We start from the raw sequence: 144,179 nt of genomic DNA, 5'->3' as shown, positions 1-144,179 counted from the left end.
CTATTCCCTAGCCTCATCCCAATTACCAAGCTCAAATAATCCCCTCGCTCAATTCCATTTGCATTTCATTTTAATCACTTTTTCAGGCGATGTGGAGGAGCCGACTATTTTGGTCAGGGATCAGTGTCCCTATTCTAACTTTATCATAATTTGTCTATCCCGGTTCTGATTTTTGGGTTGCTCCTCCAGATTGCCTGCCCCTGACAGTCATCAGCCAAAAACCTTCCCACTCTTGTCTAGGGAAGGGAAAAAGACTGATTCCTGTGTACAGACTAAGTTCTCCTGGTTTCGTGCGGACTTCAGCAAGGTGCTGTTGTTTCCACAAGGTGATCTTCCACTATTGTAGTTATTTTACAGAGTGACGAGTTTCAACTTCGACCAAGGTCATTGTGAATCCACTCAGCGGGGGCGGCTCAAGATTTTCCCATTCCTCTGTTTTTTCTCTCGAGCGTGAGCTGCTTATCACCCGCGTCACCATCTGCCGCGCTGCCACTCTGGTAAGGAAGGATCTCAGGGCGGGTAAAAAACAACAAAATATCAATCCCAGAATGATTATTGTTGCGATTGCTACAGCTCCAGCTTTGGCAAACCACGCCCCCCATCTTCCTAATATTCTGTCCAGCCAACTCCATACCTCATTCCCAAACCCAGCATTTTCTTTCACTTCTTTCTTAAGATTTTTTAACTTATTCATGGCTTGTGTAAATGACCCCTCTGGATTAGTGTTATTAGGGATAAATGTGCAGCACTGATCCCCAAACATAACACACACCCCTCCTTTCTCTGCCAGGAGCCAATCTAACGCCTGTCGATTTTGCCACGCCATTTTGCTGGTCGCATCCAACTGCTCTCCTAAGGCCTCCAGGGCATCATTCGTATAATTAATAAACCTCTGCTGATTATAATAGATGTAATTGATCCACTCAGTATTCTTGCTGGGTGTGATCCAAACAAAGAGGGATTCAAACCCTGCAGCTATTTCGTTCCTAGCTTTGAACTCATTCGGGATGCCGCGGGGCTGTCCGATTGCGTCCAATTTTACCGTAGGGTCAGGGGTATATGCCCTCTTAACTTTTTGTGATTTAATTTTTCTTTCCACCGGTAGTATCACAGTGCTCTGGGCAAGCATAACTCGGGCACATAGTCCCTTCCAATTCTGTGGTAGTTTTGCCAATAGCCCTTTCTCCGGGCCACAAAGCCACCAGAGATCGGCCAGTTGATTTTCTTGATAGTCTAACACATAAGGAGGGGGTGCCCATCCCTCTCCTGAGAGGATCAGATTAAGAGCATCGGTTATATTCCAAATCCTTTCACACTTTCCTGTGTAATTTCCCACACTACTTCCTGTGCTACTTTCCTTCCAATAGCAATCTTGGATTTGTAAGTTGGGCTCTACACTCCATTCCTTTGGGACCGCGTCTACTGTCGTTTTTGGCCACTTTGGACATCTGTGGGTCAAGTTGTAGATGCCCTTTTTTACCCCAGCAAACAGGATGCAGTGGTATTGACACAACGGCGACTCACCTTTACAAAGGTTATCACATGCGGATCCGGAACAGTCTATCTTCTCATACGAGTAGTTCCGATTCCCTATCATATGATACCGTATATGTGTGGTATATGGACGGCAATTTTCCTTTCTCCAGCTTTGTTTCCTGGTTCTACAGTCTCCTGATCCCCATGGTATATCAGTTACTTGGGTGTTAGGTTTCTCTGATGCACATACTACACACTCTTTCCCATCACTGTTTTTCTGACCTGTATACTCAGCCCATTTCCACCATTTGTTTTTCTGCGCTTTTCCCCAAATAGTATTTGTGCTCACTAATCGTTCACGTTTTGTTCGTCTTAATACTCTATCTTCCTGATTTTGCACCCTTATGTCTTCCGTATCCCATTCTCCTTTTCTATGGGTCACGGAAGTTCCTAAGGGAAATAGTTTCCAACTCCCAGGTGGGGAATGGGGCCCCTTCCCTGTCCTCACCTCCCTCGGCACCTTGACTAATAGGCTCAGGCTGGGCATTTGTATCATCAGCCAGCTCATGCACAGAACTACTTTCATCATCCTCTATTCTTTTTGTTCTTCCTTGGCTCTGTTCCTCCTCCCCACGATTCTCCCCGTGTATTTCTATTTCTTCCTCGCTATCACTTCTGTCCACTCTGTGTACTTCTTCAATTTCCCTTCTCTCCCCTACCCCTGGTACTGTTCTGGTACAATGGTTCAAGTGATACCACAGTGTACTGCCTTCTACTTGCAACGCCGTGGGAGACACTTTGGTGACTTCAAACGGTCCTTCTCGTCTCGGTTCGTTCCAACGTCTGCGGAACTTCCTGATGTATACTCGATCTCCAGGCTTGATCTGATGTTCTGTTACCGGATTCTCCTCCTCCTTGGCTTTTTCCTGTTCAAATATAGTTCTATGTATAACAGTTAATTGTTGTATATATTCTTTTGTGCTTTGATCTAAACATTCTAGCGTAGGACCTCCTGATCCCCTGATCTTAGGTACCGGCATTACTCTTCCTGTCATCATTTCATGTGGGCTCAAATGTGTGATTCTGTTTTCCTGACTCCTGTACTGCATTAGAGCCAATGGCAGAGCATCTATCCAGTTTTTCCCTGTTTCATTGCAAATTTTGCTTATTTTAGCCTTAAGGGTCCCGTTTGCTCTCTCCACCATTCCTTGGGATTGGGGGTGATATACGCATCCAAACTTCTGCTTTATTCGGAGTGCCGAGAGTGTCTCTCTCAGTGCCCTTCCTATAAAAGCAGATCCATTGTCTGAACTTAATTGCGTGGGTATGCCAAATCTTGGGATAATTTCTTTTGACAGGAAGTTAATCACCGTTCCAGATCCTTGATCTTTGGATGGCGTTGCTTCTATCCATCTGCTGAATCTATCAATAATCACTAGCATGTATCTTTTCCCTCTTACCACCTTTCCCATATCCACATAGTCCATGCATAGATGTTTAAATGGTCCTTCAGGAATGGGTATATGCCCTATTGGGGCAGTAATGCCCTTCCTGATGTTATTCTGAGCACACACCTCACACTGACTTAGTATGTAGTCAATCGAGTTTTGCAGGTATGGTGACCAGAATCCTTCCTTCTTGATCTTTCTAGCCACTTCTCCTCTTGCACAGTGGTCCACTCCATGCGCTTCGCTAATTAGTACGGTTAGTAATGATGTGGGTGCTATGACTAATCCCTCCCCATTTCTCCATATCCTGTCCTGTTGTCCCTGTAGTGCTCCTCTATCTTTCCACATTGCCTTTTCAGCTACAGAGGTTTCCTCCTGTAACTGTGCTACATCCTCTAATGTGATCTGAGGTTCGATATCCCCCGTACCTGGCCCTGGGTGCGGCCTTGCTATTTCTACTGGGGCTATCGTAGCCTCAATGCATCCTGACGCTTCTTTAGCTGCCTTGTCGGCTTTGGTGTTTCCCTGTGTGACGCTGTCTGCTCCCTTTTTATGCGCCTGACACTTAATTATGGCTAATTCCCTTGGACCCATCATGGCCCTTATTAAAGCCCTGATTTGACCTTCGTGTTGTATTGGTCCTCCTCCGCTTTTCATAAATCCCCTTTGCTTCCATATTGCCCCGAACAGATGGCAGACCCCGTGGGCATAGGCCGAATCAGTATAAATTTCCAATGCTTCCCCGTTTGCTAGCTCACATGCTCTGGTCAATGCTTTAAGTTCTGCCAGTTGGGCTGAACAGGGCTGTTCACATTTCTCTGCTTCTATGACTTCAAGTGTTTCCCCTTTCTGTTCAACTATGGCATAGCCTGCGTGGTTTCCTAAGTGATCCCTGTAACATGAGCCATCTACATACAGTATCCTTTTCCCTTCTGTCACTAGTCCCTCTGCTCTTAAATCTTTTCTCAGTTTCATAAATGTTTTTGCTTCTTTTAAGCATTCATGTTCTTCTCCTTCATGAGGTAATGGCATGTAATCAGCTGGATTTACTCTGTTGCACTTTATTATCGTGATATCTGGAAATGTGGTTAGCATTCGATAATGATGGATCCTAGCAGGTGTCAGCACAAATTTTCCTTGCTCAATCAATTCAGCTACCTTATGGTATACATGTATGTTTATCGGATATCCCATTGTGACCATGGCTGCCTTTTCGTACGCCCACCAAGCTGCTGCCAGGCCTTGATAGCACGGAGGGTATCCCATTGCTACGTCGTCTAGCTTGATACTGTAATATGCTACAGCCTGCCTTCGTCTACCCTTGCAATTTTCCTGCATTAACATTGCTGTAGCAAATCCGGCTTCTCTGTTACTCACAAATAAGTCAAAGGGTTTGTCATAGGTCGGTAAAGCCAAGGCTGGTGCCTGTGCCATTTCTCTCTTTATATTCTCAAATGCGTCTGAAGCATCTTTATCCCATTTTAGTTTGGCTTTTAATTCGTCACACCCTGCCTCCTTCATTATCTTTCGTAGTGCCTGCGTTTTTTCGGCATAGCTTTCCACCCATTCTGAACTGAATCCTGTCATTCCCAAAAATGTCATCATTTGTCCCACCGTCTGTGGTTTCGGAACCTTTAGTACTGCTTCTATTTGCTGTGAAGCTATCTCCTTCTGTCCTGCTGATATTTCTCTCCCCAAGTATTCTACCTTTTTCTGGCACAGCTGCAGCTTTTTCCTGGAAACTTTATGGCCCCCTTCTGCTAGTCTTTTCAATAGTTTTAAACTATCCTTCCTGCATTGTTCTTGTGTTCCTGTGCATAATAATAAATCATCCACATATTGTATCAGTGTTCCTTCCAACTGTATTCCTTCTAAATCTGCTCTCAACACCTGATTGAATACATGTGGGGAATGTTTAAATCCTTGGGGCATCCTATTGTATGTGTATTGTTTCCCCTCGTACGTAAATGCAAAGAGATACTGACTTTCTTGAGCTAGTGGCACACTAAAAAATGCCGAACATAAGTCTATTACAGTAAACCATCTGCTTTCAGGTGGTATATTTGTTAACAAGGTATAAGGGTTTGGGACTTCTACTGGCATATCTTCCACTACCTCATTAATCGCCCTTAGGTCATGCACCAATCTCCATTTTTCTCCGTCCGCCTTTTTCACTGGTAGTAGCGGTGTATTACACCTGCTCCGGGTTTCTTTTAATACCCCTGCTTCTATCAATCCCTTAATCGTCCCTCTAATTCCTTCAATTGCTTCTGTCTTGATTGGGTACTGCGGCCTATACGGCCCCTGACGTCCTATCTTTAATCTGACTTCAACTGGATTAGCGTTTTTGACCCTCCCTACATCCGTGTCCTGTCTGGACCACAACTCCTGCGGGAGAGAGTTCAAATCCTGCTCTAACCTCTCTCTCCACTCCAGTTCCTGTTTCTCGATTTGCACTCCTATTGTTATCTGCTTCGGTTTCCCAAGCATTTTAACATCCAAAATTATTTTCGTCATTTGTCCATTGCTGGACGTCCAAATATCTACATTGTCTGTCTGGACAAATTCTAAATCTTGTGCTCTCAACACCATTGGTCCTAGGTCTTTTGATCTGTATCCCGGATTCACTTTCAATGTGACATGTGGCTCCGCCCCAGATACAGAGAACCATTTGTTAACCCATTCATTCCTAACAATGGTGAGGGCTACTCCCTCTAGTCCGATTAAAATACTTCCTGACTTTATTTCCTGTTCTCGTCCTGCCTCCCTTTCCCATTTCTCCTGTATCTCAGGTTCTTGCCCTTCATCAAATATCATTGTACTGTGTAATTCTGTTCTTGGCCATTTGGCTTGTGGAACCCAAGTGTTTATAAGCTTTCCCCAAACTTCCCATATCTGTTTTTTAACTTGTTCCTCTATATCTCCCAACCAATATACATTAACCCCTTCCTTTCCTGGTATTTCAAGTGGATACATTCCCATCAAATCAATTCCTTGTTCGGTGCATTCTAATTTTAGTCCTAGACCTAGGATTGCATCCCTTCCCAATAGATTTAAAGGAGTTTTATCACATACTAAAATAGGTACATGGGTTGTCTTATTTCCAATGGTAACAGGCACCGGCGTCGTCATTCGAGCTAATGTTACTTTCCCCGAGAACCCCACAGTTTTTACAAACTGGTTTGACAATGGTAAGTGATCCGCATATTTCGTTTGCATGCACGTACATGTGGCGCCGGTGTCTATCATCATGGGGACCTCGATCCCTCCTACTCTAACGTTAACTATAGGTTCCTGCTCTGCAGTTTCTGTTATCTGTACGTACTGTCCTACCATTTCGGGGTTCTCTGGGCCTCCCTATGGGGAATTCTGATGGTTTACCGGCCCTTGAAACATCGGGATGCTGTTTGGCGATCCTTGGATCAGTTGTTGGCCTGTCTGCTGCTGGTTTTCTCCCTGTCTGGGGAAATTCCGCGGGCAATTCCTTTTTATGTGCCCTGCCTCCCCGCACCCCCAACACACACCTGAAGGGCCAGGCAGTGGTCCCTGTCTCGGAGTCTGATGATTAACCTGTCCCTGTCCTCTCTGATTCTGATAGGGTGGCCTACCACCTCCCTGTCCTTTCCCATTTCTATTCCAGTCAGTCTGACTTTGCAGGGCGTATGGGTTTTGATAATTTAGGCCATAGGCTCCTGGGTTCATGGACAGTGGGAAGGCAGAAATGTTATAGGTTATGACGGGCTGGCCTCCATCTCCGCTCCCCCCTTTGATTAGTGCAGGTGTTTCCTCTGGCTTTTGCTCCACCATCATTGGTGCTATTTTTCTGGGTGCAAGATCCTCTTTTGCCTTCAGTTTATCCTTGCTTTTAATCTCCTCCAACTGTGCCTGAAGGAGTTTACGTTGTACCTCCTTCAGCTGTTTGTCTGCATTCTTTTCATCTTTGCGATGTCTCTCTACTGCATGGGCAACATAATCCACAAACTCTCGGTAATTTTTTGAGTCCAAGCCCACCACTTCCTCCAGCCTTGTCTTAGCTGGGGCTGGCAAGCCCTCTAGGATTGCAGCCCGGAACATGGAGTTGGTCAGTGGGTCTATTAAAATGTCCCTCTCCGTGTCCCTTCTCCACCTTTTTAATTGATTCTCCACATACACAGCTGCATTCTCCTCCTCACCCAGTGGCTCTCCCTTTAGGGTTTTTACATCCATTCGATTGGGGTACATATCCCGCAGTGCCTGCCAGATGTCTTGGCGGTACTGGTCCATTAGTATCCCATCCACCGCTGGGTCATAAGCTGCGGTCGGGATGCCAGCACGTCTCATTACTTCCGCCATTTGGTCCATTCCTAGCACCTTTGTCAGGAGAGCTTTGATGTCGCCCAGTGCCATCCTTTTTCCCACCATCCCTGCCTCCAACTGTCCAATCCACCTTCCAGCCCCATCCAAAATATTGGGTAATTCATTAATTAAATTAGGCAAATCCTGACCTGACCAAGGGATATACTGCGGTCTGCCACCCTTCAGAATCACCGGGAATACCCTTTTCCCTCTCCTATCCACATCTGGAAACTTTACAGGTGGGTGCCTTTCCCGCCTTGATTTTCTTTGCACCCCTAACACTGATTGCCTCCCTTCGTCTTCACTACTCTCTTCTGTTTCTCCTTCCATCTCTCTATATCTTGTCTCTTTTCTCTCTCCCTTTGTGCCCTTCCCTCCTTCGTCATCTGTTCTATGTCATATTCTCCCTCAAAATTCATTGTGCCTGATATAACTGGGTACAGTCCCGTGGAGCTCTGTTTCTCTAAGTATGGGGGTGGGGCTACGTTTGGATCTTCCAATTTTGCTTTTTCCTCAAGTTGTACTGGCATCTGCATTCTACCTCCCCTCCATACCCCTCTTCTCTCTTTCCCTCCTTGTTGGAATAGGGCTAATATCTCTAACTCCTTTTCTCGCTTCTCCCTTCTTTTGCTCGATTTATCCTTAATCTTATAGTTCTTTATCATTCCCTTCTGGTCCTCACACCTCTCTATGGACCATGTGCCTTCCTCCGGCCACTGTGTACTGGTCTTATTTGTTCTTTTGGCCCATTTTTTAGAGACGTGTTCTATATCTCCCCTAAGGGCTGGGAACTTATCCCCTAATATCTCCACTGGTGTCTTAACTTGGTGCGCCATTACTCGTCTTTTTGGATCACTGTCACAATTTTTGTCACTTAGTCTGTCAGAGTTAGGTATTACAGTGATTATTACTTGCTGTATTGTTTTTCCGTGCTCAGTCCCCTGTTTACCTTTCCTTTGGATTTCTTTTGCCAATATCTGTAATTCTAACCGGGGTCCTGATATCCACTTCCCCGTAGTCCCCTGTCCCGGCACTATCTTCCTCTCCCGGGCCAGAGGGTAGTAGGTTTTCACTTGCTCGTCTATGTGTATAAGAATCCTGTATCGGTCAGATCCCTTTATTAATTTCTCTAGGGTTTCCAATTTTATTTCGTCTATCCAATTCCTATCGACTACTCTTTCCCATTTTACATACGGCCACTCATTCTTTATCTCCTCTAAGTTAGTTATATGTGTAATCTTTTTCCAATCCAGTGTTGCTTCCGTTTTTTTTTTATTATTCAAAGATTAGTTATTTTCAATCTTGTCACCAGGCAGTTATGTCAGGGTAATTTTTCAAGTTGTTAGTTATTACCCTACCTATATTCCGACTCTCTCTCTTATTTCTGTCCTTCACGCTGTTTTCTCAGACCAGTTTGTTCAAATTGGTCTTTTACTTCCTCTATTCTAGCTGCTACTCCCCTTTCCTGTGCTTAAAATCCACTCCTGTGCTTTTGACTACTGTATTAGGTCAGAGAGCGATCTCTCACTGATCTCTCTCCCTCTCGGTTGACGTCCCTTACCCGAGGTCCTGGGTAGGTTTGGACTGGCAGGTTTTCCCACACTTACTCTCTTCTGGGCAAGTCGTGACCTGAAAAACCCGCTCCAAACCGCTCGACTTAACCTAATTGCATTACTTTAGCTTTCGGCCTTTTTCCCGTCTCACTTTTTACCCATTCACAGACAATACAGTATTCGCAGCGCGCTTTTGCATGCAAAAATTCTGCTCTTCGGATCAGACTCAGTCTCTCAAAATTTTTACACAATTTGGTTTTACCTGTGCAGGATATCTTTTTGGGTTGGGGAGATCCAGGACCAGCAGAGAGCCGGGCGCACCGGGCCTCGAGAAAACCCCTTTCTGACAACAAGGATTTACATGCATGCAAGTCTGCTTACCTTGTTGACAGAAGGCCGGCTGGGGACTTCTCGGTTCCGGTTGGACCACCGTCTCCGCTACTCCTTCCAGATGCTTTTCTGGGCGATCTCTCACCAACCCTGCTAAGCAGCGCCAATTTTGTCGTGGTTCCCCAGGACGACAATTCGTTCACATCAGTTTAAAACAGAGAGTCTGAGCAGCGATCTTTCAAGCAAAAGACTTTATTTCTCAGCACAAGAGATAAAGCCGGGAACGTCCGGAACACTCCAAAGAGCCCTTGGGCTTACAGTCTTTTATGTACATTTCAGCTCCCTATCTCAAGATTCTTATCTTACTTTTATTGCCTGTCCTTGGTTCTCATCTTACTTTAGACCCTTTATCTGTTGTATTGGCAATTAGTCGTTCCCTGTTATATCTCTGTGTCTCTTAAATCATGGTGGTTATGGCTCTTACCTTTATCTGACCTTTTCTGCTTGTACTATAATCGTAGTTTTGTTGATTTAGGCCGAAAGTGTTAGAAAGGACATTCTCTCTGCTGATTTTATGGTTTTATGGTCCACTATTAAGTTGAACCATCGAGCAGTCTTCCTTGTTTTCTTAAGTGACTGTTGTCTGCTTTCCTTAATTAGTGATTGCTATATTACTTCTCTAGTTCCTCCACTTTGATCATATCGACTACACTTGATTATATTAGTTCACACGAAGTTACTTTAGGTTATATACCCATCTCACTACTCACCTAAATCTGCTATATCATTTTACTAAAACCTGTGAATCTGAATTTCATACTAAACTCATACAATATCCAGTACAATTTCCCTTACAAGCACCCTACAGCATCTACCATTAACTGGGGTGTGTTTGTGCACATTTACATTTACATATTTGCACTAACTTTTTTAATGTTGCAATTTGCTGGCAATTTGAGTTACTAATGGAGTGGTGGGAGGTGCGGGGTGGGTGGGTGGGAGGGGTGGGTTGCGTGGTGGCAGGCAGAGTGGGAAACGGAACACCTTGGACCTGAGTGAAGAGACATCCAACTTTCTTAGTCAATCAGATTGAAGGATTTAGAAGAAAAGGAGGAGGAAAATGAATTAGAGTCGTTTAATTCAATGTTAAATTAGGAATAGAAAGAGAGGGAGAAATAACCTAATTATGTGAAAGAGGTAAAGTTACAAAGAAAATTAAGTTTGACATTTTGAAATCGGTGGCACAGTGGTTAGTGCTGCCGCCTCACAGTGTCAGGGACCCGGGTTCAATACCTGGCTTGGGTCCCTGTCTGTGCAGAGTCTGAACGTTCTCCCTGTGTCTGCATGGGTTTCCTCCGGATGCTCCTGTTTCCTCCCACAGTCTGAAAGACACGCTGGTTAGGTGCATTGGCCATGCTAAATTCTCCCTCAGTGTACCCAAACAGGTGCCGGAGTGCAGCAATTAGAGGATTTTCACAGTAACTTCATTACAGTGTTAATGTAAGCCTACTTGTGACACAATAAATAAACTTTAAACTTTAATTAATATCTGAAGGAATAAGACTCTACACTTCAAGTAGTTAATTTTCATTGTCAAAGAGGTTCGAGACAATTATCGGCAGTAATCAACAATTAACATGTTTTTACATGCACTTACTTCCTGAAGTATGTATAGCTCATATCAAAGTACAAATATAGAAAATTCACAACATTCAATGGGTGGACTTTATTGTGGATGGGTGTTCTTGCCTGCAGGAGGGAGGACTAGTGAGAATCTCTTTTCAGGAAGGTCAATTAAGCACTTAACTGGGCAGCAGTGAGCCTTCCCCGGATGGTGATGGCTAGCACGAGGGGACATAGCTTTAAATTGAGGGGTGAGAGATATAGGACAGATGTTAGAGGTAGGTTCTTTACTCAGAGAGTAGTAAGGGCGTGGAATGCCCTGCCTGCAGCAGTGGTGGACTCGTCAACATTGAGAGCGTTCAAGTGGTTATTGGATAAACATATGGATGATATTGGAATAGTGTAGATTAGAGGGGCTTTAGATTGGTACCACTGGTCGGCGCAACATCGAGGGCCGAAGGGCCTGTACTGCGCTGTAATGTTCTATGTTCTATGTTCCCCAAGATCCAGGGGGTGGACAACTTGCCTGCCAAGAGCAAGCAGACAATCAGAGGCTGGCAGCCCTTCCTAGCTCATCAATGCCACTGGGGAAATGGTGGCTGCTGCTGGTAATGCACACACCCGAGACCCAGGACCGTTGATGGACCTTGGCCACAATTGAGTGATGGAGGGAGGAGATTGTAATATGGGGGATCATGGGGTATTAAGCCACAAGAGCAGGAGGTGGCTCTTGGTGTGCCGCACTCAGAAACCATCAAGCAACCCCAACATGATTTGCCTTTCAGAGGGCGATTTATCTGCCTGCTGCTGGGCTGCAGTGATGGTGGGATGAGGCCTCTAAGCAGTATCAGTTGGCAATGGAACAGGATGGCATCCACTGGCCTTCCTGCCATAGACATAATCAGGGCAGAGGCTGAAAGGCAGCAGAGTTCCCACCAGCCATCCTCCCACCCATTAAACATTGCCCTGTCACCAAACTCACTACAGGAGGGCTTTACATTCCAGTTAAAGTGTGTCAATAGTGATGCTGACAGCAAAATATAATTTTTATGAAGCTAACTGTGGGGCAGTGCAACTTTGACAACATGATTTAGATATCGGCATTTATTGCCAATATTGGCTATAAGATTTACGTATAAATAATGATGACTACCATTAACTTCTACCAAATAAATAAAGCTAACAACAATAAAAATAGGCTAAACAATCAAAACTGATCAATAAAATTAGTGAAAATGATTCAACCTAAATCCAACTGATAATTATAATTTAGCATTAAAAGTAAGCCAGTTAACAGTGGAGATGATAAATAAGGACTTGCACTAAAAATAAAACACTGAACAGATAAAAGCAGTGTGTTGAGACTGCAGAATATGGGAAATGATGGACACTGAGACTGTTCCGGATGACTATACTTGTGACAGATATCTATATTCGGTGTTACTCCAGCTGAGCATTCTTGAGCTGCAATGTGCGTTAAAAGCTCTCCCACACATACAGAAGGAGAAGGGCATATTTGGATAATTTACTCTTGAACACAGTTACACCAGATAGAGAAACACAGGTGTAGAAAGAGGGAATGTATGAGTGATAGTCAGCAGGATAGGAGTAATCTAATTGAAGAAGGAACCACAGAAACTGTTCCTGTCCAATAGCTATGATGTACTTTACTATCTGTGCAAATAGGGCTCCAGGGAGGGTGGCCAGAAGGCTAACCAAGGCAGTGTGGGGGATGTTGATTTTGATTTGATTTGATTTGGTTTATTGTTGTCACATGTATTAACATGCAGTGAAAAGTATTGTTTCTTGCGCGCTATACAGACAAAGCATACTGTTCATAGAGAAGGAAACGAGACAGTGCAGAATGTATTGTTACAGTCATAGCTAGGGTGTAGAGAAAGATCAACTTAATGCAAGGTAAGTCCATTCAAAAGTCTGACAGTAGCAGGGAAGAAGCTGTTCTTGAGTTGGTTGGTACGTGACCTCAAACTTTTGTGTCTTTTGTATGTGCTAGTCTAGGGGAGAACACAGTAAGAGTTTTAACAACACCAGTGACACATTTTAACAACACCAGTGACACATGAAATGTGAGACATTTCCACTCCATCTGACGAAGGAGCAGCGCTCCGAAAGCTAGTGGTGTTTGCTACCAAATAAACCTGTTGGACTTTAACCTGGTGTTGTTAAAACTCTTACTGTGTTCACCCCAGTCCAACGCCGGCATCTCCACATCTAGTCTAATGGAATCAGAGAAGCAAAATAGAAAGATTATTGTTCTCGGGAATTTGTTAATTAGGGGAATAGAGGGTATCCTCTGCGGTTGTGTTTGACAATCCAGGAGGGTATGTTGCCTACCTACTGTCAAAGTAAGGGATTTCACAAATTGGCTGGAAAGAATGTGGAAAAGGGCGAGGAAGAAGCAGTTGTCCTGATCCATGTTGGAAATGTGCACCGTATTGGTCTCCTTACCTGAGGGCAGTTACATTCATCTTATAGGGTGTGTAATACAGGTTTATTGGGCTGATTCCTGGAAAAAGAGGGCTGTCATATGAGCTGTGGTTGAGTAGAATGGGCCTATATTGTCTGCAGTTTAGTAGAATGGGAGGATTTTAATGAAATGTATAAAATTCTTAGAGGATCATTTAGAAAGGCACAAATTGATCAGGGGTAGACAGCCTAGTTTTAATAGGGGAGGATCTGGTCTTACGAATTTAATAGAATATTTTGAGGACATATCAAGGAGGGTTGATGAGGGTAGTGTAGTGGATACAATCTACATGGATTTCAGTAAGGCATTTGTTAAGATCCCACACGGCAGACTGAGAAGAGAAGAGAGTTATTATGGGATACAGGTGAAGGTGCAGGTTGCATACAAAATTGGCTCAGTGACAGGAAACAAAGAGTAATGGTCGATGAATGTTTTTGCAAATGGAAAACAGTTTCCAATGGTGTTCCACAGGCTCAGTGTTGGTGCCCTTGCTGTTTGTTGTACATGTTAATGATTTGGACTTAAATGTGGGTGGCATGATTGGCAAATTTGCAGATGACACAAACATTGGTTGTAAGTTGATAATGAAGAGGATAACTGTCAACTCCAGAACGATATCAATGGTTTGACTGAGTGGACAGAGAAGTGGCAAACTGAATTCAATCTGGAAAAATGTGAAGTAATACATTTGGGGAGGGCAAAGTAAGGGAACACTCAATGAACAGGAAAATACTGATAGGGGTTGATGAAGTAAGGGACCTTGGAATAAATGTCTACAGGTCGTTGAAGGTGGTGGGACAGGTGGACAAGGTGAATAAGAAAGCGTTCCTTTATTAGGCAAGTTATTGAATAAAAAAGCAGGGATATCATGAGGGAACTGTATAAAAAGCTGGTTAAGCCACAGCTGGAACCTTGTGCACAGTTTTGGTCACATTACAGGAAGGACATAATTGCTCTGGAGAGAGTGCAGAGGAAATTTACAAGCATGTTTCCAGGATTTAAAAGTTGCAGTTATGAGGAGAGATTGGATAGGTCTAGATAGTTTTCCTTAGAACAGAGAAGGCTAAGGGGTGACTAATTGAGATGGTACAAAATAATGAGGGACCCAGGCAGGATAGACAAGAAAGACCTGGCTCCACTAGCTCAGGGGTCAATTACCAAGGAGCATATGTTTAAGATGATTGGTAGCATTAGAGGGGATATGAGTAAAAATGCTTTCACCCAGAGGGGCATCTGGAATTCACTGCCTAAGTAAGTGGTTGAGGGTGAAATTCTCAACTCATTTGAAAGGTACCTGGATATGCATCTGAAATGTTGGAGCCAGGTGCTGGAAAGTGGAATTAAAATGAACAGCTAGTTTCTTTTTTCCTTTATTTTGGCTGGCACAGGCATGGATGGGCTGAATGGCATCTTTCTGCACCATAATCTTTCTATGGTTCTATGGCTTGATAGGGTTGATAATGAGATGTTGTTTTCTCAGCTGGAGAGCCTAGAACTAGGAGGCACATTCTCGGGATGAGGAGTTGCGCACCTGGGACTGAACTGAGGAGAAATTTCTTCACTCAGAAGATCTTTTGAATTCTCCACCCCAGATAGAATATAGAACATAGAACATTACAGCAGTACAGGCCCTTCGGCCCTCGATGTTGCGCCGACCAGTGAAACCAATCTAAAGCCCATCTAACCTACACTATTCCAATATCATCCATATGTTTATCCAATGACCATTTAAATGCCCTTAATGTTGATGAGTCCACGTCTGCTACAGGCAGGGCATTCCACACCCTTACTACTCTCTGAGTGAAGAACCTACCTCTGACATCTGTCCTATATCTATCACCCCTCAATTTAAAGCTATGTCCCCTTGTGCTAGCTAACACCATCCGAGGAAAAAGGCTCTCACTATCCACCCTATCTAACCCTCTGATCATCTTGTATGCCTCTATTAAGTCACCTCTCAACCTTCTTCTCTCTAACAAAAACAACCTCAAGTCCCTCAGCCTTTCCTCATAAGACCTTCCCACCATACCAGGCAACATCCTAGTAAATCTCCTCTGCACCCTTTCCAATGCTTCCACATCCTTCCTATAATGCGGTGACCAGAACTGTACGCAATACTCCAAGTGCGGCCGCACCAGAGTTTTGTACAGCTGCAACATGACCTCCTGGCTCCGAAACTCAATCCCTCTACCAATAAAAGCTAACACTCCGTACGCCTTCTTAACAACCCTATCAACTTGGGTGCCAACTTTCAGGGATCTATGCACATGGACACCCAGATCTCTCTGTTCATCCACACTACCAAGTATCTTTCCATTAGCCCAGTACTTTGTAATCCTGTTACTCCTTCCAAAGTGAATCACCTCACACTTTTCTGCATTGAACTCCATTTGCCACCTCTCAGCCCAGCTCTGCAGCTGATCTATGTCCCTCTGTAACCTGCAACAACCTTCCGCACTATCCACAAGTCCACCGACTTTAGTGTCATCCGCAACTTTACTAATCCATCCTTCTACGCCCTCATCCAGGTCATTTATAAAAATGACAAACAGCAGTGGCCCCAAAACAGATCCTTGCAGTACACCATTAGTAACTGAGCTCCAGGATGAACATTTCCCATCAACCACCACCATCTGTCTTCTTACAGCTATGATGTGGAGATGCCGGCGTTGGACTGGGGTAAACACAGTAAGAAGTCTCACAACACCAGGTTAAAGTCCAACAGATTTATTTGGTAGCAAATACCATAAGCTTTCGGAGCACTGCTCCTTCGTCAGATGGAGTGGAAATGTGCTCTCAAACAGTGCACAGACACAGAAATCAAGTTACAGAATACTAATTAGAATGCAAATCTCTACAGCCAGCCAGGTCTTAAAGGTGCAGACAATGTGGGTGGAGGGAGCATTCAACACAGGTTAAAGAGATGTGTATTGTCTCCAGACAGAACAGCTAGTGAGATTCTGCAAGACCAGGGGCAAGCTGTGGGGGTTACTGATAATGTGACATAAATCCAACATCCCGGCAGAAACTGATAGCCAAGTTCCACACACACGAGGACGGCCTAAACCGGGATGTTGGATTTATGTCACATTATCAGTAACCCCCACAGCTTGCCCCTGGTCTTGCAGAATCTCACTAGCTGTTCTGTCTGGAGACAATACACATCTCTTTAATTACCAGGGTTGTCTCTACTCCCCTTCTTGAACAAGGGGACAACATTTGCTATCCTCCAGTCTTCTGGCACTATTCCTGTAGACAATGACGACCTAAAGATCAAAGCCAATGGCTCTGCAATCTCCTCCCTAGCCTCCCAGAGAATCCAAGGTAAATCCCATCCAGCCCAGGGGACTTATCTATTTTCACACTTTCCAGAATTGCCAACACCTCCTCCTTATTAACCTCAATCACGTCTAGTCCAATAGCCTGTATCTCAGTATTCTCCTCGGTAGGATGCCGTAGATGGCCGTAGATGCTTAGTTATTTAATATATTCAAGGTCAAGATGGCTAGATTCTTGGACCGTAAGGGGTTCAAGGGATTCGGGGGTAGGGCAGGAAAGCACAGTTAATGTAGGAGTTCAACTGTGATCTTACTCAATGGTGGCGCAGGCTCGAGGGGCCTACAGTGCTTTTGTTTCTCATGTAGTCAACAGAAGAACAAACAGGAAGTCCTGTCAAAAAAGTATCTGGAGCAAGGAACTAAATTTAAAAACTGGACCTTGAGGGTGGTACCCTCTAGCCTAGTTTGTCACCCAAGCCACGTGTTAATATGCATTGGAAGAGACAGGTCAGGAAAGCAAATGCATGGCTGAATGAGTGAGCTGGGAAGGAGGGCTCTCAATGTAAGGGATGCTGCGGCACTGGAACAGACTGGGTTCAAGGTCCTAGCAGAAAGAACTGTAAACCAGTAAAGAGAGTGACAGTTCAAATAGAAATAATTGTAACCTACAGATAAAATATACAAGAGAAGATAGTGAAATTCAGAGTACAAAACATGATAAGTATCAAGGAACAGAAAAACATTTAGCAACAACAAGCAGAGTGACGCAAAATAAACACATTACATCGTCTGAAAGGAAATTGCAGGAGCAACAAAAAGTAATAAGTCAAAACATATGAGTTAAATATCAAGCAGGGGTGGGGGAGGGGACTGCGACAATAGGGTAGGCTACAGATGGTTATCTAAATAAGTATACTGCACACAAATTCATGGAGAAACTACTTTGGTTTTTCTAGCGCTTTTCACAATCTCATGGTACTTTACAACCTATGATAGAGTGTTGGAGTGAATTGGGTGTTTAATATAAGAAATGCAGCTGCCAACTTCTGCATACAAGGGGGTGGATTTTACAGGAAATTATGTTGTGACCCCCTCCTCCCCCCACTGCCACACTGTCTGACAAGTCAACTTTCAGCCCACTGACTTAGAAGCCGGTTGCCCTGTATTGATATTACACTGGGAGAAGCATTAATTAAATCAGAGTGAATCTTCCATCCCCATCTGGGAGCAAATCCCACCCTCAAGAGCTGGCTCGGAGATCTGTAGCCCCAGCAGAATTGACTACAGCCAGTCCCAAGGATGAAGTCATGGAACCCAGACTCAGAGGTGAGTCTGGTATTTTCAACTAGGAGACCCTAGTGAGTGGGGGGGAGGGGGTGTTGGTGGGGGGAGGAGGTGGTGAGAGGCCAGCTTAGATGGGGATGGGGGGTTGGGGTGGGGTCGAAAGCTTAAAGTGGGTGCAGGGAGTCTGATCTCGGAGCTGGTGCCTCCATTGACACAGGGGAGTCCCTCAAGGATGACTCCCCCCACCTTCTTTCCCGACAATAGCATGTGCAGTGAAAGCTGCCAAGCCACCCTCCCTGCCTCTGCCTTCCCCAGTCGCACGTAACATAGCAACAGAAGTGGAATGAGGCCTTTAACTGGCCATTAATTGTCCACAAGGCCCTCAATAGACTTGAGGGCAGTCAGGTTGCTTGAAGCCTTCCATCAGAAAGGTCAGAGGTGGAGGGGTGGGAAGGAAGCCTGCGGGTAGGCCACCTCTTTTATTTTATGAGCTTTCCTCCCACACCCCATCCCACCTCCTCACATTCAAACATGCCAGCAGTAGGATCCAGGTCATGGCATCTTTCACACTTACCTGAGTAGGCCTTGGTTTGAAAGGTGGTTCATCCAGCAATGTAACACATCCTCAATGCTGCACTGACCCACTGGCCTCTCTACTCAAGTCTCCATAGTGAGTCTTGAAGTGGTGACTTTCTGATTCAGAGGCACAAATGCTACCAGTAAGTCAAGGATGACACTTGCAAATAAATTAGAAGTACAAATTTAGCTTAGGGTATGAAGCAATGGCCATTACAAAAACCTTGCTGTAAACTGCCCAAGAATTGGAACCAAATAATCCAAGCATTAGGGTATTTAAGAGAGGACAAAGCAATTGCGATAAAAAGCATAATCACAGCAACAGAAAGAAAAGTTTTTAGCAAGAATTATTCGGCAATGAAAACATTATCGGCTGGAATCTTATCACTGCTCAAAGCAGCAGGATTTTCCCATCCCACTGCAGTGAACAGAGATTTGGGGTTGGCCGCCGTGGACCGTGGCATGAACAGCTGGTAAGATTGTGCATAAAGGCTGGAATTAATTCCAATAACTGATGCAAGATTCTACTGCAAATTTTTAACAGATCTCCTTACAGTAGTGAGGGTAAATGTATGAGCATAAGCATCTTACAGAAACGATGGTCTGAACTTTATTGTTCTGATGGGGTGAGGGTCCGTTTTGTGTGGTTAGGCAGCTAATTATTTGTTAAAGGGGTTACCATCCCTTTAAAAGATGGCTGCCACCCCAGGAGCAATTGACCAATCTGAAGGCCGGCAGCACAGCAGGTGATGCCGGGGACGATGTTGCAGCACCAGTGCCGGAGACCCCCAGTAGGTACTTCTACCCTCCTCCTGTAACTCTCACGCATGCCCTCATCACCGTTAACCCACCTAACACAACCTTTTGGCTTCTCTCTGTTATCCCTGAACTTCTCCTGCTACCCTTGGACACTATTACCATTTCCTTGGACATTCAAACTCTTCCCCTGCCCCCCCCCCCGCCCCGTGCCTACATCTACAACAATCCCAATACCCGCTCTGATCCTAAACCCTCTCGTTATCAATTACTCTCTCTGCTCCCGTGACCCCCCTGTGAGACATTCCAATACCTGACCCCGACTCTAGACCCTCACCCCTACTGAGTTCAACAGTGACTGACTGTTACCCTGCCACCCAGCGCCTTCAATTCAATCCTCAGCACTCCCTACATTGACAGTATCGATTGCGCCTGTTATCTTACTTTCCCTGCCTGGAACTGTCAATCACCACCCCTCCCCCTCCCTTCCTCCACCTCCTCATGACCCTCAAAAATTTTTATAGGACTACCGCACCCAGGAGACTTGGCCCTTCCCTCCACCACAACCATCTGACTCCAAACTCCTCTTCACTCTCCCTTTCCTGTGCTGCACCTCTCCAAACCCAAACACAGCAGCAGCACAAACCACTGCCCTTCCCTCTACTGCATCTCCTCGCATCCAAACACCAACCTTTCAACAACTTGTGCCAGAGTTCAGAACTGGCAATCGCTTATCTTATTTCCAGCTAAACAAAGCACGCCACTTTCAAACGATCATGAATTGGGTGCAAAGAGATTGAGTCACTAACTTTGTACCAAGGTTAGAAATTTATTAAACCTGCTTCACATTAATGAGTATTCATGGCATGCCAACATATTACAAGCTTGAACTCGCCACAGGCCAGCATATTGCTCAACATGACACAAACACACTACTGACTTCATTTCTGCATCTTAGCCTGCCTCTGGAAAATTTCCATCCATCTAATTAATCACCCCACATGCCATGTTTTCCACTATCGGACTCCGTAAAATTTAACCCCACCCAGCCCTGTCACTGGGTGGAAAGTTTTCAAAGAAATATTTGGCATGGTAGAAAACCAGCATAGAGAAAATACAAAAGCTTTACTGATGCAATTAAGCAATCACAGTCAACAAATATAGCAACAGACTATATCAAGTTTGCAAAAATGCCAAGGAAAGTGTAAATCCAGAAAATTGGGAGAGTTATTAAAGACAACGAAGTGATACACATAAAAAGGTGCAAAAAGGGAGTATGAAGAATTAGTTACAAGGAATGTATAACAGCAAAGGTTTTCACATAGATATAGTAATTTAGAATAGTGAGAGTTTATGAGCTCATTAAAGACTGGCACAGGTGAGACTGTAACAGGTGACATTGCAAAACCAGGAACTGAAAAGGGGCAGAGATTTGTTTGCTCATGTACAGAAGTGGGCGGGCGCACGGTGGCACAGTGCTTAGCAGTGCTGTCTCACAGCGCCAGTGACCCAGGTTCGATTCCCGGCTTGGGTCACTGTCTGTGCGGAGTCTTCACGGTATCCCCATGTCTACGTGGGTTTCCGTGGGCTGCTGCGGTTTCTTCCCTCAGTTCGAAAGACGTGCTGGTTAGGTGCATTGGCCATGGTAAATTCTCCCTCAGTTTACCCGAACAGGCGCTGTGGCGATTAGGGGATTTTCACAGTAACTTCATTGCAGTATTAATGTAAGCCTACTTGTGACACTAATAAATAAACTTTAAAACTTTAAAATCACTACAAACTGGAGCGCATTTAGAATTCTTATGAAATTTCCCCATCGTCTCAAAGGAGCTGAAGTATAAAAGTAGGAAGCGTGTTATAAAAAGGCTCAATCAGATCAACCTGAAGTACTTCTGGAAGGTCAGAGGCTTGGAATCCTGCGAGGAGTGTCTAACCTCCTGGCTCCCCAAAGCCTGCCCACCATCTACAAGGCACAAGTCAGGAGTGTGTTGGAACACTCCCCACTTGCCTGGATGGGTGCAGCTCCAACAACACTCAAGAAACTTGACACCATCCAGGACAAAGCAGCACACTTGATTGGCACCACACCTCCAAACATTCAATCCCTCCACCACCGGCGCTCAGTAGCAGCAGTGTGTACTATCCACAAGATGCACTGCTGCAATTCACCAAAGATCCTTAGACAGCACCTTCCAAACTCACAACCACTTCCATCTAGAAGGACAAGGGCAGCAGACACATGGGAACTCTTTCAAAGATCTATCACAAGATGAGGACCTGCAACTTCCCCTCCAAGCCACTCACCATCCTGACTTGGAAATGTATCACTGTTCCTTCACAGTTTCTGGGTCAATATCCTGGAATTCATTCCCTAACGGCATTGTGGTCAGCCAACAGCCTGTGGACTGCAGTGTTTCACAAAGGCAGCTCACCACCACCTTCTCAAGGGCAACTAAGGATGGACAATAAATGCTGTAAGAAGTCTCACAACACCAGGTTAAAGTTTTGAGACTTCTTACTGTGCTTATCCCAGTCCAACGCCGGCATCTCCACATCAATAAATGCTGGCCAGACAGTGACACCCATGTCCCATGATTTGAATACAGAAAATACGTGCCTTGGACAAGTACAGGGCAAACTTCCCAGAGTGATACCAGGACGTAAGGGTTAAACTATGAGGCTAGATTGCTTCGGCTTCATTTGTGTTCACTTGAGATTAGAAGTTGAAATGCAATCGAATCATGAAAAAAATGATGAAGGAATTTGATTTTCTTTTAAAGTTTATTTATTAGTGTCACAAGTAGGCTTACATTAACACTGCATTGAAGTTACTGTGAAAATCCCCTCGTCGCCACGCTCCGGCGCCTGTTCGGGTACACTGAGGGAGAATTTAGCACGGCCAATGCACCTGACCAGCACATCTTTCGGACTGTGGGAGGAAACCGAAGCACCTGGAGGAAACCCGTGCAGACACGGGGATAACGTGCAAACTCCACATAGACAGTGACCCAAGCCAGGAATCGAACCTGGGTCCCTGGTGCTGTGAGTTGAGCCTGGTTGAGTTCTTTGAAAATGTGACCAAACACATTGACGAAGGAAGAGCGGTGGATGTGGTCTATATGGACTTCAGCAAGGCGTTCGATAAGGTCCCCCATGCAAGACTTCTTGAGAAAGTGAGAGGGCATGGGATCCAAGGGGCTGTTGCCTTGTGGATCCAGAACTGGCTTGCCTGCAGAAGGCAGAGAGTGGCTGTGGAGGGGTCTTTCTCTGCATGGAGGTCAGTGACCAGTGGAGTGCCCCAGGGATCTGTTCTGGGACCCTTGCTGTTTGTCATTTTCATAAATGACCTGGATGAGGAAGTGGAGGGATGGGTTGGTAAGTTTGCTGACGACACCAAGGTAGGTGGTGTTGTGGATAGTTTGGAGGGATGTCAGAAGTTGCAGCGAGACATAGATAGAATGCAAGACTGGGCGGAGAAGTGGCAGATGGACTTCAACCCGGATAAGTGTGTGGTGATCCATTTTGGCAGATCCAATGAGATGAAGCAGCAGTATAATATGAAGGGTACCATTCTTAGCAGTGTAGAGGATCAGAAGGACCTTGGGGTCCGGGTCCATTGGACTCTTAAATCGGCCTCGCAGGTGGAGGATGCGGTCAAGAAGGCGTACGGCGTACTGGCCTTCATTAATCGAGGGATTGAGTTTCGGAGTCGGGAGATAATGCTGCAGCTTTATAGGACCCTGGTTAGACCCCACTTGGAGTACTGCGCGCAGTTCTGGTCACCTCATTACAGGAAAGATGTTGAAGCCATTGAAAGGGTGCAGAGGAGATTTACAAGGATGTTGCCTGGATTGGGGGGCATGCCTTATGAGGATAGGTTGAGGGAGCTTGGTCTCTTCTCCCTGGAGAGACGAAGGATGAGAGGTGACCTGATAGAGGTTTACAAGATGTTGAGAGGTCTGGATAGGGTAGACTCTCAGAGGCTATTTCCAAGGGCTGAAATGGTTGCTACGAGAGGACACAGGTTTAAGGTGCTGGGGGGTAGGTACAGAGGAGATGTCAGGGGTAAGTTTTTCACTCAGAGGGTGGTGGGTGAGTGGAATCGGCTGACGTCGGTGGTGGTGGAGGCAAACTCGTTGGGGTCTTTTAAGAGACTACTGGATGAGTACATGGGATTTAATGGGATTGAGGGCTATAGATAGGCCTAGAGGTGGGGATGTGATCGGCGCAACTTGTGGGCCGAAGGGCCTGTTTGTGCTGTGGCTTTCTATGTTCTATGTTCTATGACCCAAGCCAGGAATCGAACCTGGGTCCCTGGTGCTGTGAGGCAGCACTGTGCCACCACGCTACCCTAGTAAGTACTGATAGAGTCAGTACATTGAATCATAGAATGATACAGCACAAAAGGCCATTCAGGCCCTCAAGCTTGTGCTAGATCTTTGAAAGAGTTTCAATTAATCCCACTTCGCTGCTCTTTCCCTGCAGATTTTTTTTCACTTCATGTATTAATCCAGTTCCCTTATGAAAGTTATATTGAATTTACTCCCATGTCCCATTCAGCCAGTGCATTCCAGGTCACCATAAGACCTAGAGTAAAAACATTTTTTTCCTCATATGGACTCTGACTCCTTTGCCAGTCGCCATAAATCTACCCCCGGCCTTTCTGCCACTTAATTACTCATTCAAAATCCTCCACGGTTATGGACACCACTCCCTTAGCATTTTCCACTCCAAGGAGAACATCTCCGGTTTCACTTATCTCTCCAGGTAACCCAAGGCTTTCATCCTTGGTGTCATACAGGGTAATCAGTTCCTCTGTATTTAAAAACAGAAAAAGTTGAAAATCCTCAGCAGGTCTGGCAGCGTCCGTGGAGAGAAAAACCAGGTTAAAATTTCAGGCCAATTTCCCGCAACATGTAATATTTTGATTTTTCGCTCTCTTGGCAAAGGTGGAACTTTAAAGGCAGCAAGATAGCATTTGTAGCCTTTAACTGAGAATCCATTCAAACACAAAGCATTCCCATTTCATTCTTGGCACAGATTTCCCTCAATTTATAATTGCGCCCTCTAATCTGTGATCAGTCGCAGTTATGTAACATGTTAACACCCATGTTTTCACTCTCGACACAGATACTGCAAAATCTTTCCTCAAGGGATCAAACAGTTGGAGAGAGTCCAAGATTAAGCCACTGGTTTGTGGCTAGAGCAGGTTTGGTGAACTGATTTGAAATAGAACTCCATGAAGTCATTCGAGAATGAGGGAAAATTTCAGGCTATTTCTACCACAGTTTAGAGCATAAAACGCAGAAATGAGGTGCAATTAGAGACACTAATAAGTGCACCAATATCTCCTTTCACAGCAGAAGAACCATAGATCAGGCAGTTCAGCAGAATATACATGCTCTTTAAGTACTAGTCACAATTTGACGATTAAATGGGGCGATAGTGGCGCAGTGTGTCACTAACAATCCTGAGCTTTGGGGGCGTGGGTTCAAATCCAATCACAGCTGATGGAATTTAAATTCAATTTAATGGTCCAAAGATGTGTGGGTTAGGTTGATTGGCCAGGCAAAATTGACCCTAGTGTGAGGGGAGTAGCAGGGTAAATATGTGGGGTTACGGGAATAGCGTCTGGGTGGGATTGCTGGTCGGTGCAGACTCGATGGGCCAAAGAGCCTCCTTCTGTACTGTAGGGATTCTATGATTTGATTCTGATTCTATGATTCCAATGAAAAAATCTGGAATATAAAGCTCATGTCAGAAATGGTGACCATGACAACTGTTTACATCAGGCAAAGAAATCTTTTGTCCTTACCCGGATTGACCTACATGTGGCTCCAGTCCCACAGCAATGCTTGACTTTTAAACTGCCCTCTGATATGACTGTGCAAACCACTCAGTTAAGGATGGGCGACAAATGCTGGCCTTGCTGGTAACACCCACAGCCCAAAAAAAGATGCAAACAGCCTTGTGCCAGAAATCTGTTTTTAATGGATCAGAATAATAACAAAATACAAGAAAGTAGAAGCATAAACAGGGCATTTGAAGTGTCTGTTAAAATCATTAACCTCCTGAGCAAAAGATCCTTTTTAGTAAGTAGAAATGGTGGTTAATAAGAGCATTTGTTTTCTTAAGTCCTAATTGTTTTTTGTTTTTAATATTATGGTAATAAAGTAGCCATCTTCAGACCAGTGGCTGTTTACCTAGCTGTACTTGTGCTCTTTTCTGGAACAGTCCAAATGATTCCAGCTGCAGTGCTGTCTTCACAAAGCAGTCTGTTTGTCTTATTCCATTTTGTTATACTTCACTAGCTTTAATTTTGAATTGTATTTTACGTTATTTTTTTCTCATCACCCTCCTAACCTGCATCCATGATAAATCTTCTATTACCATTGTTTAACTGGCCGGTGTGGGCATATAACTGGCATTCTGGATTTCTATTTGTTCTTCAGAAGGTTCCATTATGACGAGGAAGTCATCATGTAGAAAAGTGGGGCTGTGAGCTCCCATGTTCTTTCAGATCATACTGAAATGTTTTAGAAACATAGAAAACTACAGCACAAAACAGGCCCTTCGGCCCCACAAGTTGTGCCAAACATATCCCTACCTTTTAGGCCTACTTATAACCCTCCATCCTATTAAGTCCCATGTACTCATCCAGGAGTCTCTTAAAAGACCCTATCGAGTTTGCCTCCACCACCACTGACGGCAGCCGATTCCACTCGCCCACCACCCTCTGCGTGAAAAACTTCCCCCTAACATTTCCCCTGTACCTACACCCCAGCACCTTAAACCTGTGTCCTCTCGTAGCAGCCATTTCCACCTTGGGAAAAAGCCTCTGAGAGTCCACCCGATCTATGCCTCTCAACATCTTATATACCTCTATTAGGTCTCCTCTCATCCTTCGTCTCTCCAAGGAGAAAAGACCGAGCTCCGTCAGCCTATCCTCATAAGGCATGCCACTCAATCCAGGCAACATCCTTGTAAATCTCCTCTGCACCCTTTCAATCTTTTCCACATCCTTCCTGTAATGAGGCGACCAGAACTGAGCACAGTACTCCAAGTGGGGTCTGACGAGGGTCTTATATAGCTGCATCATTATCCCCGGACTCCTAAGCTCAATCCCTCGATTGATAAAGGCCAGCACACCATACGCCTTCTTAACCACCTCCTCCACCTGCGGGACCGATTTTAGAGTCCTATGGACCCGGAACCCAAGGTCCTTCTGATCCTCTACAGTACTAAGAGTCTTTCCCTTTATATTGTACTCCTTCATTCCATTTGACCTGCCAAAATGGACCACTACTCATTTATCTGGGTTGAAGTCCATCTGCCACTTCTCTGCCCAGTCTTGCATCCTATCTATGTCCCTCTGTAACTTCTGACACCCCTCCAGACTATCCACAACCCCACCAACCTTCGTGTCATTGGCAAACTTACCAACCCATCCCTCCACATCCCTCCACTTTTAGTGCCTCAAAACTTCAGGAATCATTCCAAGATGATTGTAAGCAAAAATGCAAAACTTATTGGAAATTAAAATCAATTAGAAAAACAGCAAGGAATGTACCATGACACAAAAAGCAAATGAAAATTATTTTCCTTGATAGTTATTTTTTGGGAGAATCTGGCCATTATTTCGAAGTGCCCAACAGGTGATTAAACGGGAGAATTTCCCACCCATTCTTTGGGTGTACTTAGGTGAATGAATCTCCCGCATCACAGAGTGCCTCAGAGAGATTCACACTGGTAAGTGTGGGCGGGGCCTCACCCTGCCCGAGAGGCCAGCAGCATAGTGCTGAGTGCACCACTGCGCATGTGCTGATCTGTCAATGGGGAGATCGGTGCATATGCACCGCCACCAGCCCCCCATCGCTGCCCTCTCCGATGTTATTCCTGAATGCCCCCCCCCACCCGACGGCTGGCCTACCCAGACCCCCCTCTTATTCGCTGGCCTTCCTGAGCTCCCCTCCAACTGGACCAGCCCCAGTCGCTAGCCCCAATCTCCCCCATTCCTCATGGCCAGCCCTGACCCCCAACCCCATCATGGTCAGCCCTGAACCCCCCCCGGCCATGGCCAGCCTTGACCTGTCCCCTCACTCCATCCGCCACCAATCCCATTGCAGAGTGGCAGTGGGTTCCCCTTAACCAGGCCCCACCCCTAGTAAGCCCTGCCCCCTAGTCTCACCCCCTTGGCCCTGCCTGATGCTAAGTGGGCAGTTCTAGGATGCCTGGTGGGCAGTGCCAGGCTGGCATCTCCCAAGGGGCACTCCTCTGTCCCTGACCTCCAGGGGGAGCCTCAATGGCCTCTGTCCCCACCAGCGGGGTGAGCACCCCTGTTCCCCACTGGTGGGGAGCAGTTGTAAACCCCACTGATGGGAACCTCTCCCGGCAAGGGGGTGGGGAGGTGGAGAAACAAGCAGGTCCGGTGAAATAGGCACGGGGCTGATTACGCAGAAAGAAAAGGGCTTGGGAGACTTGTGATCGATCAGACACCGGTCGCAAGTCCCGCTAGAGGCCCTGATGTCTCCTGGCCCAAGTTACCCGAGCAGCACAGTGGACCAGGAGGACCTGGCCAATTTGTAGTGTTGAAAATATTCTGGTTGCTCTTCACTGATTCTATAACTGATCTATTCAATAGGACATTGTACAGTCTCCACATTTCACAATACTGTGTACATTCCTGTAAGTAAAATGTTGAAATTGCATTCATGGTAAATGACAGCCACATAAATCAAGAAGGTCAGTGAATTTCTGACTTATTATTCTTTATTATTGATCAAATCACTAAATGCATTACATATTGCACAGGTATATTAATGTTACTCTTTTCTCCTGGTGTTCCTGATTCTCCAAGATGCATGTCTCAGTCAAGAAAGCAGCCAACTAACTCATTTCCAGGACATGACCAATACATGATAAGAAGACATATAACAGGAGTGTAGGTGTCCCTCCTTCCAGAGATACAGGACGGAATTCTCCAGCTTCTCACACCCCGCCACCGCTGCCAGTGACAACAGATCATTTGGCGCTCAGCCAAATCTCCGTTCACTGCAGCGGGACTGGAGAATCCCAACAAGGTCGAAGAATCCAGTCCATAAAGTTGCCATATTCCCAGATGACCATAGCTTGCTCTCCCCTTTGATGGGGAGAGCTGACTCATGGTGATTTAATTTGAAGATCACCTCAGCTCGGGCAAGGGGCAAGGTTGAGAAGGCAAGTCTTCATGAATAACCTCAACTGGTACAGGAATTGAACCCGCGCTGCTGGCATCGCTATAACCAACTGTCCAACTAACTGAGATAAGTTCAAGTTTATTTATTAGTGTCACAAGTAGGCTTACATTAACACTGCAATGAAGTTACTGTGAAAATCCCCGCGTCGCCACACTCCAGCGCCTGTTCGGGTACACTGAGGGAGAATTTAGCATGGCCAACGCACCTAACCAGCACATCTTTTGGACTGTGGGAGGAAACCCGAGCACCTGGAGGACATACAGACTCCGTACAGACAGTGACCCAAGCCGGGAATCGAACCCGGGTCCCTGGCGCTGTGAGTCAGTGGTGCTAACCACTGTGCCGCTCCATAAAAATAAAGAATTCGGAATTCTCCAATGTCTTACACCCCACCACCCCTGCCAGCAAGAACAAAGAACATGGTGCTCAGCCAAAGCTCCATTCACAGCAGCGGGACCGGAGATTCCCAGCCATGATCAACCTCTGACAGATGCCTACCCATAAATGAGAACAGGGACACTGCAGAACAATGGATTAATTGTTCACCCCTCAAGAATTTGGTTCACCACCGAAAGGTAGCAACATGAAATAAGATTGAATTAGCATAGTAATATTCTCTACACAAATAGTATTTACATCAGTAATGTAAAAGACAGATACATGGTATCTAATTTACACTGAAATAAAGTATTATATTCTGCAATAGATACATTTTATCAGCTGATAAAAGATGAGAGAAGACGTGGTAAACTGGTAATAAGAATGTTCTTGCCGACTGCATATACAAATGAAGAATGTGGAAAACTCTTATCAATCTTAACACTGGCCAAGATCAATTCTACTCGAGTGCTGCATATTGGTTTGATTCACACTCTGTAACACAGGCATAGTTTACCATGGAGGCCATAAATAATATTATTCTGCTTTTTGCATTTTCTTTTTACAGTGAGCCATTAAAAAAAACACAAAAGCCAATACATTTGGATTGCAATCAGAAATCAGAATCCCACAGAGGAAAAAGGACAATTTTTTTTTTCAGGTGAGGTGGGGGAGGAACCTAAACCCACCGGGGATGCCGGCTGCAGACCGATAGGCATGCGCCCTGATCTCCTATATACAAGTCTACTTAGTATATGAGAGAACTGTCAACACCCCCCACCACATAGACCCCCTCTGAATATCATTCCCCTACAGACCCCCTCCGCAGCCCCCCCCCCACAGACACACCCCCAATTGCCATCCCCCCGCCAAAAGCCGGTCTCCTGATCCCTCCCCCAGTGCCCCAATCACTGGCATCTGATTGTGCCCCTGCCTCGATCACCAGCCTCCTGATCATCCTTCCCTAATCGCTGGCCCCATCACTAGCCCCCATCCCCTGACGCAGACTTCCTCCCTTCCCTCCCCTCTTACTGACCTTCTCCCTGCAGTACTCGGTCTGGCTCTGCTCCCATCTGGTCCCGCTCCCCAGGAGGCCCTGTCCCCTCAGTCCCCACCCCGTTGGCACTGCCCGGCGCTCAGTGGGCGGTGCCAGGGTTCCAGGCTCGTGCTGCCATCCCTCCTGACCAGGGGCCTCAATGGCCTCCGGTCCTACCAGCACTGCCACCACGTCTGGTCCCCATTGGTAGGGACCAGCTGTGATCCTCGCTGGTGAGGAACCCCACCGGTGAGGTCTGAAAGCCAAGTGAGCCCGGACAATAGCATCCTGGGCTCGCTAAACAGATTTAAATCAGGTCATGAAAATTAAAATCAGCCTCGTGCCCGTAAAAAGCGGCTTGGGAAGACTGCGACCAGCCCGACACCAAGCGTGATTCGGATTTTTTGACTCCCGTTGAAATTTCCCACCCCGCTACGCTACTCGGCCAATGCAGCAGGACGGGAAATTGTGCCCATGTTGTTTAATGAAAAAATAATATAATTTAATCTTGTTAATTATAAAATTATTCATTAAAAAAGCTTCATACGTTAAGCCCAAAATATTTTTAAATATGTGAATACTGAAGATGAAATTTTCCCTATTGCATTCTTTTTTGCCGTGTCTTGCTGATGCAAATCAATCTGACAGTAGTTATAATCATAACAACTCTGTACAGTTCATTCATTAAAAACGCACGATTATAGGGTTGCCAAGTATTCAGGATTATCCTGGAGCCTCCAGGAATTAATGATAAATGTCCAGCACACTGCTCCCAGCAGACCAGGGAAAAACCATTGAGGCATTTTTAAAAAATGTATTTTCTTAATTTTCTTATCGTTTTTTATCAGTTACAAAAATATTGAAAATGCAGAGTGGGGAGGGAGGGGTGATTGGCTAGAAACAGGAAGTTAAATGATAAAACCTCCCAAGAACTTGTGTCGGCAGCCCTACTTAGATATATTTTGTGAGTCGCTGTCTTGATATTCAGCTCCAATTCATTCTGCAAATTAACCCCCTTTCCACCCCTAACTATAAAAACAGAAACAGTAAAAAGCCAGAAATACTCAGCCGGCCAGACAGCCTTTCTGGAGAAAGAGAAGTTAGTCAGTCCATGTTTCAAGTCCAAAGATTCCTCCTCAGGACTGCTCCTCAATGCTTGCTGATTTCCTTTAATCCATTAAATCTGTTTTCCCGGGAAACATTGCACATAACCTCTGGAGTGGGCCGTCATTCCTAGTTGTCTTTTGTGGCGTCGAATGCCTCTTCTTCCAACAAGCTTTGACAAGTTGAAAACCAGGAGCCAAGGACGAGTCAATCTTTACAAATTTTATCAACAATCGGTTGGGGCAAAAAAACATGCAACTGGCCAAATTTGATAAACATCAAGTCAACGTCAAACTTCTCTGCTTATTGACCTCGCAATGCTTTCAGACCGAGTTCATATCCCAAAAACATGGCTGCACTCATAGGGAATCCACGAATAGCATTCACAGCTGCTCCTTTAAAAAATACCTGGTGAATAAAAGAAGGATTTTTAAGATCTTCCCTGCACAGTAACAGCTCGATGTACACTTCTGTTTTTATTTAGTTATTTTGTATGATGCAATTATTTCTTTCTCTAGTGATTGCAAACTCTCTAATTTCAGGCAAACTGCCTGCTGCATATTGAAGCATGAAAAGACATGATGAGAGGTGTCCCCTCTGCTGCTACCTATCTGTCTATGTCAATGCACCTGGCGAATAAGGAATACCTCCTTGGACCAATTCCTTAGCAGTTGGAAACTTATCTTGCAGGGGGCCGCTGTGATGTATATGAGCCTCAACATTCTTGGTGCTAATGTGTCAGTCTAAAACATGTACATTGATTTTGATTGGACATTGTTTTGCCTTCAATGTATACTGTGGCACGGTGGCACAGTGGTTAGCACTGCTGCCTCACAGCACCAGGGACCCAGGTTCGATTCCCTGCTTGGGTCGCTGTCTGTGTGGAGTTTGCATGTTCTTTCCGTGTCTGCGTGGGTTTCCTCCGGGTGCTCCGGTTTCCTCCCACAGTCCGAAAGACATGCTGGTTAGGTGCACTGGTCATGCTAATTTCGAACAGGTGCCAAAGTGTGGTGACTTGAGGATTTTCATGGTTACTTCATTGCAGTGTTAATGTAAGCCTACTTGTGATATTAATAAATAAACTTAAACTACTTATAAACAACACCATCTGGGAGCTGTCATTACTCAAAGCACTGGACTATTTTCCCCTTTCCCAAGAAACATGATATTGCCAAGCTGGTACCTCTGATATCAGCTCCTTAACCCAGCACAAAGATCCCATACTTACACAAGAGAGACTGATGTTATTTTCACTTAATGACCGCTAACAAAAAGTTGACCCATGCAATAACAAAATGAAAGTGACTATTTGTCAAACCCTTGTTTCTTTGCTTCAGAATTTCACTTGCAAGAGTTGCTGCTGGGTCAACAGAGCTGAGGATTATAATCTAAATTCTGCCTTAGTAGCTACACATTCACCATTTTAGTTGTTCTTTGCACATTTTTAGTACCTATCAAGATGAGGGTTTTCAATGTTCAAGAATAAAACATTCTTGCATCCAATTTGCATGCATCATCTGTTAGATGCAAGGCCTGCTACAACCCTACAGGGGCATTGGTGCCACCATACCTAATGTGCTTGAGGGATTGACCTGCATTAGAAGCAATTCAGTGAAGCTTCACAAGGCTGATTCCTGGGATAAAGGCGTTTTCTTATGAGGAGAATTTGAGCCTATCCTCACTGGAGTTTAGAAGAATGAGAGGTGATCTTGCTGAAACAAACAGGATTCTGAGGGTGCTTGGCAGGATAATGTTGAGAGGATGAGATGGATTTAAACACTCAATGGGGGTCTTTTCCACTGGTTGGAGAACATTGGAAAACCCTTGCCTTTTCCATGGGGAAGGCCCGGTGGTATTAAGTGTCCTTCAGGCACTCAAGTGGTCACCATTTGGCCTTCCATGTATTCAGGACCCAGTGAAGATAGTCCCACCTGGCTACCGAGAGCTGACAGCCAATCAGAGGCCAGCAATCCTCATTGTCATCAGTACCACTAGGAGTAGTGGCAGCTGTTGGAAGTTCACCCAACAGACGTTTAAGATCATCAAGGGACCCCCAGGCCAAAGGTCTGTAAGGGCGGGATAGGGATTGCATGGTGGCTGTCATGGGAGAGAGGGGGTCATGGGTCAGAGGCAAGGGCAAAAGGGTACCCTCTCCCTTCATGATACTGGGTCCCTCGAGGGACTCCCCAACAAGGGGCACTGGCAACCCCAATAATAGATTGGGGGAATCATTACGTGGGCATGCCTGGCAGACCCGAAAGAATGGGGGAGCGATGCCAGGATCTGGGGGTGTTGGGCTGGGGGTTACCATCTTGGGGAGAGAGGAGGGTGTCCCTGATGGGTGTAAGAGGCCCCCAGCCCCTTTCTGCCCGCCAGCACCCTCTGCAGTGGAAGCTGCTGGATTTTTCACTTTTCCCCCAAATTGCCCAGCTGGACAGAACATTGTGGTGGAAGCAGGATGAGGCCCTTAATTAGTCACATCATGGCCTCATTAGGCCTAAGGGCAGGGGGGCCTGCCTGACATGCTGCCCACCCACCGTAATGTGGAAGTAAGTTTGAGGGTGGAAGGGTAGGCAGCTGGCAGGTCACCTCTACTTGCTGCTTTTAAATATGCCAGTGGGGTACATAAAGTTCACCCTTTATGTAGATAGTCAAGCAAGGCATCAAATCAATGCTAGGTTGGCATCATGATCTACCTACTCTGTATACTTCTGACACTTACACGGAATACCTGTACCCTTGTTGCAGGTCTACCATAGTCAGGAGTACACACACCCTACCCCCATTTTTTACCTCAACTGATCCCCAGAGCACTGGCACTACATAGCTGAATTTTGGAGCCAATGAGGTTACACCACATGCAAGTCTTGCTGCACTTGATAAGGGAGCTCTTGATGACGCAGTGCATAAGCACTTTTATCCTGAATCCAGTCTGTGCTGTACCTGACCCAAGTATAATTATTTGAACACCTCCACCTTAAAAAAAAGATCATACCAGGGTTTAACTTGTCTAAAATCCTTTATACTCCAAAATATTCCTATTTTCTGTGCCTCCTTTGGCAATTCACTTACATTCAGTCCTTCCTTTTTGTAGCTCTGTTGAATACAGTGCACTATCCCCTTGTATCTTGTCTCGCTGACTCCATCAGCTTGAAGGCGACTTTTGACAACATCCATGGGAGTTGCAGTACCCCATGAAATTGTTCCTAAAAGCACAAATTTGAACAGTCAATATTCAGCACAAACAAATCCTGCGCCAAAATGAAGTAATTCCGTACCACTGAAGTGGAGGTGTATTCTATGGAGTATCTGCAAACAGTCACATGGTCGGTAGCTGATGACCATATACAGATGATGTGGAAAGGTGGTCTCAAGGAGTTACGATTTTGTAAGTAAGCCACCCAGTTCAGCTAGAATCATATTTTTACTACATTCCCTTGCTTATGTTTCCCTCTGGCTTTTGGAACATAAAATATCTGGAACGCAAGTTGAGTGGCTTCCACCACTGCTGCTTTTCTGGCTGCCAGGAAAATGAGAGTGACTGCAAACTGAAAGCCAAGTCCTTTGAGTCGGTAGGCCACAAAATAAGAAGCAAGGATGGATCTGAAAACAAAAATCATAAAACCAACCAACAACATGTCCACTTACATCACAACCACAACTGGAGGAGATGGGAATTGAAGGAAAATGAGGTGACGCTCCCTCTGACTGCTCTTACCTCCTTGCACAGAAAGGTTCGATCACCATTTGCCACTTACTGACAACAGTCTCTTACTTGTTTTCAGCCTTGAGGGCATTTCTCTACACTATCGGCAAACACCTTTCACTGTAGGGTTTTTTTAAAATCAGGAGTGCTTCATTTTGTGGTTAATATCCTTTTAAACAACACTATACATAATGAAATTTTAATACTTTGGATTAGATACTGGAATACAATATCAGCTGTTTAGAGGATTTGACTCTAGATTATCACCAGTGTAATATAATGATAAGAAGCAATACTATCTCTGAAAGCCTTGTGGAATGTTCTGCATTTCTTCCACGCCTACGTATAAATGCCAAATATTCCTGATGCACAACTCTCAAGCAGGCTTCCAATTTTATTTTTAACTTTTTGTGAACACCTGTTCATCAAAATATGCACAATTCATTCTATGTCAGCACAGAAATGTAGGCCTAGATTCTCTTCCCAGTCCCACTATAAGTGAATGATACAAGGGATGGAACTACCGCTGCAGCTGTCATAAAGAATTCTCTGATTTTCCCCAGAAGTCATCCATAGTCTCAATCCCCACCAATGATTCTTAAACAATTGCTGCACATTGGAATTTAAAAGAGTGAGGGGTGACTTGATTGAAGTATAGAAGATCCAAAAACGGTCTTGACAAGGTGGATGTGGAAAGGATGTTTCCTCTTGTGAGCGAATCTAGAGCTCAGGGGCACAGTTTTAAAATGAGGACAGAGGTGAGGAGAACTTTTCTTTCAGAGGGTTTTTTGACTTTGGAACTCCCTTCCTCAGAAGGGGATGAAAGCAAGATCATTGAATATTTTTAAGATGGAGGTAGCTTTCTTGTTTGGCAAGGGCATCAAAGGTTATCAGGCCAAAATGGGAATGTAGAACTATCTTATTGAATGGCAGAATAGGCTTCTGTTCCGATTTTGTATGTTTGTACGTCAGTTCTAAGTGCCACAAATTATTTTAAGAAATTGCACTTGAGCTGCTCCAGAAGTGGTGCTACTCCACTGTCATATTCCACTCTCCCTTTCCCATGACGATGGCAAACCCCCCTCCTCACCGAAGTCCCACACATTACTTGGCAGGCTGGGTGGGAATGCAAGCAACAGTGAAGTAAAAATAGCACGAGACTAACCCTGGGAAACCGGCTGAATTGGGTGGAGGGCAAACCAGTTGGACAACATCATTAGCTGACAAGTGCCAGGATTCTCTGGCTGTTCAGGCTGACAGGATCTTCTGGTCCCATTGAAAGCGCACTCCCGCTGCGGGTTTCCTGGCAGTGTGGAGTGTAATCAATGCAAAATCCCATTGACAGCGACGGGAACAGAATCTGCTGCTGTCAAACGGCACACCACCTCCCGCTGCCAGAAACATGCGGCAGGGAAGCCAGAGAACCCCCTCAAGATTTCCATTGAGGAGGAATATCTAAGCCCCTCTTATCCCAGTAATATGTCTCACGCAGATGTGTTGTTTTTATAAACATTCAAAAACACCGGATTCCCCCAGTACCTCAACTAAACCGTCGTTGCTGTAAAAGAGGAAATAAAGAACACTTGTGGTGGTTTTTACACAAAAGCTTGTAGAGCTAAAGGAAGTCACACAGGCAGGGAGGAGTGAGGCCTTGCAGAAATCCGAAAACAAGGGTAAGGATTTTTAAATGAGCAGTTGTCGGATGAGGAGCGAGTGAAGGCATCAAGCTAACGGGTGAATGAGATTTGGAGCAGGGTAAGATACCGACAGCACCATTTTGGACGGGCACGGATTTGGAAGGTGGGGATGGGAGCCTGCATTGGAATAGCCAAACCGAGATGAGAAATAGAAGAGCACAAAGGATAGATCCTGGAGGCAACTGCAGGTGTAATAAAATGTGATTGGGAACAGAAGCCATTGTAGGTGATGCCCTGGCTACGATTAGATAACAGTGTAACTAAGCTGCCTCAGTTCCAACGAGCTGGATGATGGAGGAAGGGCATTGAAAGAGGAAGGTGTGGTCAACTGTGTCGAAACTGTAAAGAGGTCGAGAAGGATTGCTTTATCATAGTCAGACATAAGGAATTACATTTATTACAGAACAAAGGCTGTTTCAATATGTGACAGGTCAGAAAACGCAGCTGGAGGGACTCAAATATGAAATTGTGGTAAAAGTGGGCATATTTTGCGAGCGAGAATAAATTTGCCTCTATTTTCTCAGAAGACTAAGGAAATTTGGCATGTCAGCTACGACTCTCACCAACTTTTACAGATGCACCATAGTAAACATTCTTTCTGGTTGTATCACAGCTTGGTATGGCTCCTGCTCTGTCCAAGATTGCAAGAAACTACAAAGGGTCATGAATGTAGCCCAATCCATCACACAAACCAACCTCCAATCCATTGACTCTGTCTACACTTCCCGCTGCCTCGGCAAAGAGCCAGCATAATTAAAGACCCCACGCGCCCCGGACATACTCTCTTCCACCTTCTTCCGTCAGGAAAAAAATACAAAAGTCTGAGGTCACGTACCAACTGACTCAAGAACAGCTTCTTTCCTGCTGCCATCAGACTTTTGAATGGGCCTACCTCACATTAAGTTGATCTTTCTCTATGCCCTAGCTATGACTGTTACACTACATTCTGCACTCTCTCATTTTCTTCTCTATGAATGGTATGCTTTGTCTGTATAGCGCACAAGAAACAATATTTCACACTGTATACTAATACATGTGACAATAATAAACCAAATCAAATTCAAGGGCATTGGAGGGAGGTTGGAAATTGGACCATAGTTTGTAGGCACAAAGAGATCAGGATTAATCTTTTTGGAGACCATGTAAAGACAGCAGATTTGAAGGGAGACTACAGCTGAAGAGAGGAAAGGATGAACAAGAGCAGCTTGAGCCAGGGAAGGGAAGCTGAACTGTCAATAGGTTGGTTGCAATAGGATCAAGGGAGCAGGAGGTTGACAACGTAAAGTTGGAAAAAGCATCAAAGGAGACGAGGTCAAAGAAATCCAGAAAAAGACCTCAGTTCAGGTCTTGGGCAACAGGAATTTCTGAGCAAGTTTGATCAAAAGGGCTGGCATAAGAAGCCAAGTGGTAGAGGTGAAGGAGGAAATTTTCCAGAAAACCATATTTGCATCATCAAACATATTTTTATTGGACTAATTGGCACCACTCATAACGGGCCAACAATGCAGAGGGGCACCCCCGGATGGATATTCGATCGGGTCTCCCCCTGCACAGCTGAGAGACTCACGAATTTCAGAAACTACGGAAGATCCCTAATCTGCCTAGCAACAGCGCATAGCTGCATTTTAAACTGGCCAAGGAAGATCAAGATCCCTATGAAACGAGACAGAGAGTGGGTTATCAAAACCAAGCTATCACTGAAATATTACCAATTCGGCCAAGGCAGACATAAAAATCTGATAAACTAAGAGATAAGGATAAAAGGTTAAGAATGAAATACCCCAGACACCCAACAGGACAGGATGACATTAACACTCAATCTCACAAGCAGGAAACACAGACACGGAACAATAGGACCAATTTAAATAAGAGGACACATAGAGATAGTAATGGGAAACGCATTTAGACACCGGGGCAGGACCAAGTAATCCCATTAACACGAACACACACCATACAAATGCTAATCCATGAAACTTCCTAGGGACTTTTGAAACTGACAGACCACTTTATACATTGTGTAAAAAAAGGCATAATCAAATGTTCCCGCGCGAATTTTGGATCCCTATAAAGATCCAGAGCTGATGTGATTTAATTGAGATCAACGTGGCCAAGCCACTGTTTCTGAGCTGGCTACGGGGGTCTCCCTGGGATCCCAGTAATTGTACAATAAAGACACGCTTTGAACCTTGATTTGCGACTCAACTTCTATTCTGCACTGGTAAGGGATATTTCCCTACAACAAAATGGCGTAGTCACGGCAGGATTTGATATCTGACTTCTGACTGATGGCCACAGTTTGAAAGTCGGGATCAAATTTAAACGAATCTGATACAAATCCAGAGCAGTCAAAGGCGAGTGCAGGTCTCCGTTCAAAGTGAGGTACCTTTAAGGGTTAGGGTTTGTCTGTTTTAAGTATTGTTGTCTTGTAGAACTGTATAATCTTGCCTAAGTTTTTAAATTGAAACAGAAGTCCGCACTAAAGAGGTACAGGTCAGAACGACCGCGTGGAAAAAGGTAAGTAACTTTTAACTTTAATAGGAGTAAAGGACCAGAGGTAAAGATAACAGGTTTTGGGCTATTTGATAACAGGAATTAAGACTAATATAAAGATAAGTACCGCATGCAGAACTAATTGGTGTAACTAACCCAGGATTGTAAATGAAACCGCTGTCTGTGCCAAGGCAATAGGACAAGGGAGTGCTTGACTCAAGGTGCCCTACCCTAAACTGGACGTTAAGAGGAGAAATCTCCCACGCTAAGGTTGGGTTTTGAAGCGGGCGCTAAGAGGCACAGGCACTCAGGGTGCAAGGCACGGACAGTGTAAATCGGGTAACAACACTGACTCTGAAGGGACGAACAACCTCAGAGTCGATACAGTTACTAACTATAACAGGGGCTTTGATAACAGAATACATGTGTGTAAGTGTTGAGGAAAAGGGGACCCGATCCATCCTGACCAAGAGACACGACGACGGAGGATCCATTAGGGACCCGGGCGGAGTTTGATAACCTTGTTCGTCTGTAGGGAACACCACAGCCCATAGCAGGATACCCGGTTTTGGGGTAACGGATCAACCCTGCTAGTGGGGGTGGTGGCCGAGCGGGAGGCGTTGTACTTAGAGGGGCTGGGAACAGGGGCGGACAAACCCACTAAACAACCAGCACACATCCCAATAAGACAACACAAAATAGTCCAAGCGTGAGGTGTCAGGAATAGTTGGGGGAGCCCAGGGGAAAGAGACCCACTGGAACCTCACTACGAGAACCTACAGCAATACAGACGGTGCTGGGGCAGTATCAGTGACAGGAGATAAGGGAGAGAGTTGAGGCACTTTTACTGTAGCAGCCAGCATACGGGGGTTGCAGGACTGCTAGACAGAAAAATGGCAGACCACGTTGTTAAGGGAGAAACTGCAGTAGCTCTCATTTTGAAGTATCTGTTAGCCAGAGAAGCGATTGTTGCAAAGATGAAACGGAATGGGTGGAACGCATCACAAACTTTAGAAGATCAAAGAAAGTGGGTAGACGGAGTTAAACGGGACAAAACAAAAGTAATGGGAGTAATATTAGTGACCCAGTTAGCTGGACTAATTGAGGAAGTAAATGCCTCAATGGAGGAGAGACACAAAGAGACAGAACAAATTAAAGTATTACAGGAGAGAGTGAGGGAATTAGAACACAGAAGACACACTGCGGAGATAACGCAGAGATCAGAGGAAACGGACCCTCGGCGCCCATACGAGTCAGTGCAGAAACATACAGCCACTCCAGCATCAGAAGAAAACGTAGAAAATTATAATCTAGCGCCAGTCACGAGAGGAGGGACGTTAGCACAACCAAAGGCAACCTATAAGCCTTTTACGCCAGGGGAAAGGCAGCAGATGGATAGGAGAGATCTTAGTTTTTGTATTTCAGTGTGTTTGTGAGATCTGGTAGCTTGTCGAATGTAGGTGGTTGTTGTTGTAATTAGATTGAGAGCAGGGAGCTCTTTGTTCCTGTGGAATGTTTGCTACAGGCAGTGGGTGCAGTACATTGCACCTTGGTTTAGCCTCAGGGGGCTGGGAGAGTGTTAAAACTGTTAAAGATTAAAGTGATAGGATTTCTTGAATTTACTTCTGCTTTGAGTTAATTACAGTTTGGAAGAAAGAAGAATAAAAGCGATTGTCTTAATCAATGTTCTGTATTCTCTTTGAATGTTTTACACTCATCCCAGTCTGAAATGATAAGTTTGAATGAAAAAGGATGTACTGTGGAATGACTTTTGGAAGCTTCCATGTGTGTGTGTGTGTGTTTAAACAAAGTGGTTGCGTGGATGCTTTGTTGTTGTTTGTTTTAATGTTAAGAAAGGATTTAAACCTTGGAAGGAAGCATGTGCTCTTTCCTTTGTCTTGAAGTAGAAATTATAAGAGTTAGTTGAGGAGTTAAGAGAAGAAAATAAGTTATTTTGTGGAAAGGTAGAAAAGCAGGAACAAAAGACTGAGGTCTATGAATTAGTTTAAAGTATATCAAGTCAGTGAAATACAGTATTAATCGCAGAATATCGCGATTTGCGAACGTCAGATAGTTTAGTATTCGGAACTAGTTAAAATTATGTACTGCCGTCGGAATTTCATGAGCCATCAAGGTTCAAGGTTTGCCAAATATAAAAGCACTGCAAAGCTTAAAACCTAGCCAGTTAAGAAACCAAAATGTTCCTAATCAAATAACTGGTATGTATTGTACCTGCTTTGATTTTGATTCGGCGCCTGTTACTTTTCCTAGAGTGCGGGGGTTTCGATCTGGAGCTCAGTTTAAAAAAAAAGAAACGGCTTAAATTAAAAGGGTTTGGATATCACGGGTACGATGTGTAAAGTGGTATGATACAACTGCCGCTTGATTATTTTTATTATACAGTATAGCACTGCCATATAGACACAAGAATAACATCAAATCCTGAAAAGCCTTAACCAACTTTGTATGATATATTCATATACTATATTGGGCATTGATAAAGACATAATTATTTTGTGAAGTACTGTGGTGTAGCGCTTGCACGCAAACAAATGATCAAATTAGAGATAGTGTAAGAGTACTCATATAAAGATCGGAACTGTATGGCATGTGATTTTAATGGGGAAAGCGATGTCTTTTGATAAGACTACATACAAATGAATGGATGTATCCGACAATACATCCGAGACCTTAGCACCCAATTGAAGGGGATGCGCCGGTCCGTAATTTCTAATCAGGCACAGGTCGACGCAGAGGGGGACTCAGAAATATTACCAGAAGTCCCAAAAGCCGGGAGCCGGGTATTAACAAAAGTGCTTCCTGCAAAACCAGGATTTGCCCCAAGATGGCACGGACCTTACGAGGTCATTATTAGCGGAGATACCTGTGCCTGTATAGATATAAGGGGACAGGGGGTCTGGAAACACTGGACCCAATTAAAACTATATGAGGACAAATGAACTAAAAAAATACCGTTTTGCTCATTCAACTTCAACAGGAACCAGGACCAGATCTACTATCAAGACGTCGGAACCAACTACTTTTAATTTGATTGCCTGTTTATTTTCTGTATATACTGTAATTGTAAAATACTGTTGAAAAAAAAAGAGCGATATGGGAACAGGGACATATCTGATAATAACCCTGACCATTGTAAATACACTCCAACATATGGGGGTTAGGGGAGCAGAACCACCAATCATGGAAGGAAACCTATTCCTGAAAACACACATCCAGATCTATGGGAATAGGACCGCTTGTTACCCCTCAGCGCGATCAGTAAACTCCCTATTCATCGCAACACCAGGGTGGCTCCCACAAGAGTTATTCACTATTGACACATCGGGGGCACCCTGCAAAGAACATATTGGGTACTTTAAGCAAGGGATACAAGGAAGGTGTGTAGAGCTCACTGAGCCGGGAATTCTAAGGGGGACGGGACCCCAACCGGAGGAGACACATGGGAACTACCCACAATGTTTTAAGGGAGAGGGATGGGGGTGCGTGCATGCCTTTGTCCCTAAAAATGATTCATGCGCTGAGGCACATTGTGCTCTCCAGGAGTGCCGGGTCCGGGAAGGACACTTCACTTGTGACTGCAAGCAACAAAAATGCATTGCAGTCACCGCGGGTAGGCAGCTTATGTGTGGCAAGTGCAACAGCACCCACGTAAGCTCAGCCTCAGGGACATATCCATTTGATTCTCACCAAGAGGTACAATCAAGTGGACAGTCCAGGGGGAGGGAAGGTTCCACAAGATGGGGCCATGCGGTCAAACGACACCGGGGTAATGCATGTTATCGGGTTAAAGACGGGTACGTGTTTTATTTAAAAATGTATATATGACGGCCACAGACAGGCCTCCAAGGTTCTTTTCCGTAGGGACAATCAGACCTCTCACGGTTCCATGCCCAAGCGAAGGGCATGTCCAGAAACGCATAGTGACCAGGGCCATCAGCGCAGAATTTTGCTCCGACTGGCAGGCCCCTGTCACACTAGGGTCTTCTTTAGGATATGGATTTCTGGGGACACTATCCCTGGGAGGCGCCGCAGGGGTGATCAGTGCCAGTAATAGGAACTTCTTCATATGTGGACTGACCATTTTAGGAAACAACACCCTACAAGCATTAGGCGCAATTGACCAAGAACTCGCAGAACTCAGACTATACACACAACAAACGAGATATGCGGTGGACTATCAGCTAGCCAGACAAGGGGGGGTATGCACCATCATCAAGGAAAAATGCATCACATACGTACACGACGAGACACTAAACATAACAGCAGCCATGTCCGGGATACAAAAGCAATTGGATAACTTTAAACAGGGGTTAACAGGGACTGATGGGTGGTTAGGATGGCTGTTTAACACAGTTTGGGGAGCATATATTATGAAGGGATTGATCCTAGTAGTAGCCATCCTGTTCACACTCTGCCTTGGCCTAACCTGTATTAAAGTGATATGTGCAAATATTACATCAAGAATGCTACCCACTGCCAGTATCCAGATGCAAGAACTTAACAACGACCCAGAAGAGGAGGAACAACGGCAAGGACAACAGCTGTACAAATCACTGTTCCTCTGAAGGTCGTCCATGGGGGGTCAGCCATGAATGGCACCCCCTGGACGAGAGGAGGGACTGAAGGAGGAAATTTTCCAGAAAACCATATTTGCATCATCAAACATATTTTTATTGGACTAATTGGCACCACTCATAACGGGCCAACAATGCAGAGGGGCACCCCCGGATGGATATTCGATCGGGTCTCCCCCTGCACAGCTGAGAGACTCACGAATTTCAGAAACTACGGAAGATCCCTAATCTGCCTAGCAACAGCGCATAGCTGCATTTTAAACTGGCCAAGGAAGATCAAGATCCCTATGAAACGAGACAGAGAGTGGGTTATCAAAACCAAGCTATCACTGAAATATTACCAATTCGGCCAAGGCAGACATAAAAATCTGATAAACTAAGAGATAAGGATAAAAGGTTAAGAATGAAATACCCCAGACACCCAACAGGACAGGATGACATTAACACTCAATCTCACAAGCAGGAAACACAGACACGGAACAATAGGACCAATTTAAATAAGAGGACACATAGAGATAGTAATGGGAAACGCATTTAGACACCGGGGCAGGACCAAGTAATCCCATTAACACGAACACACACCATACAAATGCTAATCCATGAAACTTCCTAGGGACTTTTGAAACTGACAGACCACTTTATACATTGTGTAAAAAAAGGCATAATCAAATGTTCCCGCGCGAATTTTGGATCCCTATAAAGATCCAGAGCTGATGTGATTTAATTGAGATCAACGTGGCCAAGCCACTGTTTCTGAGCTGGCTACGGGGGTCTCCCTGGGATCCCAGTAATTGTACAATAAAGACACGCTTTGAACCTTGATTTGCGACTCAACTTCTATTCTGCACTGGTAAGGGATATTTCCCTACAACAGAGGCAACTAAATGATGGTCTCAATCACAAATAGTTACAGCACAGGAGGATATTCAGCCCATTGTGTTTTGCTTTCTCTCTGAAGGAGCAATTCACCTACTGCCATCCGCTTGTAGCCCTGCAGATTCTCCCTTTTCAGAAAGCAATCCATTTGAAACCTCCAATTGGACCTGCCTCCACTACTCTCAAGCAGTGCATCCCAGATCCTAACCATTCACTGAGTGAAAAAGGTTTTCCTTACGTCACCATTTCTTTTTTCCAATCACATTAAATCTGTGTCCTCTGCTTCTCAATCCTTCCATCAATTGCAATTCTTTCTCCCTATCTACTCTGCCCAGACTCTTGAATACCTTCACCTCTCAACCTTCTCCTCTCTAAGGAAAATAGTCTCAACTTCTCCAATCTATCTTCGTAGCTGAAGCTTCTCATCCTTGTAACCATTATCATCAATCTTTTCCACACAATCTCTAAGGTCTTCATATCATTCTCAAAGTACGGCACCCAGAACTGGATATAATACTCAAGTTGTTGCCGGAGCAATGTTTGATACAATTTTACCATAACCTCATTGTTCTTGTACTCTACATCCCAATTAATAAGCCTAGGATATGTAATAAAGCTGTATGCTTTATTAACCATTTTCTCAACTTGTCTTGCCACATTCAATGATTTATGCATATATACACCCATCTATCTCTGCTCCTGTGCCTCTGTTAAGAGTTGGGCCCTTTATTTTATATTGCCTGTTCATCTTTTTTCTATTTAGACAAAACACTTCATACTTCTCTACCATTTCATGTATTTGTCTGTCCGTTTTATCAACTTAACTATGTTCTTTTGAAGTTCTACACTACCATCTTCAAAATTCACAAGACTTCCAAGTTCTGTATTGTGACGTTAATGTACCTTTAAGAGATTTTTTAAAAATCATGTTCTCTGCAATTGTAAACAGACCTTTTGAGTGTTGTTTTCTCATTGTTGCCAAATTGTCTGTAGGAGTCCTTTTATTGTTCCTTCAGTGGTTTAAATGTGGTTTGTTTATTTTTAATTTAAAAACCTCTGTAAATGAGCCTCGATAGTGTCAACAGTCTCATCAAACATTTGGGGCTTCCAGTCAAGCCTGATCCAGATCTCCCATAAAAATAGGAAAAAACTGGAAATGCACAATGCATCAGTCAGATAGGTTAATGTTTGAAGTGAACTACAATGGGCTCAATCCAAATGTTAAGCTACCATTCTTTTTTTACTTGTTCTTCACTCACTATATTTGCTACATTTATTGTAGATTTACGCCATTATGAACCCAACCTTGTCCAAATCCATATACATCTATTGAGCTCACTTGATAAGGATCAGTTTGAGAATCAGGGAGCTTCTCCCTTCCCTTAGGTATCAGTTGTGAGTCAGTTAGTGACACTTCTCTCTGACTCACAAGGATCTGGGTTCAAGTCCGACACTTGGACTTGAGTACAAAAATCAAGATTGGCACACCAGCGCAAGGCTGAGAGCGGGCAACATTGTTGGAGTTGCTGTTTTCTCAATTTGATTTTAAACTGAGACCCCCTCCCCACCCCCCCATTTGCTCAGGTGGATGTTAACAATCCCATAGTGCTCGTCCGAAGATGAGAAGGGGAGTTATCCTTGGTCTCCTGGTTAATATTCATACCTCAATCAAAATCAAAGCACATTATCTTGTCATCAGATTATTGTTTGTGGGACTGTCATGTGTGCAAATTAGCTGCCAATATTTCCACAACAGTGATCCGTTCAGAAGCATTTCATTGGCTGTAAAATGTTCTGCGACATCTGGTGGTTGTGAAAAGCCTGATTAAATGCAAGCCTTTCTTTCTTACCCCCGATCTTGGGAGGATGAGTCCAATTGCAAACACAGTACTTCCACCCTAGCTGAGATGAGTTACCCTAATCTAGACCAGCAATTGAATCAGATACCTTTCTTTTCTGCCAGGGTCAAGTGAGCTTGTGATGAAAGTAATGACGTTCCCAACGAAAAAAACCCCAAGAAATCTGCTACATTAGGATATCAACCAAGTGGGACCCAAAGGTGAAAAGAACATCAATTTTCTAGAAACCTTAAGACTGAGAAGGCAAGATGGTGTGGGCTTATAGTCTGTACATGGAATAGAAATGGAGAACTGAGTGGAGTTTGCACGTTCTCCCCGTGTCTGCGTGGGTTTCCTTCATGTGCTCCAGTTTCCTCACATAATCCAAAGATGTGCGGGTTAGGTGAATTGGCCATGCTAAATTGCCCTTTAGTGTCAGGAGGATTAGCCAGTTAAATAGTGGAGCTATGGGAATAGGACCTGGGTGGGATTGTTGTCAATGCAGGCTCGAGGGGCCAAATGGCTCCTTCTGCACAGTAGGGATTCTGTGATTCTATTCTAACTGGCACGAGGAAGTGAAGAAAGAAAAGTCATCAAAGCAAACCATATTGTCAAATAGCTATCAATTTTACAGCTGAATATTTTAGTAATAGAATATATATAAGCATTCACGAATAGAACATATGCAGTGTACAAAATTAACGAGTACTGTTAGTACTTTAAATACAAATGCACAATTTGCTAATAAACATAGGCACTTTAAATATATACACTGTATATAAAATATATTAAGGAGTCGAACAACACCAGGTTAAAGTCCAACAGATTTATTTGGTAGCAAACACCACTAGCTTTCGGAGCGCTGCTCCTTCGTCAGGTGAGTGGGAGATCTGTTAACAAACAGGGCATATAAAGACACAAACTCAAGTTACAGAATAATGAATAATGATTGGAATGCGAGTCTTTACAGCTAATCAAGTCTTAAAGGTACAGACAATGTGAGTGGAGAGAGCATTTAGCACAGGTTAAAGAGATGTGTATTGTCTCCAAACAGGACAGCTAGTGAGATTTTGCAAGTCCAGGCAAGTTGTGGAGGTTACAGATAGTGTGACATGAACCCAAGATCCCGGTTGAGGCCGTCCTCATGTGTGCGGAACCTGGCTATCAGTCTCTGCTCACCGACTCTGCGCTGTCGTGTGTCGTGAAGGCTGCCTTGGAGAACGCTTACCCGAAGATCAGAGGCTGAATGTCCATGACCGCTGAAGTGCTCCCCAACAGGAAGAGAACAGTCTTGCCTAGTGATTGTCGAGCAGTGTTCATTCATCCATTGTCGTAGCGTCTGCATGGTTTCCCCAATGTACCATGCCTCGGGACATCCTTTCCTGCAGCGTATCAGGTAGACAACGTAGGCCGAGTTGCAAGAGTATGTACCGTGTACCTGGTGACACCATCCACCATGTACACGGTACGTACTCTTGCAAGTCGGCCAACATTGTCTACCTGATACGCTGCAGGAAAGGATGTCCCGAGGCATGGTACATTGGGGAAACCACGCAGACGCCACGACAATGGATGAATGAACACCGCTCGACAATCACCAGGCAAGACTGTTCTCTTCCTGTTGGGGAGCACTTCAGCGGTCATGGACATTCAGCCTCTGATATTCGGGCAAGCGTTCTCCAAGGCGGCCTTCACAACACACGACAGTGCAGAGTCGCTGAGCAGAGACTGATAGCCAGGTTCCGCACACATGAGGACGGCCTCAACCGGGATATTGGGTTCATGTCACACTATCTGTAACCCCCACAACTTGCCTGGACTTGCAAAATCTCACTGGCTGTCCTGTCTGGAGACAATTACACATCTCTTTAACCTGTGCTAAATGCTCTCTCCACTCACATTGTCTGTACCTTTAAGACTTGATTAGCTGTAAAGACTTGCATTCCAATCATTATTCATTATTCTATAATTTGAGTTTGTGTCTTTATATGCCCTGTTTGCTGTTTGTTAGCAGGTCACCCACTCACCTGACGAAGGAGCAGTGCTCCGAAAGCTAGTGGCGTTTGCTACCAAATAAACCTGTTGGACTCCTTACTGTGTTTACCCCAGTCCAACGCCGGCATCTCCACATTATAAAATATATTTGCATTATTTTATTCTACATCTACTTGTTTAATTTACATATTTTATAAAAGACTGGCTGCTGAGCTTTGGAAGGACTCCACCCAAAGTACCTCCATAGGATCACACGCAGCTATTGAAGAAGCGAATGATCAGCTACTACAGATTCATCCTCACAGGACCGAAGAGAGTTCTCATTGGGTTTAATGCAGAATTGGGAGGAAGAGGGTTGTTTATTTCTTGCAGGTACTAAACAATTGAACTGCAGTGCCAATCTGCAACGAGCAAGATTGTGCGTCACAAAACAGATCGTGCAACAACACAAGAGGCCTTTTGGCCCATTTTGCTGCTACCAGCTCTTTGAAAGAGCTATCCAATTCGTCCCACCGTCCTGCCCTTTTGTTGTCACTGTACACTCGAGTGTCACCAGACTGCTCAGCAACATAGATGTTTTAAATGACCTTACATAGAAGGAAAATATCCTTCTCTCGTGAGCCATGTGCACTGGAAGTGGTGGCTAAATACTCCGAGGTTTTTGACAAAAGTTTTTGGCATGCTTAACATTAGCAAGAGATGTCCCTGTGGAGGAGCTGCCACAGATGTGAAGTCCTATGCAAGCTCAACAGCACATTGCAAGATCTGGACCCCAGATCCCTTGTCCCTTCTAGAGCTGCTCACCCCTCACCAGGCACCTCATCATCATCCTCCCTTTCCCTCCTCTGAGGCAGTGATGGGTTTTGGGTGCGAGTCTGAGGAACTGGATTTGGAGGAATCATCTGTAGTGACATGAAAGAGTATTTTCACTAACTGGCCATCCGGGAACTCCAGATTTGTTTTAATTGACTGTTTCAGAAGAGAATCAAAAAAATTATTTTCTTCAAGCATAGTAAATGAGTATAGACAGAGGACATTATAAGTGACTGATTTCAAGACATTCTGGAATATAAAAGACAGTGTGTGATCCTCATTGTGATACTATTCTTTGTGAGTTATAAGTAAGAACATATATAAAATGTGCACCAAGAATTCGCTAGCTCCCTCACCTAGAATGTAAAAACGTTTAGTTAGCTTGTTTTATAGCTATTATTTGGGGATCAACATTGCTATCTTGGCCCAACCTTGTAAAAACAATATTTTTTAAAAGCTGTATGCAAATTTTAACAAACATACATTCTGTCAATAATACACTTCCTGGAGAGTGTAATAATGACAAAATGTCAACATTAAATCTATGATAAAATTGGATGTTATTTGTATAGATAGAAGAGTCGTGTACAATTCCCAGCACTGTTTATTTATGTTTCACATCATGACAGCCAAGGATTTTTAACTGGTCTCTGCTTTGTTGCCAAAATAAGAATGTTTGATATTTATACACTAACTAAATTGAAGACAGGGTTATATTTTAAATGTACTCTTGTGTAGTTTGTCGTGTATTTGTCTGGATGCCTTAATTCATCACTGGTGGTAACCTAAAATGCCTTTCATTGAAAATACAATATCATTCACCAGGAAATATACTTAGTTACCATTCAAAAAATGTCCAAAATGCTATTATGTCTATTGTGGTCTGAGGGTCTGCTCAAAAAAGGTCTCCAATGGTATTCAACACTCCTTGACTGGGAGACCACATGAGCAACCTCATTCTCAGTCTCTGATGATTGTGCACTTGAGCTGACTGTTATAAGGTATGCAGGAGAGGCCAATATTTGTATCTCCCACAGAGTGATGTATTGGATACCTACAAATCCAGACTGTTTTAATGTATTCTTAATTGCAATCAATCTGCAACAGCAAGGATGCTATTTGGTTTATCATTGTATATGCTACAATGCAAAAGTATAAATAAGTGAATGGCTAAAATTTTACAGCATTGGGTATTGAATGGAGAGTTCTAATTTTATGGAATTTGAGGTTAGCTAAAATGTGCCAGCTGCACATGTCAATCTTGTTGTCAACAGCTGTGTACTGCCTGAGATGCACCTATGAATAGCTGAAAAAAATCCAGCAAAGACTGATTGCTTACAGTGTAAACACAAGACAGTGCTTGGAACTGGCTGACCTGTGGACCTCTTTCCACTCTTGAAGTGAAAAAAATGGTTTAACTCAATTATAATAATAGAAACAGACTCGTTTAGCATTGTGTCCTTTCAATGTTAATCTGTCGATCCAAAGATAACCCAGAATGACAAGAATGAAGGTAAAATGTCCATAGGGCTTCCCTTGATTAGCAGCCATAACTTTGGTTGATGATTTGTGTAAACACCAAAGAAATGTAGTAAACAATGTTTACTCTGCGGCACAGTAACTTCATTGCAGTGTTAATGTAAGCCTACTTATAACACTAATAAATAAACTTCAAACTTTAAGTTTCTGCTGAAGTTACGGATGATGATCTGGAGAACCCCATGTGGAAATTAACGGTAAAAGTATGTCTCTTAATCACTTGGGGACGGCAGAGATTAAATGAGTTTGATAGTCTCAATCCATTCCCTTGCAGGTGTGAGCTCATAGGATAAAGGTAAACTTGCAGGTTGAGTCCGTAATTAGGAAAGCAAATGTAATGTTGTCATTTATCTCAAGAGGCTTGGAATACAAAAGCAGGGATGTACTTCTGAGGCTTTATAAAGCACTAGTTAGGCCCCATTTGGAGTACTGTGAGCAATTTTGGGCCCCACACCTCAGGAAGGACATACTGGCACTGGAGCGGGTCCAGCGGAGATTCACACGGATGATCCCAGGAATGGTAGGCCTGACATACGATGAACGTCTGAGGATCGTGGGATTATATTCATTGGAGTTTAGGAGGTTGAGGGGAGATCTGATAGAAACTTACAAGATAATGAACGGCTTAGATAGGATGGACGTAGGGAAGTTGTTTCCATTAACAGGGGAGACTAGGACGCGGGGGCACAGCCTTAGAATAAAAGGGAGTCACTTTAGAACAGAGATGAGGAGAAATTTCTTCAGCCAGAGAGTGGTGGGTCTGTGGAATTCATTGCCACAGAGGGCTGTGGAGGCCGAGACGTTGAGCGTCTTCAAGACAGAAATTGATAAATTCTTGATTTCTCGAGGAATTAAGGGCTATGGGGAGAGCGCGGGTAAATGGAGTTGAAATCAACCATGATTGAATGGTGGAGTGGACTCGATGGGCCGAATGGCCTTACTTCCGCTCCTATGTCTTATGGTCTTATGGTCTAAAACATCCTGTTCTTTAGAAATAACCTGGAATTCTCACTGAAAAGGACCAGGTGTTCCAAATGAAAACTGGCACAGCAGCAGAGTTCTGTTCTGAATTTAGTAGCACACCAAGTGATGTATCTGGCAACGAACCATCAAGGGAGCCAGCAGGCTGCATGTTCACCTTCGTTCTCGAAAGTTTCAATAGCTGGAAAGAAAGCATTGCATATATTTTCTTAAATTTAAAGAACCCTTACCTGCCAAACCACCGGCCAGCCACACACAAAATAGATTGGGTGCCGTGCTCCCCACGGGTGTCATCCAGTCACACAGCAACATGTAAGGAACAAAGTACAAACAATATCCTGGAACATCTCTGAGGTACATGGCTCCGACACCTCGGTACAGTCCACCAATGCCTTCGTTCCGCAGTATCCTGCTAACGCAGTGCACAGGCCCCCTGTATAGAGGCTGATCATTCAGTGCAAGTGAGTGAATGGCACTAGCACCAACCAAGTTTAATTTAGCTGTAGAAGTGTAAAAAAGATTTAGCAACTCTTGAATGTGGTTAATGTTCCAAAACAAATCAGTTTTGTTTTAACTGCAAGTGAAAGACTGCATTACATTCCGAGAATAAGAAATATGACAAAAAAAAATCAAGGTGTAGGAACTTTAGTGTCAATGACAACATTCCACCCACTCTAATTATTACCATAAGATAATTGGAAATGCTTAACATATGGATAGCCTAGCTCCCTGGAGCTATAACTGTGCATAGTGAGGAAAATTTAGAAAGAGCTCACACAAGAATCAATGGTGGAACTCAGCTTTGTCAGGGAGAAATAAAACAGGAGCTAGAAAGGACATACTAAGAAAAGATTGACTCAAAATTCAAAGGCAAAGGAGCCACAAACTGTGATTGCATGATGCCATTGTTTAGGTTCCTCACCATCAGAGGTGGTTGCTGCTAATGCAGGTAAGAGATTGAGGCAGGAAGCCTCAGAATTGAGACGGCCCTCTTCATGCTTATAGCATTTCTGCAGTAAAAACCAGCCACGTTTGCCAGCATGAAGGGGAATCCCTTCACAGGGCAGCCTGTGACCACAACTGTCTGTGGCCATTTGTAAACTGTGGCTGCGGGTGGGGTTTTTCTTTATAAAGCCAGCCGGATTGCTGCCCCCCTTGTCTGGCACCTGGAGGCTGCCTCTATCCCCCCCGATGAAGTTTGGAGGAGGGGGAGTGCCAGTCAACTTCAAAATTCCAGTTGGCAGTGAGAGAGGGGCCTTAATTAGATCCCTTATTATGCCGAATCAGTATTTCACAGCAGAACTGGCATGTTCTAAAATGACCCGCAAGCCAAAACACATCGGCAGGCACACCGGGGCAGGGGGTGGGGGGGGGAGGGGGGGTTGGCAGGATTCTAATGCAGGGGGCGTGGTGGGGCGGTTGTGGTTGACAGGATTCTCTAGCCATTCATACGAGCCGATTCTCCCGTCCAGCTGCAATGAATGAAGATTTGGTTGAGTTCCAAATTTTCCGTCCTCTCCAGCAGTGGCGGTGGGGTGCGAACGGCCAGAGAATTCCGGCCAGGACCGGCCTGCGTCAAGAAATTGCGGGCCTGCCTGCTTCTGGTCCCATCTCCTCCTGTGATCGACAACTCTACCCATTAACCCTATTGTTCTCCCCACAGATGCTGCCTTACCTTCTGAGTATTTTCAGCATTTTCTGTTTTTTTTATCGTAAGGAAGTTCCAATTGTGTACAGGAAAATATTCATTTTTAAGTATTTGTAAGAGTTGAAGTAGCCCTCAGCCCCACTCAAAGAAGTTATGATAAGGTACAATTCAAGTAAATTCTATTTTTACGGAGTTGTATTTCGATTTCTTATATAACTCGGCAATGCAGAATTGTATGGATTACCATGTGGAAGGATAAGAGAAAGGCATAAAAATTGGTTGCTGGAATGAATATTTAGATTCATAAATACCAAAGATACTTAGCTTAGAACTGCAACACATTTGAACCCAACCAGCCATTATTAATTCTGATTGTAAGCACTACCTTTAAAATATATGTTCAAATTCATGTGTACTTTTAATATATTTATGATACCTGATATTCAATAAGGAACTCATTGATTTGTGAAGTTATGAATAAGAATCTGTTCCCTTTCAGGCCAATAAGCTTTCATCAGAACTGGAAAATGTTCAAGGCAAGAGCTGGAAATGGCAATGATGTAATCAATGCTGTAGTGGAAAAAGGGGTGCAGGAAAGGACCTGAGTAGGACTGGACCAAAGAATATTCCATATATCTCACAAAAAGGCAGGCATAGCTGGGACCCAAATTTGGAGGAAGGAAATGTGGAGTGAAAGAAATTTTTCAATGTGAGAGCAGGTTCTGCCTTGCAGAGGGCTGTAGTGGAAGATAGAATCATAAAATCCCTCCAGTGCAGAAGACGCTAGTCAGCCCATTGAATCTGCACTGACTCTCTGACAGCATATCTTATGCAGGCCCTCTGTCCCACCCTATCCCTCGAACCCCACACATGGCTAATCCATCTAACCTACACATCTATGGCAATTTAGCATGGTCAATCCACCCAAACGGCACATCTTTGGACTATGGGAGGAAACCGGAACACCCGGAGGAAACACACACACAAGGAAAAATTGCTGGGCCTCTATTCAATGAAGAATCACAAAGCCCCAAGCTGGACCTAGTGGGGGAAGGAGCTGCAGAGGTGCTCTGGAGGTCTGTGGGGAAACGTATTCTGCTTTTTGTCAGACTACAACTTGGACAACAGATGAGATCAAACACGGTCACATAAATTTCCAATATCAGCGCTTTACAGCAGGAATAAATCAGGAATGCTTTTTGGCATTTTTCTTCCCTGGATTAAAAAAGGCACAAAACCCAACTGGAGTACTCCCATCAGACTGAGGACAACTAAATAGACATTTATCCACTGAACTATCCAGTTGTTATTCTAATATTTCAAAATAATTACTTTGCTTATGGCAGATGGATGAACTGAGAAAAAATTTAAATTACATCTGTTGTGCCAGTTTTTTTTCAAATTCCTTGAAGTCACATTAACCTCAAAAATCAGAACCCTCTTCAACTTGTTCTTTTTTCCCTTAAACCTGCATTGAATAAAATTAATAAAAGCTCGTGGTGCAGGGGGTAACACATTGGCATGGATTGAAGATTGGCCAGCTCACACAGTTGGCATCAATGGGTCTTTTTCTGGTTGGTGAGGTGTGTCAGGTGGTGTGCCGCAGGGATCAGTGATGGGGCATCAACATTTTACAATTTACATAAAATGACTTGGATGAAAGGACTGAAGGTATGGTTACTAAATTTGCTGACAACACAAAGATTGCTAGAAAACTAAATTGTGAAGAGGATGTAAGGAGGCTACTAAGGGACCTAGGTTAAGAGAGTACACAAAAATCTGGCAAATGGGACCATAATGTAGGCAAATGTGAAATTGCCCATTTTTGCAGGAAGAATGAAAAAGGAGAGAATTTGCAGAGCCCTGAGATACAGAGGGATCGGAGTATCCCAATGCATGAATCACAAAAGACAGGACAGCAATAATAAGGAAAGATAATGGAATATTATAGTTTATGAAGGAACTTAATTACAAAAGTAGGAATGTTATGCTTCAGATAAATAAAGTTTATTTATTTGTCACAAGTAGGTTTACATTAACATTGCAATGAAGTTACTGTGAAAATCCCCTGTGTCACCACACTCCAGTGCCTGTTCGGGTACACTGAGGGACAATTTAGCATGGCCAATGCACCTAGCCAGCATGTCTTTTGGACTGTGAGAGGAAACTGGAACACCTGGAGGAAACCCAAGCAGACACGGAAAGAACCTGCAAACTCCACACAGACAGTGACCCAATCTGGCAATTGAACCTGGCTCCCTGGAGCTGTGAGGCAGCAGTGCTAACCACAGTGCCGCCCAGATGTACAGGGCATTGGTGAAACCTCATCTGGGGTACTATGTACAGTATTGGTCTCCTTATTGAAGGAAAAATGTAAATATTTAGAAGCAGTTCAGAGAAGGTTTACTAGACTAATACCAAGAATGGGTGAGTTGTCTTTGAGGGAAGGTTGGAGAAGTTAGTCTGAATCCACCAGAGTTTAAAAGAGGGCAACTTGATCGAAACCTTTAAGTAACTGATGGGTCTTGACAGGGTGGATATTTCCTATTATCGGAGAACCTAGAACTAGGGAGTCACTGGTTAAAAAGGGGTCGGTCATTTAAGACAGAGATGAGGAGCAATATTTTCTCTTAAGAGAGTTGTGAGTCTCTGGAAATCTTTTCTTCAAAAGGCACCCCCCCCCCCTCTCCAATCACAGGCAAAGTGAGCAGTGGGCCCTCTCCCGCTTCCCACCAATTGCCTGCAGCGGGACCCCCCCCGCCACCCCTTTCCTCATCACAGGCAGAGTGGCAGCAGGCCCCTCCTCCCTCCCCGATTGGGCCACCCAGCCAGTTCCCGCCTCTCTAGTCCCTGCCCCCTCCAGGCATGGCCCTATAGGCCCCGCCCCCTGGCACTGCCTGGTGGACATTTCCAAGGTGCCAGGCTGGTGCCAAGGGGGAAGGCTAGCACTGCCAGGCTGGCACTGCCCAAGGGGCAAGCCAAGTCTTGCCCTTGGGTTTGCCCAGGGGGTCTCAATGGCCTCCGGTTCTACTGGCGAGGGCGAAGCGACTGCTCCCCGTTCATGAGGTGCAGGTGTTTTCGTCATCGGGGAGAACCTCTCCCGGTGAGGCCATAAAGGCAAGCGATCCCGGACAATTGTGCGTCAGGCTCGCTAAACACATGCAAAACACTATTTTTATAAATTTAAATAAGCTATTCAGCCTCTCTCCGGAAATACAGTGCCGGTAAGACCACGAGAGACGAGAAATCAGGCAAGATCCTGATTTCTCGGCTCTCATGCCATTTTACCGGCTCCCCCTGCCCATCAATGGACGGGGGCGAGCCGGTAAAATCACAGCGATGGCGTTCAGGGATACACTGCCTAAAAGAGTGGTGGACGTAGATTCAATGTATTTCAAACCCTATAAAAGGGTTGTGAATGTAGCCCAAGTCCATCACACAAACCAGCCTCCCACCCACTGACCCTGTCTAAACTTCCTGCTGCCTTGGAAAAGCAGCCAGCATAATCAACGACTCCACACACCCTGGGCATACTCTCTTCCACCTTCTCCCATTGGGAAAAAGATACAAAGGTCTGAGATCACATACCAGCCAACTCAAGAACTTTTGAATGGACCTGCCATTTATTAAGCTGATCTTTCTCTTCACTCTATCTGTAACTGCAACACTATATTCTTCACCCTCTCCTTTCCTTCTCCCCTATGTACTTTATGAATGGAATGTTTTGTCTGTATAGTATTCAAGAAGCAATACTTTTCATTGTATCCAAATACATGTGACAATAAATCAATCAAATAACAATTTTAAAGGAAATTCGATAAGTACTTGAAAGGAAAATATTGGGGAAAGTGCAGAGGAGTGTGATTTGTTAGGATAGCTCTACCATGCTTGTTAGGAATGCTGAACCATTCCATGATCCTAAACAAGTCACCCCAAAGATCAATGTGTTACTGCCACCAGCAGTAACACATTGACAGTGGGATTGCACTATCATAGAATCATTGAATCGCTGTAGTGCAGAAGGAGGCCATTCAGCCCATTGAATCTGCACCAACACTGCAACTGAATATCCCTGTAACCCCAAGTATTTACCTCGCTAATCCCCCAAACACACACATCCTGGGACACTAAGGGGCAATTTAGCATCGCCAATCACCCTAACCTGAACATCTTTGGAATGTGGGTGGAAAGCAGAGCACCCAGCAGAAGCCCACACATACAGGGGGAGAACGTGCAAACATCAGTCCACACAGGCAATCACCCAAGATGGAATTGAACCTGGGTCCCTGGTGCTCGGAGGCAACAGAGCTAACCGTTGTGCCACCTGAGTGAAGAAATACTGCTAGCAGGAAGCAGGGAAGGATGCCACAATTTGGGTAAGGAGTTGGGGAAACCCTGTGCATTGTTGATGAAGTAACCTGGTGAAAAATTCTGATATGAAAATCGGCTCTTAAATTATGTGTAAGGAAACGTACATTTAACTTGGAGGAATGTTTCAGCTGATAAAGAGATGAAGGCGAGGGGGAATATGAGATACCAAAAGCCAGTAAAACAATGGCATTATTCTTTCTTAAACCAAATAATTTAAATAAATTAGAAGTTAAAACACATATTGATTTGTGAACACAAATTTCAGTCGTCGATTGATCTAATTGTAGTCCAATAATTTCCATCTGGGTTATCACTAAAAATCAAGATGAGGCCAAAGGTGAGGGAATTTTTCAAATACTTTTTAGTCCAACGATTATATAATCAGTGTGACATGTTTATGTAAATGTAATTTTAAATTTGGACAGTAGAAATTATATTCGGGAATTGGAGCTGGCACAACTAAGATAGCAGGAAGTACAGCAACTCAGACAGAAATTGTGCACAGATTTTTACCTTTTATAGATGCAGATAGATATCAAATCAGTGTAGATAAAAACATAGAAACATAGAAAAAACTTCTGGCAGTTTCAGATAAGGTCAATAAAAGGAAAGCTGTTCCATTAGCTGATGTTACCAAGCCTCGGAGTAAGAGGTTTACTGTTTTAGGCAACAGATGCAGGGGAATATGAGGAGGAACTTCTTTTTTTTTTAAACACAGTGAGCGGTAACAATTTGGAGCTGGCAGTCTACCAGAGTAGTGGAAACACAGATCGTCAATGATTTCTAAAGGGAACTGAATGGGCACTCGAAGGGGATAAACTTGCAGGGTGACAGGGACAGAATGGGGGACTGGGACAGACTGGACTGCTCTACAGGGAAAAATGGGCTGGATGGGCCAAATGGCCTCCTCTTGTGCTGTAAGTGACTCAACAATCTCAAAACGAGACCAGGCTATTACGGAGTGCCCTGTCCAATTTGAACCCAGCACTGGAATCAAAATAACAAATCAAGACTGCTGGAAACACTCGGCAAGTCAGGCAGCACTTCAGAATACTACAGTGCAGGAGAGGCCCTTCGGCCCATTAGGTCTGCACCGACACATGAAAGGCCCTGGCCTGCCCACCTAATCCCACCTGCCAGCACTTGGCCCATAGCCTTGAATGTTATGGCATGCCAAGTACTCATCCAGGTACTTTTTAAAAGGATGTGAGGCAACCCACCTCTACCGCCCCCGCCCCACCCTCCGCCGGGCAGCACATTCCAGACTGCCACCACCCCCTGGGTAAAAAGGTTTTTCCTCAAATCCCCCCTGAGGAGTGAAACTATGCAGTGAGAAATCTGTGCTTTCTCTCCACAGATGTTGCCTGACCCCCTGAGTACTTCCAGAATCCGCGGTGTTTTTTGCAAACCCCAGTGCTGGGTTTGAATGTCTGGATAACACACACAGAGGAAGCTTCTGCAATGAAGAGTCAAAGTGGCGGCACGGTGGCCACTTTCGGTTAACACTGCTGCCTCACAGCGCCAGGAACCCAGGTTCAATTCCAGCCTTGGGTCACTGTCTCCCCATGTCTCCGTGGGTTTCCTCCCACCGTCCAAAGATGTGCAGGTTAGGTTGATTGCTCATGCTAAATTGTCCCCAGTGTCAGGAGATTAGAAGGGTAAGTATGTGGGGTTTTGGTGATAGGGGCTGGGTGAGATTGTGGTTAGTGCAGACTCTATGGGCCTCCCTCTGCACTGTCGGGATTCTATGATTTATGAAGTCTCCGGGGGCATTGCGGGGAGTTGGGGGAAGGGGGGGTGGTGGAGGGGGGGGGGGGGTCACTGAACCTTACCTGGCCTCACAGACTGAGTCTGCATTTGTAGTCTGATCTTGACCAAATCCACCGGGGCACCGATCCCCACCGTGAGCAGCCCTACCACGGCGCTGGCGGCCGCCACATCGGAGAGAGCCGGACCTCGGTGCCCACTCTCACCGTAGCGATACTGACAGATGAACCGCTGGGCATTACCGTACACACCGAGTGCCACCGAGTTATACACAGCGATGCTGGCCAGCGGGAAGGAGAGGCCTTTGAAGAAGCCAGCCACCTAGCAATGGATTCAACATCAATCAGACACCTTCATTTTAATCCCCAACACAAAAGAAAGGCCAATGAACGAGGGAGGGCTTACTTACATGTTCATTCTTAAGGATGGTCAGCACACACTGCACAGTGTTCTTGTACCCATGTCCGGCTTGCAAACGAGTCTGAAAATACAGGGAATAATGAACTCTGGTGATGGGGGAAAGAGGGGCGTCTCCCTGAGCCACTGAAGTTTTTAGCAGTTTTGCCCCATGTCATTTTAACCGCGCTGAAATTGCCAAGTGGAAATTTACCTTTACTGTGTCGAGGGGATGCCCCACGATCACACTCGCAGCACCTACCGCAGAGGGAAGGGGGGGAAGGGGATGTGAAAGAGAAAAAGCTGGTTAGAGTTACAGTAGTCATGATGTGGAGATGCCGGCGTTGGACTGGGATAAACACAGTAAGAAGTCTCACAACACCAGGTTAAAGTCCAACAGGTTTATGTGGTAGCAAACGCCATTAGCTTTCGGAGCACTGCTCCTTCGTCAGGTGAGTGGGAGATCTGTTCACAAACAGCAAACAGGGCATATAAAGACACAAACTCAATTTACAGAATAATGATTGGAATGCGAGTCTTTACAGCTAATCAAGTCTTAAAAGGTACAGACAATGTGAGTGGAGAGAGCATTAAGCACAGGCTAAAGAGATGTGTATTGTCTCCAGACAGGACAGTTAGTGAGATTTTGCAAGCCCAGGCAAGTTGTGGGGGTTACAGATAGTGTGACATGAACCCAAGATCCCGGTTGAGGCTGTCCTCATGTGTGCGGAACTTGGCTATCAGTCTCTGCTCAGCAACTCTGCGCTGTCGTGTGTCGTGACGGCCGCCTTGGAGAACGCTTACCTGAAGATCAGAGGCTGAATACCCGTGACCGCTGAAGTGTTCCCCAACAGGAAGAGAACAGTCTTGCCTGGTGATTGTCGAGCGGTGTATGTTCATCCGTTCGACAATCACCAGGCAAGACTGTTCTCTTCCTGTTGGGAGACACTTCAGCGGTCACGGGCATTCGGCCTCTGATCCTCGGGTAAGCGTTCTCCAAGGCGGCCTTCACGACACACGACAGCGCAGAGTCGCTGAGCAGAGACTGATAGCCAAGTTCCGCACACATGAGGACGGCCTCAACCGGGATCTTGGGTTCATGTCACACTATCTGTAACCCCCACGACTTGCCTGGACTTGCAAAATCTCACTAACTGTCCTGTCTGGAGACAATACACATCTCTTTAACCTGTGCTTAATACTCTCTCCACTCACATTGTCTGTACCTTTAAGACGTGATTAGCTGTAAAGACTCGCATTCCAATCATTATTCTGTAAATTGAGTTTGTGTCTTTATATGCCCTGTTTGCGAACAGATCTCCCACTCACCTGACGAAGGAGCAGCGCTCCGAAAGCTAGTGGCGTTTGCTACCAAATAAACCTGTTGGACTTTAACCTGATGTTGTGAGACTTCTTATAGAGTTACAGTAACCATGGAACACTCTTCCTAACATTGCAATGCTCAATGTCACGGTGATTAACAATTAAAAGCAGGCTCCGGTAGCTTTTGTTTTGATGTGGGGAGGGGGTTGGTAGTGGGGGAGAGAGAGAGAACACTTCCAAGCACATCACAAGAGGGCTGGGTTTTTGGGAGAGAAATTGAACTGTGTTACTTACTGTACACCCCTGAGCCACACACTAGCCCTCAGTGGGAGGAGGAGGCGGGGTGGGAGTTGAACCCAGCAAGCTGGTTAAAGAGAGTACAAAGAGAGAGATAGCCTCTTTAAATTCAACCCTGAAGCCTTTTTTTTAAAAGGCTGGCTTATGCGGAATGTCAAATCAAAGGTAGAACGTAACTTAAACACAAGCAGTCTGAATCAAGGTTCCAGTGAAAGGGGAAAAGAGAGGAAAGAGAGACATATTACCTCCTAACCACCCGGCGATGAAATCGTCCAGCTGAACGTTCGTACCCATTGGGAGCCCTCCCGATGTTGCAGCCTCTGCGCCCGGATCAGCACCGAAGCTGCGGCACTCCCGAGAGGGAGATGGACGGAAACCAGCTGCAGCTTTTTCCGCACAGACCTGACTCCGCCTCCAGCCGCGTGGAATAACATCTGGGTTGGACACCAGGGAGAAGCCGCTGCAATCTTTCCCAACTGTGAAATGTATTCCCTTTCAGAAGACTCCCCCGCCCCACCTCCACCTTTCCAGGGTAGGTTGATTGGTCATGCTAAACTGTCCTTCAGGGTAAGGGAGACTCGCAGTTTATTTATTAATGTCACAAGTGGGCTTACATTTAATGAAGTTGTACCCGTTCGGGTACACTGCGGGAGAATTTAGCACGGCCAGTGCACCTAACCAACTTTCGGACCATGGGTGGAAACCGGAGCACCCAAAAGAAACCCACAGAGACACGGGGAGAATGTGGCAAACTCCACACAGACAGTGATCCAAGCCGGGAATCGAACCCAGGTCCCTGGAGCTGTGAAGCAGCAGTGCAATAACCACTGTGCTGCCCACATTCACACTGCAATGAAGTCATTGTGAAAATCCCCTAGCTGCCACACTCCGGTGCCTGTTCGGGTACACTGAGGGAGAATTTAGCAGGGCCAATGCACCTAACCAGCACGTCTTTCGGACCGGGGAGAAAACCTGAGCCCCCGGAGAAAACCCACACAGTCACGGGGAGAATGTGTAAACTCCACACACACTGTGACCCAAGCTGGGAATCGAACCCGGGTCCCTGGAGCTGTGAGGCAGCAGTGCTAACCATTGCGTCACCGTGCCGCCATGGATAAATATATGGGGTTACAGGGATAGAGCCTGGGTAGGCTTATTGTCAGTGCAGACTTGATGGGCCAAATGGCCATCTTTTGCACTGTAGGTATTCTATGATTCTTCTTCCTTTAAATTTTGCAACAGTTTCCACCCCCCCGCCCCGCCCCGCCCCGCCCCGCCCCCCATGTCATTCAATCCAGTTTCACCGATTTTCCAAAGAGTAATTAGGAAGGAAGTGTTGCATGTTTATGGGTAGAGTTTACAGTAAACAGATCCCTCGATCCTATGCAATTTGCTAATTCGCTAGTTTCTAGATATACTGGAGGCCGCTGGGTTCAATTCTCCCATGTGTATTGTCTCCAGACAGGACAGTTAGTGAGATTTTGCAAGCCCAGGCAAGTTGTGGGGGTTACAGATAGTGTGACATGAACCCAAGATCCCGGTTGAGGCTGTCCTCATGTGTGCGGAACTTGGCTATCAGTCTCTGCTCAGCAACTCTGCGCTGTCGTGTGTCGTGACGGCCGCTGGGTTCAATTCTCCCATTGACCACTCTTTCACAGAAATATGTTAATAGTCCAAATCTTCCAGATGATCAGAGGCAGGGCATACTCAGGAAGATGTCCCAACGCACCAACTCTGTGGAATTTCCCAGAAAGTTTGAACCTCCTTCAACCATTTTCCTCTGTGCCAAGTGTGGTTCCAACCAACAGAAAGCTTTTTCCCTGATTCCCATTGACTCCAGTTTTGCAACGGCTCCTTGATGCCACACTTAGTCAAATGTTGCCTTGATATCAAGGACAGTCACAAGCAGTTCTTTTATCCATATTTGAACTAAGTCTGTACTAGAGTCAGGAGCTGTGTGACCCAGGTGGAACCAAGTTGAGTGTCAGTGAGAAGAAATGTAGTTCCCTCTGCCTAACCATTAAAAATCACTGATTATTTCCAGCTGCTGCCATAGTGTTCTTACCCCACACCATCCCCCTCACTGGCCATTATTTAAACCTGAACCAAACTATAGAATACAAATGCAGGGATATACAGCTGAGGCTTTATAAGGCTCTGGTCAGACCACATTTGGAATACTGTGAGCAATTTTGGGCCCTGTATCTAAGGAAACATGTGCTGGCACTCAGAGATGGTCCAAAGGAGGTTCATGAGAATGATCCTGGGAATGAAAAGCTTAACATATGAGAAGTGTTTGAGGACTCTGGGTCTGTACCTGATTGAATTTAGAAGGATGAGTGGGGATCTCATTGAAACCCACAGAACACTGAAAGGCCTGGATAGAGTGGACGTGGGGAAGATGTTTTCAGTGTAAGGGGAGATTAGGATCTGAGGGCACAACCTTAGAGTAAAGGGACAACCCTTTAGCACTGAGATGAGGAGGAATTTCTTCAGCTAGAGGGTGGTGAATCAAGGGAATTTATTGCCACAGAAGGCTGTGAAGGCCAGGTCATTGAGTGTATTTAAGACAGAGATAAATAGGTTCTTGATTTGTAAGGGGATCAAAGGTTACAGGAAAAAGGAGGGAGAATGGGATTGAGAAACATATGAGCCATGATTGAATGCTGGAGCAGACACGATGGGCTGAATGGCCTAATTCTGCTTTGATATCTTATGGTCTTATTGATAAGTGCAGTACCCTGTACAAAACAGAGTTGGGCAGGGTGAAGATGAAATATGAGTGTAAGCTAGCTAATAATATAAAAGAAGATAGGAAGAGTTTTTTTCGATATATAAAAGGTAAGAGAGAGGCAAAAATAGACATTGGACCACTGGAAAATGAGGCTGGAGAAGTAATAGTAGGAAACAAAGAAATGGCAGAGGAACTGAATAGTTACTTTGCATCAGTCTTCACGATTGAAGACACAAATGGGATGTCAGAGCTCCGGGAGAGTCATGGGGCGCAGGTGAGTGTAGTGGCCATCACTAAGGAGAAGGTACTGGGGAAACTGAAAGGTTTGAAGATGGATAAATCACCTGGACCAGAATGGACTACATCCCAGGGTTCTAAAAGAGATAGCTGAGGAAATTGGGGAGGCATTGGTGGTGATCTTTCAGGAATCACTGGAGGCAGGGCGGGTCCCAGAGGACTGGAAAGTAGATAATGTAACACCGCTGTTTAAGGAGGGAGGGAGGCAGCAGATGGGAAATTATAGGTCGGTTAGCCTGACTTTGGTCATTGGCAAGATTTTAGAGACCATTATTAAAGATGAGATCGTGGTGTACCTGGAAGTGCATAAAAATAGGACTGAGTCTGCACGGCTTCATCAAGGGGAGTCATGTCTGACAAATCTGTTAGAGTTCTTTGAGGAGGTAACAAGGAAGTTAGATAAAAAAGAACCAGTGGATGTGCTTTATTTAGATTTCCAGAAGGCCTTTGACAAGATGCCGCATAGGAGACTGTTAAATAAGCTAAGAGCCCATGATGTTAAGGGTAAGATCCTGGCATGGATAGAGAATTGGCAGACTGGCAGAAGACAGAGAGTGGGGATAAAGGGGTCTTTTCCAGGATGGCAGCCAAGGACTAGTGGTGTGCCTCAGGGATGGGTGCTGGGACCACAAATTTTCACAATATACATGAACAATTTGGAAGAAGGAACTGAAGGCACTGTTGCTAAGTTTGCAGAAGATAGAGACAGGATCTACAGGCATTTAGAGACGCAAGTACTGATTAGGGACAGTCAGCATGGCTTTGCGAGTGGAAAATCATGTCTCACAAATTTGATTGAGTTTTTTGAAGGGGTAACCAAGAAGGCAGATGAGGACAGTGCAGTTGATGTTGTCTACATGGACTTTAGCAAGGCCTTTGACAAGGTACTGCATGGTAGATTGTTGCAGAAGGTTAAATCTCACGGGATCCAGGGTGAGGTATCTAAATGGATACAAAATTGGCTTCTTGACAGAAGCCAGAGGGTGGTTGTAGAGAATTGTTTCTCAAACTGGAGGCCTGTGACCAGCGGTGTGCCTCAGGGATCAGTGCTGGGTCCACTGTTATTTGTCATTTATATTAATGATTTGGATGAGAATATAAGAGGCATGGTTAGTAAGTTTGCAAATGACACTAAGATTGGTGGCATAGTGGACAGTGAAAAAAGTTATCTCCAATTGCAACGGGATCTTGATCAATTGGGCCAGTGGGCTGACGAATGGCAGATGGAGTTTAATTTAGACAAATGCGAGGTGATGCATTTTGGTAGATTGAACCAGGGCAGGACTTACTCAGTTAATGGTAGGGCATTGGGGAGAGTTACAGAACAAAGAGATCTAGGGGTACATGTTCATAGCTCCTTGAAAGTGGAGTCACAGGTGGACAGAGTGGTGAAGAAGGCATTCGGCATGCTTGGTTTCATCGGTCAGAACATTGAATACAGGAGTTGGAATGTCTTCTTGAAGTTGCACAAGACATTGGTAAGGCCACACTTGGAATACTGTGTGCAATTCTGGTCACCCTATTATAGAAAGGATATTATTAAACTAGAAAGAATGCAGAAAAGATTTACTAGGATGCTACCGGGACTTGATGGTTTGAGTTATAAGGAGAGGCTGAATAGACTGGGACTTTTTTCTCTGGAGTGTAGGAGGCTTAGGGATGATCTTATAGAGGTCTATAAAATAATGAGGGGCACAGATCAGCTCGATAGTCAATATCTTTTCCCAAAGGTAGGGGAGTCTAAAACTAGAGGGCATAGGTTTAAGGTGAGAGGGGAGAGATACAAAAATGTCCAGAGGGGCAATTTTTTCACACAGAGGGTGGTGAGTATCTGGAACAAGCTGCCAGAGGCAGTAATAGAGGCGGGTACAATTTTGTCTTTTAAAAAGCATTTAGATAGTTACATGGGTACAATGGGTATAGAGGGATCTAGGTCAAATGCAGGTAATTGGGATTAGCTTAGGGGTTTTTTAAAAAAAAGGGCAGCAAGGACAGGTTGCGCAGAAGGGCCTGTTTCCTTGCTGTAAACCTCTATAACTCTATGACTCTGTTTGATTGATGAAAATTACTTTATTATCATGGATGCATTGTTACAGCCTCCCCTTTGAAAACAACCACCTGCAGTATCCTGCTGACTTCAACACCCATCGTAAAACCAAAGTGATTTGTCACAAGTGAACAGACCGCATACTCAGCCTAGAGTTTAAAAGCCTTCTTTTCAGAAATTACCCATATTTCGAATCAGGCCATAGTGGTGTCCTTATCCTGCTTGGTCATTTTAGTATGAGATAATAGCTCACTGGCTACATTCCCCTCTTTGATACCACAGGCGGGATTTTACAGCCTTGCTCATCCCAAAACCTGTAAAATCATAAGATCATAAGACATAGGAGCAGAATTAGGCCACTCGGCCCATCGAGTCTGCTCTGCCATTCAATCATGGCTGATCTTTTTCTCATCCCCATTCTCCTGCCTTTTCCCCATAACCCCTGAACCCCTTATTCATCAAGAACCTATCTATCTCTGTCTTAAAGACACTCAATGACCTGGCCTCTACAACCTTCTGCAGCAAAGAGTTTTGCAGATTCACCACTCTCTGGATGAAGAAATTCCTCCTCATCTCTGTTTTAAAGGATCGTCCCTTTAGCCTGAGGTTGTGCCCTCTGGTTCTAGTTTTTCCTACTAGTGGAAACATCCTCTCCACGTCCACTCTATCTAGGCCTCGCAGTATCCTGTAAGTTTCAATAAGATCCTCCCCCCTCATCCTTCTAAACTCCAATGAGTACAAACCCAGAGTCCTCAACTGTTCCTCATACGACAAGCTCTTCATTCCAGGGATCATTCTTGTGAACCTTCTCTGGACCCTTTCCAAGGCCAGCACATCCTTCCTTAGAAATGCGGCCCACCTGAGGTCAACGGACCTTCCCAATGTCCGCCCTCGCTCCCTCCGATTCCCGTGATGGGTGGGGCAGTAAACTTCCAGCTTATACCTTCATTAAAACATTGGATCACAACGTCAGCACGTTCGGGCATTCTACTATCTACAGGTCCACTTTAAAATTACATTTTCAAAAAAATGCAGAACTACACTAAGACTACACTAATTGGTTTCTATCACAATTATAACTCATTTAGTTTAAAACCATTAGGTATGAGATATCCTACTCTTCCAGTCAGGAGCATTTCTTTACAGAAGCGCATACATTCTCCTTTTTTCTAATACCATTTGAATTTGTTTTTTCCATCTTCTTCACAGTACAGTCATAAATAATTTTTACATTGTTATTGATAACATCACCATGTTCACAATATAGGATAATATACATACCCTTGGATGTATTTGCACATTGTTTCCCCAATTCCATATATCATCCTACCCTGTGTTTTCCTTGATATCTTTAATTTCCTCATCAATTTCTTGTTTAATCTTTACATATGTTTTAAATACTTCTTCCAGCTGTCGTCTTAATGTTTTTAATCATCATCTAGTTTTGGAATATCTGTGAAATAATTTTCTCGATATTCACTCAATTCTTCAATGACGTTAATTGTAACTTGTTCTCCAACATGTATGTCAATGAGGTCGATTTGTTCAATCATTGCTGGTGTCTCAGGTTTAAAACAGAAGGTGGGGTGATGGATAGAGTAAATTTCTGTATTGTAATGTATCTCTACAACATGTTCCACCTCCCATATACCCCACTTTTATCGATGTCCTTTCATATTTCTCTATCTCCCAAGTACAATTAACTTCCTTTTCAGATTTGAATTCACATTTAGTTATGTCAGTCTCATAGATAGGATGGGGACATATTACTAACTGATCGGTTTTTTGACACTGTTCTAATCCAGATTCCATCAGTTCTCCATTCATTTCTACCTCAATCTGCAGAATCCCTTCAATGCTCATTTGTACTCCTGGTTGATCTTAATCTGGTATACCTATATTGTTGACTAATTACTTTCATTCCTTCTTTCTTTTCCAGTATAACGGATGACATGGTGCCACAGTGATTAGCACAGCTGCCCCACAGTGCCAGGGACCTGTGTTCAATTCCCAGCTTGGGTCACTGTCTGTGCAGAGTCTGCACGTTCTCCCCGTGTCTGTGTGCGTATCCTCCAGGTGCTCTGGTTTCCTCCCACAGTCCAAAAGATGTGCTGGCTAGGTGCATTGGCCATGCTAAATTCTCCCTCAGTGTACGCGAACAGGCGCCAGATTTTCGCAGTAACTTCATTGCAGTGTTAATGTGACTCGAATAAATACATTTTATACTTTATTCCCAACACCATTCCTATTGCTCTTAGTAGTAGGACCCATGCAATCTGAACAACACCCTCACTAACTTCCATAACTGGCACATTGTTATTTGAACATTATTTTCTCAATTTGTTAAATTTCCAATCTGTTCATTGTTAATCCATGAAGGCACTATTCCCTAATCCACTTCCACCAAATATTCTCTTAATTACTCGATCATCCAGTTTAGAACATAGAACAGCACAGAACAGGCCCTTCGGCCCACGATGTTGTGCCGAGCTTTATCTGAAACCAAGATCAAGCTATCCCACTCCCTATCATGCTGGTGCGCTCCATGTGCCTATCCAATAACCGCTTAAATGTTCCTAAAGTGTCTGACTCCACTATCACTGCAGGCAGTCCATTCCACACCCCAACCACTCTCTGCGTAAAGAACCTACCTCTGATATCCTTCCTATATCTCCCACCACGAACCCTATAGTTATGCCCCCTTGTAATAGCTCCATCCACCCGAGGAAATAGTCTCTGAACGTTCACTCTATCTATCCCCTTCATCATTTTATAAACCTCTATTAAGTCTCCCCTCAGCCTCCTCCGCTCCAGAGAGAACAGCCCTAGCTCCCTCAACCTTTCCTCATAAGACCTACCCTCCAAACCAGGCAGCATCCCGGTTAATCTCCTCTGCACTCTTTCCAGCGCTTCCACATCCTTCTTATAGTGAGGTGACCAGAACTGCACACAATATTCCAAATGTGGTCTCACCAAGGTCCTGTACAGTTGCAGCATAACCCCACGGCTCTTAAACTCCAACCCCCTGTTAATAAAAGCTAACACACTATAGGCCTTCTTCACAGCTCTATCCACTTGAGTGGCAACCTTTAGAGATCTGTGGATATGGACCCCAAGATCTCTCTGTTCCTCCACAGTCTTCAGAACCCTACCTATGACCCTGTAATCCACATTTAGATTAGTCCTACCAAAATGAATCACCTCACATTTATCAGGGTTAAACTCCATTTGCCATTTTTCAGCCCAGCTTTGCATCCTCTCTATGTCTCTTTGCAGCCTACAACAGCACTCCACCTCATCCACTACTCCACCAATCTTGGTGTCATCAGCAAATTTACTGATCCACCCTTCAGCCCCCTCCTCTAAGTCATTAATAAAAATCACAAAGAGCAGAGGACCAAGCACTGATCCCTGCGGCACTCCGCTAGCAACCTGCCTCCAATCTGAAAATTTTCCATCGACCACCACCCTCTGTCTTCGATCAGACAGCCAGTTACCTATCCAATCGGCCAACTTTCCCTCTATCCCACACCTCCTCACTTTCATCATAAGCCGACCATGGGGGACCTTATCAAACGCCTTACTAAAATCCATGTATATGACATCAACTGCCCTACCTTCATCAACACACTTAGTTACCTCCTCAAAAAATTCTATCAAATTTGTGAGGCACGACTTGCCCTTCACGAATCCGTGCTGACTATCCCGGATTAATCCGCATCTTTCTAAATGGTCGTAAATCCCATCTCTAAGGACCTTTTCCATCAATTTACCAACCACCGAAGTAAGACTAACCGGTCTATAATTACCAGGGTCATTTCTATTCCCTTTCTTAAACAGAGGAACAACATTCGCCATTCTCCAGTCCTCTGGCACCATCCCCGTGGACAGTGAGGACCCAAAGATCAAAGCCAAAGGCTCTGCAATCTCATCCCTTGCCTCCCAAAGAATCCTAGGATACATTTCATCAGGCCCAGGGGACTTATCGACCTTCAGTTTATTCAAAACTGCCAGGACATCCTCCCTCCGAACATCTATTTCCTCCAGCCTATTAGCCTGTAACACCTTCTCTTCCTCAAAAACATGGCCCCTCTCCTTGGTGAACACAGAAGAAAAGTATTCATTCATCACCTCGCCTATCTTTACTGACTCCATACACAAGTTCCCACTACTGTCCTTGACCGGCCCTAACCTCACCCTGGTCATTCTTTCATTCCTCACATAAGAGTAAAAAGCCTTGGGGTTTTCCATGATCCGACCCGCCAAGGACTTCCCATGTCCCCTCCTAGCTCTCCTAAGCCCCTTTTTCAGCTCGTTCCTTGCTAACTTGTAACCCTCAATCGAGCCATCTGAACCTTGTTTCCTCATCCCTACATAAGCTTCCCTCTTCCTTTTCACAAGACATTCCACCTCTTTCGTGAACCATGGTTCCCTCACTCGGCCATTTCCTCCCTGCCTGACAGGGACCTATCAAGGACATCCAGTATTTGTTCCTTGAAAAAGTTCCACTTTTCATTAGTGCCTTTCCCTGACAGTTTCTGTTCCCAACTTATGCCCCCTAATTCTTGCCTAATCGCAGCATAATTACCCCTCCCCCAATTGTAAACCTTGCCCTGCCGTACAGCCCTATCCCTCTCCATTGCAATAACAAAAGACACCGAATTGTGGTCACTATCTCCAAAGTGCTCTCCCACAACCAAATCTAACACTTGGCCCGGTTCATTTCCCAGTACCAAATCCAATGTGGCCTCACCTCTTGTCGGCCTATCCACATATTGTGTCAGGAAACCCTCCTGCACACACTGCACAAAAACTGCCCCATCCGAACTATTTGACCTACAAAGGTTCCAATCAATATTTGGAAAGTTAAAGTCCCCCATGACAACTACCCTGTGACCCCCACACATATCCATAATCTGCTTAGCAATTTCTTCCTCCACATCTCTATTACTATTTGGGGGCCTATAGTAAACTCCTAACAACGTGACCGCTCCTTTCCTATTTCTAACCTCAGCCCATATTACCTCAGTGTGCAGATCCCCCTTGAAGTGCCTTTCCGCAGCCGTTAAACTATCTTTGATTAACAATGCCACTCCTCCACCTCTTTTACCAGCTTCCCTACACTTAGTGAAACATCTATACCCCGGAACGTCCAACAACCATTCCTGTCCTTGTTCTACCCACGTCTCCATAATGGCCACAACATCGTAGTCCCAAGTACCAATCCACGCCCCAAGTTCATCTACCTTGTTCCGGATGCTCCTTGCATTGAAGTAGACACACTTCAACCCACCTTCCTGTCTACCGGTACCCACCCTTGACCCTGATACCTTCCCCTGGTTTTTAAAGTTTAAAGTTTTAAAGTTTATTTATTAGTCACAAGTAAGGCTTACATTAACACTGCAATGAAGTTACAGTGAAATTCCCCTAGTCGCCACAATCCGGCGCCTGTTCGGGTCAATGCACCTAACCAGCACGTCTTTCAGAATGTGGGAGGAAACCCACGCAGACAAAGGGCGAACGTGCAAACTCCACACAGACAGTGACCCAAATTGGGAATCGAACCCCGGTCCCTGGCATTGTGAGGCAGCAGTGCTAACCACTCTGCTGCCGTGCCACCCCATGACTCCCATAGATACTACAAATTGTTCTATTCTGTCCTGTCTTCAATCTTTTGATTTGATCTAAGAGCTGATAAATAGTTTTCACATGACTCTGCAACACTTTCACTATCATTTTTCCAGTTTGTATCAGATGTTGTCCTTCCTGCTCTGTACCAGTCTGGTTTTGATTCATATCGTTTAGTGATTTCTGAGTTTGTCATGTTATGGTCCTTAATTTACTGTTCAGATTTTGTACATCGAGGGTGTTTACAATAGACATTCCTGCTTCCTAAACTCCGAGCATTCCTTCTACAATTCCCTATGCCTTTCTTGTAACCTTTTTTTGTTTATTATTTTGACCAATTTCTTCATTAGTTTCTCGTACAACTGCCTAAGGACTTCTGGGCACCAATGAGGTTGATGAATATCTGTTAAATTTAACTCGGTATTAACTCGTACTGAATGTCGTCATACAATAGCAAATCTTCGCACCAGACCGTTCTTTGGTCCTTGTGTTTGTTCAGGACACTGTTTTATTGGTTTCAATTGACTCCGTGGTAGGTATCACCGTGGAGGTCAAGATGGTGGCTGTGATTATTGACTTTCATCACATTTTATAGATATGATTGTACTTGCACATTGAGGCTGTAAGGATGAATCAGAATCCTGACTTGCTTTCTTAGGGCTAGCACACCCATATCCAGTAAGAAGCTGTCCCTTTAAATACATGCACCTTGTCGAAGCACTGGCTGCTTTTGAAATCGTATTGTGCCGGGCTCATCCCAATGATACTTCTCCTTCGGAGGTGATGCTTCAACATACATGAGATCGAGAAATTCTGAAGAACAATGGATACATAAATGCTAATTTAAAGGGACTTCAATGATTGTATATACTTATATACCAGTACACCAAGTACAATATTCGCCAGGTCCTGTGTCTTCCATATATGATCCAGTTTGTGGAGTGTCTTCTGGTATTTCAGGGGTTAATGCCTCACAGTATGCTGACATCTTGACGTGACTTTCATTAATGGTTACCTCTGTTAATCCAGTTGTGTTATTGATCTTCATAATCAGCACACTCATTAACGTACCATAGGTTTTCATAGAATACTACAGCGCAGAAGGAGGTCATTTGGCCCATCGAGTCTGCACCAACCACAATCCCACCCAAGCCCTATCCCCATAACTCCATGCATTTACCCTAGCTAGTCCCCCTGACACCAAGGGGCAACTTAGCATGGCCAATCCACCTAACCTGCACATCTTTGGACTGTGGGAGGAAACCGGAGCACCCGGAGGAAACCCACGCAGACACGTGGAGAATGTGCGAACTCCACACAGACAGTGACCCAAGCCAGGAATTGAACCCGCGTCCCTGGCTCTGTGAGGCAGCAGTGTTAACCACTGTGCCACTGTGCCACCTCTTTCTCATGCCCATCTTTCCTCACTTTGTGTATCAAATCTCTAGATTAAGATGGTGCCTGCTGTTATTTACAGTTCTCTTTTCTGGTTGTTTTTATCTGAAAATTCACCTGGAACCACATGGTCCCTTTCTTCGATAGAGTCTAGGAGGATTTTATTGTATAGATAGTCTCCTTTCTCTTCTGGGGATTCTTTGTTGTCCCCCTCTCTAATTTCCAGTGTCGATGCACTGGAAGCAGTGGCACTGGAAGTACCAGTCCCTGGTTTGGGGGTGTGTTCGGGAGGGTGGGCAAAATAATGTCTGGGGGCTCTTCTAGACTATCAATCACAATGTGGTGCAAGTGACAAATTTGTTTCCCTCCATAAAGTTTTAACTGCTTTACATGGTACCATCCCATTTTGCCATTGTCGACAAGTACATTGTATACTGAAGGGCTAACTTTATTCACAATAGGGAATAGTCCCATGTACATTGGTGACAAGAATGTTCCAGGCTGATAGATCTTGATCATGACTCTTTGGGGGCCTACTTCAAATTCCACAGTGTTGATGGTGACGTCAAAGCAAACTTTACTGGTTTGTTTCATTTTTCCCATTTTAGTCGTGGATGTCATTTGAGCTCTTAACATTTTCCAGTAAGTGCTGAATCGTTCTTTTGTGTGACACGGACTGTATACCTGGTCCGGTTAAGTCTCATCTTAATAATGTTTCGATGCCTCTCATGGGACCATTAGTATATTCTGTGGAACTAGCCATGGTATTTCTGACAATCATGAGTGCAAAGGGTAGAACTGTGTTCTCGGTAGAATTGTTTTGTTGCACCATCGCTCTGATCAAAGTTCAATTCATTCTTTCTACAACTCCACTAGATAGTGGGCGATAGGCAATATGAAGTTTCTGGTCTATCCCTTGCAGTGCCATGGTGTTTTGCATGAATGGGGCTGTAAAGTGTGTTCCCTGATCTGATTCAATATTGCTAGGCATTCTTCATAAAGTAAAAACCTGTTGAACCAGATTGCTGGCTGTATCCATTGCCGTGTTTGAGGTTATGGTAAAAGCTTCTATTTACTAAATGTGTCGATTATATCTAGAATATGTTTGTATTTCTCCTTGCACTGTGGCAGTGGTCCCACATAACCAATTTGAAGATTAGACCATGGACCTTCTACTGGTCGAGTGTGTCTGAGTGTTGCTTTGTTAACGTAACGATCAGGGTTGTTTTGGGCACAGACTAAACAATTTTCTACAAGGTGCCTTACATAGGCTGAAAATCTCCGGCCGTTCACATCAACGGGATTCTCTGGTTCTCTGCAGTGAACAGAGTTTTGGCTGAGCACCAAATTCCCTGACCTCGCTTGCAGCAGCGGCAGGGCGTGAGTGGCTGGAGAATTCCAGCCATCGTCTCCAATCTGTGGCCACCAACATACATTATTTATCCTTTCAACTGTGGTTTCAGTCCCCTGGTGGTCCTGCGAATCATGGAACTGATATATAATTTGGTTTTGATCTTGTGTGGGGGACTATTGGTGGAATTTTATGGCTTCACTCGACCCAAGACCAGAAAGTCCCGCGCGAGGTCAACGGACCTTCCCATTGTCCGCCCCTCGCCCACTCCAATTCCCGTGGTGGGCAGGGCGTTAGAATTCCGGTGTATATTTTTATCATCTTTTAGTACTAAGCTACTCTTTTTCTGAATCTTTTATTTCCATTTGTTGCATGGTGGGGGAATATTCTCTGCAGCTAATTGTTTTAAGTCGTTGTCCCCCTGCTGAGCATCAATTAAGTCATTGACTTCTGTTTCGTTCACAGTTACTGTTCCAGCTCTTCCTCAATTTGTGGTGTCCTCCCCTAGCTCCTTCTTTAGCCAATTCATCTGCAGTTCTCTTTCCTGTGGGGGAATTCTTGCAATATGCTTTTACTTTAATGGTCTCACACTGAAGACCTTCGGCTTTCCATAGCATTATTTTAAATAATGGGGGTGGTTTACCATCAGCGGACACAAAGTCTCGAGCAGCCCAGATTGATAAGAAATCACTCAAGCTTAGACCTAACCAAATGGCACAGGAAGTTACTGGGTGTGGAGTCCGCGATCAGACTTGTCGATAAAAAGCATCCGGAAGGCAGCCCCATCTATCCTACCTCGCATCACTAGTGAAACCTTACTATGAACCTTCCCTCACTAAATTCCTGTTCCAGCCCCTCTAAGTCTAAAGTGTACCAGAATCTCGTACCCGTACGCCCCTCTGGCACACCAGGAGATAGGTCTTAACCCTTCTCATGTTTGACTCGAGAGTTTACCCCTGCCGATTTCCAAGTGTAACTTCATTCACACAGATCCTGGATCTATCTTCGGGTATCCGTAGGTTACCTGGCGCAGTGTCGCTGACACTGTAGTTTGGTACAATCCTCAGCTTGTTTAATACAGAACGGCCCCCTTATCCCTTAAGGAAACTCAGTCAACTCTTGAACTCACTACACTGTCTCTGTTCTCTTTTTCCATTAATGGTTGGGGTCTGATTTTCCAGATGGCGGGGGACGGTGGTAAGAAATGTCAGTCCTGACCCAACCAATATTAACTTCCTCATTAGGAGAATGGCTAGTATCCCTGCCTGTCACGCAGGGGACCGGGGTTCAATTCCCCAGCGGGGAGCTTCAAAGCTGTGTGAAGGCACTCAGGTAGGTTGTTCTTTGTGGGCACACCTTGACACAATGGTTAGCACTGCTACCTCACAGCGCCAAGGACCTGGGTACGATTCTGGCCTCAGGTCACTGTCTGTGTGGAGTCGGCACGTTTTCCCCGTATCTGCATGGGTTTCCTCTGGGTGCTCCGGTTTCCTCCCACAGTCCAAATATGTGCGGGTTAGGTGGATTGGCCATGCTAAATTGCCCCTTAGTGTCAGGGAGATTAGAAGGGTAAATGCATGGAGATACGGCGATAGGGCCTGGGTGGGATTGTTGTCGGTGCAGGCTTGGTGGGCTGAATGGCCTCCTTCTGTTCAGTGGGGATTCTATGAAAACATTCTATTCTATAAACAAGTCCACCTTGCAGTCTTAAAGAAGTGAGGGTCGCACTTCTGGCCCTCAGTGAGAGGTAGTCCCAAACTCAGAGCCTCTGGCCATTCTGATTCAGCTGCAGTTCTATCAGTCCCAGTAAGTACCATAACACAATAGTGGCACTAGTGGGTCTGCAAGATGGCGAGGGATTGCTGAGCATTTTTGCTTATTTTTGTCCATTTTTTTGCTTTATTTTCTGTTGTTAAATACAGGGTTGACCAGCCAGCATTCTCACATCATGTACTCATGCATATAATTGCTGGAACATTGCATATGCTCATAAATGCATATGCTCCAGGGACCTGGGTTCGATTCCCGGCTTGGGTCACTGTCTGTGTGGAGTTTGCACATTCTCCCCGTGTCTGCGTGGGTTTCCTCCGGGTGCTCCGGTTTCCTCCCACAGTCCAAAGATGTGCGGGTTAGGTTGATTGGCCAGGTTAAAAATTGTTCCTTAGAGTCCTGAGATGCGTAGGTTAGAGGGATTAGCGGGTAAAAATATGTGGGGGTAGGGCCTGGGTGGGATTGTGGTCGGTGCAGACTCGATGGGCCGAATGGCCTCCTTCTGCACTGTAGGGTTTCTGTGATTTCTGTGAAATATATCTTGAAGTGTTGAGGGATGACTCTTACTTAAGACTGTCAGAAGCATTACACTTCAAATCTTCATTAACATGCACTGACATGCACAAGTCAACTGTTGTCCCTTTAAGGTATAAACAACATTCCGAAGATCCCAACTACCATTCCAACTCAACCATCGCTCCCACTTGAAAATATCCACAAGGTCAAGAAATGTTGCAATTCTTTGGAGTGTAGATAGTTATGATGATATTGGTTTTTCTCCTCAGCTGGATCTTCTGTGCCCACAGTTGAGTGTGTTTTCTGTGGGGCTGGGCAGTTAAAATGGGGTGGCTGCCCATCCCACCACCTTCCCACCCACCCTCAAGCTCTTCCCCATAACCTGGGGAGCAGGTGGTTGCTGAAATTGGCAGCCCACCCACCACATTTAAGTGAATAATTATGGGTCAATTTAGTCCATCTCCCAGTGCTTTATGGCTCTGGCATGGGTCAGTGTGGAATATGTTGGCTCTACACCAATGTTGTTTCTTGGTGGGCGTGCCATCCACCACTAAGTCTACAAGATTATGAGAGGCATGGACAAGTCTACAAGATTATGAGAGGCATGGACAGAGTGGATAGTCAGAAGTTTTTTCCCAGGATGGAAGAGTCAATTGCTAGGGGGCACAGGTTTAAGGTGAGAGGGGCAAGGTTTAAAGGAGATGTACGAGGCAGATTTTTTACACAGAGAGTAGTGGGTGCCTGGAACTCGTTGCTAGGGGAGGTAGTGGAAGCGGATACGGTAGTGACTTTTAAGGGGCGTCTTGACAAACACATGAATAGGATGGGAATAGAGGGATATGGTCCCTCTGGAAGGGTTGGGGGTTTTACTTAAGTCGGGCAGTATGGTCAGTGCAAGCTTGGAGGGCCGAAGGGCCTGTTCCTGTGCTGTAATTTTCTTTGTTCTTTGTTCCTTGCAGCACCCCCCATACACCACCGCTTCCCCTCACATCCCCGGAATATTCCGCTGTACACAAAAGGTATTTATTAATAAGGATTGTACAACAGCCTCATGACTGCAGCAAGCACACAAAATGTCTCTTTGCCTCAAAGGCACTCTCAACATGGGGTGATTCCACACTGAGTCCCAACTGGTCACGCAAGCCATGTGACCCTTACTCTGCTGTGCTCCCTTTAAAGGAACACTTACCACATTCACCCCCATGGTGTTCAGTGCTGACATAACCTATGTTTCTTTGTACTACCAGAAGAGTACTATGACTATCAATTTCTATCATGCTATTGTAAGCTACAGTTCCTCAATTCACTGGCTTAATTTTTAAAAAATTGTTAGCCAAGTAGATGATCATTTTCATCTTGTAATTCTGAGATTGGAGGTGTGACAGTATTGGGGGCTGGGGAGGTGGGTGGTGGTGGGGGCGTGGGGGTGTGGGGTGTGGAGTGATATGCATGATACTTGAATATTGTTAACCAAACACTAGGTGGCTTTTGATGGAAGTCAGCACAATGGGGTGAATTTTCCCGTTCCACCCACCACGGGAATTGTAGCGGGCGAGAGGCGGACCATGGAAAGGTTCGTTGACCTCGGGTGCGATTTTCTGGTTTCAGGGCAAACACGGCTGGAAAAGCCTGCCCAATATAGCAATTACACTGCTCTTGTATGTAAATGCTTTGCTGGAATAATCTGTTGCATCCAGAAATAATAATAGTAAGTTCATATCCCATTAATTTGAATGTTTATTTATGCACGACTTTTACCAACTTTAGTTATTTTTGTTTAAAAGGTACTGAATTCAGAACAGTTTGGCATGTAAAGTCTCTAATACACAAAGTTAATTTGTGGCAATACATCCAAATGAGCCTCTTTAATTAATTTACCCCAGAAATGGGAACCATTTCAACCATCTCTGGATGGAAACTTGTGGAGCTAGTCCTTCCAGAAATGGATCTCTTTCCAGTCAGGAATTCTAATTAACTAATCCAAAGTAAAGCTCATTTATTTATGAGTCACAAGTAGGCTTACATTAACACTGCAATGAAATTACTGTGAAAATCCCCTAGTCGCCACATGCTGAAGCCTGTTCAGGTATACAGAGGGAGAATTTAGCATGGCCAATGCACCTAACCAGCACGTCTTTCAGACTACTGATGTGGAGATGCCGGCATTGAACTGGGGTGGGCACAGTAAGAAGTCTCACAACACCAGGTTAAAGTCCAACAGGTTTATTTGGTAGCACGAGCTTTCGGAGCGCTGCTCCTTCATCAGGTGAGTCTTTTTTTTACAGGTAACCAAGTCTTTACAGGGCAAACAATGCGAATGGAGAGAGGGATAATCACAGGTCAAAGATGTGTAAATTGTCTCAAGCCAGGATAGTTAGCAGGATTTTGCAAGCCCAGGCCAAATGGTTACATGTTGTGTGACATGAACCCAAGATCCCAGTTGAGACCATCCTCATGCGTGCGGAACTTGGCTGTCAGTTTCTGCTTGGTGATTCTGCATTGTTGTGCGTCTTGAAGGCCGCCTGGGAGAATGCTTACCCAAAGATCGGAGGCTGACTGCCCTTGACTGCTGAAGTGTTCACTGACAGAAAGGGAACACACCTGCCTGGTGATTGTCATGCGGTGTCCGTTAATCCGTTGTCTTTCGGACTGTGGGAGGAAACTGGAGCACCCGGAGGAAAAACACACGGATACAGGGAGAACATACAGATTCCACACAGACAGTGACCCAAGCTGGGAATCGAACCCTGGTCCCTGGCACTGTGAAGCAGCAGTGCTAACTCCTGTGCCACCATGCTGCCTTGCGTACATTTCTGTGGCTTTTGAATTCAACTACATCTCCGGGTTACAGGGACCGTGACATGGGTGATTCATAAGGACTCACCAGAGTTTGGAATTTTGAGGCTACAATAATCACAGGAATGGAGGGGAGACATAGGAAGGCTGCACCCAGTCTCGCACTCTTACCTGGGGAGGCCCTGCTGTGGGATCTGAGGGATTGCAGTTAGTTGAGCTTACCCAAAGACAGGAGGAAGAGGATACCTTCTCCAACCACGTAGGCGTGGATGGATAGCCAAGGAAATCAGCCTCAGAGGTATGGTCCCTTCTACCTGAAGAGAGCACACCAAGAGGATCCAGGCCCTCAGGAGTAACATAACACTTTAAGTAGGCCAAGCCCTACACTTTGACTTGCCCAACATTCTTCTGTGCAGCTTCTTAGGCAGTCCTTTGGGATAGAGGAATACTTCTTTCCACTGTGGTTTCATGGGTTCCGAGATGGCTGATAAGCCCAGTGCACAATCCGCAGCCTCTGCTACATGTCAGACCAATTGTGCTTGAAGGGTCGGGTAGATAAACTGTGGGGAGGTTTGTGTGCCCTCATTGGCTCAGCCTCTGCTTGTCTCCAACCAAGTTTCACAATGTGTTTGCTGACTTCCTGGATGAACCTTCGCCATTTTGTTTGGTCACAAGCCAACGACTCCCATGAGTCAGCAAGGGTGTTTGGTCTCTTCAGGGATGCTTTGAGGACAGGCCTGAAACATCTCCATGATCCTCTTGGGGGACTCCTGCCATGACCGAGTTCCAAATAGAGCTTTGGGAGTCTTGTGCGAGTATATAAATGATATGTCCTGCCTGATGGAGCTGGTTTTGAGTGATTCATGCTCCATTGTCAACTCAAGTCACTTTGACCGTACTGTGGGTACCCGAAAAACCCCTCCAATGACAAACAGGAGGAAGATCATCCCGAAGAGGCGGCAGAAGAGGATTCTGGGAGATGTCAACTCAGTCACCAGTGAAACCATAATCAAGCAGGGAACGTGGCTAGTCCATTGCATATGGGGTGTGCTGATGCCTGCAATCATGGTTTGCCTGTACTCAGGTAGAGCAAGCAATCAGGGTAGCCAATGAGAGTAAACTGAGGCTTTATCTGGTGCAATTTTCAAAGCCATCTGGACCTTTTCGCTAAGATGAAGCTCAGTAGGGGATTTACACAGCAACTTCATTGCAGTGTTAATGTAAGCCTACTTGTGTCACTAATAAATAAACTTAAAAAAAACTGAAACAGATCGAGCCTGGGAGGGGGTGTAATCCTGTCAGCTTGGATCTTGTTTGATCAAGTCCAAGATGGGATCTATGTTCTTGTCTTGTCAGCTTGGATCTGGTTTGTCCCTCGTTGGTGACTCTGATTGGACTTAATTGGCTGTTTTGATTAGGAATAAAGTACCTCCCCAAAAAAAGTCAATTCTCCGTGCCTTTTTCCACCGCGCGGAGGCGTTTCCTGTACGGGTTGCTGTTGCACACCTTCCACTACCGCATCCTCTCCTGTCGCCCGGATACACCTTGGCGGGCCTTGTTGCCGCCGGGCGGCGGAGGTCCCCAGTGGAGGTCCCTCTACGGAGGGATCTCCCCCAATTCTCTTGGGACCTGGGGTGGAGGGTGATGCATGCAGCAGTTCCGTACAACCATAGGCTTCACGGGCTCACGGGCTCCCAAGTTTGCCCCTTTTGTGGCCTTGTGGAGTCCATGGACCATGTTTACGTCTTGTGTCTTAGGTTGCACTCCCTTTTTGTTTTCCTGAAGAACCTTTTATTGATGTTTTGTTTGCACTTCAGTCCCATGCTCCTGATCTACGGGCACCTGGTGTGGAGAGAGGCGGGTCAGGATGGCGACTTCCTTGTGAACCTGCTCCTGGGCCTGGCGAAACGTGCCATTAACAGGTCCAGGCAACGGGCGATCGACAAGGTCATCCATCCTGACTGTCTGCCCCTCTACCGTGGCTACGTTCGCGGCCAGGTGTCCCTGGAGAGGGGACATGCGGTGTCCACGGGCGCGGTTGACGCCTTCTGTGCCCGTTGGGCACCGCAGGGGCTGGGGTGCATTATAGACCCCGGTAATCACATTGATGTTTTAAGATTCCTTTGCACTTTGTTTCTGTTCGGGCTGTTCCCCCTCCTTTTGGGGAGCTGCCCCGTTTACTTTGTCCCTGAGTTCATTTGAGTTGATTTATTTGGTTTGCCCTAAAAGATTTTTAAAAAGTCAACTCAGTCACCTTGACTGTACTTTGGGTAGCCGGAGAACCCCTCCAGTGACAAGCAGGCGGGGGACCATCCAGCAGAGGTGGATGATTTCATGCTGCTTGGGGATCTTGGATCTCGGCCTTTTAGCTAAGATCAAGTGTAGTTTTGCTGTCCTGCACTTGGTGCACTGAGATTTCATTTGAAGCAATTTTTTAAAAGTGGCATCTAGGCCTTTTGGCTAAGATGCAAATGAGATCAAGGATTGGAGGAGGTGCAATCTCTGCTCCAATCAACTTGGACCATGTCGATCAAGTCCAAGACAGGGAGTGTCCAGCCTGTCTTGTTAACTTGGATCTGGAATGTCTCACTTGCTGAGACTTTGAATTGGATTTTGATTGGATTGAATTGGATATAAACAGAAAAAAAATCTCAGCCTTTTGGCTAAGATCAAGTGTAGTTTTGCTGTCCTGCACTTGGTAAAAGTCAATGAGGATACACTGAAGCTTCATTTGAAGCAATTTCTTAAGACGGCATCTAGGCCTAAGATGCAAATGAGATCAAGCACCAGAGAGGGTGCAATGCCTGCTCCTGTCAACTTGGAACATGTGGATCAAACGCAAGACAGGAAGAGGCTTGCCTGTCTTGTCAGCTTGGACCTGTAATGTCTCACTGTTTGAGACTTTGAATTGGACTTTGGTTGGATTGAATTGGATTTTTAAAAATCTGTCTTTCCCTCAAAGGGTGGCTCCCCTTACCGCAACTGGGTTGCAAATCAGTTAGTCACACCTCCATTGCCGGCAGCTGGGAGTTCCGTGGCGAGTAGCTCACTTTCTGACTTCCCAAAGCCTTTTCACCATCAGGGCATCATGGTTGCACAGTGGTTAGCACTGCTGCCTCACAGCGCCGGGTGTCCCGGTTCGATTCCGGCCTTGGGTGACTATGTGGAGTTTGCACCTCCTCCCCATGTTTGTGTGGGCTTCCTTCAGATGCTCCAGTTTCCTCCCACACTCCAAAGATGTGCAGGTTAGGTGGATGGGCCATGCTAAATTGGCCATACTAATAGAAGATGTGTGTGTTACTGGATAGAGCGGGACTGGGTCTGAGTGGGATTCACTGTCAGAGAGTAGGTACTCGTTTGATGGGCCGAATGGCTTCCTTCTGCTCTGTCGGGATTCTATGATTCTATTCTATAAGGCACAAGTCAGGAGTGGGAGGGCGACACGGTGGCACAGTGGTTGGCACTGTTGCCTCTCAGCACCAGGGACCAGGGTCCGGCTTGGGTCACTGTCTGTGTGGAATTTGTACATTCTCCCCGTGTCTGGGTGGATTCCCTCCGGATGCTCCGGTTTCCTTCCTCAGTCCAAAGATGTGCGGGTTAGGTGCATTGGCCATGCTAAATTCTCTCTCTGTGTACCCGAACAGGCGCTGGAGTATAGCGATGAGGGGATTTTCACAGTAACTTCATTGCAATGTTACTGTAAGCCTACTTGTGAATAATAAATAAACTTTTTAGATGTGGGCAACTCCAATAACAGTTGAGAAGCTGGATTCCAAACAGGACAAACTAGTCTGTTTAATTGGTACCCCACCTTAAACATTTACTCCCTTGGCACACATTTGCACTGGTGTGTACCATTTATAAGATGCACTGCAGCAAATCACCAAGACTTTCTTTTGCAACTCTTTCCAAACCAGTGACCTCTACCATCTGGAATAAATGTCAGCAGATGCATGGAAACACAAGCACCTACAATTAGCCATGAAAGTCACACATCATCCTGACTTGGAACTATATCACTGTTCCTTCACTATCACCGGGTAAAAGTCCATGAACCTCTTCCTCACAGCACTATCTACACCAGATACGTTGCAGCAATTCAAGAAGATGGCTCATCACCACCTTCCTAAGGGTAATTGGGGAATTAATAAATACAGGCCTTGCCAGCGGCGCTCACATCCCCTGAATGAATAAAAATAAGGGACCCCTTCGGGATATTTGATAACTGCAGAGTGAATGCCACCCAGCATCCTGAGATCATTTTGTATCTACTTGTAAAATATTGTGTCATAATCATCCAAAGAAGGTCATTATGGACTTGTCAGACCATTGAAAGATTGTGGGGGCGATACTCCCAAAAAAATACTAAGTGCCCAATGGGTGGGAAAACGAGAGATTTTCCCACCTGTTTTTTGAGCTTATTTAGTTGAACAAATACCTGGCACTTTGTACATCACAAGAGGGCTGCAAGAGGATTCATGCTGGTAAGTGTGGGGCAGGGCCACCTCCCACTGGAGAGACCGGCATCAGTGTGCTGAGCGGATCACTGCACATGCACTGATCTGTCAGTGGAGAGATGGGTGCATGCGCACCGACACCCCCATCATCAGCCGCCTGATCACTGGCCTTATGATTGCTTCCCAGGCACCCCACCCCAATCGCTGGCCTGCCTGACCCCCCCCCTCACCCATATGTAGCCCCAATCTCCCCCACCATGGCCAGCCCCAATCTCCCCCCATTACCATGTGCAACCCTGATCTCTACCCCCTCATGGCCAGCCCTGATCACCCTCTTCCCTCCCTCTCCTACCGATCCCTCATGCAGAGTGCACAGCGGGTCCCCCTCCCCCTCCCCCTCCCACCACCACCGATTGGCCCGCCCCAGTAGGACACTCCCCTATGGCCCCACCCCCTTGACACTGCCTGATGCCCAGTGGGCAGTGCCAGGGTGCCTGGCTGGCAATGGCAGAGTGCCAGACTGGCAATCCCAGGCACGCACTGCCCAAGGGGCACCCACCCAGCCCCAACCTCCTGGGGGGCCTCAATGGCCTCTGTGCCCACCAGCGGGGTGATCACACCTGGTCCCCGTTGATGGGGACCAGCTTTAATCCCCACTGGTGGAAACCTCTCCCGGCGGGGTGGGAGACACTAGTGAGCCCGGAGAATATTGTCCCGAGCTCACTAATGATATAGAAATTGAGACTTCAATATTTCCAGCATGAGGATGATTATGTCAAAAAAAGGCATGGGAGAGTCGTGGTCAGCTGGATGCCGGTCGCGAGTCCCACTACAGGCTGGGAGAATCGCCCCAATGTTCGTCATTACACATAAAAGGAGTAGAAAGGAAAAATTAAAAAAAATCAGAAAAATAATACAAGACTCAAATAAAGATTATTCAATAGGTAAATATATCATATGGTATCATATCATGGACTTCAGTTCAATGCCCGGTCTACGTTGAGTTAATTAATTTAAAGTGGTCATTTATTATCCAGTGACCACGCTGGAGTGTAAGAGGCTCTAAACAAACTGAAGAAATTATCTTGGTGAATGAGGAAATAGTAGATATATTGAATTCATTAAATTTTGACCGGGTGTTTCTGCTCCTCATCACGCTGTGGCGTGAACACTGACAGCGGCCCTGGGATTCAAGACTGGGGAAGACATTTGAGGACAGAAGTCAGGGAATTGGCTAGAACTGGGGAGTGTGTTCAGGCCACTGGGGATCCAGAGTCTGGAAAGATTTGTGTTCCAGGTATTTGACAATACCAAGGTAACCGATTCTCGCAGCATTTTGGGTAAAGATATACCCAGGAGAGTGGGCCCAAACTGGACTTGGTGACATTCTAACCATCAAGTCACAACCTCTCAATGCATTCTATCTATTAGCCTTCTCGCCAGCCTGAATACAGGGTGAGGTCTTGCTGTTGTTCATGCCAGCAGAATCTTCTAACTGGCACTGCCAACTATGCACCCCTGCCATGGGTTTCCCGGCAGCATGGGATAGATTCAATGGGCGCAAAAGATCCTGCCATCGGCCAATGTGTGCTGCCTCCCACTGCCGTGAAACATACTGTGAGGAGGCCAGAGAATCTTGCCCACGGTTTTTTTGTACCCTCAAGTACCCAGCGTCTCTTTCCCACTGAAGACTCATTTGTATTCTTATGTTGCTCCCTAGAAAACATTCAATGGGATATTTTCTGCTACTTGCTGTGCAAAAGGTCCCATGCATTATTTTGAAGAAGAGGAAATCTGGCCAACATTTATCCTTCAACCAAGTATTAATCGCATTGTTACTTGTGGGAGCTTGCTGTGCACAATCTGGCTGCCACATTACTTCAGTCCAAAAGTACTTAATTGGCCAGAAAGCACTTCAGGATGTCCCTAAGTCATGAGAGGTGCTGTTTTTGCTTATTTCTCTTTCTTTACCTACTTCATTCACTCCTTCCTTCCTTTCCTCCCTCCCTCCCTTCTGTGCTTTCTTTTAAAATTGATGAATGAAATTTCATGGGCTCGATAATGCAATTTTCCAATGGGTGCTTCTAGCTTGCATCAGGACAGTGGCAGAATAACATTTATCTTTCAGCATAGTAATCGGGAATTTGTGCGAGTAGGTCTGAAATTTTCTTTTGGGTGGAGTTGCCATAGAAGGAGAGTCAAAGAGAGACTTCTGTCCAAACCCTGGGCTGAATAATGCATCCCAAAATTGGGAACAATTTCAGCAGAGGGGAATGTCGTATTGGGCAAGATGACGCTGGCGGTGTTTCTGACGTTATCACACCAGACTTAGACATATTTTAAATTTAAGCTATTGGACTTAACCTGAAACTGAGAAAACTTTAGCCTGAGGAAACGTAGTGAGAATTACAGGCCCTTTAGACCTGCTATCCCAGTCTCAAGCCTCCGGCCTCCCCCACACCCCTCTCTGAGTGGAAATCAAGAGGGGAATCAGGTGAGTACCCTATTATTTAAATATTTACCAGGTATTCTGAGCTGAAGACAATCTATTCCCTTGTACCTGGGAAGAGCAGAAAATCCAAACCAGCAGAGGCAAGTGTGGAAAATAAAGTGATATATCTAGAATAAGAACATAAGAAATAGGAGCAGGAGTAGGCCATCTAGCCCCTCGAGCCTGCCCCACCATTCAATAAGATCATGGCTGATCTGACGTGGATCAGTACCACTTACCCGCCTGATCCCCATAACCCTTAATTCCCTTACCGATCAGGAATCCATCCATCCGCGCTTTAAACATATTCAGCGAGGTAGCCTCCACCACCTCAGTGGGCAGAGAATTCCAGAGATTCACCACCCTCTGGGAGAAGAAGTTCCTCCTCAACTCTGTCTTAAACCGACCCCCCTTTATTTTGAGGCTGTGTCCCCTAGTTTTAACTTCCTTACTAAGTGGAAAGAATCTCTCCGCCTCCACCCTATCCAGCCCCCGCATTATCTTATAAGTCTCCATAAGATCCCCCCTCATCCTTCTAAACTCCAACGAGTACAAACCCAATCTCCTCAGCCTCTCCTCATAATCCAAACCCCTCATCTCCGGTATCAACCTGGTGAACCTTCTCTGCACTCCCTCCAATGCCAATATATCCTTCCTCATATAAGGGGACCAATACTGCACACAGTATTCCAGCTGCGGCCTCACCAATGCCCTGTACAGGTGCATCAAGACATCCCTGCTTTTATATTCTATCCCCCTCGCAATATAGGCCAACATCCCATTTGCCTTCTTGATCACCTGTTGTACCTGCAGACTGGGCTTTTGCGTCTCATGCACAAGGACCCCCAGGTCCCTTTGCACGGTAGCATGTTTTAATTTGTTTCCATTGAGATAGTAATCCCATTTGTTATTATTTCCTCCAAAGTGTATAACCTCGCATTTCTCAACGTTATACTCCATTTGCCATATCCTCGCCCACTCACTCAGCCTGTCCAAATCTCTCTGCAGATCTTCTCCGTCCTCCACACGATTCACTTTTCCACTTATCTTTGTGTCGTCTGCAAACTTCGTTACCCTACACTCCGTCCCCTCCTCCAGATCATCTATATAAATGGTAAACAGTTGCGGCCCGAGTACCGATCCCTGCGGCACGCCACTAGTTACCTTCCTCCAACCGGAAAAACACCCATTTATTCCGACTCTTTGCTTCCTGTCGGATAGCCAGTCCCCAATCCACTTTAACACACTACCCCCAACTCCGTGTGCCCTAATCTTCTTCAGCAGCCTTTTATGGGGCACCTTATCAAACGCCTTTTGGAAATCCAAAAACACCGCATCCACCGGTTCTCCTCCATCAACCGCCCTAGTCACATCTTCATAAAAATCCAACATGTTCGTCAAGCACGACTTTCCCCTCATGAATCCATGCTGCGTCTGATTGATCAAACCATTTCTATCCAGATGCCCTGCTATCTCCTCTTTAATAATGGATTCCAGCATTTTCCCTACTACAGACGTTAAGCTGACCGGCCTATAGTTACCCGCCTTTTGTCTCCTTCCTTTTTTAAACAGCGGCGTAACATTAGCCGTTTTCCAATCAACCGGCACTACCCCAGAATGCAACGAGTTTTGATAAATAATCACTAACGCATCCACTATTACCTCTGACATTTCTTTCAATACCCTGGGATGCATTCCATCCGGACCCGGGGACTTGTCCACCTTCAGTCCCATTAGTCTACCCAGCACTGCCTCTCTGGTAACATTAATCGTATTAAGTATTTCTCCTGCTGCCAACCCTCTATCGTTAATATTTGGCAAACTATTTGTGTCCTCCACCGTGAAGACCGACACAAAAAACGTATTTAAAGACTCAGCCATATCCTCATTTCCCACTATTAACTCCCCCCTCTCGTCCTCCAAGGGTCCAACATTCACTCTAGCCACTCTATTCCTTTTTATATATTTATAAAAACTTTTACTATCATTTTTTATATTAATTGCTAGCCTAGCTTCATAGTCTATCCTTCCTTTCTTTATCGCTTTCTTAGTCTCTCTTTGTTGTTTCTTAAATTTTTCCCAATCACTTGTTTCTCCACTATTTTTGGCCACTCTGTACGCAGCTGTTTTTATTTTAATACTCTCCTTTATTTCCTTCGTTATCCACGGCTGGTTCTCTCTTTTCTTACAATCCTTGTTTTTTGCTGGAATATATTTTTGCTGAGAACTGAAAAGGATCTCCTTAAAAATCCTCCACTGTTCCTCAGCTATCCTACCTGCCAGCCTGCTCTCCCAGTCTACCTTAGCCAATTCATCCCTCATCCTATCATATTTCCCTCTGTTCAAACAGAGGACACTGGTTTGAGACCAAACTTTCTCCTCTTCCATCTGAATCAGAAATTCGACCATATTGTGGTCACTAGACCCAAGAGGGTCCTTCACAATAAGATCCTTAATTCTACCTACCTCGTTACACAATACCAGATCCAAAATAGCTCGTTCCCTCGTCGGTTCCGTAACATGCTGTTCAAGGAAACTATCCCGACAGCATTCTAAGAACTCTTCCTCCATTCCACCCTTACCGACTTGAGTCTGCCAGTCAATGTGCATGTTGAAGTCCCCCATGATTATTGCCGTTCCGTTTTTACATGCATCCCTTATCTGCTTGTTTACAGCCCTCCCTACCTCAACATTATTATTTGGGGGCCTATATACCACACCTACTAGTGTCTTTCTCCCTCTACTATTCCTCATCTCTACCCATAATGATTCCACGTTTTGTTCCTCAGAGCCTATGTCATCCCTCAGTACTACCCTGATATTATCTCTTATTAATAGCGCGACCCCACCACCTTTTCCTTCCTGTCTATTCTTCCTAAACGCCTGATACCCCTGGATATTCATCTCCCAGTCCTGGTCACCTTTCAGCCACGTTTCTGTAATGGCCACTAGATCGTACCCACTTGTGCTGATTTGCACCATCAACTCCTTCACCTTGTTCCGAATGCTTCGTGCATTCAGGCAAAGTGTCCTTATTCCAGCTTTTATCTGAACCCGCTTTGATGAGTCGCGAACACCGTCTCCCTCTACTCCCTTATCTAAATTACCGCCTTCATTCACTTGCACCCTCTCCTCTACCATTAATTTTGTAATTCCCCTTACCCCTGCATCCTCCCCCCCATCAATTAGTTCCTTGATCCTAGTCAACTCTTCTAGCTCCCCTCCCCCCAACCTATCTAGTTTAAATTCTCCCCAGTAGCCTTAGCCAACCTACCGGCCAGGATATTGGTCCCCGTGTGATTCAAGTTCCACCCGTTTTTTGTATACAGATCACCCCTGCCCCTAAAGAGGTCCCAATGGTCCAGGAACCTGAATCCCTGCCCCCTGCACCAGTCCCTCAGCCACACATTCATCCTCCACCTCACTCCATTCCTGCCCTCACCTTCCCGTGGCACAGGCAGTAATCCTGAGATTACTACCTTTGCTTTCCTCTTTCTCAGCTGTCTCCCTAATTCCCTGTACTCCCTTTTCATGACCCCTTCTCCCTTCCTACCCACATCAGCGGTACCAATATGTACCGCTACCTCAGGCTCCTCTCCCTCCCACCTCAGGATTTCCGGGACGCGACTAGCGACATCCTGGATCCCGGCCCCAGGGAGGCAGACCACCATGCGAGAATCCCGCCTACCTCCGCAGAAACGCCTGTCTGTCCCCTTCACCATCGAGTCCCCGATTAATACCGCCTTCCTCCTCTTTTCCTTAGCCCTCTGAGTTACAGGGCTGGATTCCACTGCGGAGACACGGCCACTGCTGCTTCCCCCAGGCGGGCTGTCCCCCCCAGCAGTACTCAAGCAGGAGTACTTGTTGTGCAGGGGCAAATCCACTGGGGTGCTCTCAACCACCCTAGCCTTACCCTTCCTGGCCGTCACCCACTTGGCCTCTTCCCGTGGCCCTGGTGTGACCACCTGATGATAGCTCTTGTCTATCACCTCCTCATTCTCCCTCATCAGCCTAAGATCCTCGAGTTGTAGTTCCAGCTCCCTAACACGGTCTCTCAGGAACCGCAGCTCGACACACCCCTCACAGATGTGGATGTCCGGGAGGCCAGATGCCTCCAGGACCTCCCACATCCTACACTGGGAACAACACATTGGTTTCACACTCATACTGGACACTTTATGTCAAGTAAGACAGTGAAAAGTTAATAAGAATCCCTAAAGTGCAGAAGGAGGCCATTCGGCCCATTGAGTCTGCACCCACCACAATCCCACCCTGGCCTTATTCCCGTAACCCCACATATTTACCCTGCTAGTCCCCCTGACACTAATGGAAATTTAGCATGGCCAATCAACCTAACCTGCACATCTTTGGACTTTGGGAGGAAACCGGAGCGCCCAGAGGAAACCCACGCAGACATGGGGAGAACGTGCAAACTTCACACAGACAGTGACCCAAGCCGGAAATCAAACCCTGATCCCTGGCACTGTGAGGCAGCAGTATTAAGCATTTTCATTTGCTACATCCCCTGATTTTAGGTGGTGTATCGAGGAACATTCAATCCACACAGACTTTCAAATCACAAAGTTTACAGAAATAAAGTTTTCATTTAAAAAGTACCATAAGTTTCTAAAGTTGTTCAGAAGAAGAATGTTCATCCAAATATAGAAACAGCTATTTTTTTTCAAGATAATCATATGCAAAGTTTTGCAAACTGTTTTAAATCAGAGATTTCTACATTGAGAATGTAAAAAATACCCATTTTCCTGCTAAACATTGCCTGAAATCTTGCCACCAAACTATGTTTACCAAATAGGAGAAGCAGTTTCAAGAATGTGTGGGAGTTCCACAGGAAGTTCCAGTATAAACATACAGCAAAGTTAATGGCCAGAATTTTCTGACCATTCACGCCAGTGGGATTTTCCCATCCCGCTGCAGTGAACAAAGATTTGGCTTGTCGCCAAATTCTCCATCTTGACTGCAGCGGGGGCATGGCCTAAGGAGAGGAATTATTCACCTGTCTCAATAGTTCCATTCAAAGCTTATGTGACTCAATGTTGTCATAACATAGAAATAGAAACCCTACAGTACAGAAGGAGGCCACTCAGCCCATCGAGTCTGCACCGACCACAATCCCACCCAGGCCCTAACCCCATATCCCTACATATTTACCCACTAATCCCTCTAACCTACGCATCTCATAACACTAAGGGGCAATTTTAGCATGGCCAATCAACCTAACCCGCACATCTTTGGACTGTGGGAGGAAACCGGAGCACCCGGAAGAAACCCACACAGACACGAGGAGAATGTGCAAACTCCACACAGACAGTGACCCAAGCCGGGAATCGAACCCAGGTCCCTGGAGCTGTGAAGCAGCAGTGCTAACCACTGTGCTACCATAGTCAATGATTGCATTTGTGTACAGATGCTCATTCACTAGTTTACAGTTAAAACTCTACAGAGGTTGCAGCCTCATAGAAGCAATCAGCTTCCGAGATGACTCTGAGTACACCCTGCTCCCTGATTGGTTCCTCAAGTCATGTGATCCATTCTCTGCAGATTGATCCTTAAAGCGACAAGCACCACAATTTGATTTCTGTATTAGTGTGGGTCGTTATGGAAATTGCTATGGCAATCACTGGAAGAATCTAAGGTGAAGTTGCAGAATCCATGGGTGGGGTTTTCCGGCCACACTTGCCCCAAAACCGGAAAATACTGCCCGAGGTCAACGGAACTTTGCATGGTCCGCCCCTACCCGCTACAATTCCCGTGGCTGGCGGGACGGGAAAATTCTGCACCATCGCCGGAATTCTACTTCCCAGCCCACCACAGAAACGGAGCGGGCGCGGGATGGACAGCAGAAATGTCTGTTCACTTCAGGTGGGAATTTCAGATCTCGCTCGAGCGAGGCCATAGAATCTCACCACATGAATCTCTGTGAGGTCTTCAGGAGCAATTTAAGCTTGATTCTTTAAAAGTATTGTTTTTAGAGATTCAGTACAGACTGAGAATTGCTCAGTGTCTTTACTATATTAGTTATTAACACCCAGAATAAGGACATTTAAAGAATTTTAAAGACAAACATACAGCAAATACAATAATAAAAATGGCCCAATTCTTCCAGTCTCTAGGTCATTGGAGATCAGACATAAGATCAGAAGATGCTCATCAGGACCTGGAGAAGTCCTGATATATGGATGTACTGGGAGTGTCTGGGAAATTTAAACTTAAACTCTGAACGAGAGTCAGAGATGTGGGACAGATCCGCATGACTGATTTGATAGTTACCCAGGAAATTTTAGACAGTTTAAAATCACCATTGGTATATGTAATCCTACAACTGATCACTCTCACTAACCATAGGACTACTCACTCACCTAACTACCCGATTACACCCCTCCCCACTCACCCCCCTTACCAACCTATCCCAACTGCCAATCTACCTGCCCACCCACCTACCCAACTTACACACCTAAATACCTACGCACTCCACCAACCTATTCATCTCATCCACTCACCCACCTGCCCACTTCACCCACCCGCCTACCTATCTACTCAGCCACTTATTCACCTCACCCACCTATCGACCTCACCCACCTACACTCTCACTGACCTGTCCATCTCACCCACCTGTCCATCTCACTCACCTATTAACCTCACTCATTATCCACTTTGTCCACCTACCCACTCACCAACCTACCCATCTACCCACACCCCATTCACCTAGCCACCTCATCCACTTACCCACCACACCCAGTCACCCATTTACCCATTCACTTACCCACCCAGTCACTCACTGTATCACTAAAAGGCCAGACCATTAAATACTGATCAGAATACAGCAGTTAGTGCCATAAAAAAAGGACTTGTCCTCTCCTCCCCAAACCTACCCCAATCCGACTGAGTTCCCTGCAAAATGATGCACTATGCATTTCTGTGACCGCTTGGATTGGGAGATCCTGGAAGAAATGCGGAGGAACGTCAGGGCAGGGAAATCTTTGTGGGCAGTGGCAACATGAGCAACATTGATTCATTTATTCAAGGCTCAGGACAATGATGCAATCCAGTATTTTATGCAAGCAGTGATTTAATTTTGGTTGGAAAACCCTGCCGGGCTCAATAACCTCTCTATTTTTAGCATTTGATAGTTACAGTACATAGCACACATATTTCTTCTTGAATTCCCTGCCTGAAGGCAGGTCTGACCCACTGCACCACAACCTCCACCATAGGCAGGGCAGCGAGGCAGGTTCTGAATCCACCCCAGATTTATAGGGATTGAACCCTGTGCTATTGGCACCAATCTGACCCATATTGGCCATCCAGCCAACTGGCCCCCCATGGAGGCTAAGTTGCTGTGGGAACATACACTTTTACAGACATTTTGTAGCCCATAGTTACAGGTAGTGATGTAGCACCTTCAATTGATTTCCAACACATGGCTAATCAGTAGTTACTCCCACTCTTACCCTTGGCATTGATGCACATTGGAAGGATTTACAAATTGATAATGAACCAGTTTGACCTTTTTATGAACACACCTTCCTTGGCCATCAAGTCTTGGAGTGGAACTTCAACCCAGAGTCTCTGGCACAGAGGTAGTGATGCCACCCACTGCCCCACAAGAGATCTCCAGAAACACACATTTATAAGATGAGCATCGGTGGTGACAGTTTACTGCTGGTTATATTCACATTAATGATCGCTTCTCCCTAATAAACAACTTAACTTAATTTGAAATGAACGGTTGATGAAACTTAATGCAGAGGTATGTGATGTGATCCACTATGATGGGAAAATAATGAGAGGACAATGTAAATAAATAGAACAACTTTAAAGTGGGAGACGGGATTGGCAATGGTGCAGGAACAGAGAGGAATGGGGGGTTAAAATACACCTATCTTTAAAAGTGACAGGATAAGTTGATAAAGCTGTGAGATAAACAGATGGGAGTCTCAGCTTTATAAAGAGAAGCAAACAAGAGTAAGAAAGTTATACTTTCTTGTACTGTGCCACTGTGGGGTGACACAGCATCAGGAACCCGGATTCAATTCCGGCCTTGGGCGACTGTCTGTGTGGAGTTTGCACATTCTCTGCGTGGGTTTCCTCCGGGTGCTCCAGTTTCCTCCCACTATTCAAAGGTATGCAGGTTAGGTGGATTAGCCATGGTAACTGTGTGGAGTTACAGGGATAGAATGTGGGAGAGGGCCTGGGTAAGATACTTTCTTAGGGAGTCAGTGCAGACTCAATGGGCCAAAAGGCCTCCTTCTGCATTGCAGGGATTCTATGATTCTATAAATTCTACACTAATCCTTAATAAATGACTGGCTAGACACAGGACAGCTAAAATATCATCTTACATAATCCTGAGCTTTGTGCCACCCCCTCCAGTAATTTTCCATTTGTTGGCATTCATATGGATATTTGGAACTTGTAGAGTTTCCACTTGAATCACACATGTAGCTCAAGGCACTTTAGAAGTTAAAAGCATCATTGCTGGTGTTCAATTGTGACCTTTATAAGTAAAGGAATTACTGAAATGTTACTTTTAACAACCTGCAGCTGCAGAATCTATCATTTTAAGCAATTTCGTAAATCTAGACTTCTTTTAAAATAAATCTGCAGATTAGACAGCATTTTTTTTAAATTTGTGGAATTTGAATGTCACAGACAATAAATGATTACTTGAGAAACTGGTGGTGACCCTTATTCTTGAAGCACTGTGCGGTATTGATGTGCACCCTTGCCACAATTGTAGAGCCCTTGTCCGCCACGAGCGCAAAAGGCAACATGGGCACAAAATATCACGAGACTCCGCAAACAAGACTGTCTCTGGCGAGCTCCTGTTTTCTGATTCTTGCCAACCACTACCCCCCCCTCCCCCACACACACACACACACACACGCCCACATCTCCCCAACTCCCATTGGTAATGTGGTGCCGTCCCCTCAGCAAGGTCGGGACGTCACATCGGCAAGGTTCGCAACTTGTTTTTTTTAAAAACAGGAACCAGGCGAAAGGAAATCATTGAGGATACACAGATAAGTCGAGCCCTCAGGTGGGGAGAGGAACATGCCCTGGCATTGCCCTGGCACTGCCCCCCGACACTGAGCCGGCACCCTGACATTGCTATTGGAACTGTCCCCTGGGGTGCTGAGGGAAGTGCGAGGGAGCAATGCCAGGGGCAGTGCCAGTGGCAGCATTGGGGGTGCCTCTGGGGAACTCCATTGGATGTGGTGTTCCCCTTATTGTTTGGGGGATGTTCACCTTGTCCATGTGGAGGGGTGGGGGGGGGGCTGTGTCCATGGGGTGTCCCCTGTGTCTGTGGGGGGGGGGGTGGCTGCCCCTGTTCCTATGGGGTGGGTGAGGAGTCTCCATGTGTGTGTGCGTGTGGGTGTGTGCGTGCGTACATGTGTGTTTGTGTGTAATTGTGGTGGGTGGGGTGTTGCTGTGTTGCCAAACAGAGATTGGATCAGATTGCTGGCAATAGTAAGCTCCAGGAATGAATTGAACAGAGCTTTCACATTCGTTGACAAGCATACTCACCATTATCCAAGATTACTTGCTTTTAATGCTGTTGTTTGGCTGCTTTCGTGTCTCTATAAGACGTGCAGTCATTTGCTTTGCTCCCATCTCTGTCAGTGTGCTCTTGTGGCCACAGATCGAAAGTTAAGTCCCACACTGCTGACTGACTTTGACAACTGTTTCTGAGAAGTGAAAGGGCAAAGCCACAGGAGCTCTCTGTGGTGGTCAGATTGTTGGGAGCAAAGACTTCCTGTTCAGTTATGCTGACTTCCTAATAACTAGGGGATGGTTTGTGTTTTAAAAAGGGGAAAGGTAGTTAAAAAAATGGGAAGCTAAACTAATGTACTGCTGTGGCTGGAAAAGCATATGTTTAGCAACAATGGGCAGTTTTTTTCTTCTTTTTACATTAATCATTGGAAAGACTGAAGCCATTGTTTTTGATGCCCGCTCCAAACTCCGTTCCCTAGTTATTGACTTCATCCCTCCCCAGCAACAATCAGAGAATAACCCAGTCTTGTTTACAATCTTAGCCTCATATTTGACTCCAAGATAAACTTCTGACCAAATCTATTACAGGTTCACCTCTGTAACTTTGCCAAACTTTGTCCTGCCTCAGCTCATTTGTTGCTCAAAGCCTCATAATGCCTTAATTACCTCAAGACCTGGCTTCCAACGTACCTCTCGCTGGTTTCCCACAAGCCACCCATCCTTGGATGACTGTCTGTGTGGAGTTTGCATGTTCTCTCCGTGTCTGCGTTGGTTTCCTCCGGGTGCTCCTGTTTCCTCCCACACTCCAAAGATGTGCAGGTTAGATCGATTGGCCATGTTAAATTGCCCCTAGTATCAGGGGATTAACAGGGTAAGTATGTGGGGTTTCAGGAATAGGGTCGGGGTGGGATTGTGGTCGGTGCAGACTCGATGGGCTGAATGGCCTCCTTCTGTACTGTAGGATTCTATGTCTAAACTTGAGTTCATCCAAAACTGTCCCTGTGACCTAACTTGAACCAAGTCCCTTTCCCCTATCTCTTTTCAAATTTTGATCCTTGTTTCCAAATCCATCATGGCCTCACTCCTCCAGCCTCTGTATTCTCCTTCAACCCCATAATCTTGAGAGATATCTACACACTTCTGATTCTGGCCTCAAGAGTATCCCAGATTTTAGTCGCTCCAGCATGATGGGCACAGGCTTGGATGTTCCTGTACTGTACTTTTCTTTGTTCTTCTTTGTTCTGTGTTCGTTAACCATAGGTGGTCTTGCTTTCAGTTGCCTAGGCCTAATCGCTGGAATATCTTCCTTACTCCTCTCTGACTCGCTATCTCACTTTCCTCCTTAAAACGTATACCCCACTGACCAAGCTTTTGATGCTCTAACCTAATATCTCCTTATGTAGCTCCGCGTCGTATTTTGTGTCATAGTATTTCTGTGAAGCTTCTTGGGACATGTTATTATGTTAAAGTCACTATATAAATATAAGTTATTGCTGTTGGTGTTACTATCCATTTTGAGTAGGAGTTGGTATTATGTCAGCTGTTGTTCGGTTGGTGGCAATATGAGGGAGGGCACAATGCGGCATACAATAAAGCTCCAATCAGTTAGGATGCCCACTTTTATAGTGAGCTTACATCAAACATAAAGCCTTAACCAGGAGCCATTTGCTTTCTCAAAGTTGTCAGCTGTAGCGTGTTAAATGCTCTGTTTGGTTTAAACAATCTGATCAAAGTAAAGCTTTAACTCTTTTACCTTTCCAGTGAATCTGTGCCCCCGTTCCATCAGATTAAATAAAACAAATTACATTGCTTGTTGAATCATCGCTAATTGGAATTAAGTGCATTATGGTCAGATGCAATGGTCACCTGAAACATGAATCCATCTGTTCTCATTTGGATATCAGCAGACTTGCCGGGTTTTCGCAGTAGTTTTGTTTTGAATTGATGTTTCAGTTATCATCTACCTCAGCCTGAGTTTTAACTGCCCCATCCTGTTAGCCTCTGAAACTGTATTTGAAATGCTTTTTAATTTTTGATGCCACCGGTTATCATGTATAATGAGCAAATCATGTTCTACTGAATGCTTGGCATTGATCCTATCCAAATGCATAAGACTACGGCTAGGATTATCCAGCCCCCGCGGCAGGATGCGGCGAGTCAGCCAAAAGTCCATTGACTTCAGCAGCACCAGTATATCCTACTGGTGGATGGGACCCTAAGATCCCACCGTACATCTTTCATTATTGTGATGGAATCTGTGGGCAAAGCTTGTATTCTTTGAGACATTAAAAATGGAGGCTGGAAAGGTAAACTGAAAAAGGAAACTAACCTTTCCCAGTTGCTAAGAAAACTAAGGCAGAAACGGAGATTGGAAACCAAAACTTCTGCTTGAAACAGAGCCATCAGAACTCAGTAGATGATGAGTCCAGTGGTGCAATAAAGGTTGAAGATGGTTAGATGCAGCGATTCAGGATAAGCAAAAGTATAGTTGTTGCAGCCATTTCTGTTTCTTGAAGATATGTTGGTGGGTCTGCACCATGTAGACTCTCATAAGCAGATGAAGGAGTTTCTGCAGACGTGTGCCAATTTTGATGAAGACTATCGCTTTGGAACTCATGTTGGTTGTGTGCTGCAGTTGGCTGAGATCAAGTTAAATCCTAGAAGAAGAGGAGCCAAAATTCTTCTTGAGGAAGAAGAGAAGAACATTGTGACTAAGATTGATTACCGCTGTACTTAGTGGACTGGTAATCCAATTTGTGAAATCTCGCTGTATCTGCCATTTAGTGTGTAATTTATACTTTATAATTGACCACAATTTACCATTTAATTTATTTTAAATTATTTTTTGGGCAGCACGGTGGTACAGTGGTTAGCCCTGCTGCTTCAGTGCCAGGGACCTGGGTTCGATTCCCTGCTTGGGTAGAGTTTGCACATTCTTCCAGTGTCTACGTGGGTTTCCTCCGGATGCTCCGGTTTCCTCCCATAGTCCAAAGATGTGTAGATTAGGCGGATTGGCCATTCCAAATTGCCCCTCAGTGTCAGGGGGACTAGATAGGGAGATGCATGGGGTTACCGGGATAAGGGACTTAAGGGATTGTGGTTGGTGCAGACTCGACGGGCCGAATGGCCTCTTTCTGCACTGTAAGATTCTATAATTCTATGATTGTAATTCATGTTGATTTTGATTCAGAATCTTCATTGTTGAAGAATAAGGGCCTGAACATTGATTCTGGTAGGACTTCGCCCCCATTAATGGCTCATTTTTGTTTGCCAGAATCCTTTTCCAATCTAAGATCTGCCCAGTAATCCCACAGAACTTGTCCTTTGTGTAGCACTTTGTTAAAGGCTTTTTGAAAATCCAAGTTGCACAACACTTTGGACACCCACCAATTTAATCACTGCCTCAAAACAGTTTTGCTGGGTTGTTTTTGCCAGAAGCCATGTAGACATTCCCAGCTTGTTTTCCTGGTTTGGATGCTATAAGTTTGCAGAATTCTAGCCAAACTTACTTAAACAGTTGTTGAACAGTTAAATGCTGCAAGATATGGTTTACAAGAATTACACCAGCAATTTGGAAACTTGTACCTTGTGTTTGTTATCTGTAATGACTGTTTGTAAACTCAATAATAAGCTCAAAGTTTGATTTTCTACATTGCTTTTCTGAGCAAATTACTAAACTACTTGCAACTGCAAATCAAGCATTAAGTGGCATTCTTATTACACAATATTTCACATTTATTAATTCCCAGAATGTGGGCACCATTTGAAAGACTGGAATTTATTGCCATCCATGGTTTCCATGAACAGCTGGTGGTGGACTTTTGCCTTGAACTGCTGCAATTTGTAGATGATTGGACAATGCTGGCAGGTGGGAGTCCAGGATTTTTACTCAGTGACAATGGATGAATGGTCCAAGTCAGATCGGTATATGCCTTGTAAAGGAACTTAGCAATGACAGTATTCCACTCTTCATGCTGCATTTGTCCATTTAAGTGGTGGAGGTCGGGGATTCGGGATGCGTTGTCAAGTTGTTGCATTCCTCCACTATGTGGTATACAATGCAGCCATTATAAGCCAGTGTTGGAAGTGATAGATACTTAGGTTAATGAATGAAAAGCTGAATAAGCGGCCTACTTTGCTCTTTATCTGTTGTTGCAGCTGAACATATCCAGGCGAGTGAAGGATATTCTATCACATTCTGATTTGTGTTCTGTATGTGTGGGAGAAAGACTTTGTGTTGATAGGATTTGAGTGACTTGTTGCAGAAAAACCAACCTCTAAACTAGTCTAGTAACCGGAGCATTTATGTGATTTGGCTCAATGAGTTTCTGGTCAGTGGTGATCAGCCAGATAGAGGACTCAGTGATGGAAATGCCATTTAATGTCATAGGGAGGTGGTTAAACTCCTTTATTGGAGATTGTCAATACCAGATACTTGTATGTTGTACTTATCAATATTGCCCTGGTCTTACTGTAGGCAGGTACTGTGAGACTCATTACATGACAAACTAGCGATGAACTGCATGCAATCATCAGTGAACATCAGGAGTCATTCATTCTGGGACATGGCTGTACAATGACAGTCTTTCAATACCTGGTCCAAGAGGCCAACAGTAGTGTGTGAGTCTGAGAATAAATCTCCGGCTGATTTTTTGCCTTGCTTCTACGTAATCTCATTTCATTCTTCCTAATTGGAAAAAGGTTCTTGCTGTTGTTATGCATCCTCCAACTTCAAGCCATGTTGTGTAGAACGGAGCACTCTACTGGGAGAATATTGCAGGAATTCCCCCAAACCAATCAAGGCACCAAAATCTTAGCTCAAGATGGCATTCATACATTCAATAATATTCCTTATGATCCCAAGCTAGTATTCAAATGTACTGCTCAGCTATGGTGGAGTTCCAGAGGAGGCACCATTAACCAGATTTGGAGAGGCTGTTCCTTGTCAATAGCTAGCCATCCTCTGACATTCCTGGAGGGGTTAAAGAGCGGGGGCAGTAGAGGAGTGTCTCAGGATAGGAGCATCATAGTATCTGTGAGAGAAACTGGCACAAATGTTCATCATCTTGTTAAGTGATCCCACCCCAAATGAGAAGCGATGAAATGATGAGACCTTCTTCTTGAAAAAAGTGCCTGGCTAATCCTCTGAAATCTTAGTTTTCTCTTACTTCCTGACATGACCTCAGATAGGCAATGAGAGAAGCCACAATTGCCAGAAGTCTCTCATCCTGCTGCTGGCATCCATTGAGAAAGTAATTTACTAATCAGTTTTGGTTAAGTAGGTTGGCGACTTGCCTAATTTAGCTGTACATTGCAAAGTGGGAGAAAGGTGGTGCTTTCTGTAAGAGCCTGGGACAGTGACTATGTTTCCAAAGTATCTCGTAACTGTAAAGCACTGAGGGATGTCATGAACTTGTGAATAGTGCTGTATAAATCTAACTTTTTCTTTTATTAAAGGAGTAGTGTATTGGTGACACACACCAATTATGGTACCCAAAAGCTGAAAATGATGAGTCAGGGTGAGTTAGTAAACAAATCAAAAGGGAACTATTTCCAAGTTTGGAAATGCCTGAAACAGCAATTGACTAATCAAAAAAGTATACAGATCCTACTGATCCAATCGCCTGTAGGTTAATGTCTCTTTAAACTGCAGTCACGTTGATCCATCTCTGATGCAGAACCTTCCAAAGTTTAACTCAGCAAGTGAGACACTGGGTGAGACTTTTATCCAGTTAAAATAGCATCTGGATCCAAAATAAATTATGGGAACCAATCTCAACATATTAATTAGATACCTCAGGTGGTCTTTGTTTATTCAGGTAAATCAATTTTGGGATTTTAACCTCTCACTTGTTTCCTCTGGGTGAGTTGAGTTATTTTGTTGAAGCTATTTTGCTCTAGTTAGTTCTGTTCTGATTATCGATCAATAATTTTACAGATTTAATTTACTTTTCACAATCCAAAACTTCTCTATTTCCAATTCTATCTGTTTATTTTAGCAGGTGTTTTATCTCAACTTATTTTTCCTGTCTGTTAAGTTCAAGATGTGGAGATGCCGGCTTTGGACTGGGGTAAACACAGTAAGAAGTTAAACAACACCAGGTTAAAGTCCAACAGGTTTATTTGGTAGCTACCAAATAAACCTGTTGGACTTTAACCTGGTGATGTTAAACTTCTTACTGTGTTCAGTTCAAGTGCAGAGAGAATAAGGAGGCAATCAGTTCTCAGCCTCTCTCTATGCAGCTCTGTGACCCCTGTCCCTAGGAGGTGCGCAATAATTTGATTTATCTATTGATTTTTGTTTTCCCCTTATGGGAAACGTGCATTCACTTTACTTGCTGGTCTGTTCCTGACAGGATTTGGCATTTAACCATGTGTTAAATTTAAAGTTTATTTATCAGTCATAAGTAGGCATACATTAACACTGCAATGAAGTTACTGTGAAAATCCCTGAGTCGCCACACTTCGGTGCCTGTTCAGGTACACTGAGGGAGAATTTTAACATGGCCAACTCACCTAACCTGTACATCTTTGGACTGTGGGAGGAAACCGGAGCACCCAGAGGAAACCCATGCAGACTCGGGGAGAATGTGCAAACTCCACACAGACAGTGACCCAAGCTGGGAATCGAACTCAGATCCCTGGTGCTGTGAGGCAGCAGTGCTAACCACTGTGCCATCGTGCCGCCCCAAATGTGGTGAATTATGGTAATAAAATATATTAACGTTACTATGTGACACAGTGACAGAAAGCCAGCATGTTCCATTGACAATCAATGTTTTCCCAGGTCAGACTGTACATCATGGCTTACTAACCAAAACCAATAGTTTTTTAATGGCCTTGGAAATTGCAAGAAGTGAGACAGGATGTAAGTACAGAACAAAGAACTTCGAAAAGGCACTATTTATGGAAAGATGTGCATTTAAATAGCACTTTTCACATCCCAACATAATTTACGACCAAGAAATACTTGTGAAATGGGAATTGGAGGTTACAATCAGGTCCGCCATGATCTTATTGAATGTCTGGAGGGCCTGTTCCTTGTTCGTATGTTCACGGTTATAATCATAGAATCACAGAATCCCTACAGTGCAGAAAGAGGCCATTCAGCCCATTGAATCTGCACTGTTCCTCTGAAAGTGGCTCTGTATTGGGGCAGCCAATTTATGTATCAGGTCCCACGACTACAGAATGGTAAAAACATCTTGTTTTTGGGATATTGTTTGAGGGACAAACATTGGCCAGAGTTCCACAGGTAGCTCTCCTTTGAAATAGTGCTATGAGATCCTTTATATCCAACTGAGAGGCAGATGGATCCTTAGTTTAACATCTCATTGGAAAGGTGGCCACTTTGACAGGGCAACACCCACCTCACTGCTTTTTTTGCACTCAAGTCCTGAAATGAGACTGGTGCCCACAACCTCCTGACCCAGGGACAATAGCGCTGTTACTGGACCACAGTCGCCACTTGGAAAAGGAGAGGTGCATGAAAGAGAAACACAAAGGACAAGAACGGTGACAGAGACTAGAGCAGGGGGAAGCGGCAGCTGGAGAGGAAAGTGGAAGAAGGGTGATAAGCTGAAGAGAAAAATGAAAAATACAGTGACCAGAGAAGGAGAGAGGGAGTGAACTAAAAAAGAGAGACAAAAGGGAGAGAGGAAAGAAAGAGACAGAAAAATGAGTAAAGGGCAGGAGATGCACACAGTCAGCAGGGAAAGGATAATATGAATAAATCCAAATAACTTTGAAGTAGGATGACAAATATTCTGCAATGACTTATTTATTTTGTGATCTTATATGCTATAGGACTATTGTCATCACAGCCATTCTACTGTTTTTTAACCTTGTAAAGCACTAGTCACATCATCAAAAGATGAAATTTTTTGACACATTTATTGTCCTGTTATCACTCCACTACTCACCAGTTTTATGATAAGTTCGAACCATATGTGATGTTACAAGTTGGTCTGATTTGATTTGATTTATTATTGTCACATAGAATCATAGAATTCCTACAGTGCAGAAGGAGCCCATTTGGCCCATCAAATCTGCCCAGACCACAATCCTATCCAGGCCCTTTCCCCATAAGGCCAGGCATTTACCCTGCTGGTCCCCCTGACACTAATTTAGCATGGCCAATCCACCTAACTCGCACATTTTTGGACTGTGGGAGGAAACCGAAGCACCCAGAGGAAACCCACCCAGGCACGGGGAGAACGTGCAAATACTCCACATGGACAGTGACCCGAGGCCAGAATTGATCCTGGGACCCTGACCACTGTGAGGCAGCAGTGCTAACCACTGTGCTGCCCATAAAAATTAGTATACAGTGAAAAGTATTGTATCGTGGGTGCTATACAGACAAAGCATACCGTACATAGAGATGGAAAGGAGAGAGTGCAGAATATAGTGTTATAGTCATAGCTATGGTGTAGAGAAAGATCAACTTAATACACAGTGCTATTTGATAACTAGGATGCTGAAATATACTAAGCTGTATATATTATTGACCTGAAGACACAGTGATTTCAAGGATTTGGTCAGGTCCCTTAATTCCCCCTCTAAACCAACTGAAATACGATGGGATGGATTTAGTAGTCAGCGGCACCAACTGGCTGTTAAACTTAGATTTTCCCATAAACTCCCCATGGGCTTTTGCATGGGAAATTGCTGCCACAAATCATCCATAATGCACAATACACTCAACAGAGCACCAAACCAGTACCAACAGGGATAGCAACTGTATATCGCCTTAACCAATCAGACTGGCACAGTAAAAAGTCTCACAGCACCAGGTTAAAGTCCAACAGGTTATTTGGTAGCACAAGCTTTCGGAGCGCTGTCCCTTCATTAGGTGAGCGGGACCCTGCCAGACTACCATTCATCACTCATCTGATGAAGGAACAGTGCTCTGAAAGCTCGTGCTACCAAATAACCTATTGGACTTTAACCTGGTGTTGTGAGACTTCTTACTGTGCTTACCCCAGTCCAACGCCAGCATCTCCACATCATGAACAAAGCAGAATCTTGAGCCCCTGCTGCTTCTCCCGCGGGTGGCGAGCGTGGGCTCAGTATCACCCCCTACAGCTCTACTGCGATCAAATTCCTGCAACCGTTGAGGTAGCTTTGAATAAAAGTTGTTAAAATAGCTGTCCTGACCCACAAAACTGGCTACATGCCCAGATCAGATTAATCACCATAGTGATTTGGTGCCCATTGTGCCCATTGAAGGAGGCTCCAAAGCTTAAATCTATTCTTAGAAGCAAGGACAGGAGCAGGCATGTTTTATAAGTTTCATTTTATTATTAATTTACCAAAAAATGACAACTGCATACCAATGAATCAAGTAAATAGTTCTGCACTATTACTAAAGGAAATCTAAAAAGACAAGACATGCAGTCAAAGCTTCTCATCTTGCACTCATCAGGAGAGAAGTAAGAATGCCACATTTCAAAGGGAACAACAATTTATGCTGCATGAGAAAAGGGTGCGGATTAGTTGCCAAGTTGGCCTTGACTGGTTGAGGTATTGGCATGGAGAATACACCAGGTTGCAATTGTGCCCCATGCTTTTGTTTAATTCAATAAAGGCACAATGTCTGGGTGTGTTCCTCTTGCCTGATGCCGACAAATAAATATACCACAAAATGTTGATTCTACTTAGTAGCAGCGTTAAACGGCTAGCTTCAACTTTTCCTCAAATCTTTGAGATACCCTACCCTTCTAAGGTAAGTTGAGGTAGAGTGGGCATTTTTCAGGTACAAAGGCCCCATACACAGTGAGCTTGGGGTAGCCATTATCCCACGTGACAGCTTTTAAGCACCCTAGTTCAGTGTCAAGCTTGTACAATGAGTAAATGGCTAGGGTCCTATTTATGAGATGGTTGATAAGGTCAATCTTATCATGTGTGAAGCAGTCGGAATGCCAAAGTGTATACTGGCTAGTGAAGGAAACCTTGTGGTAGGCAGCAGTAGAAAACCCACTAACAGAGTGGTATTCTCCACTAACAGGTTGCTTGCTGTTAAGCCAAAAGGACATCTGCCTACTACATAAATGAGTAATATAGTATATGAATTTCAGTGCCAGTGCGATAACAAGTGCATAGGCCGTACATCTCAAAAAACACTCTCCTCAGCTATTCACAATAGGCAAGAGTATTTACTATACTCTGGCAGCATGTACTTGCAAAACTCAGAACATAATGTTGAATGTTAGATGTGGTTCTGTGATTGGGCAGCAATGAGTGTGAAAAGAATTACACTGGCAACCAATTTTCAGCTGACTTCGCAATGTAGCTCATTTATGCTTGCTAGAAGTTGTATATCGATTCATCCTATTACAACCAACCTCAGGTGCAGTTCCCCAAAAGTTGTTGATCTGGGCAAGACCCCTCAATTTGTCACCGTCCAGCTGGGATATTCCCAAATTGTTATATTCCAGATGAGGAGGGATGACTGGCTCCATGTCTTTGTTCAACCCACCCTCTGCTGGTAGCAAGAAAGGTTTAATCTTTAAAGGTTCCATTTAAGGCTCAATTTAATCTTTGACAAAGGGTCATCTGGACTCGAAACTTCAGCTCTTTTCTCTCCTTACAGATGCTGCCAGACCTGCTGAGATTTTCCAGCATTTTCTCCTTTTGTTTAATCCAACAAGGTTTTCCTTCCCTTGGATATCTTCTTTTTGGCTGTATCACAACTTGGTATGGCTCCTGCTCTGTCCAAGACCGCAAGAAAGTACAAGGGATCGTGAACGAAGCCCAGTCCATCATGCAAACCAGCCTGCTACGCATTGACACTGTCTACACTTCCCGCTGCCTTGGAGAAGCAGGCAGCATAATTAAGGACCCCATGCATCCCAGACATACTGTCTTTCACCTTCTTCCGTCGGGAAAAAGGGCGGCATGGTAGCACAGTGGTTAGCACTGCTGCTTCACAGCTCCAGGGTCCCGGGTTCGATTCCCGGCTTGGGTCACTGTCTGTGTGGAGTTTGCACATTCTCCTCGTGTCTGCGTGGGTTTCCTCCGGGTGCTCCGGTTTCCTCCCACAGTCCAAAGATGTGCGGGTTAGGTTGATTGGCCAGGTTTAAAAAATTGCCCCTTAGAGTCCTGGGATGCGTAGGTTAGAGGGATTAGCGGGTAAATTATGTGGGGGTAGGGCCTGGGTGGGATTGTGGTCGGTGCAGACTCGATGGGCCGAATGGCCTCCTTCTGCACTGTAGGGTTTCTATGATTCTATGAAAAAGACGCAAAAGTCTGAGGACGCATACCAACCGACTCAAGAACAGCTTCTTCCCTGCTGCCATCAGACTTTTGAATGGACCTACCTTGCATTAAGTTGATCTTTCTCTACACCCTAGCTATAACTGTAACCCTACATTCTGCACTCTCTCATTTCCTTCTCTATGAACAGCATGCTTTGTCTGCATAGCGTGCAAGAAACAATATTTTTCACTGTATACTAATACATGTGACAATAATAAATCAAATCAAATCAAATCAAACCTTTTCCAGACTCAATAGTTATGTTTAAAAAAAGCCAATTTAACCAGGCTTTCTTAAGTAAAGATAGAGTAAGCTTATTAACTACTAAAAAGGTAAGGAGAAATGATGAAACACACCTATCTACATTCATATGGATTAGAAGTGAGAATTGAGTCCAATAGTAATGAAATATTAATAAAAAGTTAGACGGAAAACTTCTTGAGTTGCGAGGAGTAGTTGATGAGCCTTGTAGCCATTCTGGGCTGATCCCAGTGTAGTTGACTTCTGTTGGCGAATGGTTGATTCTTCAGTTCAGATGTTCTGTGGTTTGATGGAGAGATTTCAGTTCTTTTTCCAGCTGCAATCTTTTTGCTGGCTGGCTCCCTTCCACAGTCAGAGAGAGAGAATTTTTAGACATTCCTGCAAAAGATGGTTATTTTTGCAGGAGTCCTGCTTTGGTTACTGTATCACACACCAAGTTTCCTCATTGCACACACACACAGACCCAGCATGTACATATCACCCCCTGATATGTACAGTCTGAATGACGTGCTGGTTAGGTGCATTGGCAATGCTAAATTCTCCCTGAGTGTACCCGAACAGGCGCCGGAATGTGGCGACTCGGGGATTTTTACAGTAACCTCATTGCAATGATAATAATGTAAGCCTAATTGCGACACTAATAAATAAACTAAACTAAAAGTGGAAATTCCCAGCCCTGAACGTCATGCTATTTAATGGGTGGGGTTTTCCTCCACCTCTGCAGTGTGTTTCATGACAGCAGGAGGCACTGTGTACTCACTGGTGGCGGCTTGTGATGTTCCCGCCATTGTCAACGGCGCTTCCTATTGAGCGCACCCCTTGCTGCCGGGAACCCGCTGCCCGGGTGCACCGTCGGTGGGACTGTAAGATCCCGCCAGTGTGAACGACAGCCAGATTTCAGAAAATGTGTTTGAATGGTAAGTTAGATGGTGTAGTTTTAGGAGGAGCGGTTTTCCACATATGCAATTGCTGGAAGTTGCAGCCTGATTTCCATCTAAATAATGTTAAGCACTGCTAGCCTTACTCTACTATCTTCCACAAATCTCACTGGCACCTATTATTTACTGTTCCCAAAATACTTCCAGGTTAAAGTCCAACAGATTTATAGGGAGCACATGATTCCAAATAAAGCTGGTGTTGTGAGACTTCTTACTCTGCTTACCCCAGTCCAACGCCGGCATCTCCGCATCATGGTTTCTACTGCCATCCTCTGGCCGCTCAGTGTAATAACAGTACTGTATCTCAGTTCACAGCCACTGATTCGAGGATGCATGAGCTCCCGCAGAAACTTGATACAGTTTCATCTTGGTATCATCACGGTCATTGATACCCTGTTTACAGCACTTTTGATGCTATTTTGTTACTGCTTACCTCGAGATAATGCCAAAGTTGATCAGACATTAACATAGTAAGAAATCTCACAACACCAGGTTAAAGTCCAACAGGTTTATTTGGAATCACGAGCTTTCAGAGCACTGCTCCCTCATCAGGCAAGTGGAGAGGTAGGTTCACAAAAATGGTATATTTTGATTTGATTTGATTGGATTTGATTTATTATTGTCATATGTATTAGCATACAGTGAAAAATATTATTTCTTGCGCGCAATACAGGTAAAACATACTGTTCATAGAGAAGGAAACGAGAGATGCAGAATGTAGTGTTACAGTCATAGCTGGGGTATAGAGAAAGATCAACTTAACACAAGGTACGTCTGATGCGCTATTCAGACACGAGGCTTGAAGCTCAGTAAATGAAAGGCTTTTATTTACTGTTAACGAAGCTACCAGAACTTATATACACTATCCCAGACTGAAGGGGTCCCGGCCAGAGCAGGGACTCTTATACCTCTCCCAGGAGGCGGAGCCCGACTGGGATGTGCCACAACACTACAGTACAAAGGTGTAACAACCCCACCCTAACCCAACAGCAACAATAGCACAACCCAACAGTAACATATAGAACATAGAACATTACAGCACAGAACAGGCCCTTCGGCCCACGATGTTGTGCCGAGCTTTATCTGAAACCAAGATCAAGCTATCCCACTCCCTATCATCCTGGTGTGCTCCATGTGCCTATCCAATAACCGCTTAAATGTTTCTAAAGTGTCTGACTCCACTATCACTGCAGGCAGTCCATTCCACACCCCAACCATTCTCTGCGTAAAGAACCTACCTCTGATATCCGTCCTGTATCTCCCACCACGAACCCTATAGTTATGCCCCCTTGTAATAGCTCCATCCACCCGAGGAAATAGTCTTTGAACGTTCACTCTATCTATCCCCTTCATCATTTTATACACCTCTATTAAGTCTCCCCTCAGCCTCCTCCGCTCCAGAGAGAACAGCCCTAGCTCCCTCAACCTTTCCTCATATGACCTACCCTCCAAACCAGGCAGCATCCTGGTAAATCTCCTCTGCACTCCTTCCAGCGCTTCCACATCCTTCCTATAGTGAGGTGACCAGAACTGCACACAATATTCCAAATGTGGTCTCACCAAGGTCCTGTACAGTTGCAGCATAACCCCACGGCTCTTAAACTCCAACCCCCTGTTAATAAAAGCTAACACACTATAGGCCTTCTTCACAGCTCTATCCACTTGACTGGCAACCTTTAGAGATCTGTGGATATGGACCCCAAGATCTCTCTGTTCCTCCACAGTCTTCAGAACCCTACCTTTGACCCTGTAATCCACATTTAAATTTGTCCTACCAAAATGAATCACCTCACATTTATCAGGGTTAAACTCCATTTGCCATTTTTCAGCCCAGCTTTGCATCCTATCTATGTCTCTTTGCAGCCTACAACAGCCCTCCACCTCATCCACTACTCCACCAATCTTGGTGTCATCAGCAAATTTACTGATCCACCCTTCAGCCCCCTCCTCTAAGTCATTAATAAAAATCACAAAGAGCAGAGGACCAAGCACCGATCCCTGCGGCACACCGCTAGCAACCTGCCTCCAATCCGAAAATTTTCCATCGACCACCACCCTCTGTCTTCGGTCAGACAGCCAGTTACCTATCCAATCGGCCAACTTTCCCTCTATCCCACACCTCCTCACTTTCATCATAAGCCGACCATGGGGGACCTTATCAAACGCCTTACTAAAATCCATGTATATGACATCAACTGCCCTATCTTCATCAACACACTTAGTTACCTCCTCAAAAAATTCTATCAAATTTGTGAGGCACGACTTGCCCTTCACGAATCCGTGCTGACTATCTCGGATTAATCCGCATCTTTCTAAATGGTCGTAAATCCCATCCCTAAGGACCCTTTCCATCAATTTACCAACCACCGAAGTAAGACTAACCGGTCTATAATTACCAGGGTCATTTCTATTCCCTTTCTTAAACAGAGGAACAACATTCGCCATTCTCCAGTCCTCTGGCACCATCCCCGTGGACAGCGAGGACCCAAAGATCAACGCCAAAGGCTCTGCAATCTCATCCCTTGCTGGCCAGGACTACATCCTTGTAGTCCTGGCCAGCCCCTGGCTCAGCACTATCCAGTGGGAACCAACGATGGTTCACCACATTCACCCCTCCTTTGAAAACAAAGGCCGGCGGGTACAAAAACACAGAATACAGTGTCAGCAGTCTATAAGTTCAGACGGTCAGGGGGACCGCACCGTCGTTGTGACCTCCTCAATACTGGCGGTGGCACCGGAGTAGGCACTTGCGGTGGCGTTCTCCACAAAACGGCGTCCAGCTGTTCTTCCACAGACTCACAGGCCGTTTGACCCTGAGGTGACGGTAATCCAGGGGATCCTGACACGCCCTGCGGTGGCGACCATCTTCTGGGCTCAGGCAAGCTGTATGTGGGAGTAAAATGGTTAAGCAATGGTCCCGATGCTGCCCGCGCCGTGTCCGGGGAAGAAATAAGAGATAAGGGGTTTGTTACAGGGGGTATGGGAGCGACAGGGGTTGGTCCCATACCTGCTGGCGCCAGGTCTCGGATCGAGATCGTGTCCTCTCGTCCGTCAGTGTATGCCACATAGGCATACTGAGGGTTGGCGTGGAGGAGATGGACCTGTTCGACCAACGGGTCGGACTTGCGGGCCCTTACATGTGGCCGCAGGAGGACGGGTCCTGAATACGTCAACCAAGACGGTAATGAGGTCCCCGAGGAAGACTTCCGAGGGAATGAGAACATCCTCTCATGGGGAGTAGCATTGGTTGCCGTACACAGGAGGGAGCGAATAGAATGGAGCGCATCAGGGAGCACCTCTTGCCAACGGGAGACTGGAAGACCTTTTGACTTCAACGCCAGTAAGACAGCCTTCCAGACTGTAGCATTCTCGCGTTCCACCTGTCCATTACCCCTAGGGTTGTAACTCGTGGTCCTACTAGAGGCAATCCCGTATGAGAGCAGGAATTGCCTCAAGTCATCGCTCATGAACGACGATGTAGCTGGGGTACCCGAACAGGGTAAAAAGATCACGGAATGCATTGATCACCGTGGCAGCGGATGTATCAGAGCAGGGAACAACAAAAGGGAACCGAGAGTACTCATCAATGATATTGAGGAAGTACACATTCCGATCTGTTGAGGGAAGGGGGCCCTTAAAATCAACACTCAGTCTCTCGAAGGGACGAGTGGCCTTGACTAAATGTGCTCGGTCAGGTCGGTAAAAGTACGGTTTGCATTCCGCGCAAACCCGACAGCTCCTTGTTACCGACCTGACGTCCTCCACCGAGTAAGGCAGGTTGCGGGCTTTTAGAAAGTGGTAGAGCCGAGTGACCCCAGGATGGCACAGGTCATTATGGAGGGTGTGCAAACGGTCCTCCTGTATACTAGCGCATGTTCCACGCGAGAGGGCATCCGAGGGCTCATTGAGCTTCCCTGGATGATACATGATATCGTAGTTATAGGTGGAGAGTTCAATTCTCCACCGCAAGATCTTGTCATTCTTGATCTTGCCCCTCTGCGTGTTGTTAAACATGAACGCCACGGACCGCTGGTCCGTGATCAGAGTGAACCATTTTCCCGCCAAGTAATGGCGCCAGTGCCTGACGGCCTCCACAATGGCCTGGGCCTCCTTTTCCACCGCTGAATGCCGAATTTCGGCGCCTTGGAGGGTGCGGGAAAAAAATGCGACGGGCCTGCCCGCCTGGTTAAGTGTGGCGGCCAGGGCGAAATCAGATGCATCGCTTTCCACCTGAAAGGGGATGGACTCGTCTACAGCGTGCATCGTAGCTTTCGCGATGTCGGTTTTCAATTTATCGAAGGCCAATCGGGCCTCTGGCGTTAAGGGAAAAGTCGTGGACTTAATGAGCGGATGGGCTTTGTCCACGTAGTTGGGAACCCACTGCGCATAATAAGAGAAGAAGCCTAAGCATCTTCTCAGTGCTTTTGCACTAGTAGGTAAGGGAAGTTCAGCAAGGGGGCGCATACGGTCTGGGTCAGGGCCAATGACCCCGTTTTCCACCACGTATCCTAGGATGGCTAAACGGCGCGTACGAAACACACACTTCTCCCTGTTGTAGGTCAAGTTCAGGCGAGATGCAGTGCGTAAGAAGTTCAGGAGGTTTGTGTCGTGGTCCTGCTGGTCATGGCCGCAGATGTTGACATTATCCAGGTACGGGAAGGTAGCCCGCAGCCCGTTCTGGTCCACCATTCGGTCCATAGCACGCTGGAAGACCGAGACCCCATTGGTGACACCAAAGGGAACCCTGAGAAAATGATACAAGCGACCATCCGCCTCAAAAGCCTTGTATTGTCAGTCCTCTGGGCGAATGGGGAGTTGGTGGTAGGCAGACTTGAGGTCTATGGTGGAGAACACCCGGTACTGCACAATCTGATTGACTATATCAGATATGCGCGGGAGGGGATACGCATCCAGCTGCGTATATCGGTTAATGGTCTGACTGTAGTCAATGACCATCCGGGGTTTGTTCCCGCTCTTGACCACCACGACCTGTGCTCTCCACGGACTAACACTGGGTTGTATGATCCTTTCTTTGAGGAGCCGCTGAACCTCAGATCTAATGAAGATCCGATCCTCAGTGCTGTAACGCCTACTTTTAGTCGCGATGGGCTTGCAGCCTGGCACAAGATTCTGGAACAAGGAGGGTGTGGTGATCTTCAGCGTCGAGAGGCTGCAGGCGGGGCGCGTTGGGCAATTTGGAGGGTGCTGCTGTTTTCCCACTGCCAGTGAAGGGAGTGGCCCACCGTACTGTAGGATTACACTCCTCAAGTGGACCATGAAGTTTAGTCCAAAAAGTATTGGCGCGCAAAGATACGGCAACACAAGGAGCTTGAAGCGCTCGTAAACTGTGCCTTGTACTTTCAAGGTTACCACGCAACTCCCTAGCACGGCAACAGACCGGGACCTTGATGCCATAGAGATTGTCTGTTTGGCAGGTTGAATCTGGAGTCCACACCGCTTCACAGTGTCTGGGTGGATAAAGCTCTCAGTGCTCCCGCTATCAAACAGACAATAAATCAGGTGGTTATTTACCTGGATATTCATCATAGATCTGTCGAGTCTATGAGGCTTGGCCTGGTCCAGGATGATCGATGCCACCGTTGGTTCATGAGCGCCACTGCAGGCAGCCGAAATCGATGAGGAGGACCCCTGCTGGTCGTTCATGTTCAGTGTCGACCAACATGGCTGCCCGCATGAATCGCACGTGGGTGAGGGCGCCAAACTCAGCGACCCCTGGTGGTCATACTCCTCCGACTCCGTCGACCGTAATGGCGTCGTCCTGGTCTCGCACGTGGACGAACCCCGCGATGACTTCGACGACGAAGACCCGAGCTCTGAAGAATCGCAGGCCGCACTGCCGTTCCTGGGTTTGGATCGGCACACTTTTGAATAATGCCCTTTTTTACCGCATGCGGTGCACAATACAGCTTTAGCGGGACACTTTTGCCGGGTATGCTTCGCTCCTCCACAGAAGTAGCACCGCGGGCCGCCCGGGGCTGCAGCCGTCGTCTGGCCCGAGTGTGAGCATGCCATTACACAGCATTTCGAACCCGAGGGACGAGGAGAGATTTGAGACTGCTCCTGCCATGTTGTCTCCACGTGGTCCTCCGGATATAAAACTAAGCTCTTGGAAGCCGACTCGAGCATCTCTGCTAACTCGATGGCCTGGGTAAGATTAAGGTTACCCTTCTCCAACAGTTTAAGTCGAATGTACGACGATCCGACCCCGGCCACAAACGCATCTCGGGCGAGGTCGTACATGCTCTGCTCAGCCGACACAGCTTTGCAGTCACAGCCCCTGGCTAGCTGTAGGAGCTCATTCGCATATTCCTCCATCGTTTTGCCAGACTGCCGTCGTCGAGTGGCTAGGAGGTAACGAGCGTGTATCTCGTTAGGTGGTTTGGTATAGCGCTTCTTTAGAAGCTCGAGGGCCTTAGGATAATTAGTGGCCGCACGGATCGCGAGGTAGACAGTGTCGCTTACCCTCGCATGGAGGACCCGGAGTCTGTCATCATCTGTGGTGACCGCTGCGGAGGCTGCCAGGTAGTCTTCGAAACACTTCAGCCAGTGGTCGAAGGTGTTAGAAGCGCCCACCGCACGTGGATCTAGCGTAAGGCGTTCCGGCTTCAGAATTTGCTCCATACTCTCTCTCTTTTTTTTCTCGACGAGAGTTTAACGACAGTAAATAAAATTGATGCGCTAGTCAGACACGAGGCTTGAAGCTCAGTAAATGAAAGGCTTTTATTTACTGTTAACGAAGCTACCAGAACTTATATACACTATCCCAGACTGAAGGGGTCCCGGCCAGAGCAGGGACTCTTATACCTCTCCCAGGAGGCGGAGCCCGACTGGGATGTGCCACAACACTACAGTACAAAGGTGTAACAACCCCACCCTAACCCAACAGCAACAATAGCACAACCCAACAGTAACATATGTACATCCTTGTAGTCCTGGCCAGCCCCTGGCTCAGCACTATCCAGTGGGAACCAACGATGGTTCACCACAACGTCCATTCGCAAGTCTGACAGCAGCAGGGAAGTAGCTGTTCTTGAGTTAGTTGGTACATGACCTCAGACTTTTGTATCTCTTTTCTGAAGGAAGAAGGTGGAAGAGAGAATGTCTGGGGTGCGTGGGGTCCTTAATTATGCTGGCTGCTTTGCCGAGGCAGCGGGAAGTGTAGACAGAGCCAATGGATGGGAGGCTGGTTTGTGTGATGGATTGGGCTACATTCATGACCTTTTGTAGTTCCTTGTGGTCTTGGGCAGAGCAGGAGCCATATCAAGCTGTGATACAACTGGAAAGAATGCTTTCTATGGTGATCTGTAAAAGTTGGTGAGAGTCGTAGTTGACATGCCAAATTTCCTTAGTCTTCTGAGAAAGTAGAGGCGTTGGTGCGTTTTCTTAATTATAGTGTCAGCATGGAGGGACCAGGACAGGTTGTTGGTCATCTGGACACTGAAAAACTTGAAGCTCTTGACCCTTTCTACTTCATCCCCATTGATGTAGACAGGGGCATGTTTTCCTTTACGCTTCCTGAAGTCGATGACAATCTCCTTCATTTTGTTGACATTGAGGGAGAGATTATTGTTGCCACACCAGTTCATCAGATTCTCTATCTCATTCCTGTACTCTGTCTCGTCATTTTTTGAGATCTGACCCACTATGGTGGTGTCATCAGCAAACTTGAAAATTGAATTGGAGGGGAATTTGGCCGCACAGTCATAGGTGTACAAGGAGTATATTAGGGGGCTGAGAACACAGCCTAGTGGGGCACCGGTGTTGAGGATGATCGTGGAGGAGGTGTTGTTGCCTATCCTTACTGATTGTGGTCTGTGATTTAGGGAGTTCAGGATCCAGTCGCAGAGAGAGATGCCGAGGCCCAGGCCACGGAATTTAGAGATGAGTTTTGTGGGAATAATAGTGTTGAAGAGTAATGTAGGCAAAGACACAATTGTAAGATAATTACAGATTGGAATGTGAAGAATGGTTGGAATGTGAGTCTTTACAGGTTATCAAGTCTCTACAGGTACAGACAGTATGAGTGGAGAGAGGGATAATCACAGGTTAAAGAGGTGTGAATTGTCTCAAGCCAGGACAGTTAGTAGTATTTTGCAAGCCCAGGCCAAACGGTGGGGGTTACATGTAGACATGAACCCAAGATCCCGATTGAGACCGTCCTCATGCATGTGGAATTTGGCTATCAGTTTCTGCTCAGCGATTCTGCGTTTTCCTGTGTCTTGAAGGCCGCCTTGGAGGACGCTTACCTGAAGATCGGAGGCTGAATGCCCTTGACTGCTGAAGTGTTAATTTTGAAGGGATTGCTGAGAATCATAGAATCCCTACAGTGCAGAAGGAGGCCATTTGGCCCATCAAGTCTGCACCAACCACAATCCCATCCAGGCCCTATCCCCGCAACCCCACATATTTACCCTGCTAATCTCATGACACTAGGGTCAATTTAGCATGGCCAATCAACCTAACCTTCACATCTTGGGACTGTGGGAGAAAACCGGAGAACCCGGAGGAAACCCACGCAGACACAGGGAAAATGTGGAAATTCCACACAGACAGTGATGCAAGCCGGATTCAAACCCGGGTTCCTGGCGCTGTGAGGCGTCAGTGTTAACCACTGTGCCACCCTCAAAGGACAGCATCAACTCCCTTTGTTGAGATTCTGTTCAGCAGCTGTGATTGGAATAAACTTATTTCAACTTTTTCTCTCGTTTTCAAGTATTTGTTTGAGTCTTATACTTGCTTGCTGTGTGGTTGCAGTCCTCATCAGGATGATTGAAGGCTGGGAACAAGGATGCTGCAAGCCAGGGGAAACAAAACCCTAACTGAGCAGAAGAGTGACCATGCCAGCTGTGGTGCAAAAGGTACTCAGAGGTGAGATCAATGTCCTGCAATTTCAGCCCAATGATTTCAATGTAACACAATTGGACACTTTGCCAAATAGATGGACCTCTTTCTTGGAACAACGGACACACAATCCTGCCAGTGGGGGGATAGACAAGAGAACAAGCAACAACCAGCAAAGCCTCAACTCCCGGCTAGGATAATTGTTGATGGGGTCAACACTGCGAGTGCAGAGCAAACACTGCAATTCCCTGCCAGCATATCAGTGTCACTGGCTGGAACCAAGCAGCAGCCGTCCATTGTCAACAGGACATCACACTGCCAAACGCAGAGGTGAGCTTACTAAAAAAAAAAACCACATCCTCAGAACGGGAATGACCATCTTCTGTCGTGGAGGGCATCACGCCAACCACACAACAAAACAAGAAGGAAAACAACATGGAGCACTTGTCCACCCGACAAAAAAACAGGATGGATCAGCAACCAAAATAACTGCCAAGCCAACAAATGCCAAAGAATGGAAAAAGAGAATAAAAAGATACCCAGATGCCAGAACAACCTCCAAAACAACACAGACTCTATCTGCAGCAACAGAGCCCACCACTGCTTCAACAGTTCTGTGAATGAGATTTGGAAGGATTATAATGCCTTCAGACTGCCTGAACCTTTGTACTCAGAGATTTGAACTGGGGAGATGGGGTAGTTACAGTGATGTAAATGCATGAGGTAAACTATAATAACTTGAAATCTAATGGATAAAGAATTGTGGGGAAGTGTGGCATACGGGTGTGATAACATGGGGCTGAGTAAGATCCTGCCCACACAGGGATGTAAGAGAACATATGACCCACGCATAAGGGTTAGTCTAGTGTTGGACAGCTCTGTGTGTACAAGCAAGCATGAACTCTTTACTGTCTATGTGTACACAGTCCTTGTAGTTAATAAGTAAATGCAGCTAACCTACTTAAGACAATCAAGAATACATTCAGACTTACTGAACAGTGTCCAAAACCCTAAAATGCCAGTGAGCTCCAAAATGTTCTCTTTCTCTGGATTTGAGTGATTAAATCTCATTTTGTCCATTTGTAGGCAGGCAATTTTAGTTATCAGAATGGCATGGAGTTGATACCATATCCTGACTCCTGGCACTGTTCCTTGAGGTTTCCTCTGAAAAAGAGAGATTTACTTTCTCATGCTGTCTCAGGTAATAAGCCTGAGGCAGCATGAGAAACAGGGAAATGATTTTTTCTCATGATGGGCGGCATGGTGGCACAGTGGTTAGCACTGCTGCCTCACCGCGCCAGGGACCCAAGTTCGATTCCGGCCTTGGGTGACTGTGTGGAGTTTGCACGTTCTCCCTCCCGTGTCTGCATGAGTTTACTCTGGGTGCTCAGGTTTCCTCCCACAGTCCAATGCTGAGTAGGTTGGATGGATTAACCATAGGGAATGTATGGGATTTACGGGGATAGAGCGAAGGATGGGCCTGGGTAAGATACTCAGTCAGAGAGTTGGTGTAGATTCGATGGGTCATATGGCCGCCTTCTGCACTATAGGAATTCTATGATTCTAAGATTCTATGATTCCATCACAACCTTTGGTGATGCGTGCATGGATAACAATGTCTTCACTTATATTGATGAACTTTGTGAGACCATTAAATTTGTACTACACTATGTGGCAGTTTATGGAGTGGTGGCCTCTGGCACCTCCCTACATCAAATATGGGCCATTCTTCTTAATGCACCTTTTCCTCAGTTTAAAAGACTTTCACATCTGGATTTGTTTTTGCTGGAAGGTGATCCTTAAAAGTGTCTGAAAATCTGAGTGTCCTTGTTACTGACTTCCCAAAAGACTCACTGCTACACTGTTCTCGATTTTAAAAAACCCTTTTATCAGTTGAGCAACTAAATGCTGCAGAATACTGTATTTCCCACCCTCTTTCGGGCAGTTGATCAATTTTGCCACTACAAAGAACAAAGAACAATGCAGCACAGGAACAGGCCCTTCGGCCCTCCAAGCCCGTGCCGCTCCCTGGTCCAAACTAGACCATTCTTTTGTATCCCTCCATTCCCACTCCGTTCATGTGGCTATCTAGATAAGTCTTAAATGTTCCCTGTGTGTCCGCCTCCACCACCTTGCCTGGCAGCGCATTCCAGGCCCCCACCACCCTCTGTGTAAAATATGTCCTTCTGATATCTGTGTTAAACCTCCCCCCCTTCACCTTGAACCTATGACCCCTCGTGAACGTCACCACCGACCTCGGGAAAAGCTTCCCACCGTTCACCCTATCTATGCCTTTCATAATTTTATACACCTCTATTAAGTCTCCCCTCATCCTCCGTCTTTCCAGGGAGAACAACCCCAGTTTATCCAATCTCTCCTCATAACAAAGCCCCTCCATACCAGGCAACATCCTGGTAAACCTCCTCTGCACTCTCTCCAAAGCCTCCACGTCCTTCTGGTAGTGTGGCGACCAGAACTGGACGCAGTATTCCAAATGCGGCCGAACAAACGTTCTATACATCTGCAACATCAGACCCCAACTTTTATACTCTATGCCCCGTCCTATAAAGGCAAGCATGCCATATGCCTTCTTCACCACCTTCTCCACCTGTGATGTCACCTTCAAGGATCTGTGGACTTGCACACCCAGGTCCCTCTGCGTATCTACACCCTTTATGGTTCTGCCATTTATTGTATAGCTCCTCCCTACATTATTTCTACCAAAATGCATCACTTCACATTTATCTGGATTGAACTCCATCTGCCATTTCTTTGCCCAAATTTCCAGCCTATCTATATCCTTCTGTAGCCTCTGACAATGCTCCTCACTATCTGCAAGTCCTGCCAATTTTGTGTCGTCCGCAAACTTACTGATCACCCCAGTTACACCTTCTTCCAGATCGTTGATATAAATCACAAACAGCAGAGGTCCCAATACAGAGCCCTGCGGAACACCACTAGTCACAGGCCTCCCGCTGGAAAAAGACCCTTCCACTACCACCCTCTGTCTTCTGTGACCAAGCCAGTTCTCCACCCATCTGGCCACCTCCCCCTTTATCCCATGAGATCCAACCTTTTGCACCAGCCTACCATGAGGGACTTTGTCAAACGCTTTACTAAAGTCCATATAGACGACATCCACGGCCCTTCCCTCGTCAACCATTCTAGTCACTTCTTCAAAAAACTCCACCAGGTTAGTGAGGCATGACCTCCCTCTCACAAAACCATGCTGACTATCGTTAATGAGTTTATTCCTTTCTAAATGCGCATACATTCTATCTCTAAGAATCTTCTCCAACAACTTCCCCACCACGGACGTCAAGCTCACCGGCCTATAATTACCCAGGTTATCCTTCCTACCCTTCTTAAATAACGGGACCACATTAGCTATCCTCCAATCCTCTGGGACCTCACCTGTGTCCAGTGACGAGACAAAGATTTGCGTCAGAGGCCCAGCGATTTCATCTCTCATCTCCCTGAGCAGCCTTGGATAGATTCCATCAGGCCCTGGGGATTTGTCAGTCTTTATATTCTCTAACAAACCTAACACTTCCTCCCTTGTAATGGAGATTTTCTCCAACGGTTCAGCACTCCCCTCCGAGACACTCCCAGTCAACACATCCCTCTCTTTTGTGAATACCGACGCAAAGTATTCATTTAGGATCTCCCCTACTTCTTTGGGCTCTAAGCATAATTCCCCACTTTTGTCCCTGAGAGGTCCGATTTTTTCCCTGACAACCCTTTTGTTCCTAACGTATGAATAAAATGGCTTGGGATTCTCCTTAATCCTGTCTGCCAAGGACATTTCGTGACCCTTTTTGCCCTTCTAATTCCCCGTTTGAGTTCTTTCCTACTTTCTTTGTACTCCTCCAGAGCTCCCTCCGTTTTTAGCTGCCTGGACCTAACATATGCCTCTCTTTTCTTTTTGACCAGTCCCTCAATTTCCCTGGTTATCCACGGTTCTCGAATCCTACCCTTCCTATCCTTTTTTACAGGCACATGCCTGTCCTGTAGCCCTAACAACGGTTCCTTAAAAGACTCCCACATGCCAGATGTGGATTTACCCTCAAACAGCCTCTCCCAATCAAGAGCTGCCAATTTCTGCCTAATCCCACTAAAGTTAGCCTTCCCCCAATCCAACACCTTACCCTTGGGACACCACTCATCCTTTTCCATCACTATCCTAATGCTAACAGAATTGTGGTCACTATTTGCCACATGTTCCCCTACCAAAACTTTGAAGACCTGACCGGGCTCATTCCCCAGTACTAGGTCTAGTATAGCCCCCTCTCTAGTCGGGCTATCTACATATTGTTCCAAAGAACCCTCCTGTACGCATTTTACAAATTCCTCCCCATTCAGAGTCCCAGCTCTCAGCGATTTCCAGTCTATACCAGGGAAGTTGAAGTCTCCCACTACAACAACCCTACAGTCTCATTCTTAAACTAGCGAGGAGCCCATCCAAGAAATTTAAGTGGGTTACCAGTCAGGTGGCATGTGCAGACAGAATTCTAATAATGTTGTTAATTCATGATACAGTGGAAAATCTAAACCCAGGAATCTAATATTGTGTACTAAAATTTCAAATAATTATATCAGAAGCAACATGATGCCTTCACAGTTGCTGAACTGACCTTCTCCTTTAATTTTTTGCTTGCCTTATGGGGCAGTGGTAAAACAAGTCAGTGTCTGCACTGTACCGTGTAAACAGTGGGCACAGAAACTGTTGTCCTCATCAAATCTATTTACTGTCTTCATGGCGCCTAAAAATAAATGTTTTGACCAAACATATGAACAGGTGGACTTAAGAATTGGGAACAGGAGTAGGCCACTCGAACCCTTGAGCATATTCTGCCATTCACTGAGATCTTGACTGATTTTTTGATTCAAAGACTCTGGTTCAAAATCTTTTGAGGAAGTGAGTTTCAAATACTTATGACTCTCTGGGAGAAAATAATTCTCCCCCTCTTCATCATAGAACCATATAATCACTGCAGTGCGAAAGGAGGCCATTCAGCCCATTGCATCTGCACTGACTCTCCGACAGAGCATCTTACTCAGGCCCATCCCCCCCCCCGCCCTATCCCATAACCCCATACATTTACCCAGCTACCAATCTCCTAACCTACCAATCTTGAGACACTAAGGGGCAATTTAGCATGGCCACTCCATCTAACCTGCGCACCTTTGGATGTAGGAGGAAACCAGAGCACCTGGAAGAAACCCACACAGACACAGGGAGAACGTACAAACTCAGAGAGTCACCCAAGGCTGGAATCGAACCCATGTCCCTGGCACTGTGAGGCAGCAGTGTTAACCACTGTGCCATCATGCTGCCGCCTGTCTTTTTTAAGTGACCCCTTATTTTTAAACAGTGATGCCTAGTTCTAAAATCACTCACAAGAGGAAAGATTCTTTCCACATCCACTCGACCAAGACCCCTCAGGATTTGATATGTTTTAATCAAGTCACCTCTTACTCTTCTAATCTCCAGTGGATACAAACCTAGCTAGTCTAACCTTTCCTCATTAGACAACCTACCCAATTCTTGGTATTTGTAATGCTAAATCTTCTTTGAACTGTTTCCAATGCATTCACATATTTCCTTAAATAAGGTAACTGATGCGCTACACATTACTTCAGATGTGATCTCACCCAATGCCTTGTAGAACTGAAGCATTACCACCCAGCTTTTGTAAACAATCCCCGTCACAATAAATGAGAATATTCTATTAACTTTCCTAATTACTTACTGTTCCTGCATAGTAGCCTTTTGTAATACATGGACTAGGACGCCCACAACCCTCTACATCTTAGAGCTCTGCAATCGCTCACCATCTAGATAAAATGTCTTTTCTTCTTCCTGCCGAAATGGACAATTTCACATTTGACCACATTATTCTCCATTTACCAAATCTTTGCCCACTCACTTCATCTAACGATATTCCTTTATAGCCTCCCGCGTCATCTTCATAACTTACTTTCCTACCTACCTTTGTGTCAAAAGCAAATCCAACAATCATACTGTTGGTCCCATCACCCAAGTCATTTTATAAATTGTAAAAAGTTGAGACATTGACCATTGTGGCACACCACCCGTTACATATCGCCAACCAGAAAATGTTCCATTTATGGCTACCCTGTTTCCAGTTACCTAGCAAATCTTCTATCCATCTAAATATTTTACTGGTACAACCAAAGCAGATGTTAATTGCCAAACAAACCAACTCAGAGGGAAACTTGACTTACGGGCCATAACCTTTTTTGCATTCTGAAAATGAGACGTAAATGTACTGACCTCAGCAGCACAAAATCCAGTAATTCTTTTTGGAATTTTAAAAGTAAAATATTTATTAACAAGGAGAAATGAAAATTTGAGCACACAAGGTTATAGTTACATATTTAAAAGTAGTCTTATAAAATATTTCCCCTAAACGACTCCCAACTTGGTCAAATCCACAGGTAACCACCTTCCAGGCAATACTCCCTTATGGATGTTTACCTATAAAAATCTGGTAATATTACCAAGGCAAACTGCTGCAGCTTTAATAAAGACATTATACAAACAACCTCTCAAACCAACTTCCAAAACTTCAGAACAAGACTGCTTCTTGCAGCCCAAGGCATTCTGGATGGCTGTTTCAGACAGCATCTTCTCCCAGCCAAGTGTTGTTTTCAGGAGATCTTCCTCACACAGCCTACCCAAAATCAACTCAACATCTCTCCTTAAATATCCTTTTTCCCTTGTATCTACAATTCCCTTGTGTTTAGCACTTCTTTGAACTTAACTTTTCCAAAACATAAAAACCTTCCAGGTTTTCCTATGCTTCCCAATTTTGAGTCAAATAAAATGTAATAACTTTCCTTTGCTTATTTACAAAACCTTTAATACTTTTAAAAGTTCCTTACTATCCTTTGAAATTTAATAGCTGAGGAAAAGGTCCCTATGTATCTCCTAATGTAAATGTTTAAACCTAGCCTTTACTTACAAAACACTCCACTAGACAAGTTTTATTACAAATGCATGCAGCTAGCATACATACTCTTTCATGCCTCTGTTCCCACAGACAAGCTGTCTCTCTTAACCTTCCCCCCTCTCCCTGCCTTATTACTTACACATAAACACATGCACAGACACACAGCCTTCTTTACAGAATAACATATTCCCCCCAAAAATTTAAAATGTACCTTCTCGCAGTTACCCACTCCACCATGAGTTTTTATTTTCCACAATAATGTGTTATAATTCCAGTTGATGTTTTAACTGGAGGGAGGTCCCAGAATGAAACCCTGGCTCAAAAGACTGCAACGTTTACGTTTTTTTAGAAACCAAGGAGGAACAGAGTCACAGGAACACTAATTAGATTTAACAGCAAAAAAAATTATTAAACATGAAAAGCTTGATCATGATACTATATTCATTTACTCCCCCCTTATGTTCACAAATATACACAGATTTTAAGATTAGCATGGGTTACAAAGTATGGGGGCGATTCTCCCATCCTGCTGCACTAATTTTTTAGTGCAGTAGGCCGGGAGATTTATGCAGCACCTGATATGTAGAATCGGCGCTGGGCGTCTGGCCCCGAGTGCATCTCCCAGCACCATCAGCTCCGCACCAGAAATAGGCACGGAGCTGCATAATTTATGTAACTCCTAATTTAAATGTGATTGAAAAACTATTAGCGGGCCCGGGACTGAAATCTCCGGGCCCATTAGCATCTCCCTCCTGCCAGGTGTATTTCACTCCAGTGGGGTTTACAGTAGTTGCCCGACTCCACTGGAGTGAAGGGGGGGGCAATCGGGGCCCCCCAGAAGGTCAGACGGGGGGTTGCCCCCTGGGGATAGGCACTTTGGCAGTGCCAACCTGGGCCCCCTGACACTGTCCAAGGGGTAAAATGCCAATGCCCATCGGGTATGGGGCAATGCTAAGGGGGCAGGGCCTAATGGGATGGGGCCTGATTGGAGGCGGGGTCTGATGGGATGGGGCCCGGTGTGGTGATTGATGGGGTTGGGGGGTCCCACTGCCACTCAGCAGTCAGGATTGGTGGGGGAGGGAGAGAGGCCTGCGATCGGTGCTGGCCATCCGGCTGGGAGGAGAGTGGGGGGGTGGGGGTGGGGGTGGGGGGTGGTGGGCAGCCTGCTGGGGGTGTCAGGGCTGCCGGGGTGGGGGGTGGGGGGTGAGGGGTGGCTTTGACTGTCAGAGGGGTGTGGGGAGAACAGGGGGGGTGGAGTGCTGGAGATCGGAGCGGACCAGGAGGGGGGGAGTCAGGGCTGGCCCAGGAATGTTTGGGGGACCAGCGATCGGGCCATGGGGGGGGGGTGAGAGAGCCGGCGTTGCGGGGATCATGGGGCTGGCCAGTGATCGAGCTGGCCAGCAATTGGGAGGCTGACAGACAGGGCCCACTGGGCATGCGCCGATCTCAGTGCTGACGGATCGGCACATGCGTAGTGGCCCGCTCAGCGCTATGCTGCTGGCCTCTTGGGTGGGGATAGGCCCTGTCCCCTGAATTCTGGAGTGACTCACACTAGTGCACTCTACGAAGAGTGTGGAAGATTCTTCTCCAAGGTCCCACCGAAAAAACTGGCATGATTTACTCCAGTTTTCAGGCAAATTTGACACTTAGAATTCTTTTGGGAGAATCCTGCCCTTTATCTTAGGCTATAATGGTTTCAGTAACACACAGTCCCTTTTACCACACAGGCTGGCTGTGGTCAGATGTGCACTCCACTCTGAATCTGAGTGAATTTCTGTGAATTTCTCCTCAAATTCCACCCAAATGATTCTTATATCATGAGCCACCTTGTCTCACTGAGTTCCGGCCTTCACATGTGGTGATTTCAAATTCCGCTTTCAAAAGACACACTTTGAAATCTTCTTTTAAACAATGCTTTCCATCAGCAGTCTGCATTATGCATCCGTTCCAGATTTTCCAATTTTATTGTCAAACAATGCTTCTGCTCCACATTTAAGGAGGAACCCAGCACCAGGTTTTACATCTCTTCCGTCATGATCCTTTTATCTTGTGTCTTAGACAAACTCTTTATAATTGTTTTAACATTCATTTCACAGAATGTAGTAAGAGGCAGCAAAGTTTTGATTTATCTCTGATGTCTGCTTTGCCATTTAAAATCTGGTTACTGCAGCTTCTCTTTAACTCAGAACTCCTTATCTGATTTTCTCTGGAATTCTCCTGAACAGTACATTGCTCAACTTCTTGGTCTCTGTCCTCTTAACTTCAGTCTTCCTAAGATATTCTTTCTAAACCAGTTCCCAGGTTGTCTGTATTGTATCTGGTTTTTTGATAAGACATTCTCTCTTCTACCTTCTTCCTTCGGGAAAAAGATACAAAAGTCTGAGGTCATGTACCAACCAACTCAAGAACGGCTTCTTCCCTGCTGCTGTCAGACTTTTGAATGGACTTACCTTGCATTAAATTGATCTTTCTCTACACCCGAGCTATGACTGTAGCACTACATTTTGCACTCTCTCGTTCCCTTCTCTATGAACGGTATGTTTTCTCTGTATAGCGCGCAAGAAACAATACTTTTCACTGTATGTTAATACATGTGACAATAATAAATCAAATCAAATCAATTGATGGGTATGCACACCGGGATGCTTCGTGCAGTGGTTGGCCTATTGCATTGTCTCCTATCACTGTCCAAGAGAACTTACAACTTTGGCACACTGCTCACGTTGCACTGGAAATAGTTGGAAAATGTGAGCCTACACTTTTGGAGTTCTGGGGTTCTAAAGCATCGGGACCAGCATCATTATAGAGCTAAATTTTGCAGCCTATGATTCTGGCAATATGGTAAAAGTCGTTCCAGAAGTAATAAGTCCATCCAACATTGCTGCACTGAAGTGAAGTTATCAGACACTCCTACATGCACAGGATGATAAATGTTGGCAACTCTCTTAGAACATAGAACATAGAACATCACAGCGCAGTACAGGCCCTTCGGCCCTCGATGTTGCGCCGACCAGTGGAACCAATCTAAAGCCCATCTAACCTACACTATTCCAATATCATCCATATGTTTATCCAATGACCATTTAAATGTCCTTAATGTTGGCGAGTCCACTACTGTTGCAGGCAGGGCATTCCATGACCTTACTACTCTCTGAGTAAAGAACCTACCTCTGACATCTGTCCTATATCTATCAACCCTCAATTTAAAGCTACGTCCCCTCGTGCTAGCCATCACCATCCGAGGAAAAAGGCTCTCACTGTCCACCCTATCTAATCCTCTGATCATCTTGTATGCCTCTGTTAACCTCTTAACCTTCTCTCTGACGCAAACATCCTCAAGTCCCTCAGCCTTTCCTCATAAGACCTTCCCACCAGACCAGGCAACATCCTGGTAAATCTCCTCTGCACCCTTTCCAATGCTTCCACATCCTTCGTATAATGCGGCGACCAGAACTGTACGCAATACTCCAAGTGCAGCCGCACCAGAGTTTTGTACAGCTGCAACATGACCTCATGGCTCCGAAACTCAATCCCTTTACCAATAAAAGCTAACACATCGTACGCCTTCTTAATAACCCTATCAACCTGGGTGCCAACTTTCAGGGATCTATGCACATGAACACGGGTAAAGATGGCTGAAGCTGGGCCAATTCTTAAATTTAAAATTGGGACTGATAGATATTTGTTAACCAAATATATTAGGGAATATCGTGCACAGGTTGGTATATAAAGTTATATCACAAATTAGCCATAAACGGTAGAACAAGCTGGCAGGACTAAATGGCTTATGTTCCTAACTGGAAGCAAAATTATTTTACAGATGTTCTGTTGCAATATTTTGGATGTTTCTAAAACATGTCCTCACTCGGACTGTATTTTATATTTCTACTGGATTTATAAGTCATATTAAGAACTGAAAAGCTCCTCTGGGGCGGCACGGTGGCACAGTGGTTAGCACTGCTGCCTCACAACGCCAGAGAACCGGGTTCAATTCTGGCCTCTGGTCACTGTCTGTGTGGAGTTTGCACATTCTCCTCGTGTCTGTGTGGGTTTCCTCTGGGTGCTCTGGTTTCCTCCCACAGTCCAAAGATGTGTGGGTTTGGTGGATTGGCCATGCTAAGTTGATGCTAGTGTCAGGGGATTAGCAGGGTAAATATGTGGGGTTACGGGAATAGGGCCTGGGTGGGATTGTGGTCGGTGCAGACTCGATGGGCTGAATGGCCTCCTTCTGGACTGTAAGGATTCTATCATTCTAAAGATTCTATGATTCAATTGCAGGTTCTTAAACATGTGCCTGATGTACATGAAGGGTGGTTACATGAATTGAACTTTTAGTTTTCATTCTTAAAGAAGGGAAATATGTGGCATTGGTCATAAAAGACAGAGGGTAGCAGTGGAAGGGTGCGTTTCTGAATGGAGGGCTGTGACAAGTGGCGTTCCTCAGGGATCAGTGCTGGGACCTTTGGTGTTTGCAATATATATATAAATGATTTGGAGGAAAATGTAACTGGTTTGGTTAGTGAGTTTGCGGACGACACAAAGGTTGGTGGATTTGCGGATAGCGATGAGGACCATCAGAGGATACAGCAAGACATAGATCGGTTGGAGACTTGGGCGGAGAGATGGCAGGTGGAGTTTAATCCAGACAAATGTGAGGTAATGCATTTTGGAATGTCTAATACAGATAGGAAATTACAGTAAATGGCAGAACCCTTAAGAGTATTGATAGGCAGAGGGATCTGGGTGTACAGGTACACAGGTCACTGAAAGTGGCAACGCAGGTGGAGAAGGTAGTCAAGAAGGCATACGGCATGCTTGCCTTCATCGGCCGGGGCATTGAGTTTAAAAATTGGCAAGTCATGTTGCAGCTTTATAGAACTTTAGTTAGGCCGCACTTGGAATATAGTGTTCAATTCTGGTCACCACACTACCAGAAGGATGTGGAGGCTTTGGGGAGGGTACAGAAAAGATTTACCAGGATGTTGCCTGGCATGGAGGGCATTAGCTATGAGGACAGGTGGAGAAACTTGGTTTGTTCTCACTGGAACAGCGGAGGCTGAGGGGCGACCTGATAGAAGTCTACAAGATAATGAGGGGTATGGACAGAGTGTATAGTCAGAAGCTTTTTCCCAGGGTGGAAGAGTCAATTACTAGGGAACATAGATTTAAGATGCGAGGGGTAAGATTTAAAGGAGATGTACGAGGCAAGTTTTTTGCACAGAGGGTGGTGGGTGCCTGTAACTCGCTGCCAGGGGGTAGTGGAAGCAGATACGATAGTGACCTTTAAGGGGCGTCTTGACAAATACATGAATGGGATGGGAATGGAGGGATATGGTCCCAGAAGGGTAGGTAGTTTTAGTTCAGTTGGGCAGCATGGTCGTTGCAGGCTTGGAGGGCCGAAGGGCCTGTTCCTGTGCTGTAATTTTCTTTGTTCTCTGTTATGTGGTACAAATTTGACTGTTTCCTTGGATCATGTTTGTTTATGCTGTTTTCAGCCCATTTTATGTTGGAATACATTTTAAAGGGATGGATAAATATCTCAATACATCTTGTAGTTGGCAGAATGTATGTAGGAATGGCCACATGTTCCAGTTGAACGAACTGGGTTGCCTCCAGCAAGGCAGTGAGGTAAATAATTAAAACTTCTCACCGTCAAAATATTTCCATTATGGGTCATGACGCGCGACGTCAGAGACTAATTGAACAGCAGAGTGTTTTGAAAAACAAATACCTGGTCCTGATGTTTAATTGCATGGAGATGATTGTCAGAAGATTCTGTTGGATTCGCACATAATTAATGAACTGTTAGCCTCAGCATTGTTTCAATCACAAAAATGACCAGTGAGAAATATTCATGACAATTCCCAATTGTGAACAGGAGAGGGCGTCTTGAGATAACAGTTGAAATGAAGATCATTTAGCAGATGCCAAGAATTTTCAGACTGATTGGGAAAAATCAGACTATGTCTATTTCACAAAATCAAATTCTAATCGAAAAGAGATTTGAACAAAAACAAATCTTGTATCAAGTTAAAACAAAAGGGCACTATTTTATTTTTATGTTTTGAAGTCAGGAAAGTGAATTGGCACCATACCCCTTTCGATACCTAGAATCATAGAAACCCTATAGTGCAGGAGGAGGCCATTCAGCCCATCGAGTCTGCACTGACAATAATCCCACCCAGGCCCTATCCCTGAAACCCCGCATATTTACCCTCGTAATCCCTCTAACATACATATCCCAGGACACCAAGGGGCAATTTAATATGGCCAATCAACCTAACCGGCACATCTTTGGACTATGGGAGCAAACTGGAGCACCCGGAGGAAACCCACGCAGACACAGAGAGAATGTGCAAACTCCACAGAGACAGTGACCCAAGCTGGGAATCGAACCTGGGTCCCTGGAGCTGTGAGGCAGCAGCGCTAACCACTGTGCCACCATGCCACCCTTTATGAACCTATTTAATTGGAGGTACATCAGAATGGCCTAGAAACCGTGCTTCTGATTGCTCCTATTCGGTCTGCATTTGCTATTACTCCATGATTGGATGGCTCAGATCCAGCAATTTCATGTAAATAACAGATGTAAAATGATCACTCAGGAAATTGTGGCTTTCTACAGCAGCCATTCAGGTCTCCATGTCAGAGCACATTGAGGCTAATTGTTGTGGATGAGGCTTTGTGCCACTATCTATTTGGACTTTGTGTCACAGTACTTTGCGGCTCTGTGGCATTGTCTGCTTAATAATATTTTTGAGTGTGTTGTGGATTTTTGGACAATAAAATCAATTATAATGAAGTGCACCTCACTCTATATTGCAAAGCACTGAAGCTACACTGAAGCTTACTCTGTCAGCTCAGGGTTGCATTATATTGAGGCATTACTTGCACTCATAGGGAGTTTTGTATTTGTTGATGCTTCATACTGGGGTGCATGAAGTCTCACTTTGGCTTATCAGCTGTCAGAGTCTGGTTTAGAATTTCTTGGGGTATTGTGTAATGAAATATCTGGGATATAGCTGTCTGCTGTTGTGTTGGGGTCTGTTTCAGAATGTTGTGGCTCTGTGTTACAACGTGTCAGTGGGTTTGTGTTACAGATTTTACTAGCCCACTGGAGATGGGTTGGCAGGTGGGAGGAGTTGCAAAATTGAGGCAGAAGGCATCGGGATAGGATTACATTGGATATATGCACAAAAACAACCATTTGGCCCAACCAGTCCCTGCTGTGTCTATGCTCCACTGGAGTCTCCTCCTATCCACCTATTGTATTCCCTTCTCCTTCATATACTTGTCTTACCTCCCATTAAATGGATCCATACATCACGCCCTGTGGTAGTGAGTTCCACATTCTCACCATTGGATTCTCTACTGGATTCCTTGTAACTATCCAACATTGAGGCCTCTTTCCCACAAGGGAAACTTTTTCCCTGCATTCACTCTATCAAGACCTTTCATCATTTTAAATATCTCTATTTGGTCATGTCTCAGTCTTTCCTAAGAGGAATAAAAACATAGCCTACCAATAATTCCTGATAAATGTACCCACACAATTCTAGTATCATCCTTGTAAGTCTTCTCTGCATCCTCTCCTGTACCTTCATGTCCTTTTTTATAATATGGTGATTAGAAGTGCGCACAGTTCTCTCAGTGTAGTCTAATCAAGGCTGAATAAAGGTCTGGTATAAATTCCATATTTTCCATTTCTCTCCTTTTAATAAAGTCTAGAATTTGCTTTGCCTTTTTTAACTATAGGCTCTGAGGAGCCATTGTCCACACCAGGAATGCCCGGATACGAGCTTCCAGATGATGCAGACAACTGCTCCTCTAACCTTTCAGTATGCGCTGGCTCCCCCTGCTGTAGCTGAGGAGTTGGAGGACCTGGTATTGACTCCAGGCTCATCCCCTTCTCCCCCAGCCATTGCTCCAGCAGGTCAATGTCCAGCACCAGCATCTACTGGGGTTGTTTTGTCCATGCCAGTCACTAACCTCTCATTGGAGGAAGCCATGCATGCATACACCAGAGTCATGGCTACAGTCATGGTCTGGATGGACTGCGCATTGCACCTCGAAGCTTCATTCTTGTTTATGACTTGCAAGCAATATAAGACTGATGAGAGTGTTTGGTGATTAACAAACCTCTTTCTAACTATCCATTATTTGGAGGTCTCTGAAACCAGTGGTGTACCCATGGGCACAGTGCTTTGTGCTCGCCAGAGGGAGTCTTGCACCCATCCACATAGGCCACTCATTCTGCCGGGGTTCCATGCCCATCTCACTTTCTGCAATTGCCTTGCCTTCCTCCGTTCCAACTAGATCCAACACCTCTTCCTCAATAGGAGTGAGGATACCCATGTCAGGCACACTGCCTCTGGTTCTGGACATCTCCTAAACTTTATCAACTCTCTTCTCCTGAAAGTACATATATTATCATTGTGGCAGCATGGCCTCTTTAAGGGGTAATTGTTTGTGGGTTGGGTGACCTTCCCAGGAGCTATCGAAACAGAACGCACAAACCTTGACCTATCAAGTGTTAGGAGGCAGGCCCAGCTGGGTGGAACCTGCTGTGTGAACCCTAGATTCAGAGGGAAAAGACCTGTATCTATGTTGAGTTTGTGCGTGTATTATTATTGCTGTTGTTTAATAAATCAGCATCAAATTACCTCGTGTTACAATAATCATTGTTACTCGTCCATCAAAGAGAGGGATGACTCATGTATGCTGGCAGCCTGACTGATCATCGACACAGATGCCATCATCTCACGTGAGAACACCATCCACCAGGTACACGGTACATACTCTTGCAACTCGGCCAACGTTGTCTACCTGATACGCTGCAAGAAAGGATGTCCCGAGGCATGGTACATTGGGGAAACTATGCAGACGCTGCGACAACGGATGAATGAACACCGCTCGACAATCACCAGGCAAGACTGTTCTCTTCCTGTTGGGGAGCACTTCAGCGGTCACGGGCATTCGGCCTCTGATATTCGGGTAAGCGTTCTCCAAGGCGGCCTTCGCGACACACGACAGCGCAGAGTCGCGGAGCAGAAACTGATAGCCAGGTTCCGCACACACAAGGACGGCCTCAACCGGGATATTGGGTTTATGTCACACTATTTCACATAAATATTTCTGCTTTTTTCCTCCTGAGTCTTTATCATGCGATCCTAGAATCAGAATTTATGTCACACTATTTGTAACTCCCACAGTTGCGTGGACCTGCAGAGTTTCACTGGCTGTCTTGTCTGGAGACAATACACATCTTTTTAGCCTGTCTTGATGCTCTCCCCACTCCCATTGTTTTGTTTCTTAAAGACTGGATTAGTTGTAAGTATTCGCATTCCAACCATTATTCATGTAAATTGAGTCTGTGTCTTATAAGTTCTGTTTGTGAACAGAATTCCCACTCACCTGAAGAAGGGGCTCAGAGCCTCGAAAGCTTGTGTGGCTTTTGCTACCAAATAAACCTGTTGGACTTTAACCTGGTGTTGTTAAACTTCTTACTGGATCAGCAGGGCTCAGAGGCAAGACTTTTGGACGCAGCTAATCAACAGTAGCTGAGCAGAAGTCACTTATTCCTTACCAGGGTCTTGCTCAAAGAGACTTAAATGCATCTGGCAGCCAATGCTGATAACACAGCATCTCCACTAACTGGGTGGGAAATGCTTTCTCCTGTCTCTTTTTCACTCTCAGTCACACTTAAGACTGCAAGCTGAATGTTAAACGTCACATTCACCGTGCCAGAACACAGCAGACCATTGACCTCCTTTCATCATTGCGGTCAGGGACAAGGGACAACTCCATTGCTGCTGACATCTTCCTGCAACTCCCATCCAGGCCCCCTTGGCTTGCCCTGCCAGTCTCCCCCTGTCATCATCAGGGAAACAGGACTTCCCTCTGTTCACTGCCAGCCTACAGGAATACATTTAAAGAGGCATCAGTGAACCTTGGAGCAACCCTTGATCAAGCTGTGACTATCTGTTCAATTTGTCTTGGTGCCAGGGCATTCTCGCCATTTCCTCAGAGACTGTTGCATTCTCATGGAGGCCCATGTTTTATTCACTGTATTCATTTCTACTAAAAATTTTGACATTGTTTAATGTGATGCTTAGCTTTGTTACTTTTCAAAAAAAATAGGATCTTTACAAATGATTAACACTTATTTTTACACACTTTTGAGTGCAATGAAGCTTCATCAGAGGTGGAAATGGCTACAGTGAATAAGGGCTGGAATTCTCCAGGGTGGCATGGTGGTTAGCATTGCTGCCTCACAGCGCCAGGGACCTGGGTTCAATTCCAGCTTTGGATGACTGTGTGGAGTTCGCACGTTCTCCCCGTGTCTACATGGGCTTCCTCTGGGTGCTCAGTTTCCTCCCACACTCCAAAGATGTACAGGTTAGGTGGAATCACCACGGTAAATTGCCCATCAGTGCCCCAAGTTGTGTAGGTTAGGGGGATTCGTGGGATAAATATGAGGAGTTATGGGAAAAGGACCTAGGTAAGGTACTCTTTTGTAGAGTTGATGCAGACTCGATGGGCTGAATGGCGGGAGTGTATGAAATCAGAGAATTCCGGCAAAGGATCATTTTGAAGAGCAATTCATGGTTTGCTTCTTCAAGCTAACATATATAACGTTCTGTGGGCGTTCGTTACATTGCATTCTTACAAGGTGAGAAGGCAGACAAGTACCCATCTCGAGGAATATAACATTAGAAATAGAATCAGGAGTAGACAATTTGGCTCCTCGAGTTTGCTCTGCCAGTCAGTAAGATCATGGCTGATTTGATTGTGGCATAACTCCAGTTTCCTGCCTGGCCCCCTTTTGATTTGATTTGATTTATTATTGTCTCATGTATTGGGATACAGTGAAAAGTATTGTTTCTTGCGAACTATACAGACAAAGCATAATGTTCATAGAGTACATAGCACGAGGGGACATAGAGTTCATAGAGTACATAGCACGAGGGGACATAGCTTTAAATTGAGGGGTGAGAGATATAGGACAGATGTTAGAGATAGGTTCTTTACTCAGTGAGTAGTAAGGGCGTGGAATGCCCTGCCTGCAGTAGTGGTGGACTCGTCAACGTTGAGAGCGTTCAAGTGGTTATTGGATAAACATATGGATGATATTGGAATAGTGTAGATTAGAGGGGCTTTAGATTGGTACCACTGGTCGGCGCAACATCGAGGGCCGAAGGGCCTGTACTGCGCTGTAATGTTCTATGTTCTATGTTCTATGTACATGGGGAGAAGGAAACAAGAGAGTGCAGAATATAATGTAAGGCTTATAGCTAGGGTGTAGAGAAAGATCAACTTAATATATGGTAGGTCCATTCAAAAGTCTGATGGCAGCAGGGAAGAAGCTGTTCTCCAGTCGGCTGGTATGTGATCTCAGACTTAAGTATATTTTTCTCCTGATGGAAGAAGGTGGAAGAGAGAATGTCCGGGGTGTGTGGGGTCCTTGATTTTGCTGGCTGCTTTACCAAGGTAGCGAGAAGTGTGAACAGAGTTAATGGATGAGAGGCTGTTTTGCGTGGTGGACTGGGCTACATCCACAACCCTATGTAGTTTCTTGTCAGAGCTGCAGCCATACCAAACTGTGGTGCAGCTATAACCCATGTCTACCTTGTAGATGTAAAATCTGTCTAACCCAGTCTTGAATGTATTCATTGACCCACGTATCTCTCGATGAGATTTCCAAATATTAAAATTCCTCTGAGAAAATAAAATTACTTTGAAATTGCACCCCCTACTGCCCCCATAAGGGAAAACATCCTTTCAGCATCTACCCTGTCAAACCCACTCAGAATTTTATATGTTTCAATAAGATCACATTTCATTGTACTAAACTCCAAATAGTATAGGCTCAACCTTTCCTTATAAGACTCAGGAATAGCTAGTAGATATTTGTTTCAAAAAGCAGGTCACATTATACTCGTTTAAAGTAAAGTTTATTTATTAGTCACAAATAGGCTTAGATTCACACTGCAATGAAGTTACTGTGAAAATCCGCTAGTCACCACACTCTGGCACCTGTTCGGGTACTGAGGGAGAATTTAGCATCGTCAATGCACCTAACCTGCACAGCTTTGGACTGTGGGAGGAAACCGGAGCACCCGGAGGAAACCCACACAGACATGGGGAGAACGTGCAAACTCCACACAGACAGTGACCCAAGCCAGGAATTGAACCCGGGTCCCTGGCGCTGTGAGGCAGCAGTGCTAACCACTGTGCCATTGGAATTGTAATTAAATCATAAAATACTGGGAATGCAGAAGTGTTATTTATAGATTGAAGGAGCTATTTTGATGAAGAGATGTGTTTATTTAAATTCATTTCACAGGATGTAGGCATTGCTGGCTTGGCCAGCTTTTACTGCCCATCCCTAATTGCCCCTGAGAAGGTGATGATGAGCTGCCTTCTTGAATCACTGCAGTCCCTGAGGTGTAGGTACACCCATAGTGCTGTTAAGGAAGGAGTTCCAGGATTTTGACCCAGTGACAGTGAAGGAACAGTGATATATTTCCAAGTCAGGATGGTGAGTGACTTGGAGGGAAATTTCCAGGCGGTGGTGTTCCCAGGTATCTTCTAGATATTCGTGGTTGTGGGTTTGGAAGGTGCTACCTAGGGAATCTTGGTGAGTTTTTGCAGTGCATCTTGTTGATGGTACACACTGCTGCAAATGTTCATCCATGGTGGAGGGATTGAATGTTTGTGGAAGGGGTACCAATTGGGCTGCTTTAGCCTGGAAGTGTTGAGCTTCTTCAGTGTCGTTGAAGCTGCACTCATCCAGGCAAGTGTCACAACAATTGAAGCACAACTTACTGGTGAGTATGTAGCAATCTGACAAGAGCCTACCCATTGGATAAAAAGTAAATTATGATTGCTGAGCCCTTTGCCATCTACATCCTGGGAACCCCGTTAGCTAGAAGTTTGATACCATCTCAATCAAAAGATTCTGCTTGGTAGGCAACTCGTTCACCAGGTTAAGTTTCTAGTCCCTGAACCACTCACAGACCAGTATAAGTTATCAATAGAACAAACGGAGTAATTCCTTTTACAGTAACTCACCACCACCCATCACAGAGGAAGACAGTCATATGGGAAGACAGTCACCTTCAGGTTCTCTCCCAAGTTGCAGCCATCCTGTTTTGGACAGATATCACTATTCTTTCAACATCAACAACTCAGAACCCTGGATCTACCTACCAGCACTAGTGAAGTAACTCCATCACATGGACTACAGCGATTTTAGAAGAAGACCCACCAACCCCTTCACCGGGATAACTAGAGATGGGCAATAAATGCTGGTCTTTGCTGTACAAGTCCCGATTGTTGCATTGAGCAATTTCTTTAAAATTGCCTTATGGCTGCATATCCGTGCAAATTAAAGGGGTCACTTCTTGAGCATGGCGTGTTTGTCCCTGTGCTGTAAACTCTGGACAACTGCAGCACCATGCAGCCGCGCTTAGAGAGAACACTGCTAGCAATGACCATCTTCCCACAATGAATAACAAAATATATTCGACCACCCTGGTCGCCTGTGAAGTCATTCTGTGGGTGAGTTGTGATCATAATGGTGAGCGTCCAGGAATGGCAGCAGGCTGATAGTTTTTCTGGGTGAAACACTCCATTGCCTATGGGCTCCACAAAATACTTTCACACTTAAAGCTGGATTCTTCGACTTTGCTCATAGCCAGGACTCTCCCATCCTGCTGGAGTGAACAGAGATTTGGCTGAGCGCCAAAATCTATGTTCTCACTGGCAGTAGCAACAGGGCGTGAACAACCAGGGAATTCCGGCCTCAGTTGTCTGACCGTATCACCTGTAGAACTAATCAGATTGTGCAGAGCGTGCACTTTTAAAAATTCTTTCACGCTACTTTTATTCTACTGTGAGCGTAGCTGCTCAGTATTTGTTGCCCATCCATAAATGTCTTTAAGGTGATGCTGAACTGTTATCTTGAATCGCTGAAGTCCACGTGGTGTAGGTACTCCCACATTGCTGTTAAGGAAGTGAATACAGGGTTTTAATCCAGCGACAGTGAAGGAATAGCAATATAGTTCCAAGTCAGGATGATGTGTGGTTTGGAGCAAAACTACAGATGGTGATGTCAAAATGATTGGGATTTTCTGTCCCCCAACCTTGCCCTCCTCCCCCCACCGCCATGTGTATTGTGGCTGCAGTGATGGCCCACCACTGGCTTGTGGTGGAATATTCCATTACCACCACTGTCAATGGGGACTTCCTGCTGAGCGCACCCTCCACTGCTGGGAACACATGGCAGAGGGGAGGTGACCGTCAGCGGGAGTGAAAGATCCCGCTAGCAGGAACAGCTGGAAAATCCTGCCACGTGTCTGCTGCCATTGTCCTTTTCGATGATGTTTCTTATGTGCTGTCAAAGGAGCCTTGGCGAGTTGCTATGGTGCATTTTGTGGTTGGCACACACTGCTGCCACTGCGTGGCAGTGGTGGAGAGAGTGAATGTTTTAAATGGTGGTTGGGGTGTTGATTGAGCAGGTTGCTTTGTCTGGAATAAGGACAAGCTTGAGTGTTGTTGGAGCTTGCACTTATCCAGGCAAATGGACAGCATTTTATCACATTCTTGACTTGTGCCTCATAGATTGAGGATAGGCTTTGAGGAGTCAGGTGATGACTTACTTGCTGCAGAATTTTCAACTGCTGAGATGCAAGCTGATGTTGTTACTGGGCAAGTCAGATGCCAGATTGGAAATTGGTTTACTAAATTATTATTTTAAAATATTTTTTAAAACCGTATTTGCTGAACAGATTTTGATTTTATTAATTTGATTTATTATTAGTACATGTATTAGCATAAAGTGAAAAGTATTGTTTCTTGTGCACTACACAGACAAAGCATACCGTTCATAGAGAAGGAAAGGAGGGAGTGCAGGATGTAATGTTACAGTCACCGTTAGGGTGTAGAGAAACATCAACTTAGTGTGAGGTAGGTCCATTCAAAAGTCTGATGACAGCAGGGAAGAAGCTGTTCTTGAGTCAGTTGGTACGTGTCCTCAGACTTTTGTATCTTTTTCCCGATGGAAAAAGGTGGAAGAGAGTATGCCCGGGGTGCGAGGGGTCCTTAATTATGCTGCCTGCTTTTCCAAGGCAGCGGGAGGCATAGACGGAATCAATGGGTGGAGGCTGGTTTGAGTGATGAACTGGGCTTGGTCCATGACTCTGTAGTTTCTTGTTGTCTTGTACAGAGCAGGAACTATACCAAGCTGTGATACAACCAGAAAGAATGCTTTCTATGGTGCATCTGTAAAAATTGGTGAGAGTCGTAGCAGACATGCCAAATTTCCTTAGTCTTCTGAGAAAGTAGAGGCTTTGGTGGGCTTTCTTAACTGTAATGTCGGCATGAAGGGACCAGGACAGATTGCTGGTGACCTGGACACCTAAAAACCTGAAGCTCTCAACCATTTCTATTTTGTCCCCATTGATGTAGACGTTGACTTTGTAACAAAAGGATAAAACATTTAAACAGGTAACATTAACTATATTACACCAGACAACAAAAAAGTTGAAAAGATTTCAGCACAGACACCAAGGAAAAGATTACTTAAACTCATACTATCCCTTTCATTCCAGCAATGCCCTTACAGACCCAACACTCCAGTGAAGAGGTGCCACTGCTTCCACACCAAGGATAGATCTGGTTCAATTGGAAATAAGTTTGTTTTCTAGTAGACTTCAGAACATTCGCTAAAAGTCCTTCCACAGCTGGTACCTCCCTTGTTTTCCCCCACAATTCAAAGATGTGCAGATTGGGTTGATTGGCCATGATAAATTGCATCATAGTGTCCAAAGATGTGTAGCTGGGAGAGAGGGGAGGGTCTGCCTGTGAGGGGGCTGGGGGGGAAGGGCTGGAGATTAGGGCGGGCTGGGATCAGTGGGGTAGGGTTGGGGCTGAGCCCGGGAATGGTTGGGGGGGGGGAGCCCTGATCAGTCCGTGGGGTGCTTGGGGGTCAACACTACAGGGTCCTCGGGCTGGCCAGCAATCGGGAGGATGTCAATTCAGGGCCACTGCACATGCGCAAAGGCTTGCTGATTTCAGCCTTTCCAGTGTGAGTAGGCCCGGCTCCCTAAAATTTACTGATACTCACGCTGTTGACCTCTGCAGTGCACAGAGTGTGGGAGATTCTAGTGTGAAATCTCACTGGAAAAACAGCATGAATTACTCCAGTTTCCCTGCGAATTTGACACTTAAAATTTTTTTGGGAGAATCGCCCCCAATTATTTACATTAATCATGCAATAATCTTTCCACAAGAATCATATTCTGCTCAAGTCTATTTTGATCATCACGTTCTCCGTCCTCCATATTAACTCTTGCTAAAGCATCTGTTATTGTATTGTCTCTTCCCACTGCATGAATGGTTTTTAAATTGTACGGTTATAGCATTAAACTCCACCAAAATAGTCTTAGATTCTTATCACGATTCTTATCATGAAACCTTGCTCAAAAGTTTAAAGAATTATGGCCGGTATAAATAACAGTGTCTGCTGAGTTGTTGGACTTCAAATTGTGGTAAAGCCAACACCATACTCAGGGTGCTAGCTGGCACTGCCAGATGGGCAATACCCAGCCATGTCCGTGACCACAGTGGGCTTCAATGGCCTCCGCACCCCACCCACCCCCCTCAACTCCATCCGCCCACAACGTGGCCATTGCAACTGGCCTCTGTTTGTGGAGACCAGCAGTGATTTTCTCCAGATTCTTACTGTGCACAAGGGTTGGAAAATCCCAGGAGCAGGGTAGATCCGGCCTCGAACCGACTCTGCATAATTAAATGCTCATTTAAATATGCTGATCTGGGTCCCCCCCTTTCTGGAACCACTACGGTGCTAAAATTTGGAATGAACTTCTGATAAAATCCGTTCATGTCCGCAAACCGCAAAATCTCTCGTTTTTTCTAAGATGCTGGAAAATCCAAGATAACACTTATTTTTGCTTCCTTAGGTGCTGCTTGACCTTATTCCATAGTTTAGCCCAAATTCACTCTTTGTCACTTTTATAACCAAGCTGGTTCTTTATAATCGACCAAACAATTAATTCAAGTGTTCTTCCCAAGTTTGGCTGAACATAACCCAGTCATCAATATATATAATACAGTTGCATAATCCTTCAATGACCTTCATAGAATCCATCGAATCCCTGCAGTGCAGAGGCAGGCCATTTGGCCTATCAAATCTGCACCAACTCTCCCACAGAGCATCCCAACCAGACCCTAACCCCGTACCCCCATGCATTTAGCCTGTAATCTCCCTAACCTACACATTTTTAAATACTAAGGGGCAATTTAGCATGGCCAATCAACCCAACCTGCACATCTTTGAACTGTGGGAGGAAACCGGATCACCCGGAGGAAACCCACGCAGACATGGGGAGAATGTGCAAACTCCACACAGACAGTGACCCAAACCGGGAATCGAACCTGGTTCCCTGGCGCTGTGAGACAGCAGTGCTAATCCTGTTGATTAATCTTTGAAATGTTGCTGATGCTTTCCTTATTCCAAAAGGCATAACTTTCCATTGATAATGTTCATCCAGGGTTACAAAAGCTTACATTTATTTGGCTGTTATCGATCAATAGATCTTGCCAATATTCCCTTCAATAAATCAATTTCTGTAATGCACCTTGCTGGTTGAATCTTCTCAATGCTGTCTTCTAATCATGAATCGGATATGAATCTACCTTTGTGACCTTATTAACTTTGCAGTAGTCTATATACAATTGTTGTGCCCCATTTGGATTTGGTACCATTACAATTGGTGAGCTGCAGTTACTGTGACTCGGTTCAATAATGTCATTTTCTGTAATGAACTTCTCATAGAAATCATAGAAACCCTACAGTACAGAAAGAGGCCATTCGGCCCATCGAGTCTGCACCGACCACAATCCCACCCAGGCCCTACCCCCATATCTACCCACTAATCCCTCCAACCTACGCATCTCAGGACACTAAGGGCAATTTTTAGCATGGCCAATCAACTTAACCCGCACATCTTTGGACTGTGGGAGGAAACCGGAGCACCCGGAGGAAACCCACGCAGACACGAGGAGAATGTGCAAACTCCACACAGACAGTGACCCAAGCCGGGAATCGAACCCAGGTCCCTGGAGCTGTGAAGCAGCAGTGCTAACCACTGTGCTACCGTGCCGCCTCTTCCTCATTTGGGCTAGCTTCTCTGGATTGAGTCTGGAAGGATGTTGCTTTATGAGTAACACATTGCCCACATTAACATCACGTATGGCCAAATACATTTTCTCTGGCCTATTTACTCAAATTGATTTATGAGTTTTTAATAGCTTTCATAAGTTACTTTGACAGTTTTTTGGAATATAGCATAATATTACATCTAATTTTTTATGCACCTCCGTATTATCCAATTTAATTACTGGAGGGTCAATTTCTGACTCATTCTCGAATGGCTCTGGTATCTTAAGTGCACCTCCTTTCTTTTACTTCTGTAAACAGACTCCTCTCCTGACTACCTTAGTTGTCAGAGTATTGCTTTACCATATTAATGCGACGCACTCACTGACTTTTTCCCTTCTGTCTGTAGTACTCGCTAGATAATTTACATCATTCAATTTCTTTTGCATTTAATAAGGTCCAGTGAACCTTATATAATACAGTTGCATAATCCTTCAATTGGTAACAACAACACGAACACCTTGGGCAGAATTATCCTGTCCCACCGGCCACGGGAATTGTAGTGGACGGGACACAGACCTTGAAAAGTTGACCTCGGGCAGGATTTTCTGGTTTTGGGGGGAGCACAGCTGGAAAATCCTGCCCCTCGTCTCCAGCAACAAATTTTCGAGTCTTGGCATTTTTATCTCTTCCAGCTTCCTTTGTTTGTTGAACGATTTTCAAATGCCCCTTGACATGCTTTGGTTAATCTTTCCCGGGACTAGGGGCAAAAGTGTAGTCTCTGAATTTAAATGGTCATCTCGCCTCATGCCCATATATCAGTTCAAAAAGAAATCTTGTAGACTCATTAGGGCACATCACGAATAGAAAACAGTAAAAATGGAATTCCTTTATCCCAATTGTTATGACATTCTGACAATAGGTTTTAATCATGGTCCTGAATCTTCGATGTTATTTTTCTACTGGCTCCTTATTATCGCGGATGATAAGCTGAAAATTTAAATTGGTTTGTTCCCAAATCATTCACTATTTCTTTGAGTATATGTGACATCAAATTTAAGCACTGATCTGATTGTATTTCCTTTGGTAAGCCAAATCTTGTGAAGGATTGAACCAACTTTTTCCATAAACCATTTTCTCTGCAATCTTCCTGAAAACATGTGGTCTGTATCTTGCTGTATGTGAGCATGGACTGCTTTAAAGTGAGATAAATGTTACTCAACACTGTGCAATCATCAGCAAACATTCGCAATTCTGACCCATAATGGAGAAAAGGGGCATTGGTGAAGCAGCTGAAAGTGCCAGGGCCTAGGACATAACCCTGAGGAATTCCCTCATCAATGTCCTGGGACCGAGATAATTGGTCTCCAACAACCAGAACTATCTTCCTTTATGCTAGGCATGAGCCAGTTCCAACCTAAGGTGGTATAGGAGTGTTAGGATCTGATTTGAATATTAATAGAAGTTGAC

At 45.2% G+C, this 144,179-nt stretch overlaps 1 protein-coding gene across 3 annotated transcripts; it reads right to left on the bottom strand.

Annotated features, from left to right (window-relative positions):
- Positions 1-27,895: 27,895 nt before the first annotated feature.
- slc25a48 (solute carrier family 25 member 48) lies at positions 27,896-96,367 on the bottom strand. Of its 3 annotated transcripts, XM_078230883.1 has the most exons (9): positions 96,262-96,367; positions 72,648-72,752; positions 59,828-59,871; positions 59,627-59,698; positions 59,283-59,538; positions 51,662-51,931; positions 41,027-41,088; positions 33,974-34,107; positions 27,896-31,309 (listed from the first exon to the last, which is right to left on the bottom strand). In XM_078230883.1, the coding sequence occupies exons 2-8, from the start codon at positions 72,736-72,738 to the stop codon at positions 34,015-34,017; spliced, it is 888 nt and encodes a 295-aa protein (XP_078087009.1). In that variant the 5' UTR covers positions 72,739-72,752; positions 96,262-96,367; the 3' UTR covers positions 27,896-31,309; positions 33,974-34,014. The 3 variants fall into 3 exon arrangements, with proteins under 3 accessions (XP_078087009.1, XP_078087007.1, XP_078087008.1); XM_078230881.1 differs by lacking the exon at positions 41,027-41,088; XM_078230882.1 differs by lacking the exons at positions 41,027-41,088; positions 72,648-72,752; positions 96,262-96,367 and adding an exon at positions 61,479-61,600.
- Positions 96,368-144,179: the final 47,812 nt, after the last annotated feature.

Source organism: Mustelus asterias, chromosome 16 (genome assembly GCF_964213995.1).
Source record: "Mustelus asterias chromosome 16, sMusAst1.hap1.1, whole genome shotgun sequence".
NCBI classification, from domain to species: Eukaryota; Metazoa; Chordata; class Chondrichthyes; order Carcharhiniformes; family Triakidae; genus Mustelus; species Mustelus asterias.
Note: the sequence above shows the minus strand (reverse complement) of the source record. Positions and strands in the feature narration are given on the sequence as shown.

Excerpts from the sequence above, each read along its gene's own strand:
- slc25a48 (XM_078230881.1), bottom strand. The coding sequence starts at position 72,738 with ATGTATGTTGAAGCATCACCTCCGAAGGAGAAGTATCATTGGGATGAG. Across the intron at positions 59,699-59,827 it reads ATCCCCTCGACACAGTAAAG|ACTCGTTTGCAAGCCGGACA; the intron begins GTAAATTTCCAC and ends CTGTATTTTCAG. Across the intron at positions 51,932-59,282 it reads GACTCAGTCTGTGAGGCCAG|CTAAATTAAACTTGGTTGGT; the intron begins GTAAGGTTCAGT and ends ACACTTCTACAG.